A 131,932-nucleotide genomic window follows, 5' to 3' on the forward strand; every position below is an offset into this window, starting at 1 on the left:
CCTATATGTTGCTGTACTTGATTTTAACTTGAAACCGATACTGTAAAGGACTGTCCTGGGGTTTTTCAGGTGTAGGAATCGATTGGTGATGGTCCTGGACCATCTGGAGATCAATGTTTGTGACATATGGTGGTGGGGCTAAAAAGTCAGTATTTTGGCAATATCTCCATAACCGAACCGCCGTTTTCTTTGATTGTTGGCTCATATCCATCCTGAAAGTACCCTCTAACATATGTACCAGCCCACCAGAAGATATTTTTTTACAACTTTGAAATGTATTTCTGAAATGACCATATAAGTTCGTTTTAAGATCCTACAAACATACTGTGTTTCAATATTCAGTAAACAATTGGTGACCCTTCATCCCGGCCCGTTCCTAGTTGGGAACCAGTACTATCCTTGGGATGGAGTATGTAATGACGTACTGATACTTAGCGCATGGCTGATTCAGTGCCATGCACTGCGTCAAAACAAGGAGTCGCTCGTTTGGAGACAGCGAGAAACAGCAAAGCAAGTAAGGTTTGTTTGGAACCTCAAAGGTGCCAAGTGGCGGTGTCGAATATCCTGATCGATCGCAATTATCATGATGTACATAAAGTATGTGTCATGTTTGAGTACTTTTGAGTGTGGAGGCTCAGCTCAGCCGCTTTGTATCCTGACACTAGCGCCTTTCCATCAGCGTAAAAGACTGCGCATTCCACAACGTCTTTGGTAAGAGCAGTGACTCTGATAATGCACTACGCTAAATCTATCATCTACTAGTTGATGCCATCTGAGATGTTCCAGATTAATGATTTTCACCGCGACAACGACGGCAAGAATCAAATACAGACAACCTAAGCATCAGATATTCGACATACCTCATCGAAGCTGCTGTTCATTGCTATTCAGCCGCGCCATCAATACATCTTTCAGATTCAAACCATTCTCGATTCCTCTGCGCAGCCTCTGATCTTATTCCTCGTATCATCAAGCCACGCATGCACGAGTGTCCCCCGGGTATCATCTCCTGGTCCAAACAGCGCAGTCACGCTCGCATCCGGGAGAGGAAGCGCTAGCGGTATCGGTCACAAGCACAGCAAATCTCGAGGGACAATGAGCGGAAGCCACTAAACGTCAGCCACGTAACGCAGTATTCTAGTTCCATTGCAATTTGCTGTACTTGGGCTGCCAGTAAATGATATATCATAACAACATTATCGTGAGCATTTATCCCTGCCTGATGATCCCTGCTGATCCATATTGCAACACTTGAATATGCCTGCCAGGCAGGTGACCGTAATTTTGCGACACAGCCGTCGGTTGTGAGTACTTATATTGCAAAATAACACACAACGAGAAGCGCGCTGCACGACTTCAAAGTTTACTTGCTGCTTTGTACGCACCTGATGAGTCAAGCCACTATTACTGCTTTGTACCTCGACGCTGGCATTCAGGCATCCAAGGTGTGCAACATGCAAAGTTTTCGATACGTCTCAAGGTCTCTAATTCACTCCTGATTCACCAAGTACATCAATGGTTTGTAGTCTTATCATTAGTTTGTCGAGTGCCGTCTCTGACTAGAATAACCAAGTCGGAACGTTTGCAGTTTTAGTGAGTGCCTTCACTGACTCAATTCTCGCGGGTTATGTGATGCTAATGCACCTACCTAGATTTTTGACTACTGCATTACTCTAGAGGCAGAGGTGTGTTTGGGTGGGCATATCACAGAATCTTTCAATGACCATCCCGAAAGTCGCAGTGGGTATGGCATCGAAAATGGACGTTCGTGAGATTTATATTCACTATATCGCGATACCTGCCATTTGTTGGCATCGGGATGACATTCATAGGTAAGCTATGTGTGTTTATCACTCGCTTTTTGCGACAATTGCTCATGGCCGATGGATAGCTGCGCTTCGAACACAATACTATCCTGGTGAAAGTGTGAGTGATGAAACCCCTTACACGCGCAAATGTTCATAACAAAGCTGTATAGTGCATTAGATTCAGTAAAGCGTCTACTGGTTAGCATGCACAACATACTGCTGTGCGTTGATATACTCACCTATTCTTTACTCAGTGTTGCACATTATCTGCATTCTAGCCGCAGAAGGTATGTCACGTCATGAATGAGCCACCAAATCTGACATCTTCTTGTCTAGGATTGCTAATAACGAGGATTTACGCTTCCTGGAAAAGTAAGTGTTTACTCACATTCCTCGTAGTTTTTCCCGTAGTAAGTTTTTTATTCTCCTTAAACAGCAAAGACCTGATGTCCAATTCGACAACCAGGTTTGTTCCGTCGGCTCTTATATCTTCTCGGGCACTTCTCTGGTAGCGAACCTTCCAAACTTTAACACTAACATACGTTAGTCATGTGGTCGTTTATTTCCGCGATTGTGATACTCATGGTGTACAGCGAATCCGGCCAACTGTCTTTTCATATCTGGGAGAACCGATGTCTTCGAGTATGCTACTTTGATGCTCTACGAATTGGGTCAGTAGTTTTGTCTCGTCTTCCAATTCCCAAACTCACGCGTGATTCAGTCCTCCTTTGCCTGATGTCGTTCATCAGATCCAGATGGTACAAAGATATTAGTATTGTCGGATCGTTGCAAAAAACGTTTTTCGATGATTCAGTGAGATATATGATTTGCATCATGAGTAGGATGATTCTGTTCGTCCAATCTGACCCGCGTGCTGACTTGTTTTCCTTTATCAAGTCATGACTTCGTTCACTATCATTCTGACTATGAGTCCTCCGGTACGTTATAGTATGCCTGGCTTCACTTCCATGCACTTATCGTTGAGCACACTGGCAGATCACATGGGTTGCTATCACAGACTCGTGAGTCCAATAATCATGGTTAATGAGATATGCACCACCAACTGATCATGTATCACATTTCTAGTCCACAGATCGTCATCCACAGCGTCCTCGCCTCTCGGATACTTTTCAACCTACGAGAAAGTGAAGAACGTTCGCGAAATCATACAACACTGGCAGAAATATCTGACATGCAGTGTGAAGAAGGCCAGCTTTCAACATCGAGGTCTGAGGCTTAATGAATATCGTGTTAGTGCAGTGCTGGTATCACTGCATATGTATCCCATGATGTAACATACTAATTGACTTGCGAACTATGGTATTTATTTGTTTGCTTGGGGCATCACTTCTGGCACCTCAAACGGTGTGGGCAAGTATTGAGTCGCGGTCCACTCGGGTACCTAAGATGTAGCGTTGAAACCAACCTGGGGGTGAAGAAGTCGTGGCAATGAAGCACGATCTCTGCTATTGACGGCATGGTAGTAAAATGCCTCTGCAGTAGTGTTGCCGCGAATTGAACCGAATCGAAACGAGGTGGGAGTTCGTCATGACTTCGATGGTCGAGGTGGAACGAACCGAAGTGTAATGAATTCGGCTCAAAGCTTCAGCCAATGAAAAGTTTGCTAGATTCTACTGTAAAGTTCAGTAGATATGAAATGGTTATATTTCATTCCATGTTATCGTGGTCGAATATATGGCACGGACATGCGCAAATCAAGTTTCTTCACTAATCTCCTCTCAAGATCATCACGGGCATGACAGGATATGTCGGTGGGCCAAGTCGTTGGTTACATCGGTTGCATTGACTGTTTTTGCATCGCTGAGAGGCAGCATTAAACGAGACAGAGACAGGAAGGAACGACTGCATGCCTTGTCAATGTGTCAAGTGAACGAGTAGATGGTTACCGGTCAAAGTAAACAGTTGTTTCCGAAGTTGACATGCATCATCATATTATGTCTGTGCCACGAGGCTTTCAACGTTCAATCAATCAAGATCAAAGTCACTCGTACATCATATTTTCTAGACAATACCATATTGAATGGTTCTTCTATCCAAGGACTTCTGTTGCCCAAGCAGCAGTCGAGACTGCAGGAGCGACCATATTGACCAAATAGTAAGCAACAAACAACTTATTGTGCCATTAACCTCAGCACCAATGCGAAACCAGAAACATGACTCACTGTCCCGGTGTGCCACTGAGGCAATCACGCACCTGAAAGCATGATTACCCGCCCAAAACTTCGCCTGGGGTTTCCAGCTCCCAGGCCATCGGACTCATGACTAATTATTATTGCAGTACACACCAACGATCTATCAGAATTACAAGGGGTAAGAAATGAATATTAATGTATCTAGGATGCAAAGCAAACCACTCACATCTATAAGCGTCAAACTACAATCGCCATTGCAGCAATCGGCGTTGTCGTTGCAAGAGGCGCCTGGAATCTTGCACTTTTTCTTGCCACTGACAGACATAGATGCTGTCAAAACAGCAATGACGAAGAGGAAGGAGAAACGCATTGTGTGTGCAAGGTTATACGAGATTCAATGAGAATATTTCTGAGGTGAGGAGACGTTGAAGACGGCTTGCTTTTATATCCTGAACATCGTGTTGTGGGCAGGACTCGGACGTTCCGTTAATGGGCTGGCAGAATTGTTGCGCCTGGCAGAACTTCACGGCGAGAATGTAGGCAGAACATAGTGGCAGAACCTCACGGCGAGAATGTAGGCAGAACATAGTGGCAGAACCTCACGGCGAGAATGTACGTACAAGAATATGCAAACTTTACAGAAATGCAACCTGAGGCCTGAGTGACGGCAATATTGCCGAGAATCCCGGCTAATGTGGAATGTAAACACTTACCGAGACAATTGACAGGATTGTTCGTGTCATCTGCGAGTGGGAGACGGACCTGTCCATCGAGCCAGTAACATATTGGATGAACGACGCGAAGATCTGCCCTAGAAGTAGATCGAAGAAGCACGACTCAGAGCAAACTCGGAGCTGAGCGAATCCCGAGTGCACGGCGACAACTACCATTGTTGATTTCCTGGGGCTAGAAGAATTACTCATTGAGGTGGCCGGACATCTTGCGCTGAAAGCAGTTCTCTAATAAAATCTAATCGTCAGTGATCCGATTAACATGAAATTTCATGTTAGACACTCATTCCATGACAAACGGAATGTCGGTCGTAGGTTACTCTAACATATAGCGGATAATAGCATGACCGATCGGTAACCATCAACCGAACAAAGCAACCAGCATTGCGCGGACGACACAACTTTTTCTTTCTGAATTACCATTGAGGCTCTATGGAGGAAGATTCCCCGGAATGATCAACTTGAATTTCTCCTGTTCTCGACTGGAACCATATGTAGGCAAAGCACGAGTCTAGCGCTCTAGCAAAATTCAACTGGGAGCCCTAGGTGTAAATGTCAGAATTCAGCGTGATATATCTCATATGTACTGATTGATATCACATTACAATGAACTTCTCCAGGCAAGTGTGACGAGTAGTGTATAAAACATGCTACACGGATGCGAAGCATAATTTGATGGGGGTAGCCTAAATTAATGAAATTATGAATCAGGCGCAAAGATGAAAGTAGTGATCCCTGTGCCGCACAGGTCTCTACTAATGGAGATTGCTTTGTTGAACGGATATACAGCACAAGAAACAAATCCACCATGGTCCATGAGGGGTTCTCAAGCGAGACGTGACTGTGAGCCTGTGGCACTCGCTGTGGTAAGAGCAAGAGCAGGAAGTGTCGGGGATGTGGAGGCAACAGGAGTTTGCGATGACGATGTATGCAAACATGGAATAGTTGTCCTCTTGCTGCAGTATTAATAACCATCGGCATGTGGGGGAGATGCACAGCAGAGAAAGAGTACAAAACGAGCTCGCCATGGAAGGGGTGATGACTGCGCGCTTGCTGCACCTGGCACAGTAGTATTAGTATCAGTAACGGGTGGTGTTGTGGACACTGATGCTGCAGCAGGTTTAGTTTGCGAAGATGACGCTTGTGTTTGGTCTTGCGATTGAACTTGCTGCTGCTGTGCGTGTTCCGCCCATCGAGGAGATGCACAGCAAAGAAATAGCACAACACGAGCCCACCATGGGCGTTTCGCGATGATGATAGTGGGAGGTGACTGTACGATTGCTGTACCCGTCGTGGAAGCAGCAGGAGCAGGTGTCGTGGACGTCGAGGCAACAGGAGCTTGCGATGTCGATGCCTGGGCTTGGTGTTGCGGCTTCTGCGCTGATTTCTGCTTGCCTGGTTGGCGCCGCCGAGCAACAAACAATGCCTGCACAGAAATCGTTAAACTTCGGTGATTGGAAACACAGGTCAATGAGGCATACCTGTTTGTCTCGTACTGCAGCAACTTCGATAGTGCGAGGACCGCGACGAGGTAAGAGTGTCCGCCTTTGGCGTTGCTGTAGTTCTGTTGCCTCGATAGTGTTGGGGTGGGGGCGGCGAATGAGAGACGAAAGGCGGGAGATGAGCGCACTTGGACTGCTAAAAGAGGGTACGAGAGCGCCGCCGCCGCGAGCAGAGGAACGGGGATTATGCGTCATGGTGAACTAAGAGCAAAGGGTCAGAACAAGAGTTGGGTGAAAAAGGCTGACGACGCACATGAACGTCGTCTCGCGCATCATCGAAAAAGAGTGGCGGCAGTTCATCATTGGCCTGTGTGGCATCTCCCTAGAATGCCGATATTACACTCTCGAAATGTTTGAGAAACATGTCACGTACTTCCATTAACAATGTTTCAGCTGCGACCTGCGAGTAGGATATTAGCGTAGTTGATATGATACCGCAAAGACCTGAGATTTACATTTGCATCAGGAATGGATAGGAGGTCTTCAAGGCCAGCTTTCTTGAGGATGGCATGGATGTCCCACACGTACACCTTTGTATCATGGCAACCAGTGACTAGCAGCTTGCCATCAGCGGAAAATGCTGCGCAGTCCACACCCCCTTCGTGCCAGAGAGGTGGACCGACCACATCAATATTGTAATCTGCGCCTGCACCGTCCACATTATCTTCGTGTTGGGAGGGTGCTTCGACTGGGAGGTTCACATCAATATTCCACAGCCGCACTGTGTTATCCCATGATGTGCTCGCAAGCAGGCGGCCATTTGGAGACAAGGATATGGCGTAGACAGGTTCTTTGTGACCTTGGAGAAAGGCAATCTCTTGCCATGTGGCGGTGTTGAATATCCTAATCGAACCACTCCCTGACCCGGAGATAAGTTTCTTTTCATCCGATGTCCAAGCCAAGCTCAAAAGTATTCCATCTCGTTCGAGTGTGGTGAGCAGCTCGCCCGTCTTGGCGTCCCAGATTTTTGTTGCGCCATCGTTGAATCCACCTGTCGCAATTTTGGTGGTGTTAGGTGAGTACACCACCGCGCACACCCAACCGTGCCCGGTCTCTATCCTCAGGACTGTAATGCCACTCTTGACATTCCATACTCTTGCAGTCCCGTCGATGGATCCGCTCACGAGTCGTTCACCATCTGCACTCCAGCACACTGACGTCACACCTTGAGTGTGCCCTGTCCATTTGGCGATGACTCCTCCCATCTCGATGTCCCATAACTTCACTTTCCCGTCAAGGCTTCCAGTTGCAACATCGTTGCCGTTTGGAGACAATGCTATGGTCCACACTTCTGCCTCGTCCCCCTCATCTCGCCAGTCGCCGCCTATCTCGGTGCCGCTCTCCAGGTCCCATAGTTGGAGCGAGCCGTCCCTTGATCCTGTGATGATGTGCCGTCCACCTGGCAGGTGCACAACACCTTTTACCCAGTCAGTATGACCTACCATTTGTATTATCATCTGTGTCTCTTGCGTCTCATTGGACGAGGAAGACACGTTCTGTGAAGACATGGTCTGGAAAGATATAGTCGGCACTCGAGATCTTTGAATTAGAACGAGAATGCAGTACAACGGAACTTTGCAGGAATTCAAAAACTGGTCGGTCAGCTTTGCCTTGCAGAAAATCCTAGAGTATCACTCACCAGAAGCACCGTCGAGACCTAGTAGCTCAGGGCTCTAAGTACCAGCAAGAGGCACAAACTGCAAGCTGAAAAATTGGTGTTTGGTTTGGAGTTGAGGAAGTTGGGCACCCGTCGAATTCGTTTGAGTCGTCTTTTAAGTTGCGTCTTATGCTTTATGATCGTGTTCGTTTCACAGCTAGGTGCTGTGAGTGCTGTGTAGACGAAGCACTCAGGTCTGCAACCGGTGCCATGTGCTGCTTTCTATGCCTGCCTTGATGATTGTAACGATCATCCTGCACTCTACTGTTCGTAGATATCCACTGTTCGAACGCTGTCTGAGATGCGATATGCGAACATTTAATGTTATGGCGGCGGCAACCTGTATACAATCTTTTATCGCAAGCATCAAATATCATCGCACTTTATATATCTGAACCACTGTCTCTCCAACCGCCGTCGTCTCAGCATTCTGTCTCACAGAATAATGAATCTCCACATCAAGTTCGCGAGAGTTAGTAGCGCTTTTCTTGCAGTAAAACGTCCCCGTCACGATGGTGCCTGCATTCATTGAATCTGAGCGATCTAGGTGCTAGATGGAGATGTACAACTTACCATCTTCTGCATGTATCGGATCCCTTAATAGGAAGATAGTTTGTTTCCAGTGCGTTGGCTGACTGTGAGGCCCCGTGCTGAAGCTTGTCACTCTCTTATCCTCTTTTTGCTTGAGACCAGGGCCCACGCTTAGACGCCGCTGCGGGGGTGCTTTCCCACCCACAGGCCAGACCTCGGCGAGCGTCACGTCACCGTCCTTTGTCACCCTGACGGGCACTTCTGGAGCAACCGGTTCGCCTGTCGTCGTGAAGAACGTGTCAAAGTACAACACGAATGCGTGGATTTTGGTGCGCTTTGGGGTAGTAGAAATGAGGCTGAATTGGGAAGTGAACTCGAGTTGCCGAGTCGTGATGTCTTTTAGGTGGAGGTCTTTTAGGAGATAAGGTTCGCTTGCCATTGATTCTGGCCCGACGACGTCGACGATGGCTTCCCCAAATACGTCACTTGCCATGACTGACAAATCGAAGCCTGTGAAGCGCGAACGTCAGTTTGTCGATCTGTCAGTCGATGTGTATAATACACACCGTAAACATCGCTCCAGAATCCTACACGATCCTTCAAGATCTCGCTGCCTTCACACAACCCGAACATGATCCTGCACTGGCTCGGAGCCATCACGCCTCCCTCTGGTTTCAAGAATCTGTCGCGTGCTTGCAGCACAGAGTCGAGCATGGACTCGTAAAGCAACGCGTAGCCCATCCATTCAGAGACAATGATATCGACGTGTTCGACACCATCCGGAAGGGAGACCTCTTCAACTTTTCCGCGAATGACGCTGTGTTTTCATGGTTAATCATGCGGAACGGATGTGAAGAGATGGCAGATAATCTTACGTGATAACATTCTCTAGTCCATTTTCTCTGACGATCTGTTCAGCCTTCTCGGCGATATCGCTTGCATCAACTGCGTAGACGTGCTTTGCCCCTGACTTGGCGGCGAGGAGGGAGAGGATTCCAGTGCCGCATCCGACATCGAGCACGATGGCATCGCGGAATAGGATGGGGTTTGTGAGGATAAACGAGGCGTAGGTGGAAGTCCGGACTTTGTCCTGGATCATAACAGCGTGGATGTCTTTTCACAATATATGAGGTCTCTCGACACTAAGAGTCTTTGTCAAATCTCGTACCATTTTCGCAGTAGCTGGAGAAGTAATGGGTGTCATCGTCTCGCGGGGACGGTCCTGGTGATGACGGACCCGGTTCGTTGAGGATCTCTGCGATACGCCCCGCGTCAAATTTTTGTCCAACGAGGGAGCGATATTCCGCCATGTCCCTTTGAGCCTGTGCGAGTTTCCTTTCGAGGACCTGCATCTGCCGAAGCGCGTTTGGTAGATCAGTAGGCGGTGCTGGACGTTGGTCTGTGCTGGAGAGGTCTTCGTCGTCTGACCAGTCATCCATTTCCAGTTCTTGGGATTATTGAGCATCGCCTGAAAGACGATTGGAGAAATACGCACGAAGCAGCGGATCATCCTCAATCTGTGGGATCAGGTACTCATCTGATGAGAAGAATGACTCTGCCCCTGTTAGGTTTGCGATGTCCTCTGGTGTGGATGCCTACAGCTGTCTGTCAATAAACAACGCATGAGGGGTCGAATGAAATCGTACATGTTTTCTGATGAAGTTGATGAGTTGTATACGCTGGTGGAGGTCCAGATCTGGGACCGATCGTCATTGATTCGAAATTCACGAGGAGTCTAGACACTGACCTAGTTTTGCGCTTATGGTTCGCAAGTCAAAGTTATAGACATCTTTATCGTGAGCACGAGCAGCGGTAGCTGAAGGAAACGCCTTGTCCTCGAAGAGTGACCGGCATGACTGATTTTGCGCTTGATCCGATACCCAATCGTCAAAGTTGTTGTCTTCCTCGGCGTAATCTGAGTCGGATTTCGATGATACTGATTGATCAGCTACGTCCTCCCCTGTTGCGTGGATTGTAGCTCCGGCAAACCGTATGGTCATAGTTTTTTAGTTGGATTTAAGCAAGAGAAGGAAAGGAGGACCTAGAACGATCCGATTGCCGAAATCACTGACAGGAGGCAATTTTCCTAATACATGTCCAATTATAATTATGGGTATGGGACAAACTCGACCAGAAATCGAGCAAAATATCATTCACAGGTAATTGGGTCAACTTTATATGATCACATGAAGTCCTCTTCGATAGCTTTCCCGGTAAGCTTCGGTGCATCAGGATCCTCTTCGACTTCGAATAATAAATCGTACGAGCGGGCGGCTTTGTCCGCTTCTCTAACCTTGGCTAGCTCTGCTTCAGCCTTTTTCTGTATTCTGAAGTTAGCGTTTGATTTGAGAATGATTAAGTGCGAGGCGAACGTTCTGAACAGCTGTAGCTCTTTTCTCTGCGTTGTCCTTCTTGATGCGGTCTACCCGCTCTTGTTCATGGTCTACGTCCTTTTCGACTTTTGTCTTGTTGAGACGGTTTACGATTGGATTCTCTCGTTTAGCGATGTGAACTGAGGGGTATATTGAGCAAATAAAAAGATCGAACGCGGAACTTGAGAACCTCTTTTGACCTTTACATCAACAGCATTCAGCTGGTGACAACGATCAAGAAATGAAGCACGCACTTGTTTGTCACTGTGAAACGACACCTGACCAACGGCCATGTCTCCAGATTTCTGGTATGAAAATCTTCAGGTGGGCGCCCAGTACGTGCATTGTGGTGGGCCCACCTTGAGGTTACTCCCCGGAGTATAAATGATGGTGATGTTGTCTTTCCTATTTCCTAAACATCCAAGGTTGATATTCGAGTGATAGATGACCTGAATGTGCTCACGAACCTTCGATCGAATTGGCTTTCACTAACTGCGCACAATCAGTTAAAAGCGCCTGGGGAATGGCGTCCCAAGTCATGGTTGGTGGCATGCGAAGATAAACGTGCGCTGATGACAGCTTGTCGACGTGGAACCACACGTCCTGAGGCCATGCATATTTGATTAAATCTTCGTCTGATCTGGGATGGTAAACTTCAGTGTGTTGTGTGGTAGCTGTTGCTGGGCTTACTCTCGACTTTATCCTTGCCCATGTAAACCATTGCTGGCGGATCGACCGCTTGACAAAAAATCAGTATGACCCTTGTTTTTTTTAACAACGAACTTACCAGAGGAGGTGAAGAACAGAACCATTGCGCTTGTACTTGAGCAGGACAGTCAGGACTAGAAAACTAAATTTGCAGACGAAAGAGTGTGGGAAACCTCGAGGGCTGCCTTTGCACGCGAACCACGACGAGCGCTTACTTGCTAGTACTGACCGGTGACCCTCTGCCAGCTGCTTCAAGCTCTGCGTCTATCTGCTTTGCTTTGTTCTTTGTTCTGATTGTCTAACAACAACGCTTACAGTATATCATTTGTATGATTTTTTAATTTTTTAATTCTGGTTCCCTTCTGATTTATCTAAAGAATTGACACACGTCAAGACTTATCCCAATCAAAATGCAACCCGTTCCAAATCGATTAGGACTTGGTCTGCGTCCACCTTTGCCATCATACGGCCAGGGGCCCTCAATGTCGGCTCTCGCACAGCAGCAACAAATGCTTCATCAGGGCTTTGTTCCTCCTCAAGCACAGAAGCTCACAACCCTTTTTGTTGGCTCAATATCTGGTGGTGTCACCGATAGCTTTCTGAACCGACTTCTTGTGGTAAGCATCAGTGTTGTGTCCATCTCGTGTCAATGCTTATCATCACCTCCCAGGCGTGTGGCCCCGTCAAGTCCTTCAAACGTCTCATCACGCCAGCGAACAAGCCGCAGGGTTTTGGATTTGCTGAGTTTGAAGATCCTGACTCTGCGTTACGATGTCTTGCTCTTTTGCAGAATGTTGAGCTACCCGCACTCGAGGATGGGTGCGCAAATAAGAAATTGCTGGTGCGTCGTGCTTTATGTCTACTCCTCTCTTCAAGCCTACGTCGAACATCCAGATCAAAGCCGATGAAAAGACGAAGCTTTTTCTTGATGCATACTCTGCACAAAAAATGAAAACCGACGTGAGTGCCCCCTCTCCCTTACCTGGTAGTCACTGAGTTAATGACGATGCGCTTAGGCTGATGAGACAATGTTGCAACAAGCAAAAGCCAGGGTGGATGAACTAGTAGCCGAAATAAATCAACAGTCACAAGAAGCAGCTAACAGCGGTCTCCTTGATAAAGAAAAATACGTCATTCCGCCACATCTCCACGATCTTCAAGAAGCCGATCTTCCTGAGACTCAGCGTGGTCTCGTGATATCTGAAATTGCCCAATTCCGTGAACGAGCCGCGAAGCGGGAGCGGGAAAAGTTGCGTGACGTTCGTGACGCCATGCCTCAGCTTGCACCTACCCCAAGCGGGCCGAAAGTCCGCGAGTGGGGAAAACCCCAGCCCCCACATTCACCACAAGGAGCTCCTGGTAAACCCGCTCCTCGCGGAAAGGATGCTCAAGGATACAACAAACCTGTGGGATTTGTAAAAGCCGAGGATGGAGCTGCTGCAATGGGGTCTGATGAGCGGAGTATACCAGGCAAGAGCACAAAGACAGATGAGGAACTTGAAAAGGACCGCAAGGAAGCCAGACGCAGAGATGAGGAGGTTTCCTTCCGGGATGTGAGTTACAGTGGCTATTTTATCAGGACCCTCATGTTAACCTTCACGATTTAGCGCGAACGTCGCTATGAGCCTCGAGAGCGCACTCGTATAGCAGCTCTGGAGCGTTCAATAGCCCGTCAGACCGCCATTAAAGAGGCAGAAGAACGGGATCGTGTCGAGATGCAAGCTCGTCTAGATGTTTGGGATGATGACGAAAGTGATGAACTGTTTTACGTTGACAGGTGTGTTTGTAAGTTTGTGCTCCGTAAGTCCGCTCATAGTCGATATCAGAGCGCGGTGGAGACAGACTCGTTCCCGTAGGCTTGTTGCAGAGGAAGCGACGGATGCCGAGTCCCGCATCTATGAAGAACGAGAGACAGAGAATCTTCGTATCGAGTCTGAGAAGTTCCTCGCACGCCAGATGGAGGACATGCAAGCTCTGGCCGAAGAGCAGCGGAAAGCAGGCATGCTTCTCGATGACGGTGCGCCAGTCAAGCTTAGCGTGTCACTGAACCCCCAGCCTGTCAAGGCAGAACCTGTTTCCAAGGACACGAAACCGGCTGTGTTTGGGCAGGAAGAGGAGGAGGAGGAAGGTATCAAGAAGCGGAAAGTACCGCTCGTTAAGCTTGACTTTAGCGCCACTGAGGGCGAGAAGGCCAAAGAACGCCTCCAGATGATCAAGGAGTCTGTACCCCACAACAAGGAGGCGCTCTTCAAGGCGAAAGTCAGGTGGGATGGTGTTTCAGATGTAAGGATTGTGTTTCTCGTGCACGAGCTACCTGCTGATATAATATAACATAGCCTATGATTGACCGCAAGCTGGAGCCGTTGATACGACGCCAAATGGTCAGCTATCTTGGTGAACTAGAGGATGATGATCTCGTTATGTTTGTCGTGGAGCACCTCAAAGATCACAAGGGACCTCAGAAGCTCATCGAAGGGCTGGAGCCTGTGCGCCTTACATCTGATCCGTTTACTTGTCATTTACTAACTTGTCGTCTCTAAACAGGTGTTGGAGGAAGAGGCACAGGAATTCACCATCAGCATCTGGAGACAAATCATCTTCGAGAGCATGGCATACGGCGAAGGCCTACACACGGAAAAGCTGATGGTCGATTGAACAGAGGGGTGGGCTTTTTCATGCTGGGGTTGCTCTGCTCAGGAGGGCAGGTGCGTTGTAGCATTAATATCATGTCTGCTGAGGTGTATGAGCTCCGAGAAGCGCCTACACTGCGCCGGATGGGGGGTTAGGATGCCTGGTAGGCTGCGGAGGGGCTAAAACGGTGCATCCCGTAAGTACGTCATTGACCTATTCCTGTGACAAATGATACTTCTTTCTGAGCGTACCTATATCAATCAATCGGCGAAGATCTTTGGGATGTTGCGCACGTAGCACATGTGACATGGCACCATGCTGTTGAGTTCTCAAGCTCTGCTTACCGGTTTGGAGCCATTAATTGACGAGGGAATGAGTTATGAGTTATGCGGCTAGACTTGAATCTTTCATCCTGTCGCTATCGTCGTCAAGGTACTATTGCTGAACAAAGCGCTCCTTTGAGTGCTGACAGTCCTCGACTCGTTGAGTTTTACCCTTTCTTCGATGTTGGCGGTCTCATTGACCCGATCTAAGCCGCCTGCCCCGGCTGCAGTAGAACGTTATCCGATGGTCGACCGTGACTGTCAAGATTATCCTTTTCATCTTTTTCTTTTCTTTCTGTCATTTTACCGGTGGACGTTGCATCCATTCTGATTCGCGGTTGCAAGTTAGAATGGCGGTACGTTGTGTTTGTCACCATCGACCCGACGTTGAGGTATTTTTGGGTACGTTCACATGGTTGACTCCCCGCTGACCTTACGGGTGGTGTCGGTGAAGCGCTTGCTGGTTGGTATATCGGTCTATGCTGTACTCCGAGGGATTTGCTAGACGAATGGTGTGCCATTGATATTGATCATGTACTATGTGATTACGAAATTCTCTTTTGTATTGCGGCGTTATGGCTTCTGAATCGGAAACGTGGCATATCCTGATCAGCATTTTGCACGCTCTTCACTTGGGAAATACACTTTCCCCTTCTTACAACTCCTGTTCCGTTCAGGCTTCGGGTTTCAACGGTTTGACGGTTAACATACATAACGCCTAAGGCGATGAGAACGTACGTGGAAGCGTTGTTGTCGGAGACCTGTATTAATAATTTGAAAGTTGAAGACGCCCGAGAGTCACCAGACCTCGGCAAACAACTGCTGGCGGGCTTGTCCATTCAAATCAACGTTACCAACCGACATTTGGGTAGCGTAGGCGGTACGGCGGAGCGCCTATAAAAGTCCCATGGCCGGACAATTTTGAGACTGCATCTCGTGGCAAGTGCTGAGCCTCAAGAGCTCCGAGCATTTATACCGTGATGACATCTACCTGAATCGCTGGTGACCAACGCATACGTTATCTCCCCCACACATGATGGCGTTAAGCTTCAAGGCCACGGTTGTCGCCGGCCTTGTTCATAGTGTATTGGCAGCTACGATCACTAACACCACCACCACCACTGCGCCTGGAACCGCGGTGCCGACGCTGACTATCTCGACGGCGGTGGCTAGCCCTAGTGCATCACTGGGTGCGACTCTGCCTTCGCAGGCACCGCTACCCCCTACCCAAGGATGGTGCATTGGTCAAATATTTTGCGCTGGTTCAGTACGTGGTTTACAGTAACTTCTGGATCCCAGTGCTAACCCCACCCAGTTGCTACAGACGGTCAATATTGCTCAGCTATACACTGACCCGAAGACATTCGTAGACAAGCCAACCAGCAAGTCTTCTCAGCAAGTCCTTGCAGACTTCAACGCCTTTAACTTGTCGACCGTCACTGAAGGCAACCTGGTGAACTTCGTTGACAATGATTTCCTTGGAGAGGGACTTGAACTAGAGGTTGCCACTCTCCCGAACTTCAATCCTACCCCAGCGTTCCTCAAAAACGTGACGGACCCCTTGTTGAATGCTTTTGCACAAACTGTTCATGACTACTGGACCCAGCTTGCCAGGAATACCAACCAGTCTGCACTTTGTGACGAATACCCCGGCGGCACGTGCGAGAGCTCGTTGATTCCCCTGAACCATACATTCGTGATTCCCGGTGGTCGCTTTAGAGAACAATGTTTGTGTATTTCTGTGTCTCCGGTTCGGTCGATGCCGATGATATCTGGTGGCTTTCGACAGATTATTGGGACAGCTATTGGATTATTCAAGGTCTGCTTCAGTCGGAGTTGTATGAAACTGTAAATGCGACTTTGCAAAATTTCATGGATGAGATCGAGAACTTTGGTTTCATTCCGAACGGCGGTCGTATCTATTGTGAGTAGACTGTTTTGGAGTGAGTCTCGGTGCATCTCATTGTTGGTGATGCAGACTTGAACCGCTCACAACCGCCCCTCTTTATCCATGTGAGTTCTGGTTAGTATTCTTCAATGTGCTCATTTCATCAACTCGGGGCACAGATGGTCTATGACTATGTTAACGTGACTGGAGATACCTCAATTCTACAACGTGCTCTTCCTTTGGCTGAGGTCGGTAGTGTACTGTCTAATCAGTACAAATTCTGAACTTTTGTTCAGGATGAACTTGCTTGGTGGGCAAATAATCGGACTATTGAGGTTGCGAGCCCGTATACCAACCAGACTTACATGATGGCACACTATGCAGTCAACAATACTGCCCCTCGGCCGGAATCGTATCTCACTGGTGAGTTGTCGTGCTAAATCTGACTTCCCCTATCCCGTCAACGTGGTCATGTCTAGATTATCTAACTATCAACGACCCCACACTTTCTACGCCTCTCACGGATAATCAGGCTGCCGAGCTTTACAGCGAACTCGCATCTGGCGCTGAAACCGGATGGGATTATAGTTCACGCTTTGAGGCTATCCCTCAGCTTGGCAATCCTGGTTTGCGCTCGCTCAGTGTGAAGAACCACATCCCAGTATGTCTCAACAGTATTCTATGTATGTGGACTGTTGTTGTTTGTGCGTGTTGTTTGATGGGAACTTGGGAGAACAGACAAGGCCAGACTGCTTCTTGCCAACCTTTACGGCACATCGAACGAGACTGCTTCCAACAACCACCTCCAGGTGGCTGCTAGCATCCGCGCGGGTATCCTCGACCTCCTCTGGGACCCAACCAAGCTCGCATTTTACGACTTTAACCTGACTTCGAATGCACGCAATGATATATTTACGGCCGCGACTTTCTATCCTGTGTGGAATGGCATCATCCCAGACGAGGTCCTTGCCTCCCAATCGAATGCATTTGGTTACTTCGCTGCAATCAATATGGTTGTGAACAAGTACAATGGCACGGTTCCAGTTACTTTTATTGATTGGACGGGCTTGCAATGGTAATTATCTAAGCTATTCTTCATGCAGGTATTCTGACACGTGTATTACAGGGACGCCCCGAACTCCTGGCCCCCGCATCAGTACATTATCATGCAAGCACTCCGGGCTATCCCATCCAACCTTACTACCAATGGGCTGCCCACACCCAGTTCAACTCAGTCCACATATGATCTCGTTCCGGCAGGCCAGCTTAACTTTACAGAGGCTCAACTCCCTGGCCAACCTTTCCGCGGAGCACAAGCTAATCAGAATGCGACTGCAACCGGGCCTGGCGCGGACATCAACAAGCTAGACGGTACTGTGGTCAACGGCGGGAATGCCACTGCCGGCGAAGGGTGGAGGGACACCCTTCAACGTGAGATGGCTAACAGGTATTACACTAGCGTGCTCTGCAGTTGGTAAGTGGAATGGACTTGTTTTTCATTGGAACACTGCTAAGCCCTCGTCAGGCATGCCACTGGCGGTTCCATTGCAGGATTGTTACCTCAGCTCCCAGCTAGTGAATTGAACCTGACCAACAGTATTGGTAACAGCGGTAACGTCCGTTATTCTCAATCTGATTCTCTAGACATCACACTGACGTGCAGTGCAGATGTTCGAGAAGTTCTCCAACCTCAACGTCGACTCTTCCGGTTCTGGCGGTGAATACACCGTTCAGGCTGGATTCGGATGGACGAATGGTGTGCTCCTTTGGGTTGCCTCTACATACGGCGAGCAGCTTGTTGCTCCACAGTGCCCACCACTCGTCGTCACAACTACTACCAGTACGAGCGCGGCTATTGGCCTGCAGGCATCGTCCGGGGCCGTTATCACTGCCATAGTGATGTCTGTTATAGCATCTCCTTTCTTGTTGTAAACGTTCAGACGCCGGACGCTAGCTCTGGGGTTCAAATACCTCTTTTACATAGGATATGACGTCAACTTGTTATACCAGTACTTCGTTCTCTGTTCGTTAGCACTGTTCTTCTTTTGTTTTTTTGCGTATAGAAAGTCCTTGTACTCTTACTATTCGCTGCGTGTGCACTGCTGTGTCGCCAATCGGGATTGCACGAGGGAGTCGGGATTAAATTCCTGGGCCGGTTCAACGTTCAGACCTTACACCAAATCAAGTGTTATTTGTCTCCACTCGTGATCCGTTGGCTAGTCGGCAACTGATCGGTGAGCTGATAGCTCCCTAAGTAGATTGTGTCGCTTGCTTTTGTTTCATTCATGGCATTCTCATCTGATCCTGATGTTCTTTCTCCTGTGGCTCTCGTTGTGTCCGATGTGGAAATAGTGGGAGACGGATCGAAGTTCCGTTGTACATATCCTCTTCCGTCTTGCGTCGCTCTTTCGAGTACCATGAAGTGTCTAGGGCTATGACGCTGTAAACCCCACTTCAATAAACAATTTACATTATAGTGGGAGATGGTTCTAAAGCTAAAAGCGTTTGTTTGGATCCAAAGCCTTTGCCAAACAACCGGCGCCTAATCAATCCGCCTGAATCTGATCATAGCTAATGTCATACTCTGTCTACCTGGTCCACCATCCCCTAATTTCCTTGCTCTCTTTCGTATTCAGTAGTAATGAAAAAATTTGCTCGATAGACCGTGTGGAAAAATATTGGCAAATGAAGGTCTCCAGCGCGCTACACTGCTACAACTAGGCTACTCTGGGCTTCTCTGGTACAAGTCGATATTCGAAGTAATTTGCTAACTCCGGGTCCGTCTGTGTTCGCCAAAATTACTGCAGGTCTCGCGTTGGTCTCGCGTCTGACACCTTCCTTCTCAGCTGTGCCACCCCACGCCCAAGGCGAAGTTTTCGAGCCTCGGAGCTACCAGGTACACTACTTGAGTGCTTGAGTATGTATGGTTCGTTAAACTTCATTCAAACCGTCTTTGGAAACTACACTGTTCCTGGAGCGCTTTGCTTCCGCGGACAGAGAGGCATCGAATGATTCGAAGCTAGGGCGTATATAGCCGAACAGGTGGTGTTCCCTTCTGCCTACTTCGACCATGCCCCTCTCGAATGCCAAGAAAGCGTTCCTGTAGATTGCGAGGGAGTTAGGGCGTCAGTAGGTGACGTTTTCATATATGTTTTGATGGTTTAGTTCACGGTTTGGGCCCTTAATGCAAGTGATGATCACTCACAGCTCACGGTCTGGTAAAATTAGTGTAGTGGTATCTACGTAAGATTTCTGCAGTAGCCTCGAACTTCTAAGGTACACTCTAAATCGGCACTTCCAATTGATAGTTACGAACTTATGTTGCATACTGTTATATCGCGCACCCGACGGGTTGTATCGCTCACTCAGCAGTTGTGTCGCGCACTCTTAACAGTCGTATCGCGCAATTTCATTAAAGCGGGGTTTACAGCGTCATATAGGGCGCGGTGAGCCACTGCTCAACAGATCCTTGAGGACTTTTGTTGCCGGTTTCGGCCTAGAGTGTTCGACGCATCATTGAGAGTTTCCCTAAGATGAGTCATGTTCATTGTCCTGCTGGTGCTAAGCGGCCCGTGTTCGCGGCGTACTGCGGTGTACTGCATATTCATAATTACATAGTGTCCATTCACCTTGTTGGAGCTGGAGAACGACGCTGTATCGTGTGTCTACGACATGGCGGGAGACGACAAGGAGAGGATGGTCTACGACGTAGGTATATATACGTAGTCGGCACTATCCGAACAATGAACGATGACGAAGGGTGGAATGCCAAACTCTAACAACCTGCTCCATGTTCAAACTTTCCTAACAGAATTTTGCCAGAGGCTCCCATCGATTTGTAGGAATGCGCTGCGAGTCACGGTTGCAAGGTTAAGCAGCAAGTTTGTGACTATCTTCCAGCGCTGAGCACATATGATAAACCGATCTGTACATTGCTTGGGAATTCTATCCCGAAGCGAGGTCGTACGAGCGTCGAGCGTGTTAGAATAATGGCTTCGTACCAGCGGCTATGCAGCACGTGGCTTCACTTACTAGTGCACCAGGTCCGACGTTGCTCTTTTCCCCACCCACTCCCTTTTCGCTGTCAGTGTCAAAGTCTTTCGGATCCTCGGGGCCCGGGTGGTTGGCACCCGTGTGAGGTTGCCTGACTCGGAGGTTGCCCACTCGCCCTCGCAGGTCTAAGGAGCCTCCTCCTGCCCTCATCTCGGCTCACTCTTGCAAAGGTTTGGGCCGCTATCGGGGCGGGTTGCCCCTTCGGGGGTCTCCGCCAGAAAAACTATCTGCTTGCAATCTCTTACTGCTGTTGACGTTGTGGCAGAGCTGACTAGTGACTCAAAGCTTCAAATCATCACCACCAGTGTTCAAGTTCGTTAATTCAGGGTGCCGCTCGGGGCAAATTGTTTCCAGCGCCTTGATCAGTCACATTATGATCGACCTTATGCAACTTTAACTCTCTTCAGCTACCTCTGAAGTTCCTTGGAAGATAAGTTATGTATCGATTTTCGTATCACATCCACGTTACTTATAACTACCTTAGTAGTACTAGTGTTTAGTGTGTTTGAACGATTTCCACGTTATCAGTCAGGAAACCTCTTAGCGGAACTTCAGCCTTCGCGTCATATCACACGACACATGATTCATGCGAACTTGCATTAATGTGTTCATGAAATCGGTGCTGTCGTCAAGGTATGATGATAACCGAATGCGGGTTAGGCCAGGCAACTTCTTCACTTCGTTGACAGCTGACTTATACCGACATATCCTGGGGAAAACTGGCAGGTGGTCAGAACCTTGGCATCGAATCGAGCCTGTGAATAGCTCCAATGGATTTTTGCATGGCATCCGTAAAATGAAAGTGCTGAGGTATATAATGGCATGGGTCTTAAGCTGAGTTTTACGGCGTCCATCGTCGACTACGGGTCAACATGCTTTTTTTATGGCCTCTTCTAGTGCTGTTGGCAACCTGCTGTGGTTTCGTGGCTACCAGCCCGTTGAACAACCATGGACCGCCGACAGTGACTCTAGACAATGCTACTGTAACAGGTGTCGCGTCAGGATCGGTAAACAAGTGGCTTGGAATACCCTTTACACTGCCCCCGTAGGTGCTTGCAGTTATGGTTTGACATAGCTAATGTAGGTTATTTCATGCAGGATTGGCAATCTCCGGTTCCAGCTGCCTCAACCCATCCCCCCGTATAACACAAGCTATTCAGCGATTGCCTATGGTTCTTCTTGTCCTCAACAGGCTGTGTCATTACCTGGTGTTCCCCCTGGCTTGCCTACCGAGACCCTTAACTACCTCTCAGAGACGATCTACAAGATCGTCCTTCCCAGTTCCGAAGATTGTAAGTCTGATGCGACAGCGAATGTACCGGCCTTGAACACCCTTTTTTACAAGGCCTGACTCTAAATGTCATTGCGCCTGCAAATGCATCTCCAGGATCAAATCTCCCTGTTGTGATAGTGAGTCCAATTCTCATTAGTGCCGTTACAGATTATGACAGACATCTAGTGGATCTTCGGAGGAGGTTTCGAGTCAGGTGATACCAGCACGTCAGTGAGAAATCCTTATTATGAGAAAGCCGTGACAGAGAATCCAATCGTTCTTCAGTTATGATGGATCCTCCATCGTCGATAAGGCCATCGACCTAAACGTACCTGCAGTTTACGTGAGCATGAATTACCGGTAAGCCTCAGACTTCATGCAAATTTCATGTCAACATGTTTTGACAATATTGTCCATTCAGCTTGACAGGTGAGCGTTCTGGAATCGAGGTGCGATCATTATGATTGACTAAAGACTGTCAGCTTTGGGATTCCTCGCTTCTGAAGAAGTCAAACAAGCAGGCGTAGGAAATCTTGGACTGCAAGATCGTGAGTGGAATGCGATGTGTTTGTGGCACAGAGTTCTCATGCCGCATCGGCTTATAGAGCGACAGGCAATGATATGGGTCCAAAAGTATATTAGCGCTTTCGGTGGTGATCCCACGAAGGTCACCATGTACGTCGTGTCCCTCATGCCACATGGATACTAATATCGGTCACTTCAGCTGGGGCGAAAGCGCAGGCGCCATGTCCGTTGCGCTTCATATGGTCACCAACGGGGGAAATACCGAGGGACTTTTCCGCGCTGCATTCATGCAAAGTGGATCGCCATTTCCCGTCGGTGATATCACTCAAGGACAAGGTTACTACGACTTTATTGTGAACCAAACCGGATGTGCGGGCTCCCCAGACACGCTGCAATGTCTGCGAGAGGTCCCGCTTGACATGCTCATGAACTCTATTAACCAGACACCAAGCTCCTTTTCGTACCAAGTAAGTACGCTTATGGAAAGTCATACACATTACTGATCACGATATGTAGAGCTTGGTGGTTGCCTGGTTGCCTAGAGTGGATGGTGTTTTCCTGACGGCTGATCCACAAGAACTAGTCTCGCAAGGCTCCGTCGCGAATATCCCCTTTATCACGGGGGATTGTGACGACGAAGGAACTCTGTTTTCATTATCTAGCCTCAATATCACGTTAGTCTATTATTATGTGGTTTTAATCACGCTAATCTACTCCTCAATTTTTAGGATGGACTCTCAAGTTGAAGAGTATGTTCAGACGTACTGGCTTCCTAATGCTCCGTCCACTATAATTCAGCAGCTGATGCTGTATTACCCCGAGGACATTACGCAAGGCTCCCCGTTTGATACAGGAAACCTCAATGCCTTAACTCCGCAATTCAAACGTATCGCGGCACTCATGGGTGACGCAGTATTCCAGGCACCGCGCCGCTTTTTCTTGGAGCAACGCTCCAGCAACCAGAACACTTGGGCATTCCGTGAGTAGGATCTTACAACCTTCCAGGCATTTTCTAACATCCAATCTAGTGAGCAAGCGTTTGAAGACAGTTGTCGCACTGGGATCGGTGAGTTGCCGTGACAGATACGTTCCTATCCTGTGACATTCACACTCGTCTACCAGTTCCACGGATCCGATATATTCAATATTTACGGCGGAAACGACATGACCTCATATCTGGTTCGCTTTGTGACTAACCTTGACCCAAATGGCGCAGGACAGCTTCAGTGGCCGACATGGACCTCAAACTCACCAAACCTCCTGACTTTCCTTGACGGCCTGATCCCTCAGCAAATTACGCAGGATACATACCGTGCTGATGCAATGACCTACCTGACGAACATGGTCATGCAATACCTGTTTTTTTGAGATGGTTTCCTCTATCAATGTTTTCGACGCGTAGATCATCAGTTACTATATAGTCATAAATAGCACTACTGCATAATCGATGTAAAAGCGATGGAGATTGAGGCATGACGGACAAGAAGATTATATCGTGAGTCACCACTGCTCTCATCTTTCAATGTAGACTGTTCGTTGCCCTCAAGTGTGGCCCAGAACACTTGGGCATTCCGTGAGTCGAATTTGACACCTCCCAAGCAGTTTCTCACATCCCATTCAGTGACCAAGCGTTCGACGACAGTTGATCTTTTAGGATCAGTGAGTTGCGGCGACAGGCACGTTCGCATCCTGTCATTGACATGCCTCGGATTCTAGTTCCACGGATCTGATATATACGATATTTATGCCGGAGGCGACATCACGTCATGTCTCGTTCGCTTTGTGGCTAACCTCGACCCGAATGGTGTAGGGGAGCTTGAGTGGCCGAAGTGGACCTCAGACTCACCAAACCTCCTTACTTTCCTTGACGGCTCGGTTCCTCAGGACATTACGCAGGATACATACCGTGCTGAGGCAATGACCTACGTGATGAAAGTGGTACTGAAATACCCAATTTGAGATGGTTTAGCTTTTCCTCCTTGTAAGTATCAATTTTCGTAGAGCAGAGGTGATCAGTTATGTTACGTCGACGGTCGACGGTCTATATGATAATAACCTGAGTCGTACCCGGAAACGTCCCCGGTAACGAGGCCGCCATTCCTTGCAGGATCATTGTCTGTCCGTGGACTCGGTACTGGCCCCTGGGTGAGTTAATCTTGAAGCTTGATGTGTGACATTCCGCACAATCACCGAGAACCCAGATCATGATGCATTCAGGCCCTGACGTAAGACATGTAGAGTCGGTTGATCTGCTTCAAAATACCATTCCGTCATCTCATCAGTCACTTCAATACCTGCTGCAGGAGCACTTTGGTCGTCGTGTTCAACAAGGGCATGCATATTCCACCCTCTCTTATTGGAGGAGATTTCAAAGACCGGATATCGACTGACATCGCAAGGTTGTCGCAAGACCAGCTTGGTATACCACACCGCAAGTGCCAATCGGTGACTCCCCTTCCCATGACTTCGCATCTTGATGTTATTGTACAATGCATCTAGTCTAACACGCCTATGCTCTGGAAGCGTCGCGATCTAGTTCAAGTGTAGCTGCTCATGCACTCAGAGTATCCGGTGCCTTGTTCGGGGGCACTTTTACCCCTCACGTAGTTCCTTGATCGCTCAGACGATCGCCAACTCAGGGGCTTGCATCTGATTCGGCGGTGCTGTAAGGCAGCGTCGATCCAGCATACTTCAGGCTGGTGTACTCATTTCTTTACGACAACCTTTGAGTCCTTCACAGCTGACGTTGCAATATGCGCCCGGCCCAAACTGTGGATTGTATGGGCCTTCGTATAAGACAGTGCCCATATACTCACTAACGGGGAAACAGTTCCCAGTTGGGCAAGACTGGATAGCAATTACGATCGCTATCTCCTGAAAGCTCGTAGCAGTATCCTGAGAGTGAACGGGTCTTAATTAATATGACACTCTAAAAGATGCGTGTTTGAAAGCCTACTGCCATGCCTATTTGCACAGTAAAGTTGGCACCAGCAGTGTTACTGGAGCCAGGCGCAGGCTGGTTAACGTAGGCATTCTGAGTACATACGGACGCTACCACGAGAGTGGTATCAACCAACGCTTTTATTGGGAAGTATATGAGTGTGTGCAAGTGATAGTTCTTGTGCAGTTTCTGGAGGGATGGTGAATGCGCCAGAGGTGTCGAAATTTATATGCCTGCGTGAGCACTCTATTTAGTAGTCCTTAAACTACGAGGTGTTGTATCAGCGCCCAATGCAACCGCATAGCACTACAACGAGGATTCAAACGCCCCGAGAGTGAAGTGCTAGCTGTGATCAACCTATGGATCATTTAATAACCAAGTCGTGCAAAGTTAATTAGCGATGGACGGTATTCATACTACTGACCTGCCCAACTCTGGTATATGCGACGTGAGCTGCCATGAGCTGAGTCGGGAAAGGGGAGGACATTATGCGGTGCATGTCTGCAAAAACATTGTTACTGCCTCCGCAAATTTGGCCTGAACATAGAATTCCGGTTAGGTACTTAACTATATGGACTGATCAGAGCTGAACGCGAATTTGTGCACCGTAGCATGGTTTTGTATGATGTGACGGCCACTGACTCCTAAACAAGTGATTCGCATTCACCCTTGGCCTGGTAAGTAAGGCAATCCAGTCCCCTGGTGGAGTCGGAATGAGGCGACAGTCCCGGTGAACGATAACCGTAACATTATCTGGCAAGGCCCAAGAAATGGAGTATTACTGTAAATGCGTCGCCCGTTTCGATGCTTTGAAGGGGTTCATGCCCGTGTCCTAAAATGCGATTTGGAGTCGACGAGGAACTCTCCGTATTCAGATTCGAGTTTGAGTACGAAGGGATGTTACTTACTTCTGATGGCATCATCGGTATACGTTTGTAGTGGCTCCAAATATAAGCAGGTGGGCGTTGCGTAGTGGCCACTAGTAACTAGAATAATTGAAATGAGGTTAGCAACGATGTCCAAGTTGTTCCTCCGGGAGTGAGCGCAATGTTGTTCATGTCTCTATTTGAACATCAGGCCTAAATCATGTATGGTAATCTGAGGCTCAGGCGGTATCCTTGGAGTATCAACGTTACGCGCCGTGTTGCATTGAACCAGTGATTCTCTCGCTGGAACATTGACGCCGACGGCGTGTTTCGTCCATATTGTCCGGTCACATCGGGACACCACACCACTCCATCACCTGAGTCAGGGCCCAGGATGATGCAGCCGTGTGGAGCAGTGAGTCATAATATGAATTAACTTCAAGTTAGCTAAAACGAACCTTGTCACACTACGGTGAGGTTACTCCTGAATGAAAAACTTTCTCGATATAGAGATCCACCAAAAATGAGGACAACGACAGTTGTAAGCACACTTCTAGTAAGTAGTCCAGGATGGAGGAATTCAACAGAAACATGTACAGCCGAATTATGTGCATCGTTGTGATACTGTAACTATAGCGTCTATATATTAAGTAAAACAGTCCCCAAAGTCCATAACTGCGATATAAGACATAACGAAACTAAGAAATTGTGATGGTACGATTCAAAGTCTCCAGCCAAGGGTACAACCCAGCCTAAACCATAAGTCAGTTAAGAGCACAGACTTTGAACAATGTTTAGAGCACTCACCCCGACAAGAGTGACATGAGCGACCCCAAGAAGAGCGGTTCCGCTAGCAATGCTACTCGGAATCTGAACTGTGAGGTTTTGATAAGGGGGATTGTACGGCTCGTGATACTGTGGGTTGAAGGGACCGTTGTACAAAATCTGACCCATGTAAGCAGCGGGGTCAATGCACGGCGTTCCTGGGCATGACTGTAGGCCAATAACAACAGCAACTTCTTCAGAACCCGTCAATGAATTCTGCACACAAAGTCGTTGATTGATGAACAGTGAATAGTTTCATGTCAGAGACTCACAGGCCTCTCTACCTGGACAGTCAAACTGCTTCCAGGAGAGACTGAAAGACCCTGTGGAGGGTATCCGATTGCAGCGTTCTGGGCGAAAGCAGAGACTACAAGAAGAGCGAGAGAGAGAATTGACTTCATGATGAATGATTTTGCTGAATTCGTTGTGACAATAGAAGCCATCCTTTTATACGTTGAAAAGAGTTCTTTGCTTTAGGACAGCGTTCGCCGCAACACCTCAAACCACGCGTGTCAGAAGGTCCTAGTCGGTTCTAGTTCGCTGCGCCATCAATATTTACTGGGAAAGCTTCCCAGTATTCAGCCGGCGTGATCGGTGACAGTCGGACGGTGGTGTTGCCATCCAGCCTGACGGTGATAGAAATGCCGTCGTGGAGCCGGCAACGTTCGGAAATGCAGCGCGCAGCTTTCGTTAATGTTGAAACGTTAAAGGCTATGAGGAAGCTATGCTGCTAGTCACGTGAACGTCTGTCTATCCAGGTGGCAGGAACAGGCACCGTTGAGAAACCAGTAAGATGATGTGTCCCCTTAAAGTCCCATCATATTTTACCTTCACCTTCAGGAAGTACATAGCCGTTGTCATTGCCACCCGATCGTACGCATTCAGTCTTTGCGTCTCTCCGGCGGAGGCGCTAGGCCTTTGTATGAACGCGTTATCTAATAGAAGATGAAGAGGAGATTAAATATTAAAAGGACGTGATAGTATCGGATGAGCTTTAATATTTGCTATACGACGAGTCCAGAATGAGGCTGAACAGAGGGGAGGAGAGCTATGAGAATTAGAAAAGCTTTGAGAACGAATCGAAGTGAAGACGACATAAGTTGATTCGTTTTGTGTGTGGGAAGGTCTGGCGAAGCCAGGCCCGCGCGGGAAGGCGGTGTCTGGACTAAGCATGTGATCCCAAGGTAGCGACAAGAAGACAGTGCTTGATCAAGTACCGAGTAATTGGGGATCAAATAATCAAACTTTCGGAGCGTGTTCGGGCGAAACGTGTACAGACCGAATAGTCCGTCAGGAAAACACGCATTCAGACAAAACACACTGTATTTATCAAATAGCTATAGGGAGGTGGGTGGGTGGACGAAAATGAGGGAACGACGCGCAAATGGGGATGAGGCGTCGATTCTCGAATCGAGTCCTTTTGACCAGGTGCGTTCGGACGTGTGCCAGAGGAGAATCTTCACGTGACCGCGTACAACTAGGCCATGTTTCGCGTGTCGACATCTCGCAAGCTCGCGATCCACTTGAAACGGGCACGAAGGTATCTACTCAATCCCCGCACGGCAAGCTTCAAGCAGTTGAAGCAACCAAGCCAAGACTTCAACATCACGATCCCTCAGTTCATGAGCACCGGTAGCGCACTTCGCACCGTCACTCACTCTGCCTTCATTGGGGTAGCGTCGCATTCTTATGACTAACCGCACTTTCAGTGCCATGTGAACCTCAAACTTACCAAACCTCCTTACTTTCCTTGATGGCTCGGTCCCTCAGGAGATTACGCAGGATATATCCCGTGCTGAGGCAATGACCTATATGATGAAAGTGGACCCCCAATACCCGATTTGAGAGGGCTTATTTTTTGCCTTCTTGTATCAATTTCTCAAAGTAGAGATGATCAGTTATGTCTAGGTCTATATGACAATAATCAATGCTACCCAATGATCGATGCAGACGATAGAAATTGAGGCATGACGTATGGGATAGGTATTATAAATCGTCACTGCTCTCGTCTTTCAAGGTAGATGGATCGTCGCCGTCAAGTGTCATCGATTCGTCCGTCTGAAATCGTGAGTCATTATCACTGTCATACTCAGAAACTTCCTCGACAACCAGAGCATCCGTTCTTGTAGGATCACTCTCTGTCTGTGGACTCAGCTCTGGGTGAGTGTCAATGAACGCTTGCAATGATATGGGTTCATCATCTGGATCCGGTGGTTGGAGTGTCGATCCCTCCGCTTCATAGAAATCGGCGAGGGTGAGCGGACGCATGTTGAAACCCTGGCATTCGTAGTTGGTGAGTTTCCTAAAAGATGGCTCTAAAGTGCTCACCTCTCTCTCGACCTTCATCAATGCTTCTTCGTCATGCTCCATGGCGCGCATACATTCCCTCACTGGAACCATCGCAGCATTGCGGCATAACTCGCGCAAATCAGAACCAGAGAACCCTGTTGTCTGAGAAGCAAGGGTACGCAAGGAAAGATGTGGATCCAATTTCGTGTCCTTCAGCATCTAATCGAGTGCAGAGTGAGAGCAATTTTAAAATCAGTGGTATAGACACGTACTAGGGACAGAATTTTGAATCTCTGTTCTGCATCTGGAAGATTTACAGCGAACCGCTTCGGCATGCGCCGCAGAATTGCAGGGTCAATGTCACCTGGTCTGTTCGTCGCGCCGAGCACTAGTATCCTGTCAGAGCCTGACGTCAAACCATCCCATGAACTAGACACCCGAGGGCCGAAATCAGTCAAACACCAACAAGCAAATACGTAGCTCACGTCATGAATTCTGCCTTCATCATACCCATAACCTCATGATCGTCCCCACGGCGTTCCCTCAGAAATGAGTCAATCTCGTCGACAAATATGATTGCGGGTTGAACCTTCCGCGCGAGGCTGAACAGACCCGCGACCAGCTTGTTGGACTCGCCGAACCACTTATTTGTGAGCGTAGATGCGGGAACGTTAATGAATGTTGCACCAGATTCTTTGGCTAGCGCACGTGCGAGCATAGTCTTCCCACACCCCGGAGGTCCGTAGAGTAATACACCTTTTGGGGCTCCGAGGAGGGGAGAAGCTGAGGTGAAGAGAGTGGGATGGATTAAAGGATAGATTATGGTTTCGCGGAGAGACGATACGATTGGCTCCAGACCCCCGATGTCTGAAAGGTATTGATTAACGTTGGGAATTGATTTGCATAAGATTCTGAACTCGCCTTGAAAACGAACAGTAATTTCGTCTGGATGGACGACCTCCTTTGATATCGCTCCTGCAAGAAGTATCAGATATCAGCAGGAAACGATGCGTAGCCAAAAAGGTTACACGCACTCTCATACTCATCGAGCTTGAGGTTTTTTTGTCCGATGAGCTTCTTGATTGCCTCAGCACTCTTTGTTGACCGGTCATCACTCCGCCTGAAGTACCACTATAAGGGGATTAACTGTGCTTCCTGTGTATTTTCATGACGGAGACGCACGCGAATGGCACAATAAACCGCTGCCTGAAACGTGGACCTTCAGCTTACAAGAGCGGAAGCATGAATGAAATTAATAATCACCTGCGATGCTAGCAAATAGAGCAACTGTGATCGTAACAGCATAAGTGACACTTATAAATGAAAGCAACGGTAAAACAGACCATCAAGTATGATTAAACGTCTCGTGCTCAGAGAAGATGACATGGAAAAAGAACGGAAATTTGATTACTTATTGTAGTCAAAAAGCAGGCACTTGTACCCGCAACTCTTATAGAAGTGAGATGGAAACGTGACAAGTGGCAGCAGCGACTCCGAGGTGGCTAATCATACTGCATGTTCTTCAGTGTGTGTATATTTGGCAAGAGCTTCAGGATTCAACAGAGCCAAACAACCCGTATGTACTCGGACTGCTTGAAGTTTGGACTGAGTCACGAGTCTCTGACAGACGGTCAAACAGAAGCATTGGAAGTAAACACGAGCCTTGTCTTTCACACAGGTAACAACCGTCTCAGTTGTGCTGGCGCTTGCTTACGAACTCTTCAAATCTGCAGTACTCAATAATCTCGTCTCAATTTTATTGTCTTGCATTTAGAAGTTCAAGCTCGCGCAGGCTCGCCTTATCGCCTCCCTATAGCGCTGACTATCAGTATCACCATTGTTGTACTTGATTCCATGTCACCGAGGGAAAGTAAAAAATATGCCAGGACCGTGGATTGAACACGGGACCTCCAGAAACCATCGAACTTCAGTCTGTTGCTCTCCCAGCTGAGCTACCCCGGCTATGAATTAAGTAACGCCGCTCGACAGCTATGAGTGCATCCCATGCCTGTGTCTGGCAGTCGGCGGAACTTTGTAGTGCCTACGTAGACTTGACGTGGACGTCGATGATCTGTTGGCGAAGCCTCCTGAAGCTAGCTAAACCGTCTCCCCAATCAGATAGTGCCAACAGCAAGCAAAAGAACTATCACACCACCTGAAATACCAGCATGATTCAGCAAGCGGATTTCTCGTAAGTGTGACAGTACTTGGTATCATGTGGTCTGCCAGCGGTTCAGAATTGAGCACTGGGATCCCGTTCCCTAGCGTCAGCTTATCGGGTCCCTGCTTCTTGTTGGAACTACCTTAAATAAGTCGTCCTATCCACTATGACCTTCCCAGACTCTCGTCTACTCTCTACCTTTATAACGATGACTGCTGTCTCTGCGCAATCCACTCGATGGACCAAATACTTCCTAGATATCTACGGACAGGCAAAACCGCCCGTTCTGGGCTCTTTCGCGGTGAAAGAGATAGAAGATAAGGCTCGGGAGGTGATGAAAGACCATCTTCGTGCGTGTTATCATCTGCTCAATGTTCCAACTTTTGATTTGGAGGGTCCTAGCGGCATACATGTACACATTTGGTAGTGCAGGAACATGCTCAACAGACGCCGCAAATAGGCGCGCGTTTGACCGGTGGAAGATCGTCCCTGCAATGCTCAAGGACTGCAGTAACCGGAGCGTCGAAGTGGGTATTTATAGCCGCTTACTACCCCTGTCTAATTTAGTATCTGGGTAGACAAAGATCCTCGGAGAAAAGTTCAACGCGCCTGTGTTCGTCTCGCCCGTAGGTGTACAGGGTATCTTGCATGCAGACGGAGAAATCGCGACTGCAAAGGCTGCCGCCGCCTGCGGGATCCCTTACATCATGAGCTCAGCTTCCTCCCGGTCAATTGAGGACATCGCAAAGGCAAACGGACCAAATGGTCAGCGGTGGTATCAGCTCTACTGGTATGCTTAATATCACATCGCCATTCCATTTATTATAACTCGATTGCTACCACTACAGGCCACGCACGGACGAGATAACCATATCCCTTCTCAACCGTGCCAAAGCTGCGGGCTTCACTGCGCTCGTGATCACGCTCGACACCATGGTCTTGGGCTGGCGTCCACACGACCTTGATACTGCCTATATACCCTTCCTTTACGGCGTAGGCGTCCAGGTCGGATTGTCCGACCCTGTGTTCATGAAACGTTACGGGTACGAACCTGTACACGAGAAAACCGTATTCCCTTTCAACCCGGAGAAGATCAGGGACGCGGCGTTGAAAGCAGGTGATGCGACTGCCCAAAAGGCAATGAAACTGGGAAAGGAGTGGCTCGGAGAAACCAATTCAGGTTCTTTCAGGTCCTGGGATGATCTGCAGTTTATCAAGGATAACTGGGATGGACCTATCATTCTGAAGGGGATTTTGCGGGCGTCCGTAAGTTCATCCCTTCAATGATATTCGGAGGTTGTGACAACGGTCACAACAGGATGCGGAGAAAGCTATTGATATGGGCATTCATGGGATCATTGTCTCCAATCACGGTGGACGGCAAATCGACGGTTCCATTGGCGCCTTAGATGCATTATCCAAGATCATGCGCTCGCCTAAGGTCCTCGAGGCGCAGAATAGGGGCGACCTGACGGTGCTCTTCGACTCTGGCATTCGCACAGGCAGTGATGTCATCAAGGCCATGGCTATTGGCGCACAGGGTGTCCTCAGTACGTGTTATGATTTGTCTATGGTAATACTGTTTTTCATCAAACAATTGCAGTTGCTCGTCCATACATGTATGGTCTTGCCATTGCCGGACAGGCAGGAGTCGAGCAGATTTTGATGCAAACCGTGTCTGACATGCACATTACGATGGGACTCTGTGGGTACAGCGATGTCAATGATCTCATTGGGAAGCGAGACGAGCTTCTCGAACGCGTGGATGATTAAACAGCGGGGTGCATTGCATATTAATACATCAATTCATTCATGCGTACTACAATGGTGTATTATGAAGTATATTCCGAATTACATCTCAAAGTGTATACGGCAACAGAACTGATATGCAATTCAACGCTCGATTAACTCCTTCTGGTTCTACTTTAAGTGAACAAAAGAAGAGACGACCCCATACATTCATCAAACCCACCCTTCCCAAGCAGCCTCCCAACCCTCCACGAAGCGCTCCTCAGCAAATGCACTTACAGCCCATGTACGCGCCCGCTTTCTCATCGCCCGCTCTTCCGACTTACTCATGCTCAACACGGTGTGCATAGCCTCCGCAAAGCTCTGTGGATCTCGTGCATGGAATCCCGTTGCTTCACCGTCTAAAGGTACAACGATATCGTGAAGTGGACCACCGGAAGCGTGCGTCACAGGAATCACGCCTGCGGCCTAGTATCGTCAGGTAAGTCGCTGCGGTGAAAAAAGGTAGAATACAATTCGCACCATAAATTCAACGACGTTTATCCCGAAATGTTCGTCAACCATCGTGCTGAGCCCTATGCTAGCCATTGCAAGCCAGCCCAACATCTCGGAGTAGCTTGCATTGATGATGAACTGGACGTGAGGGTTAATATTGAGTTCCCCTGCGAGATCCCTAAGGGATTGCACGCGTGCGTGATCGTTGGCGTTACGTGCGCCACCCAATAGGAAAAGCTTCACAGAAGAGGGACCAGAAGTGTAGTTTGGGTGATCAGCCAACAGCTGCGCAAAGGCGCGCAGTTGTGTAGAGTGATCTTTTTCTGGCCTTTATAAACGCTCGTTGAACTCCAGCAACGAATGAAAAGTCGGATGGAACTTTACCTGAATTGTGCGATACTCAGTATAATTCTTTCCCTCGCGTCCAAAGGGAATTGTGCCATCTCACGGGTATCGCATGGTGGATAGACGATCTTGGCTTCTCGTGGATTGCTCGGCTCCTTGAATGCAGCGGTAAAGAAACGAAGGATAGCAAATGGCGAAATGTAGTGCAGGACGTTCATGACGGTGTCAGAGTGCGAGAGTATTGCATCGACATGATTCTTTGTCCAGCTGGAGTTGGCCATAAGAAAGGAAGGGCGGGAGAGTGCCAGGGAGTAGTGATACATTAGAAAACGGTAATACCTGTGAGAGAACATGTTATGAGAAATTCCATCGCAGTAGTGGAGTTACGACAGGGGACGTAACAGGGCGGAACGTTGAACGGATCAATAATAGACAAGATGATCGATGGTGGAAGACGGGTCAGCAACACTCACCATATCTTCCCGCGGCTCAAGACCACCGAGCCTGCGACATCTCCACGGTTGGTGTGGCCTACTTTCCTAGCCTTCACGCGGGCCAGCATGTCTGTACTAATGGTCGGGTAATGTACATATGCACCCATAGGTATGGAACCCTTAGTGATCCACGCAACGACATGAAATGTGAAAGCGTAGCCCATACTATCTAGGCGGTGTGAGCGTTAATCGTCCGACGGCATCCGAAACAAGTGGACTCACCAATGTATAGGTCTGGGATGACCTGGGCTAAGGCTTCCCAAGCAAGGATCATGGACCCAAGGCTCTGGCCAAGAAGTGTAAACCGTGGCCAGGCGGCATCCTCCACTAGACGTCTCTTCTTCAGGAAAACAAAATGCAAGGACTTGGGGTCAAGAGAGATATCAAAGCGTGATTGAACTTGGGCTATTATTTGTTCTTTGGTCGCGTCGACATCTCCAGTATAAACTAGTGAGATGCAGTTAGGATGTGCACGTTGGGTGGCGGCTATAGCAGTCCAGAGTACACGTTCCCCTCCTCCACCTGCATTGCTGTGTAAGTCCGTCCCATCAGCTAAACATTCCGGTCCTTGGTGGAAAAGACATACCAGTATGGATGAAAGAAACCGATGAATTTGGGGTTTGATGTGATGGGGATGCCAAGGTTCTTGAGAATGGTGTGGCGAGCTTGTGCTGACCGTCTGGCAAGTTTGTTTGTGTAATCAATATAGATGAGGATGCCAAGGAGGGTTGTTAGAAGGATGCACAGCAGGAGGATGGCGTCCCACATTGAGGCCACAAGCACCGTATAGTCGAACACGGAGTAAGCAAGGCTCTGAGCCTTTGAACTTGCGGAGCTCAAGAGCCAAATACTTAGAACTTGTCCGCACCAAGCCCGCACTAAAGTATAATTGACACTGCCACTTCAATGGTCGCAAGGGATAGGCATCCGGATTCCGATGGTTATTGGCCAACACAGCTCTCAGAGGGTCCCTGCGGGCAGATTGCTACTCGTCACTCGTGCGCACTGCGTTTCCTATTACTCCCTTAGTTATTAATACAAGAAGTCTAATTGGGCCAGACCGATGGAGGTCCGAATCAGAAAGCGCCGCCTCGTGTTTACACACACGACCTGCCAGGGCCGTGGACACGTTCAAATGTTGAACCGCAGTTGACTCAAAGTCGACCATTTGTTGTGCCCACTGAGGTAGAATTTCATGTCGTATAGTATCCCTTGGAGTTTCTTCTCTTTTTTCAGCAGATCATTTGGACCAGCTACGAATCGCATGACCTAGCATCACAGGTCTTGCTTGACTGCACGCCGTGAAGCCGCGCACCTGAGGATCCGTATCTATTGCAAAATAAGGTCCTCTGCACTTCCTGCGGAGACTCGCCCTCAGCGGTAGCTACTCGGAAATACTCGGGTGAGTGACATTGAGGCGGTAACTTCGGTATGCTTTTTTGGGAGGCATTTAATGCTATGTACTTTCCAGAAGGCTTCAGCGTTCAGCGCTACTCCTTTGCGTCATCTTGATAAAACTGTTTGAGTGGACGTTGGCAATCTTGGCATTGACTTATAAACTGAAACATCCTACTGTCTTCCACTCCTTTCCCCTGCATCCTTATTACTAGTAACGTCAATGACTTCTTTTGATATCAAACCTATCAAGTCCCTCTCACCCAGGGCTGGAGGTGTTGCCGGCAGTCAGCCCGGAACGATGAATCGCCATACCATGATTGATGTCGTCGTCATAAGTGGTAAGTTTGCGTCATTCCACATTCCTATGGTAATGAATTGGGTCAAATGATTGTCTCTCATCTGTTTTCCCGACCCCGTTGAAGCTTTCACGCCCTGTCGTGATGTTTTCCTCCTTTCGTGTTGGCTCTTGTTCTTGATGCTTGATACTGAAACTATGTCCACAACAGTTATCTTTCTTGCACTCCTTTTGTCACTCTCTGCCCTAGCATGGTGGCGCCCTACCTCTCTGAATTCGCTCCGTGCAATCCCATCCCATGGCCCTTCTCTACCCACTCATAACACAGCTATACCTGTCCACTCTACTGCAACCCCTGCTCGTAGCGTTTCCCACTCCGGGCGACTATGGAGTATGTGGGTCTTATTCTACCATTGGTGGGCACATGTATCCAACACTGGCATTTACCGCAATCCTGCCATTGTTATCGTGCACCATGAACCAACTGTATTTAGTGCCGCCCGAGTATCTGCCCAAGTCTCATCGGCAGGCATACGCACAGAGGTACACACTCGCTCGCCAAGCTTCACTACTTTCGCACCCACTTCCGAGTCTATCTCAGGGGCACCCAGTATCATCAACACTATTGTTGACAACGAAGTCATAGAGCTTCATATGCTTGGTGGCAAAGGCCCGAGCACGTCGTCATTCGCAGTGACCGACAATGCAGACACCGCTGACACTCACGGTGTCATGCTATCCGCCACAGAGCCCATCGCCCACACAGACGTGAGCGCTTTGTCTGAGGCCACTAACTCATCTTCTACTACCGAATTCCATATCGTAGAAAGTTGACATCGCTGAAGTTGCTTTGCGATAACCCAGCTAAGTGTACCCGGTGTTGCACGGCCATTGACAAACGAAGCGGCGAAAGGTGGGGTTGAAGGCGGTGTGGTGAGGGATACGTCAATCTAGGATTGGGGTCAGCAGTTGTCCATGTCCATGTCCGCCTTACACGCACTAGTAGAGATTTTTCGAGTAGAAGATGCCAACGCCACGCTGTACATGTATACGGGCCTGTGCTCGACGTAGTGTGAGAGCCCCAAAACACTGCTTTCGTTTTGCTGTGTACACAACTCAGTAGCCTAACAGAAGGTTCTTTGAACAAGCACAGCACGCTACAGGACGGCCTGGTATTTGCCCATCTTTCATACAAGGTATCAAAACTCCGCCACGGCAGACTCGCTGAGTGACAAACAGCTGCTCTGTCACACCTCAACAACTTATCTCAATCATTTCTCCACCAATTTCGATGATTCGACTTTATAGTAGCTTAGAATATGTGTACAATGATATGTGGTGAGATAGAATATTTATTGAGGCTGAATTGTGTGAGCTATTGCAATGTGTCCGAACCAGTGGTTGACCGAAGTTGTGGTAACCAATAGTAGGATTGAGGCATGAGAACAACGATCCATTAGCTCGATGTCGATTGGTCGCTTTTGTTCGTGCGGGGCTGTGAATCAGCAGAGCACCTCTGAATAGAAAAGGTCTTGCACAGGAAAATACATCTAAAAAAGCCAAACTGCGGTCAAAACAAGGACAGAAACCTGTATGCTATAGCCGAGCGCCTAGCGTCGCCGAAGTACCTCTCCACCAATGAGAGTGCACGCTTACCATCATTCCCTGCAATATGCAAAACTTTCAGTAAATATTTTGTAGCTCCTCAGCTACATCACATTTTCTTTTGCAAATTTGCGTCATCATGTATTTGTATCTCCTCTACATGGATCTAATTTTTACTAATTTTTAGGATAATGTGGTGTGGTGTCGGAGCAAACCCGATAAAACTCAGGGTCCACCTCTAATCTGCAAATGTGTGGTCACGTCTTGTCACGCCTCGGCACAGTAGCGGCACAGTTGACTTTCACTCTCCGTAGGCTTTAAACTGTTGCGCATCGCAAAAGGCTCGAAAACAGTGGATATGGCAAACATTGAGTATCGTGGTTCATCTACTAGGTTTCGTAAGGTTCTGCGCACGTCAACGATGGGTATGGCACGTTAAACTGGCCAGCTGCTGCCAAGAGGTTTTTAGCCCTCTTCTCTCTGACAGCCTGGATAGCAGCTGCAATGTTGGCCTCGCGAGTGGCATCTTCGGCTTTTGTTTGGACTGCTTTCCTGTGGTGTGGTGCCATTTGAGAGAATGATGCAACATGATGCGTCCTCTGTAAGACTTGAATGCTTGACTGCAGAGGATGGATGCCGTGTGTGCCACGGAGGAGATTGACGCTGTTGCACTCGTCATTGATTCTACTACTATAACACCTCAACGCAAGAGTGTAACCTTTATCGCATTGTTTTTCTGACATCCCTATAAGGTATTCATTATGCTCCAGATGAATTACATTGGTAGGATCTTTGAGATCTGGGTGATTTGTGTTGGGTGAAGGTTGTAAATCACCACTATTTCACCCCTCACAGCTGCAACATCCAAGAATCTTTTATTTTACTTGTACAAAATATCATTTCTAGGTACTCTGCATATGCCTGAATTTTTTCGATGCGAGTTGAGCACGATGTTGAAGTGTCATGAACTTTTGCATATTAGCAACCGTTGACATATTACAGGGAATGATAGTATGGCTGAAGAAAGTTTCAAATGTGAATGTAAACTAGGCCGATCTCTCAGCTAATAGCATGCCTGGTTGGTTTTGTGGTAAAGGATTTTTAGGCGAGTGTCGTAATATGCAATCCTTTGCGGCGGATACTACGACAGTCAACCATAAATTTTGTGAACCGAGTGCTCTTTGATCAGAGTCTAAATACAAGTTCTTGAGTCACGACCAAGGATTTGCATTGGTATGGTAGTGGTAGACCTTGGGCAGTACGTCGTTCTGGAAAGTATAAACCCATGACTACACTTACCTTTCCATTTCTCCAGAAGTCAGGATGAAGAGCTCTTCAAGTATAAATCGGCTCTCGGAGGACGTGCTCTTCCTGATATTCAAGCTCGTCTGTGAAGATGACCAAGCTGCCTTCCACGACTATCTCCAAAAATATTTCATGGGCATACATTAGGACGATTGGAGGGATGAATTTGAGGATGATATCGACAACTTGAACATGGACTGGGATGCCCCACTAGAAGATGAGCCTCTGCCGCAATCAGCACTCTTCCCAGCAATGGGCGTGTCCAAGCATTGGCATTCATTCTTATCACAGACTCGAGGCCCGTTGGATATTATGTATCCGCTTTTAACGGACATTGTGTCTCCCATGGAGTTGCCGCACTTACACTGCAGCTTGACTGTCAAATCGCAAAGGATGGAATTCTGGATTGCGCATTTTTTCCACAAGATTCATATGCCTCATCTCCGAATACTGATCTTGGATGGAGTTGCTTTCGAGTACGACTTGACGGAGGTTGATTTCGAAAGCATCCTTCAAGGCTTGACCAGGCTCCCCAATTCCGATATCATGGAATCTCCTAGCTCTTTTCCGGAGTTAGATGAACTTCATCTCGTTAATTTCGCACCTCGTGCAGATACTGCGCTATTTCATTGCCTGTACAATCAAATGGCCAGTATCAAGTTATTGACCCTGGGACCAGGGGGGTTGAACGAGTATGATCCGTTGGCAATCGCATTGCTCCCCACGCCCCACGGACAGGCGGATTTACCTCTCCCTAGACTTCGGACTCTGATTATTTTTGATGTTCGAAAGGACATCGTGCGGCACGTCGTACTAGAACGACTGTCACTCGCTGGTCCGTTGGAGGAGCTATGCCATCATGACTCGGAGGACTCCTATGAAGAGGAGTGGGATGAAGAGAAGCAGGATGAGAGCGTCCCAGATGATTGGCAACATCAAGTGGAGAAGTACTATTGTATCGATCGTCTCAAATCTGAACGCTATCCTAATACTTATTTACCATGCATGTATACATCGCTCACCCCTCTAAGTTGCCAATTATTGTGCCTTTAGGTGTCCAGCCAAACTGATTTCAACACTGATTTCAATGTTAGCAATTAATCAGAGGCCACATCAGTGACCAATGCTAGTATCAATTCCACCTGTCCTGGGCTCCTGGCAGTGTAGCACGCACGGGCCAAGCACTCACGGAGTTTTCACAATTTTACAGTGTAACGATGGAACACGGTTTGTCTTCGGATGTATTGAAATCAAAACTGTATTCAGGATCACAGGTTCGGCAGTCGGTGATGCTCATGACGATATCTACGGTATATGCAATTGCGGTCCTTCCCTAACATACAGCCTCAATTCTCGAAGGTCGATCAGAAAATCGTCATATTAGAGAGACGGATCGAACGCAGCAAATTCCGAACATTCGGACCCTCCTTCAAGATCGGTGTCAACCCATGCTTCAGCGTCCGTGGTATCTCCCGCCGTCACGTCCTTTGGCTGATGTGAGAGGCCAATCGGGAAGAGCGGTCGTCGCGGGCTCGATAAACGCCGTGAATGATGATTTTTCTTCATAGGAGGGCCACGGAATACGTCTCCGTCATCGTTTTCCTGTTCTGCGGGCTTTGAGTTCTGGCTCTCCCTTCGACTGAGCGAGCCTTTGACTTCGTGCAGGTGCGCTGATCGTGCCAAGTATTTGGCAGACTTGGGAATAATGAGTCCTGTAGATGAGTGCGAGTTCGTTCGCATCATGTGTGCACGAGGGAGCATAGGGATGTCTGCGGAGATAGAGGTAGGCATGCGACGGGTAGGAGTGCGGAGTGCAGAAGTGCCGATGGGAGTACCGGACCGTTTTGTGCTGGTAGATGCACGCGGGGTGGAGCGTTTATCTGCGAAGGCAGTAGAATGCGGTGGCCGACGTGGAATGGTGTCATGATCGGAAGATCGCTGCGTCCGATGAATCGGAAAATCTACACGAGATTCTGGGCCTGCAAAACGATCCTTTTCAGATCTCTTACTGATAGGAACCTCAAGAGGACTGCGACTTTGAAGCTTCGAATAATTCCAGCCACGTTCGCCGTTATTACTAGCGAAGCTCAAGTTGTGGCGGCCCCATTCTCTCGCCGAACGATTGGTGAGTTGAGGCTGTTCTATAGATGGTGCACCCCTGGTCAAGCCGATGAACACCAGCACTGCCAGAAGTAGGCAAAGTTGTGCAATGCCAAGACGCTTTTCAAGAATGACCTTGGAACAACATGAGCAACACGTCATCTTTCAACAAATGGACGCGCACCTCTTCAGCAAGGTAGTTTACTCGCGAGAGCAATTCGCCATGTTCGAACTCCAGACGGAGCCGCTGCCTCTCCCACTCCTGTACTGTACGCTGATACATTTGTGCTTGTATGCGACTCTGGAGACGCATGAGTGACCTTGCCCGAAAATAGTTCTGCTGGACTTACGATGCTCTCCAACCTGCCAACATCCTCACCAAGCCTCCTGAGTACCTCGCGTACACCAGTAGTTTGCTCTTCCACATAACGCACATAAAGGCTATGATTGGACTCCAGGAGAGTCAGTCGGGTCATGATTGTCCGGTATATTGACTCTCCACCTGATCCAACTGGTGGAATGGTGGGCAATGTCGAGAATGCTGCCGATGGTGTGTTCGCAGGTGGGACGTGATGAGATGATGGAGAATGTGATAAAGATATTTCGATATTAGTGGTATGTGGGACTTCGGAGGAGAGTAAACGCGGGGAAATGGTGGACGAGCTCTTATTAGACAAGACAGATGTCGCGGATGACACAACGGAGTCGAAAGAATGCGTAGCGTTTTTCTCAGAACTCAATATAGAGTTAGAGGTAGCGGATGGGGTAGGCTGCTCCACGACAGCGGAATCCGTAACGATAATGGCTGGGGAAGACGATGTGGACTGGGACCTTCCGCGTGCCTTGGATTGAGAAGGAGAGCTGATCGAGCTGGACGTCCGGTTCGCCGCATTGGATGCCTGAGGTTTGCTCAATGGCGCCGTAGTGGTTGGAAGTGCACTATCAAGAGGATATGCAGAAGGTTTGTCCCGGGCTTCAAGCTCGTCCATAAACTTGTTCAGTTCAGACGCCCCAGAACTGATGGGTAGGGACTCCGTAATGGAGGGAAAGACTTGGGCTCGAGCTTGTGCGCGTGCATGACTCTCTGCTTCCCATGTATCCCACTTCCATTGTTCAAGGTGTGTGAGACCGTAAACCCTCAAAAGGGAGACGGGACAGTAATACTCGTGTCCATAGTGTGAGTGGAAGTCGATCCGGATGTACCTGTAGAAATCGCGCAAGGTGGTTGGAGTATGGAAGGACTGTGTAAGGGTTAATGCCAAGGTCTCAATATTGGGAAATATACGCGCCTGCACACCACGGACATTCTTTCCTTTGTATGTACCCGCCAGTACCCATCCGTCATCAGACGTCGTGTAGGTCTTTGCGACCTTGACCGAAAAGTCCTTGAACACCCCACTGAAAAACTCGAAGTTTGCGAGCTGCACAGTGTCAATCCTAATATCCTCGCACAACTCCACAACCACGAACTGCTCCTCCTTGCCCGAAGAACATGGTGAAAGCATGTATTTGTCTTTCTTAGATGATAGAATGGACGAAGGAGACTTGGCAGAGCGGTGAGAAGTGTGTACACGCGCAGAGCAGTCCAGGTTTGCATAATTGAAGCGGTCGGTGATAGGTACCCTGAAATGTGGGGAAAGTTCTGTTTCCTGGGGGTATACAGACGGGTCCGGCACAGTGACGTTAGGTTCGTGGGTGGTACTCGACTCTACGTGCTCTAAAGCATCAGTTTTGAGATGAGGAGTTGCCTGAGGCTGGGCCTGCAACTGCGACTGGGATTGGGACTGGAACTGCTTGGACTTCCACTCCTCAAATGAGAGCAAGACATCCTCGACGTCATTTGGTGGTTCTATTGACGGCGGTGGTGTCAGGCAGCACAGAGGCGGCTCAGGTTGGCGTTTGCGGTGTGCTAGAACTATAGCGCGAAATGGGTCATTCTTGGAGGAGGGAAGAGCGACTGCAACGGCAAGAACTGGCGAGGTGAGCAGGAGAAGAAGTAACGTTTTGGGGAGAGCCGTGAAGGAGACCATCAATAAGTCTCAACTACAGCTACAGGTCCTCTTAACACTCTAAGACAGACAGCGAAACTGACATGAGTGCTTGTGACAGACAATAGTAGGCACGTCACTTGGAGCACAGTCAAGCCAGCTGCCACGTCGGCAGTAGATATCCCACAAAGAGTATTTCAGTCACTGTGCCTGACGAGTCTCAACGCAGAAATGGTTTACGAGTAACTGAGTTCACACAACGGAGGGGAATGTCCTTGGATGCATCACTCAAGCAGACAATAGCAGCGCATGAAAGAGTCATGTTTGCAAGCAGAAAAAATGGATGTATTAGACGGAAAACGGCATTGATGGTAATGGAATCCATCATCTTTCACTCCAAGTACATGTCCTCTTGGTGACTTCAATCGCACTGCAAAAACACGTCAATGATATGGATAATGGGGCAGAGGAGAAATATACCAATCCCGTCAACTCTCCAGCTTTTGTGTGCATGATGAGCGCAACAATCAAGCCTACACACGACCGTTCAATACTACGCTTCGTTTACACAAAGTATCGGCGTACCGTAAAGACCCAGCACTTCGGCGAAGATAAGAATCAAAATCTGCACGGTGTATTAGTCTTATTCCTGGCAAAACTAGGTGATCAATGTTCACCATTCCAACGAAAAGTCGGGGTTGTTGTGCAGTACCGCGGACACCAGCGTCGCCGACGATACCAATGGCAAAGCCTGCGGCAAGACCAGCGAGACCAACCGACAAACCAGCACCGAGGTCAATGAATCCCTGCGCAAGTGGCATTGTTGCCTCCACTACAATGTATGCCATTTAGCATCCAGAAATATCGGGGGTAAAAAAACATAACACACGTGAACCGGAAATGAGGACAGACACGACTAGACCGTAGATCTGCGCATTGTAAGAATCGACTGCAATTGAGGCGGATGAAAAGCAAAGACGTACACCGATGATACCGGCCATGATAACTGGGACGACACACTTCATCATGAGGTCTGGCCGGAGGACACCCATCGCTGAAATGCCAACACCAGACTTTGCAGTACCGTAACTGCGCAAAATATTCAATACGTCACAAAACCTGGCACTCAAAACTTGCAGACCTTGCACCAAGACCTAGCAGACACAATCACATGGATCAGTCAGAACACCAAAGCTTCCCATAACCGCTGTTCACGACACTTACAGGTAAACACAATTGCGCAAGTGCAACCCTGTGAACCGTTCAATTCTGAAACCGAACAAGGAAAAACATAGAACTAACCATGGCACCGAAGAAGGGCGCGTAGACGGGACAGAGGTCAGCCATGATTTGCGCGTTGAAGGGAGTGGATGAAGACTATTGAATAGGCGACGCTAGTGAATGGCGGAGCAGTTCGAGTCCAATGAGTAAACACGCAGTGAGGAGAAAGCCGATCGGACATTCAATATGTGGCTGCGCCTCGGCATGAGAATGCCGGCCATTATTTGGCAACAGCTTTAGAACCAAACAACCTCCTACTTCCTCCCTTGGGAAACTTTCAATCGCGTCCCAGCCATATTTAAGAACGCACCGTTGGACAATGTCTGCTTCCTTGCGATTTACCAGAAGGGTGCGTCTTTCACATATCTTGCTTGCGCCTTCTTACACAAAGGCAACTATGTAAGGTGTGGAAATCGTTCATAGACAATAAAGGTACTCTCACGAAGTACTTTTGGGCGCGCGCCACTAAATGCAGCAGCTAGGGCATGATGCGCAATGCTTTCCGAATGTCAGAATATTACATTATCCGCCTGCATCTCATACTGACCTGACTTCTCAGCTTGTTATCCACCGCGCAGTTCCCGGAACGGTTGACTTCTCACTCAAGATAGAACCATCTAATTGTATGTACTCTGCTCTCGAACTCTGATTGGCACTCATCTCCCTGTAGTAAATAGAGTCGGGGTGCGTATGTAGGTTTTTCGCAGTATCCTACTTATTGACACGCCACACTAGACTGTGCACGGCGGCCTGATCTTGTCGCTCACTGATACCCTTGGTTCTCTTGCTGTTGCAAGCAAAGGTCACTACATGACTGGTGTTTCTACTGATATTGGTGCATCTTTTGTACGACCTGCAGGCAGGACTGACGATACCCTCCATGCACGAGCCACTCTCACTGCCATGGGTGAGTGATACGAAGTCTGCTGTTTCTTTCTGTTGAGCTCACCGAACCAGGGAAATCTTTGGCATATACTCGCGTAGATTTTACCAATCCCGCAGGGGACTTAGTTGCGTATGGATGTAAGACCTTGTCTTTAGCATGCTGGAGCATTTTTAGGCTAATAACACCTACTATTAGATCACACGAAATACGTGGGGAAATCTTCGTCCGACCCTGTGAGTAAATCTGAGAATCCTTCTTCGCGCAAAGACCTGACAGTTTCATGCAGAACAACGTGAAATTCTCGGAAGACGGCGAGCGAGTAATAGAAGGGAACGACGTTGACTGATCCATTATTCGTCGTCGCTTTGTGATGTACCAAATGCGCATCAAAATTCAAGAACAGTTGATCCACGCGGGCGATGGGTAAGAGTTACAAGTACAGCGACAAGAAAAACGTCGACGTAAGAAAACATTTCTAATTTGTTTCAGTCTGAAGACCCGATGATTGATGATGCAACAAGTGGAGCAACCGCAAGGCCACTTCTTCCTCATTCGCCCTGTTGAGCGAACTATCCATTTTAATCGATCTGCCAAAGTCTATCAGGCGGAAGCTCTTGCTCGAGCCTGGGCGCGAGATTGGCCATTCCGTTGGCTTGCCTTGTTGCCACATGATGTTCCGCGCTGCAAATGACTCGTGCAACCACCCCGCATGATGAAAGCGGAAGACAAGCGACGCGCACTCTTGCTTGTCATCCAAGCTCAACTCTTCTGGGTCTATTTCGCGGCCACAGTTCTCCAGAAGTAATATCGGACTCAGATAATCAGGAAGACTCGTGCCGTCAGTTGGATCATCAGGCGTGTAGTACCCGTAGAACTGTGGGCAGAGTGCCCCAATGGGGACAGGATCGTGCAGAGGGGGCATGACGTTATATCCGTTCCAGTGTTGGAAGAAGTGGTCAGGGAATGATTGATAGTTCTTCGCCTCTCGGTCGAGGTGGAGGTCGTCTTCGAGCGAGAGTTTGGCAACAACATGGAGCATCGTGGTGCGCGGAACGGGTCGCGTGCCGAAAGAACTGTGGCTGCATCGTTCATGGAAGGGGTCTCGCCACTTCACAGTAGTGTGGATACGAAGACCTGGCCCAGAGTAAGATGCTATGCGGATGACTCTGGGAGGTTCAATGGTGAAAATTTCTTCCTCTTCTTCGCTCTGTTCTTCCTCACTTCCTTCTGCGTCAGCTTTTTCTTCGTCCCCGTTGTCCTCTTTCCCTTTCCCCTTATCCTCCTTTGGGGCACACTCAAGCGCGCTCGGTTCCTTGCAGTCCTCATTGCCGTCTACCCTCATCTCAACGTCAAGAGCCTCAACCTTGGCTCCAGGTTCCGAACCCTGCCCGCCCACAGCGTCCATTTTGACATCAACTTCGGTACCCCCTGTTTCTGCTGCAGAGCTGGTAGAGCCTGTAGCAGGATCATCGTCCGAAGCTGACGTCGTTTCGGCATCATTAGCATCGACGGACTTTTCATCACCCAGGTTGGCCGAATCCACTTCGGCTTGGCTGATAAATGACCCAGTCACCTCTGGAAGCTGGTGCTCCTCGACGGTAATGTGAACAACTGTTCGCTTCGCACCAGAGCCCTGCGAGGGCTCTGTTCCGGAACGGACATCCGGGGCGATCTCTAGCGTTTCCCCAGCTTTCTCGAACGCCCCTTTTAGGAGCGCTTCCCATTTTCCCTCGTCCTTCAACTTCTGAACCTGTCGACGGGCGTCCTGCTCCACACAAGTTCTGCACAGATAAGCCTCCGCAAACAGGTCACGCGGAAGCTCCCACTCCACACCATGCACAACTGAATGATGACCGGAGCCCACTGAACGAGGTTGAAGGTAGAGATGAGCTTCTTCCACTTGCGTCCGCTTCGGGGGTCGTGGAGGGAGTACGACTTCAACCAGCGGCTCTTCCGTTGGTCCCTCTTTTTCAGCGGGGAAGATGCGCAACACGCTCTCTCCCTTCGCTGCTTCGTCTTCGGCTATCTTTTTCTGTGCCTTTGACGCAGCCTCCTTGGCTTCGGGTTCGAGGGAGAGGGAATAGGTTCGGATGATGTCCCCTCCATTGGCGACTTTGGAAATCCACGGAGTCAGGATATCGGAATCGCCCTTATCGATGGATAATTTGTTCCAAGGGTCGTGGACATGGAGCTTTTGAGGGAGAAGGTGCAAAGGAATTCGCTGTTGGAGTGTCGGAGTCTCGTGAGTGCAAGGGATGAAGGGGTATGGAGAGGGATAATCGGCGGGATTGAAGCTGTCATTTGGTGACGACGCGGCGGGTTCACCTTTCGGTTGTTCCGCGCCTTTGTCTGGCAATGTTTCTCCCGTTTGATCCGGTTGCATGGCCTCATTGATCTGCACACCGGCAGTCGCGTCTTTCTCTGCATCGTCATTAGCAACTGGTGCTGCCTCCTGTTCTTGCTCCCTCTCAGTATTACCACCCTGACCATCGACTGGGGAGATCAAATCGTCTCCATCTGTGGTTTCGCCCGTTTCACCGAAAGAGGAAACGCCCGTGCTTTTTTCATATTTCTCTCTTATCTTCTTTCGATAGGAATACTCATCGAATATGCCCAATGCGACGCGCGTGTCATAGCACCGTATCAGTTCCCCGAGGTCGACTACTGGTATCTCTTTTGGATCCTCCTCCTTATCGGCCCAATAGAGCTCATCCTCTGCTATGAGCTCGCCAGCCTGGCGCATCCATTTCGCAAGTCTGCTTCCGGTGGAGGTTGTGATATAGTTTGGAACATTTGGGAGACGTCGAACGTGGTAGAAGTCGTAGAGCGTCGCACCCCACAAATCAAGTCCATTGCCTGCCTGCTTGCCCCGCAATGAAGATGGCACGATGGCTTTCCCTTTGGGATCACGAGGCCAGGAGCGGAAGATGACGCGTTTCTTGCCATATCCGACGCAAGTTTCGTCGTTATCGAATTGTTCTTGGACAGACTTGGGCAGTTTGTGGGGGTCGATCTTACTGAAATCAGCGTGTTCGGCTCGTAAAGTTGAATCTAGGCTACACCCAGACGTCTACAGTGTGCGATAGCGTCAATAACAACAACGTACCGCTCTCCTTTTTTACCCTTGTCTTTGGATTTCTTGTGTGATGTCTCAGCAGATTCCGAATCTACAGCCCGCGCGACGCGTTGTTTTGCCTTCTTCGTTTTCAAGAACCCACGCTTCATGGTGGTATATGATAGAGTCGCTCTAGATGAGATGGCCTTACGGTGTCACGATTATACGGCACTCGCACGAGAAATTCTGGGAGATGTTGGACGAAGAATCAAAGTTAGAGGAGCCGCGATCGATGTCGCGATAACTCTTAAGTCGCACTACTTATGGGCGGCAAATGAGGGGTTAAATTATTTCCTAAATAGTCGCGCCTCACGGTTCTATGTTCACGGTCCACCTGGACCAGGTTGGTATCGAAACGCTGTTTGATTGTTCTATGTGTGATTTGCAGAAGCACATACAGCAGTTGCAGCACCTGGATCCAATGATGGTCCAGGGGGGTGCTCAGCAGGTAAAAGAAGTGAGACATGGATAAGCTAATGATGATCTGAATCACGTGATGATAAACTTTATGGGTGTCGTCGGTCGAGTGCATTGTGCAAAAGCTGATGCGCGCCCCATGGGTTGCAGTTAAACCAACTTAATACTTAAATACTACGAAAGGAATGACTGTCTGGACTGGTAAGTACTAGGCTAAATATGACCACTGCCTGACAACTACATCGCAATAACGTTCAGATCTCTGACCGATACGATAGTATTTCTCCACTTGATCTTGCCAATCATCTGGCACGCTCTCATCTTGCTCCTGCTCCTGCTCCTGCTCCTCTTTATAGTACTCTTCCAAGTTTTGATAGTACAGCTCCTCCAATGGACCAGCAAGTGGCAGTCGTTCTAGTACGACGCACCACACAATGTCCTTTCGAACATTAAATATGATCGGGGTCCGAAGTCTAGGGAGAGGCAAATCCACCAGTCTGTGGGACGCGGGGAGCAGTGCGATTACCAACTCATCATACTCATTCAACGACCCTGGTCCCAGGGCCAATACCTTGATACTGGCCATTTGTTTGTACAGGCGATGGAAGAGTCCAGCATTTGCAGGTGTGAAATGAATGATATGAAGTTTATCTAACTCCGGAAAAGGGATAGGAGAATCTATGATATCGAAATTGGGGAGCCTGGCCAGGCCTTCAAGGGTGCCTTCGAAATCAATGTCCGTCATAATATTGTACTTGTAGGCATTTTCATCCCAGGTCAATATTCGGAGGTGAGGCATATGAACCTCGTGGAAAAAAAATCCGCAGCCCAGAATTCCATCGTTCGCGATTTGATGACAAGGTAATGCAAGTAAGGCAACTCCATGGGAGACATAAGGTCCGTTACAAGCATATCCATAATATCTAGCTCAAGTGCGAGGGTCTGCAGATTGACGAGTGCACCAAGACGTTGTGACAAAAATTTAGCTGTAGTGCTCATATTTCTGTCACCGTTATCCATGCAGTAATGTATCCGCAAGTTGATAAGATGTGATGAAAACATGGAGGGTGAGCCAGGCCCAACTTATGCCGAAAAGGATAAGATCACGAAGGGGAGACGCTGAACCAGGAAAAAGTGATAGTATATGCTTGGCGGGGTGCGTATCCAATATACTGTGTACGAGTTGAAGATGCAGTTTCTCTAGCATACGGGCTGGATGGACGGAAGGGCGTGACATGAGGCCTTGAGGCGAACAGTGCTTGGTGCATGTGAGTTTTTTTTGCGCACTGGGGTGGTCCGAGGAGCGTCGTGGTCGTCCTGTCAACCAACAAGAGCGCTCGTGAAGCGATGACGTAAAAGTAAGTTTGAGAAGGAACTTCACGGAATTTGAAACCGGGGATCGCGTTAGTGTTTCAACTTCGATAAGAACCATAACCCGCTCCTTACGTGTATTCCTACTTGTAAGGCACGATAGCTGGGCGCCGAACTAGTCAGGTAGCGCATGTATATTGTTCGATATCATTTATCGATCATGTCGCACGGCGGATAGAGTGTAATTTTGACATCAAACGGAGTAGGTCGACCTTCGCCTGTCATTTACCGACCTGGCAGTCTTGTGGCAGTAAAAGCACTACCTCCTGACCAAGACTGACAGTCTCCCCTATGGATGCCGATAAGCTATCAGCAGAAGAATATGATGACGTCCCTGGGTTGTTCTTTTTTGGGATGCTCTGATAGGAGAGTCGCATAAACTTGTATGATACTGCGGCTCTGGCACTCACCAATATCACTATCTCCATTGCTGACGAGTTTGTATTCGCCAGTGATAGCAAAAACAACTCGCTGACGTGACCCCTTCAATTTAAAGTGTGGTTGCGTCACCAACGAACCTAAATAATATTCTTGCCATCGTCCTTCCAGAAAGCTACAACGAGCAATGCGTGAGCAGCTTTTGTCCATCTGACAGGACTGTCAATGATCTAATGCAACACTTAGGGTGTTCACTGTGGCTTGTTCCCTCAGAACGGGAACATGACGCACTGAGCTGTCTCATGAATTTCCGACCGAGACATCACAGGTCAAAAACTCACTCGTCCAGATCATACCCCCGCTTCGACCCTCATGTCACCCTCGCCACTTTCGAGAGTTCGTATAAACCCAAAATATCTCTATTCCTGTCTCCGACCACCATCTCGGTTCCCGTGTATTTTGAGTCTATGAAGGTCGGAAACAACTACCTCAGCTCACTGTCCATCGTCGTTGCCAAATCCCGCGAGCTCATGCAATTACGCGATCTCGTTGTCGAGCACCTCGAGAACAACAATATGAAAGACACGAGTCGTTCGTTTCCACACATGTCCTTGTTCTACCTGGACGAAAAGTCCAAAGGAGACCGCCAAGAACTTGGCAAGCAACTAGAACGATCGGAAAGAGTCCGCGAACGAACCGGTAGGAGAGTCATAGAAGCTGCGCTGGACTGTACCCTGGATGGTGCTGAGCCTGAATTTGATGCCATGTATGGATTTGAGGGATCGTCGATATGGCTCGTCGACTGCACTGGTGGAGTAGAGGATTGGAAAGTCCTAGAGAAACAGAAGCTCAAATCAAGAAGGCACGATCTACGCGATGTCTACCTGTCGAGAGGCGAACCTTTCTATTCCTTTTCCTGGCCAACAAATCCTGTTCCTGTCGTAACAATGCCACCCTCTCCAAGAATGGGGGGACGCCAACCTTTCTTGTACGGGTCAAATCCCCTACCAATGACACCATATTATCCCCCGGACCCAAGGTAGCGTGCACTTTCCTGGCTGTACTTTGTGCTTAAGATTGTTCCAATCACAGGATGAATAGATGGAATTACGGACAAGGTGTAGACCCGAGAGTCCGAGGCAATATGTTGAGGCGGGGGGTCCCGAATGCATATTGGGGTCGGTACTGAGAGAATTCATGCACGATGTGCCGTTGATGTTTATACAGGGTGTTGGCTGTAACGCTTCTTGAGTTAGTATTCAGATACGACTTGCATGTAGACCATAGAATGTACAGATTTACCTTGACGGTTTTAAATCGGCATGACAGTGTGTAGCCGTACACGTCCGTAATCACATTCTTATGATTTCGAGGAATGACAGGATGTGTTGCTGCACTTCCTTAAAGCCGTGAGAATGATGTAGACGTTAAGTGTATATTGGGCCTTGGTGGCCCGTGGTTCCTACAATTCGAACATCTTGGTGGGATAACCAGTCGTCTAGCATCAGATATAACCCAGTGAGGCTGAAGGAGAAGACCACGCTCACTTGTCTTGTCTTCGATCAAACTAGTTTAACTTGGGAGAGGATTGATCAGAGCTCGATTCTCGAATGAATATTGATGTTTAGTGTAGGAGGACTAGATATTATGAGCAGTTGCCTTCAGTCGTCGGTGTGAAGTAGACGATCGTACACTGGTTGCTAGCGCAGTCTTTCAAAGACCTGGTCTGAGGTGGTGAATTAGCTTAGCGTATCTTGGCTTGGCACAGATAGAAACTGTACTTAGACACGAATCCGATTACCGACGCCGCGCTGCCGAGCCGCACACCGGCTACTCATTACATGCCACGCTTTATACGTGGCGAGAGTGCAGTGTCGGCGGCAGCAACGTTGTTGCTCAGCTTTCTGCTCAGCATGGATGTCGATGAATCTTCTGATGTTATGACCAGAGAATTGCCGGCAGAGCGCCGTAAACGACATGCGCGGGATCGTACGACTTCCTTGAATTCACTTCCTCATTTCAAAAGTGGTCCGTCCAAGCACAGACAATCCACCCTCCGAAGTCGTGCATCCAACGCCAGCATGAAAAGTATCGGGTACATATCATTCTTACAAGCTTGACTAGTGCTTATGTCTATCACCCAGCTCGGAACTCGACTACTCAGAAATTGTTGCCCCCATTCCCCGCCGACATCTCCTGCAAACATCACAAAGTCTCCATTGGCTTCGAGTCGACTCTTCATCAGGAGATGAATGGCTTAACAGAGGTGTATCTCCCGTATCCGCGTCTTCAGTGGGCTCTGTCTTCCCAAATAGCAGGACGAGCAACCAACTTAGCTTCACCGCCCTCATGGAACACGAAAGGGCCGCTGCTGGCGCGTCATCGATGTCAGATGCAAGAGTACATGAGGATGATCAGGGAAATGTTGGGGCTGGAAGGCGGTGGTTGAAGTGGATGCATCGGAATAATATCAAGCGCTGGGTCGTTCCCTCAGCTATCGCCGCATCTGCCTTGGTGAAATGGTGCATCGGACTCGGAACGTATTCTGGTCCGTAAAATCACTGCGTCCATGCTTTGATATTAATGCACCCCGCAGGTCACGGTACGCCTCCTATGTTCGGTGATTACGAGGCTCAGCGACATTGGATGGAGCTTACCGTACACCTCCCCGTTAGGGAATGGTACACGTACGACTTACAGTATTGGGGTCTTGACTATCCTCCTCTGACCGCTTATATCTCATGGCTATGTGGAAAAATGTAAGTCTGCCAAGTAGACTTCGTTATGTTATCTTCAATGCTTTGTTCCTCAGTGGGTCGTTATTCGAATCTTCATGGTTCACGCTACAGACCTCGCGGGGCATAGAGACCGCAGGAAGCAAGCTCTTCATGCGAGCCACTGTGCTCGTACTCGATCTCTTGGTTTATGTCCCGGCGTTGTACACATTTGTACGGGCATGGCAGGGCACGCGATCATCTAGGAAACGAGTACGTTAGTCCAATCCCTTGTCATAGCAACTCCATATATTTACTATTGTACTATGGATAGCATGCTGCGCTGCTCACATTACTGTTCCATCCAGCCCTTCTGTTGATCGACTTTGGTCATTTCCAATACAACTCCGTCATGCTAGGTAGCTCACTCCTGATTGCTAGCGTTTCCGATTCTGACCAGTATCTTCACTCAGGTTTAACTCTACTTGCGGTCAACGCCTTTGCAGCCGGACATGATCTCCTTGGAGCTATTTTCTTCGTCCTGAGTTTAGGTTTCAAACAGATGACTCTTTACTACGCACCTGCGATCGGCTCCTACTTGATCGGAAAATGCATTTATCTAGGCCCAGTTCATGGGTAAGTTTGTAGCAGCTGCAAGCCTTCCGATAAACTAAATAATTACTCCCAGCACTCGCTTGTTTCTCCGCCTAGCGCTAACGACAATATTAGCATTCATCATCATGTTCGCGCCCTTCCTCCCTCCCTTCTCTCCTCTCTCCGCTATGACTGCACCTATCACTCGCATCTTTCCGTTCGGACGTGGCCTCTTCGAAGACAAAGTGGCCAACTTCTGGTGCTTTACTAACGTGTTGGTGCTGAAGTGGAAGCGAATTTTTGCTGGTCGAGAAGGCGTTCTGATAAAAGCCTCTGCTGGACTTACCGCTCTCGGGTTCCTGCCTGCTGCAGCCGCGCTCATTTTCGGTGGCTACAAGACCCGCTTGCAGAGGAACAATGAAAACGGCCCAGCGAACGGGCCGACTTCGATAGTACAGGCAGTGCCGCCATCACCTACACCAATTTTGCCACTCTTACCCTATGCACTTCTAACCTGTTCACTCTCGTTCTTCCTATTCTCGTTCCAGGTGCATGAGAAGACTATTCTGGTTCCTCTGCTACCTCTCACACTCCTTCTGTCGGGTGCTGCACCTACCGACAATGTATTCTTATGGGGCGCTTTGGGCAACAACATCGGTGTTTTCAGGTAGGGAGTGTGCACTTCAATATGCATTTAAGCCGCTAACGTGGATTCTGTTCACTTGTAGCATGTGGCCTTTGCTCAAAAAAGATGGACTGGGTGTTCAATACTTTGCGATGCTTCTTCTCTGGAACCGGTTGATCGGGCACAATCCGTTCAAACTACACCATAGATCTTTCGTGGAACTCGTATCTTCCGTACGTAGCAGCTTAGCGCTTCTTATGCACGGTTCACTCGCATCTCACAAAACCTCATCTTAGGTCGTACACACAGCCATAATTATTCTCCACCTGCTCGAGCTAGCAGTGACACCACCCGCGCGCTACCCTGATCTCTTTGCAGTATTCAATGTCCTAGTGAGCACCCCCGTTTTCGGACTCATCTGGCTTTGGAGCATCAAGCGTTCTGCGGAAGTGAGCTGGGCTATAAGCGGACTACCTGGAAAACGCGAAAAGAAAGAAGGGCCGTCTTCTACGTCTGCGATCAGTGCTTTCTCTTCGAGTGCTGCGTTTAGGCGTGGTGAGGTGGGTGCGCGTGCGATGAGTCTTGGGTATGCGAGTGGGCATGGGCGCGGACAAGTCGATGCTAGGAGACGGGCGTTGGAGGTGTTGAGCGCGGGGAGTGGTGATCGGGAACATCGAGATTAAGGATTAAGGGATGAGTTTGGTTTGTTGTTGTTATTTAAGGGAATTTAATACGATTGCGTTCCAGATGAAAGGTTTTCCTTTCGAGCCTCTCCCTGTCAATGGTAATTCAGAAGGAAACAGCTGTGTCGTCCGCGCAATGCTTGTCGCGTTGTTCGGTTGACAGTTACCGCTCACGCTATATGCTCGGACCAACATTCTGTTTGTCGTGGAATGAGTATTTAACAGGAGCTGCCATTGAAATTCCATGCTCATTGGATCGCTGATGACTAGATTTTATTGGAGAACTGCTTTTCAGCGCAAGATTTTCGGCGATCCCAATGAGTAATTCTTCTAGCCCCAGGAAATCAACAACAATGTCCAGGCTGTTCACCAGTATGTGCACCTCACTTGGTGTTGGATTCATCTTTATCAGACTCCAAGAACACTCGATATTGTACTGATATTGAGGTCGGCTCTCCACTCCAACATGCAAGGTTATGCTCGCTAAGAAAATACACGTTTCTCTTTGCCGTGCACTCGGGATTCACTCATAGTTCTGAGGCGTGCTTCTTCGACCCACCTATAAAGCAGATATTCACGTCGTCCATCCAGTTCGGTACTGGCTCGATGGACGGGTCCGTCTCCCACTCGCAGATGTCACGAACAATCCTGCCAGTTGTCTCACCTTTACCTTCAGTAAGTGTTTACATTCCAATCATGATTAACGCATGGAGTAGGTTCCATTAGACGGGATTCTCGGCATGGCCTACAATATTGCATCTCCGTTTCTGTGAATTCGCGTCTACGATTTGCATAGTCTGGATTGTTTATCCGCCGAGGCTCAAGTTCTACCAAATCGTGCCTGCATTCTCGCCGTAAGGTTCTTCTAGGTTCTGCCTATATAATCTCGCCATGAAATTCTATCAGGCGCAACCATTCTACCAGCCCATTAGCGGAACGTCCGAGTCCTACCCACAACACGATTTTCAGGATATAAAAGCAGGCCGTCTTCAACGTCCCTCCCCACCTCAGAAAGATTCTCTCATATAACCTCACACAAATAATGCGTTTCTCCTTCCTTGTTGTCATTGCTACTTTGACAGCATCTATGTCTGTCAGTGCCGACGAGGAAAAGCAATGCAAGCAGCCAGGCTCAGTTTGCCTCTACGACAAGGACTGCTGCAGTAAGCATTGTAATTTCGTAGTCACGGGTGTGAGTAGTAGCTTGTTTTGCATCCTGGATTCATTACTCACCCCATGTAATTTCAATAGCTTCCTATTGTGTACTGTAATTATTAGTTAGTTCCGTGGATTAGCAGCCTCAGTGGCACATCGGGACAGTGAGTCGTGTGTTTGATTTCGCATTGAGGCTGATGGCATAATTCGTAGTTCATTGCTGATGTGGTCAATATGGTCGCTCCTGCCAGGAGTCTCGACTGCTGCTTGGGAAACAGAAGCCCTTGGATAGAAGAATCATTCAATATGATATTGACTAAGAAACATGATGTATGAGTAACTTTGGTCTTGATTGAACATTGAAAATAGTCCGGTTCCGAACCCCGGTTCGAACCTGAACCTTTCCGAACCGGACTCACAGTCCGGTTCCAGGTTCGGCCAAGACTCAGAACCAAACCTATAACCAGGTTGGGCGCGCGGATGCGATTTCCGCGTGAAGGTTCAGTAGATAGAATATGACATGCTCTAGTCATGGACGAGGAGCTAATACGACTACGCGCATGATTAAGTACAAGACTTGCCGTCTTCCCTATATGAAGCAAACATCACAGGGTCGCTGTTGATAAAACGATCGAGGTCGCAAGAAAATTCTGGATTCAAGTGGGTCTCTTCATGGAAGATCAGGATCTGCTAAGTGTAGAGTGTTAAGCAGACATCACCTACTAAATATTGGCAAGCACTAAGGATTCTGTTAGATGAGGTGACTGCTATAGATACATCTTACGAAGCAACAAGCTTAACGGCTGTACATCTTTGATATGAGAGCCAAAACACCGCCATAGGTCGGTGATCATTGTTTGTCAAAAATGTACACCTGGCTTACTGTGAGGTAGTAGCTATCGCTCGCTCGGTAGGCGGCATATTATTGTCTAGAAACGCATCATCAGCACCGCGTCATAGCATCTTCCGGTAGCATACATGATGCCTGCCATCCAACTGGGTATAGCTAGTTTTGAGTTAGGGAGAACAGAGTTTCGAACAATGATGGGATCTGTTCGGCGTATGATGTCAGTAAGTGGACGGAGAACATTCATAGTGATGCCTACAGGCCCAATCGACATGCTAGCTTAAAGCTTGAACACATTCTGAGAAATCCCTGCAAAAACACCACTGGGCGAGCTAGCGACTATGGTGTTAAACTGGCTGTAGTGATGAACTAAGCATCTTGTTCAAGAAAATCAGCTGGACCCCATGTACCAGTAGGACACGAACGAACTGATTCTGGTGCCGAAAGTAAGCAACACCTCTCATCTGGTTGCAGCGTCGCTCGGCGAATATCTTCAGGTGCGCCAGTGTGGAACTGCACTACCCGGAGCCATTTTCCTTGTATGTGGGAGAAGCGCTAGACTCGTAGTACCTCAGATGAAGTCGGAAACATGCGATGGATGTGTTTGGGACCCAGACGTTTGCTCGACCTACATGGGCCAAGTGAATCCTGAGTGTACAGCGAAGCGGAACATGGCTTTTTTATTATTACCGAGGGTACTCGGAACGACTGAGGTGGGGTGCCCAGGCAGCCCAGGTCTATCTCAGTATAATTTTGAGCATTCACGGAGTCTGGGAACTGTGAATCCAACAACAAGGGAGGAGAGTAGTACATACTGATGAGGTGGACCGCATTGTGAGTACAAATGATGTAATCTCCTGCAGCCAGAGTAATAGCAGGTATGTATCGTCCGCGATTGGTGAACGAATGTTGCGTCCTAGGTATTCAAAGGTCCCATTGCTCAAGCAGCAGCTAATACCAACCATATTGATCAGGATCAACTCAGCAAGGTGTCGTTGACACTTGACAGTACCTGTAGTTCCGTCATTTGTGACTGCCGTCGTTTGTGCCGTTGTTTTGGTGACAGTGTAGCTGAACCCATGCACCTCCATCAGTCATCAGTAAACCACAAACTCTTGCACAGAGTTTTGATTTAGCTACAGATTCCCACAGTGTGCCAGATACCACAGAGCTGCCAGATCCCAGAGCCACAGAGTCACAAATTCCCACAGTGTGCTACAGACCCACAGAACTCACAGAGATCCGAGAGCCACAGAGCCACAATTCCCACAGTGTGTTACAGACCCACAGAGCTCACAGGATTGAGCACAAAAATTTCACTAAGTCTTTCTATTACCTATCTATTTGAGTTGAATGGCTATGGGGGTGTAGAGTTCCTCGAGGAATTTCGAGGAATTTTACTACATATGGTTAGTTAGATACTATAAAAGGAAGTAGAGGGAACAGACTCATGGGAAAAGAGGGAATACCTGTGGGAACATGGGGAACAATATGTCATAATACATACAATATCAGTTATGTAATGCCCCAAGTAGTCCTAATTGTGACATAAGTCCATGTGAACAGAGGAACAGGAATCACTCAAGTGGGAAGAGGAACAGTGGAATATACCTGTGGGAAAAAGGGAACAACATGTCATAATGGGAAGAGGAACAGAGGAACAGAGGAACAGAGGAACAGAGGAACAGAGGATCACACCCATGGGAAAAAAGAGAACAGCATGTCATAATGGGAAGAGGAACAGAGGAATAGAGGAACAGAGGAACAGAGGAACAGAGGAACAGAGGATCACACCCATGGGAAACAAGGGAACACTTTGTAGTCATATGTGTTCCCAGTGAACATTATGAAAACTTTGCTTAAATCTCATCAGATATGGCCAAAATACTGACTTTTGAGCCCCCTCAACATATCTCATTATTCACGACCTCCAGATGCTCTGGGATCATCACCAATCAATTCCTACACTTTAAAAACCCCAGGGCCATCATTTACAGCATTGGTTTTGAGTCAGAATTGACTGCAGCATGATTCCTTGGGTAGGAGGGGGGAGGAGGACCTTGTATATCTTGGGAACCTGATTTTTCCTGGCAAAATGAAGAACACCACCGTGTTCAGAGGCCTCAAGAGCCCCCCGGAAAAATACATTTGAAGGACAGACAAGTCAGGGGAAGGCTGGAAAAATCGACATATCCATATACGGACAGGCAACCCACAAAATCGATTTTTTTTCGCCTTGTTCCTTCCACTTTTTATTACAACACTTCTATCCCATCTTAAAGTCCGCGAGATTCTGCAGGGTTCACAAGAAAGCCCGGTCCGAAATAGTTCAGTAAATGTTTGGTTATAGGCACAATCAAATTTTCACTTTTTCACACAGTTTTGGGACCTTCTTTGCCTTGTATCTTTCCACCACGATGTCCGGGGACCTCGACACATCCTGGGCTGCATAAGTCACTGCCCATGATGAACTCGCACTTTCAACCTCGTCTCTCGCATCTCTCATTCCCAAGTTATGGCCTGGAACAATCCTCCTCGGTCTTCTGCAGCAAGGAGGAGGGACACATTGCTCCATATCTTTTCCTGATGACATCCTACCAGCCTGATATTCTACCATCCTAATCTATGGACCAACAGCTCGGACTCGCACCAAAAATATCGCTGCTCGCTGCTCTGGATCAAAAGTTATGGTCCTGTCTTTGAGGTACAAGGGGTGGAGGGCAGGAGGGGGAAGGTGAGCTCATATCTTTTCCTGATGACATTCTACCGATGCCATATTCTATTATCCCGATCTATGGACCAATAGCTTGGACTTGCACCAAAAATTTCACTGCTCGCTGCTCTGGATCAAAAGTTATGGCCCTCTGTTGGTCTCCAAGCAGGCAGAGGAGGTAATCCGCCCATATCTTTTTTTGCATCGCACCGCCTGGAGTCCAGCCTTTGTCACCTCACTCTACCCCCTCACAGCTCGCTCCTGCGCCACTTATTTCGTCTCCCGGCTCAAAACTGCTCAACCTATGCCCCAAACTTCACTCTGGGCAGCTTAGAGAGGGAGGAGGAGGTAATCCGCCCATATCTTTTTTTCCATCGCAATGCCTGACCTCCAGCTTTTGCCATCGTACTCTGCACACACATAGCTCACTCCTGCTCCACTCATTTCGTCTTCCTGGCCAAAACTGGTTGATCTATGCCCCAAAACCTCACTCTAGGTAGCTTAGAGAGGGACTCGAGGAGAAGGTCCATCCATATTTTTTTTTCAACGGAGCGGCTGGCTAACAGCTTTTGTCACCTCACTCTACACACTGACAGCTCGCTTTCGCAGTACTTATTTTGTCTCCTGGGCCCAAAACTGGTCAACTTATCCCCAAAAACCACATCCTGGGTGCCTTAGAGCATGAGGAGGAGAAGCTGACCCCTGACCGTTGTTATATTACTCCATGATCATCTTGGTCCATCCAACGCTACCTAAACCTACAACCCAGTTCTTGGTAATTGAACTTTTGATCCTAACTCGTGTATTCAGTTGTTGCATGGTTAGGCTGCTATCGTTCTGTGCATCTGGATTACATTCGGCCTCAGTCTTTTAGCATTAGGTTGGTTAGATGTTTAGGACTCGGCTTTCACATCCATCTTTTTCGTCAAGAATCCTTTGCTCGTGTTTTCTTGATAACCTGGTTGACCTCGGTTCTTCTCCTTATCTTTGTCTCAGTTATCCTCATCAACCTCCTAATCATCGTCTTGATCATTGTTCCATCTTTGTCTCTGCCTCCCCTCTACACTCCGGTACACTCACGCTCGCTTAAGGCACTCGTGCGGCTTAGACTCTTAGAGTCTCGATACATAATCTCATTCAACTCCCCCGCTATATCTGTAATTGACTCTACTATGCGAGTCTTGTTGCTGGCTGACATGAGTCTCATCTGCGACTCTTAGCTAAGGGTTTACCCCGAATCTGTTCCATTGTACTACTCTCATTCACCCTTGTACTCCTCTCTTCACCCGTGTTCTCCATCTCAAATCTTACCGCCATTTCATTCCCCTCTTCCAATTCCCCAAATCACCTGCGTTTTCTCTTCCCTTTCCATCTTCACACGCAGCCGTATATATTTTTGGAAGATAGCTCATTGTCATATAGCAGTTTTTCGTCAGTCGTTGTTTGTATACTTACGACATACCTACATAACATCGTGAAGGGCTTCGTGGATCAAGCCCCCCAATGGGGATGGTTCTATCTATGTCTCGCTCGGTACTCAGTTTTAGTTTGATTATGATTGAAGTTGGGGTACATAAGCGTGGCGGCGGTGGTTCTTGTGCCTCTACTAGTCCACTTGCTTGTGAAGTGGGCGGTCTTATCATCACATCTCAGGTCCTGAAGGTCAGACGTCCAAGGTCAGTCACGTTGTGCATGACCTGATTCTTCACCTATCAAGCATTCCGAAGCCACACCGTTCTCCGTTCATCATACCCATACATTCCCGCAGTCCTCAGCGATTGTCAATTTTGCTTGGTATCCTGGGGCATCATCCAGCAACGCTCCAGCATTCTGTTTTGTTGCTTCTGTGCGTGACTGTCCGGTGAAACTTCTTGATGCCTCGGATGCAAGGGTAGTGCACCTGCTATTTTTGTGCGTTTTCGTTGGACTGCTGATCAACTCACTAGCTGAGAGCCTCTCACCCAATTGTTGATCATGGTGAGAGGTTCATCGCTCCTCATAATCTCGTGTTCAACTTGACAGCAGATAAGTAAGTCTTTCATGGAACTTATGTTTGATAATGATCATCATGGGAATTCTAGGCTATACTGTGGTTTTGAAGATGCCATCGAGATCTTTGACATTCAACATCCTGGGGAAGGCGATCGGCTTCCGACCATACCTTCTGAGAAAAGTAAGGATGGACTTAAAGACACAATGTCTGATTTGGTACTTTGGATGAATGCTCACTGAAATTCAGGCATCATATCCAGTATTGCATTCTCCTCCTCTTATGACTACTACGCAATCGGCAGCCTAACACCTCCCTGACAAGCAATGTATAAAATTGTGTTGTATTCCGAGCCAAATAAAGTAGCCATCATGCCTATAGGAGGCACAAATGCTCAGTCCGGAGTTACGCGGGCATATTTATATCTGAAGCATTAGTAGTTCATGCTGAGCTCATTCCCTACAGCTGAATTTTCATCCGACAAAACCGCATATCCTGTATGCTGCATTTCGGCGACATGATGAAATATGTGCCTGGGACCTTCGCAGTGATACATCCATACCTGTACAAGTCCTCAGGACGTCCCCTGATTCTTGGACCAATCAGAAAATCGAATTCGACATAGACTGCACTGGGAGATGGTTGAGCGTTGGTGATCAGGTACAGTACTTTCCCAGATGTCGGACATTCAGGCTCCCTGGCTAACAATTTGGTGATAGAACGGACATATTTCGATGTTTGACCTTGGAGATTCTGATGAATTGGATTCTGAACAATTGTCAGAGATGTCACCCCAGAATATGACCCCAAAGTTGACTTTCAGCACACACAGAGGCCAGTATACCAACCGCTCATGCGTATTTCTTCCGTGACTAATTTGGTGACCAAAGATGTGGTGGGCTGCATGGCTTTTCAGCCCCTGCATTCTAACCTTCTATCGGCATCTGGCTCACGCCATTTTGATGGAGGCATGAAGGAGATTGATTCTGATAGTTCTGACAAGGAGCATTCAACAGACCAAGAGTCAGATTCTGAGAGCCAGAACATGATCACTAAGTCGAGGTGCCGACGGCTTCCATATGTCAAGGACTCGTCTCTGAAGCTGTGGTCTTTCAACCCAACGCAGGTTGTACATCACACACATGATTGATACTTGCTTTACAGATATGTTACATAGATGCTGCCACTGCCTAGCTCGCCCATCTCACCCATCACGCAGGTGGTTGGCCAACCATATAATACAGAGGAGGACATCAATTGAACCACATGTTCAATTACAATGCCCTTGAATCTACGGGACTGACAAGTGTCATCTTAACCCACCCTCTCTGAGTATTTTATCTTTCTCGACCTCAATCCTCACAGTGACCTTGTCGAAAACGGATATCGTCACATCAGGTCGCCCAATATCAGATGAAGGGACACTGATGGTGTAGCTCTCCGCATCAAACTGCACGTCCCACTTGAACATCACCAGACCCTCAAGTCCAATCATAGTCTGATGGAGAAATGTGTTACACGTGTACATGTGATGATTAAGTGAGTGGATGTAGTATATGGCGCGCTTCAAATCTTTACCTTTAATTTTTTTTCTCAGATTACCTCAAGCACAGCACTTTAGCAGTCCCTTGTGAACACTTCCCTGACAAGGGTGGTGCGCCCTGGAGTCATCCAGGGATCTTCATCTTACCTCCTTTCTCCTGTCAAGGAGAGAGTGTGAATGAACCGACTGAATCTGATATTTTTGCCCAGATCCTGGCATACCCTCATCAATGTCATTCGTTATTGGCATTGCAGCAAGGTCACGTTCTTCAGGCATGGAGGTCGCAATCAGTCCCCCCAGCAACAAAATCCTCAGTAAATTGCATCCAGGTTGTGAGAGCACCCTGCATGGATCTCACTGGAGCTGTCTCCGTTTTTTTGCAGTCACAGTATAGCCTTCCTGTGATGCAGCTCGCTGTGATTTCAGGACTTTGACCTTTGACCTTTGCAGAATGATTTTGGGGAAGTGAGGCATTATCTGGCGTGTTATTCTCTTTATTGAGTTGTAGAGTTGCACGGGACGTCGAAGCTGCTCCTTGTTGACTTTAGAGCGCTGTTTTTTTGAAGGTCCAGGCTGTGCTTAGCGCACCATTTGGTGTTAAGAGGTTGTTATGAGATTTAAAATATCATGTCTATGAGAAAACGAGGGTTGCCAGTGCATACAAGAAGTAGGCGCATGTCGTGGCATAAGCGCACAATTACAAATTCTAACCTGAAACTATCGTGCAGAAGATCTATCCATCAACTTTCGCCTGCAAATACTTGATGTGAAAGTCTCTTCTCTGGTACACAGTGTCTAGTTTCACTATTCCTATGTGTATTGTAGTGCGGCTGGCTTATATAAGCATTATTGTTTGTTGGTAGGCATTGCCCACCACTTCTACTCTGTTTTTTATATGCACCTAGAATGGCCCCAAGACATAATATTCATATTCCTGCTGCCATTAAACTGGGAACATTGTGTTTTGCTCCTGGCCAGTGCGATATCGGGAGTCTGACTGCTGGGACCCAGCCGTCCTCTTCTATTGATGCTACCTTGGATCATGGCATGGCTGGAGATGCTATCTTCCTTCCGATTGCTCAAATCGCTGCGACATCTTCTCCTAATGACCCACTTGGCACTTGGTGTCATTTGTGTTGTGACGCTTGCGACTCAACATCCTCTCATCTGTGCGTCAACTGTGCTGCAGTCATATGTCATCAAACAAGGCCAGGTGGTTCAGGTTGCATCGGCCACAACTCGGTTCCAAAGGGCTGGGCATTCCTCTGTCCACTTTGTGTGAGAAGCATTGATGGAGAGGAGAGGAGTTTGCCATACACATTCATCGGGCTGTGGATGTGTACAAGGGCGAAGATGGTGTGGCCTGTGTGCGTTGTGCACATCATGCTGGACTCGATGAAAATTGAAGACCACTACCTGAAGCACCTTGTCAACAATGACTTGGTGAATCATTACAACAAATGTCCATGCAATGTAGGCCATTATAATTTACATACACTCTGGATGCTAATGCACATACCATAGTTGTCCACCACGACCCTTTGCATGAAGGCAAGAGAGAATAAGACTGAAGTGCGGAAGATGAACCCCGCCACGGAATTTGTCATGCGGAGTGTGCTGATTGGCAAACCCAGCAACATGTTCATCATCATGGACAGCCGCTCGGACGAATATGCTAGTGTATTGCAGTACACCTCCGGGGCCATCACAGTAGCTGAGACGGTAAAGTCCTATCTGGGTCAGCCATTCCTAATGGCCATGAAGAGCGTTGTATTGTTTGCGAGGCAGGACAACACAATTGAGACCACGATCAATGGTGGGACGCCTTGGTGCAATACGACAGCCAAGGCAAGGGGTGGTCGGCGGGGACTGTTCCTCCTCACATCCGGTCCTGCAATGTGGGTTAAACGCTACTTTGAGGAAGTGCTGACTCTGGTCAAGGAGTGAGTGTGTTTTATTTACTTACTCCCACACAGTTCACCGACATCTCTCATAGGGATATATTTGATTTCATCATCGGATTTCGAGGAGGGTCGGAACTCCCTGGGTTTGTCGGCCCTGCAGTGCTAGGATTCATTCGCGCAGCTGCACTTTTTGGTTTCACTGATGTGTGGGAGTCAGTTTGCAACTTGCTCGTAACTAATCTGGATGTCCTGGAGCACACCACCGTCATCGTGGTCTATGCCTCCTATGTGGACGGGAAGCACAAAGTAGAAAGTCGGGAGGTCGCTAAGCATCACCCGCCGTATCGTGCATTTGGTTACGACTTCAGCGCATGTGTGAATGAAGGTTGCCATCCCTCGGTGACCAACAATAGGGTGTCTGCGATGGACAACAAGGTTCAGATCACATGTGCCAAGTGTCAGTGGAAATCAGCATGGGTTGCTACTGACAAGGAAAATGAGTATTTCTTCTGCGTCAACCCAATCACTGCCCCCTTGCTCTTCTGGCACCATTTCCCTCCATCTCCTGCACTAAACACTCTGTTTGTGGATGCAAAGCCAGATACGGTTTCAAAAGGTGAGAAGGAGCAAAGAAATGCTGGTGCTACTGATAGCACATCATCTTGGGGTCCTGAAAAATGCCGCAGGCTTTCTGCCAGTATGGAAGGGTGATATATTAGGGAAGGGTCACCCATGACGTGCTAATTATTTGAACACATTCACCCCTGCACATCATGATTATGGACAACCTCTCAAATGACACATTGTAGCTGTGCTGTACCTTTCATTTCTCTTGGCCTTACTTCTGCATATCATCTTAATGTTTCATACTGGCACGGAGAATCTGTCGTGATTTCTTTGTGTCTTTGTGTCTTTGCCTTTATGGCATATGTTCTGTAGTCTGTGATCGATGCAGAATACAAGCAATGGCATTTTGAAGCCGGCATCTCAAAACCAAGCACTCCCACTAAGGTAGAAGTTATGCTAAAGCAACGAACCTCACGTGATATGTGTTACAGAAGGGTGACAAAATGCAAATCAATGATTAAGTAGCTGTAGAGCTCAGTCTTGTAGGATTTGCAAAGATGGCATTGACGAGAATCAATCCACACACGAGCTTATCTTTTCAGAACTACGAAAAACAAACTAGCGAGTGATATAATTAATGTCCAATGAAAGCATGCTCCTGGCAGAGTGTGAACTGAAAGTCCGACAGAGTGTGCCGCAAAGCCATAATGGTGTCAACCGTTGTGATAGCCTTGCTGCATGGAGAGCATCCAAACATGCAAAGATTCAGATAAGTTCTGATTTTGAGTCGGTCACCGAATCTATTCGAGTCATTCTTTCTCAACTTTGTGCACAGTATTTACAACATTGATAGCACAAGCTACTTATACTACATAGTTTTCGGTATTCGCATAAGTACATACAGTTCTCGCATAGTACATACACTAGTTCCCAGCACATACATTACTTACATTGCATAGTATACAACTACAGTCCCTACTCCGCTCATTGGTAGACTTGGGTGGAGTGTATGGTGGATGTTTGGTTACACTTCGACTTTGCCACTAAGCCGGACAAATGTTCAATGTCTGATAAGTGTTTGGTTTGAGTATTGTCATTTATTTCATTTATTTGATTTTATTTGATGTATACTTTGCATATATTCTGTGTCTGTGTTCGTCTTCCCTCCCCTTAACTCACTGGCATCATATATCGCACCTCTCTGTAGCCAGTATGTGCAATGTCTAGTAGTCATACCCGTCCAAACCCGTTCGAGGACTCCCGATGCTGAACAATGGACACCATTGCCTTTGGTCGTGTTACCATCGCAGCGCTGTTAGTACTAGTAAACTATCTGCTCACAAAGCTCAGTGAGTCCTCATATCTCACGTAACAGTCTCTTTGGTGTAACTAACGTTCAAGCTTTCATCTACTTTCAGATGCATAGGGACACAGGGAGAACATTCTATAAGCTGGTTGTATGTCTATGCTGTCTTCTTGTCAGTTCAATTCTTGATGCCATGTCAGGTCATTTGCCTTTGGTATATATCCCTTTGAGTTTCTATCATTGAGCGCGTTGAGATTATACCGTGCCCTAAAGGTCCGTACCAGGAAGTGTGCCCCATAATTCTTTCCAGATTATTAACAAAGATAAAATATCATGAAAAGGCCATTAGAAGGATTGTCATGGGCTCCAGCAACAAGTTGCGACATGCTGAACACATCAACATGAGCACTTATGGTACATTGTGTTTATGGAAAAATGTGCTTGTGGCTGAGGTTTCATTCTTTCAAGGGGCTATTGCACTCTGAAAGACTTGCATACTGACCTCTTCGTCCTACCACTTTGCTTCACACATGATTTTTGATCATATCACCTCTGTGCACGACCATACAAGAACAGAAATTTTATTACTGGTCATTTTCATACCAAACTACTCCCTACATACCCTGTATTTTCCCCAATAATGATCCAAATAAAATTCCATTCTTGTAGCAACATTTGAGACACTAGTTTTAACACCTTTCGCTGTGAGACTGCCTCGTTTTTGTTGTGTTTTCAGTACACAGACATTTCAGTCATTCTGAATGTGTATTTGGCTGTGGCAGTGCTGTGGGAACAGGTCAGGTCTTTGGTGGGTATTGCCCACCACCATTGCAGAGGAGAAAAAGTGAAATTATGGATCGTATCAAGTAGTCTTCTAGTAGTATACATACAAGTCTACAATTATTTGAACTGTTCAGAATCACACTTTGTTTTGGGGGGTGACATAATATTTTTTTGGGGTGACACTACTGTATAATTTCGAGCTTAGGTTTGTCACACTGTAGCTATCTTGACGAACTGAACCTATTTTTTGTGACAGTCACAGCTGTTTTTGGGTCGACAAACCTAATTTTGTGACATAACATATGATATGTTTGTTTTGAGATATGTTTTTTTATGAAAACATTTACCTAACCACTTTTTTCCATTCCTTATTGTCATTTTTGGGCTATACTCTGTGTAGAAAGTACATATATTATCCTACTGAACATGTATATATGAACCTTAGGAACTTATTGTAAGTTTGTCACAGTTGTCCTCGAGAGATGAACCTGTCACAAAGGCATTAGGTAATGCAGTGCAGAAACTCCCATGAACCTAAGGTCGAAATTATACAGTATTTGATTTTTTTTGGGCAGGCACACATTTTTCTCAGTGGGGCACACATTTTTATTTTGGGGGGACACAAATAATATTTGTGCAAATTCAACAGCATACATCAGGGCATTTGCACACCCAGAGATGCAATTAGGGACACATCTTGCCTAGGTCCATCCCTGGCTTAATGAGGTTACCCTTGGGTGCAACCAATGCTAGAGAGCAACACTGGGTGACAAATACACTGCCATTTTCAAGGATGTCCCTGTTGTGTAGGAAGGTGAAGAATGACTGGTGGATGTGCAATACCTGACCTTTACGAGACTGTAAAAGTTTTAAATTGCAGGGTTATTATAGGCCATAAGAAAGGACTGACCTCTCCTTCAATTTCCTTGACATTGTCTTGTACACAGAGCTTGTGACTTTCATAGTCCGTAGCAATGGCACAGTTGGAGTTCCACCACATTGATATTTGGTGAGGGTTGCACCAATTGTACTTGACCATTCTGATCAAGAACACAGAAGGAGTCTCGCTCAGTTTTGAAAATGACACCGACAGTCTGCAAGCTGTACACTAGTGATCAGATAAATACATGCCGAGATGCTGGGTAATTGACTTACTCAAGCTGGACCAAGTCGTGCAATTCATAATTGCCAACAATGTTGGTTCCAGAACCGACTTCAGCAGCCTCACGCAGATCTTTGGAGAACACGGAGACCTGAATATATGTGAATATCAGTGAAACAACAACCAATGGAGTTCCACCCACCTCCTGCATGGACATATCTGATAGGAAAGTCACCACATTGTCTGTTACCGAGATGATAAGACCTGTCTCGTTGTCATGAATTCCAAATATGAACCATTTTTCTTTCCTCAGTTTCCCTTCGGCTACTTCCAGAACCCGAACCAGTCACGTGACTCATCACCCTGTCACACCTTCACCTCTTCACATATCACCCGTAGTTTCTCTGATTGGCTCCCCTACTCCACAGGCTAGAACAATCTTGCTTCCCAAAGAAGAACCGGTCGGAGCTTGGGTTTCTATTTAGTTGCCGTATTACTCATTTGCTTATATATCATGACATCATACTTAGTCATCCACAGTATCGTACGACTCTTTTTTCATTGGCTGATTTCTTTCAGACTCCTATTCAATGTTATGTATATAAGTAGGTTAGTTAGTGTAAGTACTCCTTAGACTTAACCTCTTTGTTTCCTACACTTGTAGTGACTTAGATGTTCATGCTCAATACCATCTTGTTCGCTATCCTCTCTGACCAAGTCCTAGTGGTTGTGTGCTTGCCTTCATCATTATTGGTGAACATTGGTCATAACATTAGGTTAAGTCTTCTTACCACTCCGACTCGAACTTTATCTTGGACGTCACCGTTCTCAATAAACTTCATCGTGCTATTCTGCCGAGATTTATCTCGTGGATTACATTTAAAATCAATCACCATTCCCCGACGCGTTTGTTTATATCAATCTCTTTACATTACCTCTTTAGTAGAAGTAAACCAGGCCCTCGTCTTACTACGAGCTGCCAGTTGATAAGGATCAGTGACACTTAGGTCCTGTTTCCACACGTCTGCAGTTAGGCCCAAAACCCTGCCAACTGTACACTACATATCTGCTTTCTACGTAACAGAATGGCACTCGCAACTGTCCTCTCACAGTCTAAATACTTTACGATAGGAACCTAGGGTGCTAAAAGTAGACCCAAAAGTTCACCGCGTCTTTTGCGAACTCCTCTCGAGTTCTACATAGGTTGACAAACTGCTACATGTGTTGCATTCGCACCTTTGTCATCATTGCCCCGCCATACAGATCCCGCCTAGTCGAGGCTAGGGCTTTCGCACTGCACAACAATGTTTCCTGTTTGGATTCCCATTGCTCCTTCTTCCATGTCCGAGAATCTAGGAGAAACTGGGATCGTCGCTTCAGAGGATATAGAAGTGACAACGGCTCCGCCAGCAATACCAAGAGTATCAACTCCACCAAGGGCTGCAATCCACTCTCCGGCCCCACAAGGATGGATCAACCCATTAGGCCCATTGGCATCTGCAGGACAATCCACCACCCCAACCGCAGGCCCTTCTGCACCCTTCAGCATCTCCGGGCCTGGACAGAGTACCATCACCCATCAGGACATTTCGTGTGCAATCAACGCCGTCGTCATAACAGAAAGAGAGTACACCAGACACTTGATAGACAGTCTGCAGAAGGAGATCGACGAGCTGCAAGCAGGCCTGGTACACGTGGACGATGAGATCGACTACCTGAAGATCAGGTTGAGGGAGTCAGAAAACAAGATCATGGATTTGGAAATCTTGTCTACAACAAAGATCCCAGGCTCTACATCTGGGATTTCAGGCTCTGATCTCAAAATGGCGAAACCAATGGACTTCACAGGAGAAAAGAACTCCATTGATGTCGACACTTTCCTCACTCAGCTCGAAATCTACTTCACAGGTTACCCTGCAGCAATGGAGCAACAAAAGTGTACCTGTCTCCTTTCCTTCTGTCGTGGTGCTGCAGCAAAATGGGCGGAAAGCATTACCCCCATGGCTCTCAGCAGCCAGCCCGGGTCCTATAACAGCATCGTCAAGGACATGAAGGTCATGTGGACCATCGTCAACAAGGAAGAGAAGGCAGCAAGAGAGTTGGAAGCTCTCTGACAAGGCAATCGTACAATCAGGGAGTATATCTCCATCTTCCGCCAGAAGCTCACCTTCTGTCACTTCTCTGACTACGAGTTAATGCTGCAAACTCCGCTTTGGATTGGACCAACGAGTTAAAAACTATTTGGCCAATATCCATCCTAACAGGAAAGACACCCTGGAAGGATTGATCAGGGAGGCACTCCTAATCGGGCAGAACCTCGAGGAACTTGATGATGAGAGGAAGATGAACTTCGCCCCACGACGACCTTGGCAAGGCTCAGCTGCACCACCCGCACCAGCTGGAGCACCCAAGACCATGTCACAGGGAGGAAACGCCATGGACGTTGATGCAACCAGGACAGGAGGTAGACCCTGACCTCAAGGAGAACCAGGAGGTGTTTTCAAGTGCTACCGCTGTGGAGAAGAAGGGCATATGGCTTGTAACTGCACCGGAAAGCCCCTTGACAAAGGCAAAGGACCAGCTGTCCACGCTGGCAAGGTGGAAGAAGTTCCAGCAGTGAAGGCACTCACATTGGAAGATATCAACCGCATCGTTAATGAGAGGATCTGCCTCTCCAGCATGTACAACCCAGCGAAGAAAGAGGAACAAAAGGGTTTTTAGGAGGATCGAAGTTGACTGCGAACTTAGATCAAAATAATCGTTTTTCCATTCTCGGTGACTTGGCAATTATGTTTGCAGAAGTATCAGAAGTTTGTTCTGGGAATAAACGAGACCATTTCTACTTGCCAGTTACGTTGGAAGGAAAGCACAAGAAAGCAGCTGTCAAAGCTCTAGTAGACTGTGGAGCGACAAATCTCTTCATTAGTGAAAAGTTTGTCAAGAAAAATCAAGTCCAAACTAAACAGTTGTTGCAAGCAATGTTGATCCATAATATTGATGAAACAGACAATTCCGCTGGCCCAATTACGAGTTACACAGATTTAAAGCTTACAATAGGGGATCATGAGGAAGAAGTGGCCTTTCTAATCACAGATCTAGGAACTGATGATGTCATCATTGTGATAGATTGGCTACGATACCACAACCCTAGTATCGATTGGAATGCAGGAAGGGTGGCATTAGACTGTTGCCCAGTCAAGTGTCAAGAAGCCAAGGTCAAGGACATAAAGACCAAGGCGAAGAAGCGAAAAATCACGAACTCTTCGATCCTTTCAGTGTTGCCCAATTTGATACCGGCAGAAGATGATGAAGATGAGGATATTGAGGAAGCCTCTATCCATCATCAGGTTCAGTCAAATAGCTTCAATTCTCAATCGCAAGGACATGTGGGTACTATACATGTCAGGCTTGAGGATGAAGAACAATCGGACCTTGCTACTACTGTTGGACACGGAGCTACCAAGAATCTGCCTACAATCGAGGAGGTGGAGGATGAAGATTCATCACAGAACGTGTGGATCAGGTACAAAAGCTCTGTAGCATCAGAGTTAGCGCAGTAGGAGGAGAAGAAGAAGAAGGAAAAGAAGCCCATAGAGGAAATGGTGCCAGACTGGCTCCATGACTATCTTAAGGTCTTCTCTGACGAAGAGTCTACTTGATTCCCTGAGTCTAAGAAGTGGGATCATAAAGTAGATCTCAAGGATCCTAATGATCTTCCTCCTAACGCGAAGGCATATCCCCTGTCCCCCACCGAAAATGACGCATGTGAGAAGTGGCTGAAGCAAGAATATGACTTGGGACGACTGAGAGATAGCGAATCTCCAGTAGCAGCTCCTTTCTTCTTTGTTGCTAAGAAGGACAGAAAGCTCAGACCCGTCATGGACTATTGGAGGTTGAATGAGAAAACCATCCGAAATGCATATCCTCTCCCTCGTTCTCAAGACCTCATCGATCGTCTCTCCGGTGCAAAACTCTTTTCGAAAATGGACGTTTGATGGGGTTACAATAATATTAGAATGAAAGAAGGAGACCAGTGGAAGGCTGCCTTCAAAACTCCTTTTGGACACCATGAACCAGTTGTGATGTACTTTGGCATGACGAACTCCCCAGCTACCTTCCAAACTATGATGGACCAAATCTTCCAAGATCTAAAGGAAGGTAAAGTTGTTGTAGTCTACATTGACGACATCTTGGTCTTCACCAACGGTGATGTAGAGAAACATCAGAAGGTGGTGCGTGAGGTACTACAGAGACTGCAGGACAATGATCTCTATCTCAAACCAGAGAAGTGTTCCTTTGAAAAGAAAGAAGTGGAGTTTCTCGGTTTGATCATCAAGGATGGACACGTCTCAATGGATCCGGTCAAGGTTAAGGGAGTTCAGGAATGGCCCACTCCTACCTGTGTAAAGGATATTCAATGATTCATGGGATTTGCAAACTTTTACCGCCGATTCATTCTCGGTTTCTCGAACATTGCCAGACCCATGAATGAACTCATTAGAAAGAATGTACCATGGGAATGGACGGACAAACAGGAGACAGCTTTCAAAACTCTGAAGGACAGTTTCACTTCCGCACCAGTACTAGTCATGCCAGATGCAAATAAAAAACAGAAGATAGAGAGCGACACATCTGACTATGCTACTGGTGGTGTACTTTCTCAGTTGGAAGAAGATGGACTGTGGCACCCAGTGGCTTTTTTTAGTAAATCAATGCAAGATGCAGAGTGTAATTACGATATTCACGACAAAGAACTTTTAGTTATCATCCGTGCATTGGAGGAGTGGAGGCATTATGTGCAGGGCACACCTCATCCGGTAGAGATCTGGACGGACCATAAAAACCTCGAGTACTTCATGACCAGTCAGAAGTTAACTCGTAGACAGGCGAGATGGTCCTTGTTCCTTGCAGAGTACAACTTCACTCTGCAACATAAACCGGGAAAGGTTAACGACACTGCCGACGCTCTGTCCAGGAGGCCAGACCACAGAGGGGGGGTAGAAAACAACAATTCTGATTGCGTGCTTTTAAAACCCGAGTTTTTCCACATTAAAGCCGCAAAAAGAGGTCAGATTCTGATAGAAGGAGAACATTCGCTGTTAAAGTGTATCAGAAACTGCACCGACTTAGATCCGGAAGTCTGAAATGCTATTGAAACTCTGAAGAAGGCCCTGTGCAGTTGAGAAGAGGATTGGAAGAGTGGAATATGGAGGATGGACTTATTCTGTTCAGAGGAATGGTTTACATTCCCAATAACAAGGAAATATGTCGCTCAGTGCTAGAGATCTTCCACGACTCGCCTGCAGCAGGACACATGGGACATGCCAAGACTCTTGAACTTGTCTCGTGGAACTATTGGTGGCCTCAGATGCAGAAGTGGGTCAATGACTATGTAGATGGATGTGATCAATGCAAGCAAATGAAGGTGCTACCGTCGAAACCCCATGGACCTTTGAAGCCAAACGAGATTCCAGAAGGGCCATGGCAAACCATTAGCTGTGACCTCATCACCAATCTACCCATCTCCCAGGGCAAAGACAGTATTTTGGTAGTTGTTGATCGTTTCACAAAGCAAGTGCATCTTGCTCCAACCACCAAGGATGTTGATTCCAAGGGAGTCGTGGACTTATTTCTAAATCACGTATGGAAGTTGCATGGGACACCGAATAAGGTGATCTCGGATAGGGGAACACAGTTTGTGTCCAAGTTCATGCAGGAAGTCTCGAAAAGACTAGGAACCAAGTGGTCCATGTCAACAGCATATCACCCACAGACTGACGGACAAACGGAACGAGTCAATCAAGAAGTCGAACAATACCTATGACTCTTCATATCCTACCGTCAGAATGATTGGGTTTCTTGGCTTCCAATTGCTGAATTCACGCATAACAATTCAGTAACCATTACTGGACATTCCCCATTCAAATGTGTCTACAGCTATAATCCCGAGTTCACGATTTCCCCTAATTCTTCCAACACAATTCCCCATGCCGATCAGAGATTAGCCAAGATGAAGGAGGCACAAGAAGAGATGAAGGCGATGCTGAAAATAGTGAATGATCAAATGAAGCACTTTTATGACCATAAGGTAAAAAACACACCAGAATTCAAACCAGGTGACAAAGTATGGTTAGACGCGACAAACATCAAACAACACCGTCCGAGCCAAAAATTGTCCGACCGCCGTCTTGGACCATTCGAAATTGAAGAGAAGACTGGCGAGCTAAACTACAAGTTGAAACTCCCTGTTAAATATCACGTCCACCCAGTTTTCCATGTATCGCTACTCACCCCATATCAAACCTCTCAACTCGTTGACCACCCACCTCGAATGCGTCCACCTCCGGAGATTGTTGACCAAGTCCCAGAATATGAAGCAGAGCAAATATTGCAAAGCCACCTATACAGACGCAAGTTGCAGTATTTAGTAAAATGGAAAGGATATGCAGTAGAAGAAGCAACATGGCAGTCAGAGGAAGATGTGAAGAATGCGCCACTCATTGTAGCCGACTTTTATGCAGAAAACCCCAATGTGGTTAAATCGGCGCGGATCTCCGCTTCAATTTTGACAACCCCTGATTTCCTTGAATGGAGACAGAAAAATATACGACCATCTTACATTCGCGAGGACGCTCATCTTAGAAAGGGGGTAATGTCACGAATTTAAAATACAAACCATTTTTCTTTCCTCAGTTTCCCTTCGGCTACTTCCAGAACCCGAACCAGTCACGTGACTCATCACCCTGTCACACCTTCACCTCTTCACATATCACCCGTGGTTTCTCTGATTGGCTCCCCTACTCCACAGGCTAGAACAATCTCGCTTCCCAAAGAAGAACCGGTCGGAGCTTGGGTTTCTATTTAGTTGCCGTATTACTCATTCGCTTATATATCATGATGTCATACTTAGTCATCCACAGTATCGTACGACTCTTTTTTCATTGACTGATTTCTTTCAGACTCCTATTCAATGTTATGTATATAAGTAGGTTAGTTAGTGTAAGTACTCCTTAGACTTAACCTCTTTGTTTCCTACGCTTGTAGTGACTTAGACGTTCACGCCCAGTGAAAATTGACAAGAAACAGCCTGATATGTGGCAAAACAGGTCGAAGTAGATAATGAGGTAGATAGAAATCTAAAAAAATTGAGACGAGAAATGCTCAATTTTGTGCAAAATGCAAACAATCTTTGCTGACATCAAAAATGCAAGAATGGTGTTGTAATTTGCACAGTGCGTTCGACAAACTTAGCATTTGCGCAACATTTGCGACATTGTTATGCTTACGTCATGCATACATCTTATATCATAATCATGCTTTGCACTTACTGATCGAAATTTCTCTAAGTCACCACATACCACACCATGGACAATCTCCAGGCTGGTATATACCGGCCACACGACACTGCCGTCGTTTACATCTGTGATTGCGATGTATGTCTCCAAAAGAACTGCGGAAAACCTAAGCAGGTCAAACGCACCGCATACTACAAGCATTGGCCTGGCAGACTTGCTAAACACAATCCTCCAAGTCTTCCTCCCTCTATTGTCCCATTGCTGCCACCCATACCTCTGAGTCTTGTAGCATCCGAACCTCTCACAGTGCCTGAACCGTCGTCAAGCAAGCGTCCAAGTCCATCTGAGACAGACGAACCATTCAGATCCAGTGGCAGCAAGAAATCACGTACCAAGGAGACATTTGGTCCGTCAGTATGTAGCCCGGCCTTGAATAGATCCAAAGTTAGTTTTGTGCCACTTTATTGTATATTGCAGTGCTCATTGTAGTACTAATCGCCGGTTAGGATATTGTACCCCCGCTGGAGCCACTAGATCCTCAGACTAAAGTCAGCAGCGCCGGATCTAGTCATATGTCTCGTGTTGATAATAATGGGATGGCCAACAGAGAATCTGTACCATCTCGTGATGGCATAGAAGGTCAACTCCTTTTCTTACCGTTTTAAAAATGCTCATGTCAAATAGATCATCACGATGATACATTTGATGCAGCCGGTCATGACTTCGGAGGGGCTGACTTTGGGCAAGGTCACATGACCTTACCTGTCTGATCGTGACCGAGACTCTGATCACAATCGAACTCAGATTTTCAGGTCCATAATAACGACAATGATGAGCTTGGATATGAGCGACAGGAGGAGCACCGGGAAGAAGTTAGCAAAGAGCGTGATTGTGATGAAGAGCGTGATGATGAACACAATGAAGAGCAGGAGGGAATTGGAAACACGGGTGGAGATGCAAACAACCCAGAGGATGAAGTCTGTCCTCAAACAATGGGGTGGACAGACGAGGACCTTGAGGAGCTCCACCATATGGCAAGACTCGATGACGCTCGAGACGCCATGACCTTCATCACAGCTCTACGAAAGGCATCCCTCAACGACCCACACTCTCGTTTGCCTGACAATGCAATCCATAGACTTCGACACCCTCCTCGAGAACTTCCCGATACTACCAACCCTGATCTTATACAATTGTTAAAGTACTATTTCGCTGACACTACGATCAAAGCTTACAATGCTATCCGTGATGCAACAATTGAATGGCATCCCGAGGATGATATTTACACCCATTATCGCATTCAATGAGCCATTGCAGAGCTCAGCGGAGTCATCCCGATCGTGCATGATATGTGTATCAATACCTGTCTTGCTTTCACAGGTCCCTTCGCCCACCTTGACCGATGTCCTAGATGCAGAGAGGACCGCTGGGACATGAAAAAGAGCACCGATCGCAAAAAGGTTGCATGTCAACGATATGACACATTTCCAGTTGGCCCCCAGCTCCAAGCGCTCTGGTGCCATCCTGACCAGGCACAAAAGATGCACTGGCATGAAGACCAAACAAAGAAGATTTTCAAGGAGCTGAAGACAACAGGTGGTGTTCCAAGCATATACGAAGATATTGTCCATGGAAAGGAGTACTTAGATGCTTGTCAGTCTGGAAAGATCAAGGACGGCGATTCTGTGTTGATGCTTTCAATTGACGGTGCACAACTCTATGAGTCGAAACAGAGTGATTGTTGGATATATATCTGGGTCATCTTTGATCATGCACTGGAGGAGAGGTACAAGAAGAAGTACGTCCTGCCAGGTGGTATCATTCCAGGTCTGAAAAAGCCCAAGAATTTGGACTCGTTTATGTTCCCTGGCCTGCATCATCTTCGAGCGATCCAGACTGAAGGCCTACTGATCTGGGACGGTGCAAGGGACATCCTATTTTGATCTAATCCATTTCTTTTCATTGCAACAGCAGATGGTCCCGGTATGGCTTTTCTTACGGGCCTCGTTGGCCATCATGGAAAAATGGGATGCTGGCTGTATTGTGGACTACCTGGGAGACATAAACCTGGTGCTCCTACGCATCACCCAGCCCTCCTTCAGCCTGATCTTCACCATCAACTATGCTGTGACCATCCTGATGTACCAATTGATCATCTTCCTGCAGCTGGATCATACAATTACCACGACAACATGGAACGACTGATTCGCTGCCAAACGATGGCACAATACGAGGCTGTATGACTTGAGACAGGTATTACGAAGCCCAGTATTTTCTGTGGCTTCAACGATCAACGTATCCTGCTCATACCTCATTGTTTTGGCTCCGACATCATGCATATTGCCGCAATTAATGCTGGCGACACTCTCATTCCGCTTTGGCGTGGGACATTTAGAGCTGACCCTGATGATGACAAATCTACGTGGCCTTGGGCTGTGTTGATGAAGGAGACGTGGAAAAAGCATGGCTCAACCATTGCTGATGCAACTCTGTTCCTACCTGGTTCGTTTGACCACCCACCTCATAATCCTGTGGAGAAAATAAACAGCGGGTTCAAAGCTTGGGAATGGCTGCTGTACCTTTATGGAATGGGACCAGCTGCTCTCTTCGGTGTTCTTCCAGATCCATATTGGACAAATCTTTGCCACCTCGTCAGTGGAATGTGCCTTATGCAACAATACCACATCACTCGCACCGATCTCATAAAGGCACATGAACACCTTCTGACATTTGTGCATGACTTCGAAACCATTTATTATCAGCACCATATTGACCGCCTCCACTTTGTCCGTCCATGGATACACTCGACCACACATATTCCATCAGAAACAATTGCAAAGGGGCCTCCAATTTGCTCGTCTCAATGGACGATGGAACGTACCATCGGCAATCTCGCTCAGGAGATTCGTCTCCATAACAGTTCCGTCTATGCTAATCTTTCCCGTCGAGCTGCCTGTCGATGCCAGATCAATGCGATTAAGGCCATCATACCGTCAATCGAACCAGAACAGAACAGCCTTCCGAAGGGGTCACAAGACCTCGGAAATGGCTATGTCTTGCTACGTCGAAGAGAACGGACTGCCCACCCTTTGCGTCCATGTGAAGCAGGTGCCATTCTCCATTACTTGTCAACCTGCAGGATTGATGTTACTGCAGCTCTGTCTGTAACACGGTGGGCTCGTGTTCGTCTTCCCAATGGTCAAGTAGCTCGTTCAGCTTGGAAAGAGAATGCTATGTCACAGCAACCTCATATCGCACGCAACATCAAGGTGAATATTTTTATATGCTCACCAGCTAGTGTTCTCATCCATTTTAGCTATCAATTGACGGAGAGATGAGCATCGCTGAAGTGTTATTCTACTTCAACATGACAATCCATGACGAAGCGAAGACCTTTGCACTTGTTTCACAATTTAGCCCCCCACATGCCGAACTCCTACGTTGCTCATTTCAAACTGTCATTGCATGTCACTATCATGGTGACACCTCATTAAAGCTCATTGAAGTTTCCGCTATTCAGTCTGTTGTTGCGATGGTCCCACATCGTTTTCCTGGCATTGATGACACCCTTTTCTACCTCATTGAATGGCCAGGGTTGGATATAATTCAGATGGGGGGTATCGAATGACATAGTAGCTGACGAGGACTAGTAAAACTTTGTATCTATCTCTAGCATTCAAAGCTGCTTGAGTTCGTCCTTCATCTTGCTGAACACCTCGAAAGCTATCATCTGTGCCCGTCCAGTCGTACCATCTCGCATCTTCTTCACGTGACATGTACTTCCAATAGATAGAGTTTGGGGGTGGCGAACTCGGTGTTGCAAAGAATGACTTCCTTTTGAGTGTAGTCATCGAAGCTGTCGAAGTTGAGAGGGCCAGTTCGATGTCGCTGCTCTCGGGTTCTGTCAAACTGTCAGGATTGTAAACGAGAGGCTGGATGGTTTTCTTTGGTGTATTTGGTGTCTGACTCGGAGGCTTGGGTGGTACACCGACATCACTCTCGGACTCTGTAATACTCTCAGGATCATTCTCGAGAGGTCGGACAGGCTGGACATGCTCCGGGGGTACATGAATGTCGCTTTCTGGCTTGGTAATGCTGTCATCATCGCAAACGAGAGGCTGGGTAACTTGCTTGATGATCTTAGGCTCGGGAAGGTCACCCTCAGATTCAGTTGTGCTCCCAGGGTCATAGTAGACAGGAAGGGGGGTAGTTCCAGTGGCTTGCTTGATGGCTTTTGGTGTGAGAGGTGCACTTTTGAGCTCAGTGTGACACCTGATAAATTTGTCTGTATTGTTACTATTGCAATTGCGAGATCTGATAAAAAAAACTTACATGAACATCCGGTGTCCCAACTAGTCCTCTTTCTCAGGATTGGCGAGCCAGAATGCAGGATTGAGAAGGACATCGTCTGATGGAGTCATGCAAGGTGAGTTGGAGCAGCTGTCTGATATACATTTGCTTCGACATCATAATAGTCCATATTAATTAGAAACATATTTCAATGAGTATAGAATGTACCTGGTATCTGCCTCATATCCTTCAAGATCTGGTTTAGAGGATATATCAAAAAAGGCCTGAACACATTCTGGTAGAACCATCGTCAACTTGCTTAAGCCCAGCGTGGCACACAGTAGCACCATGACGCTACTCAGTAGGTTTCCTTTTTTGTCTTTAAACAACCGTGCACCTTACCTCTATACTACCATCATGTCGTCCATCAACAACATGATTACAGCGATACCCTCTGCAGGATATTCCCACCTTTTACGAGCTCAGCTTAATCCGTGACAGTCATTTTCCGATGTTCTTGATATGGGCGTGTCCCGTCTGTTATATGCATGTGACACACTAGCAATATGGGATCCAAATACTAGTGTGAGTTAATAGTAACAATTCCGATGATTTGATAACAATAGCTCACCTTGAAATTTGATGGCGAGTCTTTTCACTCACAATCCAGCCTTCAATCAATGCTCGAGAATGAGCATCTGGCTTGCAGCGAGTCTGATACCAGTATCATCATGCAGCTCAAGCACGAAGTTTCCGAATTACAACATGCAGTCACCCGTCTACAAGCAGATAGGGCCATGCTTGTCAACGAGAACACTACTCTAAGTACCAAATGTGAAACCTTACAGTGAGTACTATATAATCAGCGCATATATGCAGTCAAAACATGTGATATAGGAATGTTATTATCAATATTCGAGGCTCCGCAAGCTCCGTCGTGTCAAATTCATCAGAGACCTCAAATAATACTAAAGACGAGCAAAAACCATGTCTATTGGACACAACCATGGACGAAGAATGCGATCGAGAGCTAGATCCCAAAGACTACCCACACTTGAAGTCATGGACAAAGCAGCAATGGCAGGAAGACTGTCCAAAAAGCACGTCAGCTGTTCCTGGGTCTGCTGCAAAATCATCTTGAGGATCCGCACGAATGGCAAAAGGCATCAACGTATCTTGCACTTACCTTCAGGACGAGCAAGGGAATCCTGTCTCTGCTCAGCGTGCCAAGGCAATCCAACAGCTTATGCTATCAAGCTTTCGTCAACTCGAGACACAAGGTCTCGCACCTGAATCAATTGGTCAAGCCTCATTGCAAGTTTTACGTTGGCTCACTCACACGCTATGCAAACAATTCCTCAAACTTTGTTTATGTGCTGATAACAGGAAATCCATGAAATTGATGATAGACAATTACTCTCAGTGGTATAACTACCATGTCAAGAGGAGAGGTACCAAACACATCAAGTCCGAAGATATCCCTCTTGCTGGCAACGAGCTGCGCGAGAGTTCTGTCAACACCCTACATTCCATATCTACGTCTGATCCCTTGTCTTCCCATGACTCCCTTGATCCTATGGTTGACCCGCTGCTTCAAGAACCACCAACTAAGAAACAGAGACTCGAGGATGCCAAGAACACCACCAGTGAAGTGCTCCTACAACTAGAGGTCACCATCCTGTGTTAATTGAGCCTCGCTAACAATGACATTCAGATCCCTTTACCACCTGCCGAAATTGACGAACCTGCGCTACCGTCCCTGTCCTTAGAAAATGAGAAGCAAACAGAGACTCTTAACATGGAGGTGCGTAGTTCTAACTGTGACATTTAAAAAATACTAACTGTTCACACTGGCAATAGGTCAAGAATCTGTTGTAAGTCATTTGAGTAATTACACATTCAATCACTGAAATTTCTAATAGGGCAGGATTTGTATTCAAACCCACCACCACAACATCCTTCACACCTACTCCCTTCTCGTCTGGTGCAAGTTCTACCAATACAATGCCACCCGGGCCTTCCAGGATGCCACCATCAGTGGCTGATGTGGCTTCACTTGCCGTCAACATAGAGTTAGTGGCAACAGAGAACACTATCACGAAGGCCGCGAATACGATTGTGAACACACAGCCCGTCAAGAAACGGCAGCCAAGCTTGAAGCCAATGTGAGTGGGGTCGAAGATCACTCTACGGTATGTTATCCTGGCTTCCCACTAGCAACTCGCACTGATTTCTCTCGTCTCTAGCAATATATGCGCCCTTGACTGGCAAAAAAACGGTCACCAGTGGGAGCTGGCAAGTGCATTTGCACTCTACTGGGACAACCTATCTGCTAGCATCAAGGAGGTAAGTACTGTCCATTCTCTCTTAGGGCACAGCTAACACAGCACACTACTAGGAGTACAAAAGCAAGGCAACTGCCCAAGTGAGTACAATCGTCCGAGATCCGAGTCTGGCTGCTAATCAGAGTTTTTTACAGGCTCATTCTTCTTCAACACAGCAGGCCGTTGATGGGGAGGACGCAATCAATGTTGACGAGTAGGAGTGGGTCCCTGCACAGTCCTAGGGCGGAGACAGGAGGGGGTGCGAGAGACGGGATGGCAGGCAGGGCGAGGACCAGCAGATACCCTACCATAACCTAATATCATCAATCCACAGCGATACCCACCTACATTTCATTCTATAGCATTATATTTGTATCGGTACCATTTTGAGTCCAAATTGAATCATTTTCAACGCATACATCGGGACGAAAAACCTATCGATAGACCGAAAATTCCTCTCGACCTCTATCTTTCACCGTCTTGAAAAGTGCCGTTTTTTTGAAAGACCTCGAAGCGCAGCGATAAAATTGACAGCCTCAATTTTCTTCGATGTATATTGTTTCATATCAGCCTGTTTCTGGTCGATTTTCACTGGGGTTCACGCTCAATACCATCTTGTTCACTATCCTCTCTGACCGAGTCCTAGTGGTTGTGTGCTTGCCTTCATCATTATTGGTGAACGTTGGTCATAACACTCGTCCACGTTCTGACCAGTCATTACCTTGACACTGTCACCTGGTTTGAAGTGTTTCTGCATGCTACGTGCAGGAACATCCACCTTCTGACCATCAATATCAACACCAATAGCTGTAACAGTCATGACATCTTGATTGATCAAATCGACAACACCATAGACACCAGACTGCTCACCATCAAATACCTCAACATGATCACCTGGCTGCAGCACAGCAATGGCAGCTTTCTGCAATGCCTCCGCAATGATCAACAGATCCACCAGATTTTCATTGTTGCCACCATCCTGCCTGTCAGGGTCAACACTGAGTAGAGGGCATGCCCTTTTGAATCTTGGGTGGGTATTCCTCCCCCCTGGCGCTCCACACCCACCTCCCAAGAATGTAGCAACTGACAACTGGACACCCTTTTGCAATTGTTCAGAATTTGAAACCGCAGAGTTCTTGTATATGAGAAATCAGATGGCAGCCAGTCAAATTGACCACTTACTGGATTTATGGGTGTCTACCCTTGCAAAGCACAACGACAAGCCGCCGTTTGGAGATCACCGCAATCTCTACAACATCATTGATAGTTCACCCTTTGGGAATGTGAAATGGCAAAAAATTATGGTCGCTTATGATGGTGAGAGACTCACAGATGATATCAAGCCCTGGATGGACGACAAATATGAAGTCTGGTTTCACGACCCATGCAAAGTCATGCACAATATGCTGGTGAATCCAACATATGCTAGTGAAATAAACTATCACTCATACCGAGAATATTCAACCAAGGGCGACAAGCGGCAATGGAAGGATTTTATGTCTGGTGACTGGGTGTGGGATCCAGCTGTAAGTGCTCTTTGTTTCAATGTCAGATAACGATGGCTCAATCTGTGTCTAGGATGAGATAGTGAAAGACCCAAGCACACTGGGGTCCACATTTGTCCCTGTCATCCTTGGCAGTGACAAAACAATGGTTTCGGTCAGGACAGGGAATAATGAGTATTACCCACTCTACGCTTCCATCGGGAACATCCACAACAGTGTTTGACGAGCCCATTGTAATGGAGTGGCAGTGATTGGGTTTGTTAAGGTTGTGCTCAAGGGAAGGGTTACTCAAAGGGCTTCGGCTTCAGCTCATGCGCTGTGCCCCTTACCTGAGTACGTGCCCTTAATTTCCGAGAGGCAGAGGGGAAGTCCGGAGGTCAGACGCAGGGGGAGTTCGGCAGAACTCCAGAAGGCTAGGAATGAACAGAGTAAGGCTACTGCGGACAAGTCTGGAGTAGAAGCGAAACAGAGTTAGACTACCCTAAGGTAGAGCCGGAGATATAGTCCTAAGGTTTAACCCTAAGACTCGGAGGTGGACGAGAGATCAGACTCAAGTCCGGAGAAGCAGGAATGAGCAGAACTAAGATGATATTTGAACTGAGGAGTACCGGAGTATTACAGGAGTTTATATACTGTAGGTATCATGTAAGTAAATCAGTCAGCAAAGTAAAAGCAATGTCCAAAGCATGTGGAAAGTCTATTAGTAAGTGTATAACGGATCAAAGCAGTGAAGTCGGAAATGAAGTACAAACGGACGGATCAGTAAGCAAAGCAGAGAGAGCATAACTGGTAGCCGGAGAACAGTTATTCTAAAAGGAGATAGTTGCGAGTACAGAGATGAAGGCGGAGCGCCGGACGGACAACAGGATGGAGGACCAGACTTTAGTAGGGGAGGTCCGGAATTCCGGATCCAGAGGTATGGGATATGACAGGGTTCCTTGCCATGCCAAAAAGTTTGTTGTCACACAAACTCGGAGGTCTATAACTAATTTACCAATCATGCAGCTACAAACGAACACACCAAAGAGCCGTTGTTCCAAAAATTTCGTCAACAACTATTCCACTCATCACTTTCAAAAATCCTCAACTCACTCAAACCAGGCATGACAACTCCCAAAGTCACGCAATTTGGAGATGGTCACTACTGGTGGGTTATATACGAACTAGGGCCCTACATAGTGGATTATGAGGAGCAGGTACTGTTAGCGTGTATCATCCAAAACTGGTGTCCCAAGTACATTTTTTTTATCTAATATGTTTCTTTGCTAATATTGTTTTCTAGATGTGTGGCAAATCACGATAATCTCCAGGAAGGCACATTATGTCATTTGCATGACCATACTGAGGCCCTTATTGAAGAAGCTCTGAATCTTGACAGTGATCTGTGGGATGATTTTGGAATAGTCGAGCAACTTGTAGTACATCAGTGCGCTCATCTCAGTGTTGTTTATATTAATAAATGTATGTCAACAGCCGTTTACAAACGACTTTCCCCAAGCCGATATCTACCAAATGATCTCCCTGACATCCTCCATCAGCTTGTGAAAGGAACTTTCAAGGACCATCTTGTGGCATGGGTTGAGAAATACCTCAGACACACGCACCACAAATGAAAGGCAGAGAAAATCATGGACGACATTGATCACAGGTAAGCTCGACTGAATTTAGATTATACCGTTACTCATTGCCTTAGAATTGCTGCTGTTGCCTCATTTTCAGGCTTACGGCGATTTCCTCAAGGGCGCAGCTTCAAACAATGGACAGGAGATGATTCCAAAGCCCTGATGAATGTAACTCCTCATGTTTTTGTCATGCTATCACCATATTGATTTATTAGGCTTACTTGCCCACCATCGAGGGTCATGTACCCACAGATGTTGTGCGCACCTTTCGTGCGCTTCTAGACTTTGCTTACTTAGTCCATTGTGATATAATCACAGAAGACTCTCTACTCAAGATCAAAGATGCACTCGCACACTTTCACCATTACCATGAAATCTTCAGGATGACAGGCATCATTTCTACCTTCTCCCGGCCCCGCCAATATTCACTTGTGCACTACGTCCGAAATATACAACTCTTTGTGGCACTCAATGGCCTCTGCTCATCAATAACAGAGAACAAACACATCAAAGCGGTCAAGGAGCCCTGGCGACGATTGAGCCGTTACAAAGTGCTTGGTCAGATATTACTGACCAATCAACAGCTCGACAAACTCTCAGCAGCACGAGTTGACTTCACATGCCGGGGGATATTAACTGGCACTTGTCTCTCAGCAGCCATGAATGCCTTAGGTAGGTCCAACAGTTTACACGCGATATTTTGCATACTAATGTGCATAACAGTTCCTGCACTGCAGGTCAATGAACTCAATGAAGATGTGGTGGTGGCGGCTGCAGCAGCAGCAACAACAGCAGCAGCAATGACAACAGCAATGGCAGCAGCAGCAGCAATGGCAGCGGCAGCTGTACCCGTGCATGCACAGGCACATCCATGACCTGCACTTGCACAACCTGCATGACCCGTACTCACACCACCTGCACCTGCACCACCTGCACCTCCCCTGGTCAGCATCAATGGGGACCTAGAAATTGATGATGGACCAACAGTTCTACAAGTGTATGTACAGCTGGCAAAAACACTCCATAAGACCTCTTTTTTCTTGATTTTAATGTCACACTAAATATACTGTACAGAGGGCAAAAAAATGCGCTCAAACTGTTCCTGCCCTTGCTGACGAACTTGATATCCCTTGCCTACCCAACCTTCTTGGGTGGTTCTTATTCCAACAGTTGCATCCTGATGATCCCCACGACCCATCTGATGTACCTCTCGCCGATTGCCCTCTCTATCTTAACAAAATCTCAGTCTTCAATTCGGCATCATCATGTTTCTATGTGCCAAGCGATTTGAGCAGTATTGGTGGCATGCGTGTTGAATACATCTGGTCCTGTCCCTCCTGGCGGAATGAGCATTCACGACATGACTGTGTCTTTGTCAACACAGACTCCAGTTTACCTGGCATGCAAGGCCTTGAAGTTGCCTGCATTCACACATTTTTCTCATTTCAGTACCGGGGTGAGGTGTATCCCTGCACTATGATACACTGATTCGACAAAGTCAGCAACACCGCAGATGAAGACACAGGAATGTGGCTAGTTTGTCCAGGATATAGTGCAAACAATTCCCCTGAGCATGCCATCATTCATATCAACACCATCTATCATGCTGCCCATCTTATTCCCGTGTGCGGTACGGAATTTTTGCCTCGCGAACTCAAATTTTATCATTCATATGACACATTTCAAGCCTACTATATTAACAAATAAGCCAATCATCATGCATTCGAGATCGCGTTTTGACACTTTTTACTAGTATTAGCTACTTGTACACACTTTGAATATATACTACCATTTGCTCTCTGAATACCCATTGTTTTTCTTTTGCATGCCAAACCCTCTTAATGACTCTGTGGCGCCTTTGAGAAAATGTGGGAAACTTGAGTTATCACAGACTCCAAACCATTGGCAGTGTGTAAGAGAGTCTACATCCCAGTGCCGCCACACAAACCAAATACAAACAACAATAATTCAAACACTGCAACTGTTGTGGTGGCACAAAGGTTGTAACTATTTGTCCCTCCAAAAAACATTCAAAATAGTCGCCAGTTCCCCAGGCATGACACAGGAGTATTTGAATAAACCTATATATAATATAATTATTGAAATATCATGTTTATTATATAAGTAAACTGCAAGGGAATTAGCAGCACAGAAGGAATTGTGCATGGAGAACATAAGGCATAGTAGTCAGCGAGTTCGTGATAAATTGAGTGCTGTGGTGCATGAACTACTGTTGTACAATGAATCTTGCAAGCAGACTGTCAAAAGTGATGCAGTGCCTGCAAGATAATGGCCTGTCCACATCGACCTTCATGAGTGGTGTTCTCAAAAGCAGCCATGTCAAACACCAGGATGCAAAATCTCACTGACATCTAACGCAAATCAGCTGTGCACCCTGCTGAACACTAATGAAGACTCACATTCATCCGTTTTCTCCTGGGCAATTGCCCTTGTGCACACAGACTTGTGTTATCAGTAGCATTTTCTGCAGAAAGATTGTAGGCCAGGAAGCCCAGCATTTTTGCTTTTTTATGAATTTTCTCGCCAAGAATATTCAGAGGCGTCACTATGAGGATGATTCCATTATCATTGAATAAAAGAGGGATCCAGAATGTGAACATTTTGCCTGAGCCAGCTTTGGAGAAATAGTGAAGACATTCTTCTTGTCAAGCTGATGCAAAGCTGACTGAAGTTGCCAAGTACAGGGGGTGATACCAAATTCACTGTGAACAATCATCTTCATATCGGTAAAACTTGGTACTTTGAATTGATGGGCCAACATTGTAATGCTGAAGGTTAACTCAAAAAAATTAAAATGGGGATCTGTTGTGTCACACTAGGTCACACTGTTACTGGCAACTATTTTGAATGTTTTTTGGAGAGGACAAATAGTTACAACCTTTGCACCACCACAACTTGTGCCAGTCGGCCAAGTGTGTTAGAGTCCAAAGTTGCGGTGTTTGAATTATTGTTGTTCGTATTTGGTTTGTGTGGCGGCACTGGGATGTAGACTCTTACACACTGCCGATGGTTTGGAGTCTGGAGTTATCACTGCTTGTACTAATTTTCACGCCTTGTCGCTGACACTAAGGCGGGGAAAGTGGCGCAATGGCGGAAAATGAATCTGAGGTTTTACTGATGTACTGATAGAGCACACGGCTAGCATCAGCCTATACTATGTTGGGTATCAAAGTGATTCAGAGAGTACTTGAGTGGACCGCAACTCAACACTTGCCCGCACCGTTTGAGGTGCTAGAAGTGATGTGCCAAGCAAACGAATAAATACCATAGTTCGCAAGTAAATTAGTATCTTACATCATGGGATACATATGCAGTGATACCAGCGCTGCACTAACACAAGGTTCATTAAACCTCAGACCTCAACGTTGAGAGCTGGCCTTCTTCAAACTGCATGTCAGATACTTCCGCCAGTGTTGTGTGATTGCGCGAACGTTCTTCACTTTCTCGTAGGTTGAAAAGTATCCGAGATGCTAGGACGCTGTGGATGACGACCTGTAGACTAGAAATATGATACAGTCGGTGGTGCATATCTCGTTAATCATGGTTGTTGGACTCACGAGTCTGTGATAGCAACCCATGTAATCTGCGCTCGATGATAAGTGCATTGAAGTTAGCCACACGTACTATAACGTACCGGAGGACTCATATTCAGAATGATACTGAACGAAGTCACGACTTGATAAAGGAAAGCAAGTCAGCATGCGGGTCAGATTGGACAAACAGAAGCATCCTACTCATGATGCAAATCATATATCTCACTGAATCATTGAAAAATGTTTCTTGGAGCAGTCCGACAGTACTAGTATTCTTGTACCATCTGGATCTGATGAACAACATCAAGCACAGGAGGACTGACTCACGCGTGAGTTTGGGAATCGGAAGACGAGACAAAACTACTGACCCGATTCGTAGAGTATCAAAGTAGCATACTCGAAGACACTGTTTCTCCCGCCTATGAAAAGACAGTTGCCCGGATCCGCTGTACACCATGAGTATCACAATCGTGGAAATCAAAGACCACACGACTGACGTATGTCAGTGACGATGTTCGTAAGGTTCGACGCCGCGGGAGTGCCCGAGAGGATATAAGAACCAACAAAACAAACCTGGTCGTCTAATTCGAAATCAGGTCTTCGCGGTGAAAGGAGAACAAAAGACTTACTACGGGAAAAACCAGCAAAAATGTCAGTAGACGCTTACTGGTCCAGGAAGCGTGAATCCTCGTTATTAGGAGTCCTATACAAGAACATGTCAGAGTTGGATTGGAAGCTCGTTCAAGACACGACATACCTTCTGCGGCTAGAATGCAGATAATGTGCAACACTGAGTAAAGAGTAGTAACTCAACGTACAGCAGCCTAGTATGTTGTGTATGCTAACCGTTGGACGCTTTTCCAAACATAACACACTGCACAGCTCTGTTATGAACATTTGTGCATGTAAGGGGTGTGTTTCATCACTCACACTTTCACCAGGATAGTATTGTGTTCGAAGCGCAGCTATCCACCAACCATGAGCAACTATCGCAAAAAGCGAGTTATAAACGCATATAGCTCACCCGTGAATGTCATCCCAATGGCAAAAAATGGCAGGTATCGTGAAATGGTGAATATAAATCTCACGAACGTCCATTTTCGATGCCATACCCACTGCGACTTTCAGATGGTCATTGAAGATTCTGTGATATGCCCACCCAAACACACCTCTGCCTCTAGAGTAATGCAGTAGTCAAAAATCTAGGTAAGGATATTAGCATCACATAACCCGCGAGGATCGAGTCAAGACACTCACTAAAACTGCAAACGTTCCGACTGCCAGGTTATTCTAGTCAAAGATGACGCTCGACAAACTAATGATAAGACTGCAAACCATTGAAGTACTGGGTGAATCAGGAGTGAATTAGAGGTGAGACGTATCGAAAACTTCGCATGTTGCACACCTTTGATGCCTGAATGCCAGCGTCGACATACAAAGCAGTACTAGTAGCGTCACTCATCAGGTTCGTACAAAGAAGCAAGTGGGCTTTGAAGTTGCGCAGCACGCTTCTTGTTGTGCGTTACTTCACAATATAAGCACGTACAACTGATGGCTGTGTCGCAAAATCACGGTTACCTACCTGGCGGACATATTCAAGTTGTTGCAACACGGATCAGCAGGGATCAACGCTCAGGTGATATGATATATCATTTACCCGAGTACAACAATGGAAGTTCTTGATTCAAGAAGTTCGAATATCAGAATATTGCATCACGTGGCTGGCGTCTTCTGCTCAATGTCGCTCGAAAAGCGCTGTCCTTGTTGGTGCTGTCCTTACCGACACTGCTAACGCATCCTCTCCTGGCGGACGCGAGCGTGACGCCCGGAAGACACTCATGCATATGTGGCTTGAAGATGCGAGGAATAGGATCAGAGGCTGCGCAGAGGATGGTTTGAATTTGAAAGATGTATTGAAGGCGCGGCCGAAGAGCAACGAACAAGCAGCTTCCGGACGTACGTCGCGTATCTGATGCTTGGGTTGTCTGTATCTGATATCAAAGTTAATTTTTGCAAGCGTCGTCGTCGTGAAGATCATTAATCCTTCACACACGCACGTCCCGTAATCCAAAACACCCTAGATGCATCAACTACTAGTACATGATATATTTAGTGTCGTGCATCATCAGAGTCACACTGCTCTTACCATAGATGTTGTGGAATGCGCAGCTTTTCCGTTGACACCGAAAGGTACTAGCGACAGGTTGCTGGGATGCATGGACAGGTGAACTGCTCTCCACACCCAGTACATCACTGGCAGGAAAACCCTCCGCTACAAATTTACATGGTGCGATGTTTATATTTAACCATCACATGCACTCATGGAAGATTAGACTTCATTGGGACTCGGAAACAAGCGAGACACTAGTGTCAATCTATGTAACTTGCTTGTTTCATAAACGAATTCATGTCAAGCTTGCTTTTCTCTACACAACATGTCGATCCGTCGTTATAAACACGCAAGCAATGGATTACCTGAATCCTCCACGGCGCTGGAGCCTGAACCTGTAAGCTCTCGATCTTCTGACTTTGTATTGCTGCAACTAATCATCGCTTGTAGAGGGCTCATTCTCTCGAACAGACCTTCATATGTGAATGGGGTCATCCATATGGATCACGCTGTCTTCACTTGATCAGTGGTCATGATCTCCCCTCCCACCTTCGGGAAGTTCATGAAAGTTCTGGTCCAGACAATTCGCACGTCAAGTGCCAATGGAAGCACTGCGGGCGGAAGCTGAGGAAATATATGCTCTTGAGGCATGTGCAAGAGGCGCACCTTGGAGTGGCATATGTCTGCGACCAGTGCGGGACGGAGTTTTCGCGCCCTGATGTTCTCCAAGAACACCAAAAACATTGTTCAGGTTAGCCGTATGTAGATAGAGTGTCTTTTTACAGTACTTGGGTAGAGTCTAGACGCTGTAGTGCTGCCGAAATCTGGACCTTATACTACTTGTTTGTTTGTTTGTTTGTTTGTTTGTTTGTTTCTGAAGCTATCGCCAAACAAACCCTTTCGTTATCTCCTAGTATTAGTCAGGCTAAGTATCCCCGCGTGATCATTGAACATGTGAACCGGCTTAGCTAGCCCGCATATATAATTCACAACGTTGAAAGTGGCACTACTTCTTCGTCTCACGTCCTTTCATCCGCTTCCAGGATGAATGCAGAGAAGAGTGAGAAGGCAGTTTTCTACCAGCCTGTTAATGAGCTGCTTCCGCACCCTCCAGGTCTAGTTCAAGCCCGGAGACATCCAAGGCGACCCTTTTTTCGCAAGTTACTGGTTCATGCTAGCTTTTCCCTCACCCTCTTCCTACTCTACAAGGCCCTCTCCACCAGCTGCTTCGTTGATTTGAAAAAAGACTGGCAGGCATATCATGACAAGAAGTCCTCTGAATCCTATGACAGTTACATTAAGCGTATCGAGGACGGCTATCTGTGAGCACGAAATTGGTGGTGCGCATCCAGATCTTAGTTCACTGAGGCCCATATAGTGCCGTCCCGTCCGCGGAGTCTGCCCTTGCAGCCTCGCGTGACTATGCTACGCACCCGCATTTGGCCGGCGCAGTGGAAGACTTTCAGGATGCAAAGGACATCCTTGCACTCTTCCAGTCCGAGTTTGGTATCCCTGCGCCTGCTACCGAGCCCATCTACCCGGCAGGCTCCCCCGAGTCCCGCGAGGCAACTCTCAGTTCAATCTCCAAGCTTAGCAAACCTGCTGCATGGGTCGACATCTATTACCCTGTCATGAATACAGGTAATGCAGACGGCTTGGCCGTGGAATTACTCGGGGAGAGCGACCAGCCTATCTGGAAAGCCAACTTGCTTGAGGATGGTGACCCTCGTGACGAGACTGCCGCCAAGTACAAAGATGCCATTCCACCCTGGCACGGTCTCAGTGCGGGTGGTGAGGCTATTGGCCAATTAGTGTACGCGAACTACGGTACCAAGGATGACTATGACAAGCTCGTTGGTGCTGGAGTCGACCTCACAGGCAAGATCGTCCTGACTCGCTATGGTGCTAATTTCCGTGGTCTCAAGGTAAGCTGGGTGGTATCAATCGAGACGACGGACTACTGACTTCAGACGAAAAGGTGCAAGGTGCAGCAGAGCGCGGGGCACTTGGTGTACTGATTTACTCTGACCCTCGGGACGACGGCAGTGTCACTGTGGAGAACGGATACGAGCCGTACCCCGCCGGTCCTGCTAGAAACCCTTCATCCGTTCAACGTGGCTCGGTTATGTACCTCTCGATCTACCCAGGTGACCCCACCACGCCAGGTTATCCTGCATACGAGAATGCGACACGTATTGAGGCAACTAATATTCCAACTATCCCAAGCTTACCACTTTCGTGGGCCAACGCCAAACTTCTTTTTGAGGAGGAGCTCGGTGGTGTCCTTGAGGGAACCAAGTTGAATGGGAGGGTTGGAAGCAGAAAAGTCAGGATGGTTAATGATGGTAAGTCATCGCAATTGCAATCCCCCAGCTGGATTGTCACCAATCGTAATTGTGTAGTGGACACCAAGGTCACCCCTATCTGGAACACCATGGCCGCAATTCCTGGCCACATCAAAGACGAAGTTGTTCTCCTTGGGTGCCACCGTGACGGTCAGTTGCGCGATCTTCCTGTACAGTATGTACCTCATACTTCGACGTAGCTTGGGTTATGGGTGCTGCGGATCCCACATCCGGCACTGTCTCTCTTCGTGAAGTCGTTCGGGGACTCGGCGCGCTTTACAAGCGTGGATGGAAACCGCTGCGCACCATTGTCATTGCGAGCTGGGATGCTGAGGAGGTAAGTGCGATCAGTTCTCGTCGGCAGCTTTCCTTATACATATCGGCCACAGTACGGTCTCATCGGAAGCACTGAGTGGGGTGAGGATTTCGCAGAATGGATCCAGGCGCACGTAGTGTCCTACGTCAACGTTGGTATGTTTTTCATCTGTATTATTTATGTGTGGTCTGCTCATAGTTGGCGACAGACGTTTCAGTTGGTGGTTCGCGCTGGGATGCTGGGGCTTCCCCTTCTCTTACTCACCTTATCCAGCGCTCTGCCCAGGATGTCCCTCACCCTACTGATGCCCAAAAGACCCTCTGGGATGCTCGTTTTGACGTTGGCCCTTACAATGGCCCCGTGGATGCCGGATTTGCTCGCATGTGGGACGAAAAGACTTCCAATGCACCACACATTGACCCACTGGGATCGGGAAGTGATTATACAGTCTTCCTGCAGAGACTTGGGGTTCGTCTCTCATCATATGCTCCTGCTGGTGCACTCAAAACATTATGCAGGTTGCCAGCTCAGACCAGGGCTTCGGTATGACACCGACAGATGCGCCATACCACTACCACTCTATTTATGACTCGCAGATGTGGCAAGAAGTATACGCAGACCCTGGTTTCCACAAGCATGTATGTTTTTATGCATTTGTGCTTGCAGTTTTCAATCTTACCTGCGACTAGGTTGCTGTCGCGCAGAATTTGGGTCTGATGACCTTGCGTCTTACAGATTCCATCATCCTCCCTCTGAACACCACTCAGTATGCACTTGAGCTTGACTCCTACGTCGACATGTGAGTGTCTACAAACGAAGTCGCATTATATGCCGTGCTAATACTTTACAGTGTCATTCAGTCTGCTTACCGTGGAGATATTCTGCCGGATCTGTACCCTCTCAGGAAGGCCATTGCAAAGTTGCAGGATGCAAGCTTTAAGCTGGACGAGGAGAAAGCCTCTGCCGAAACGGCCTTCCGTAAGGCGCTGAAGAATATTGATCGTGCACGCGATCCCCGCGTCGTTCGTCGGATCATCCAATGGATCAAGGAACATCTCGGTATTGGTGCCCTGCAGGTTCAAGACTTGAGGTTTGGCGCACTCAAATGGATGTCGTCTGTAACGGAGTCAAGCCTCTCGGGACCGGATATCTGCAGGTCGCGTAGCAAAGGCCCGCTATGTGATTTCGTACGTGCAGCTAAGAGGGTCAGAGTCGCCAATCAAAAACTCGCAGCGTTTGAACGTGGATTTATCTCTGAGGACGGCATTAAGGATAGAGAATGGTTCAAGCATTTGGGCGTTGCTCCCGGGAAACACACAGGTAAGTCTATTTATCTTTAGTTTCATTGTGCATTCTAGCTAATGGTTTTGATGCAGGGTATGCGCCGACGACACTACCAGGTCTAACGGAAGCTATTCTGATTGAGGAAGATCTCGATCTCGCCGAGTATGAGGCTGCTCGGCTGACCACGCTCATTGAAAACCTCGCAGACTTCCTTGAGGTCTAAAGTATCGTTGTATACTACCGCTTGTAGGCCTACAGGTCAACGCAAACAAAGCTCAGTATGAGCATGCTTTCCTAGACACTATTCGGCGTGGTCTGGTAAATTGTTAGCGGCGACCGAAAGTACTGGAAAGCAGCACTACGTGCAGTTATCTCCGACGCTGTCCCGAGTGCCTAATGCAGACGTTGACATGCCTAACCCGAGTCGCTCCAAATTCATTTCGTGGTCCACTTCAGCGGCTGGGAGGGGAGAAACAAGCACGGAAGCAATGTATGACTGAATAGCAGCTTCATGAATCTGTGGGCGTGACACTACAAGAGACCGGCAAGCGCACTGAACCGTTTGATAAGTAATAGCCACGGTAGTGCGTCTACAATACAAGTTTATCCTCGTAACGAGCGTCACGGATTAGCATAGGTACTGTACCGGTATTGACCAGCTATATCAGATACTAGGAGTCCTCCGAATGAGCATCAATCCGATTCAGCATCCGAATTTGAATTAGCATCAAAGTCAACCCAAGAACAATCGAAAAGATCTTTGCGGCACTCCCATGACTCTCCATGCCTATCCCAATCAACGTTTGTAACCGCTTCCTGCATGAGCTGCACCTGATCGACCATCAAATTCCTGCACATCGCGAATCGGAGTTTGTGTATGCGGACGCCACGTTTGGCTCGCATTATGACGACGTCATGAAGGCTTTTAGGTTCACCGAGTTCGAAGTCAATCTTCTCCAATTCTAAAGTATAGAGCAATCGATACGCTACGTCTGAGCGCTGCGTCCCTTCACTGTGAAACGCAGTGATTATGCCTTCAATGAAGTCCCAGGTCACATTGATAACTTCGAGCTCCGGAAAGTAGGCGAACCCAGTGAGCCAGAAGGTTTCTGGGAGATCATAGCAAGGTGTCACAAACCAGCTTCGAATATTGCGCTGAGCGACGATTTGACAAATGTCAAACATGATGGGTAGCTTGATTTCAGCGGACATATAGTTTGTGAATCGGATCGAGATTCGTATATCATCGTCATGAGGGTTCCAGAAATAATCAGATTTGAACGTTGTTGATGTGTCGAATTGGACTCCGGATGTACCCCATTGGACGTAGGTGCCGAAAGACAAGATGATGGAACCAAATCCATCAGGAACTTCCATGGCCGAAAATAGTTCAGTCAACCTGTGAGGGCCTTCAATGCTTGCTAGAAAGTGTAGAGCGATTTTAACGTCGACGGGAAGGGCTAGATGTGCGAAAAGATATATGACGATTTGGATAGGAATCTCTTCCAGCGCTATATGTTCCAACCGAGGGAGTGGGACTTTCAAGTTGTCCAAGTCTTGTATTCCCTGTAAATTTATGGATCGCTGAAACAAAAGTTCTTCCACGTCAGGCATACATCTCAGAGCTGGCAGGAGCTGCGACAGCGTGAAGACATATCCTCCGTCTCTGACATCTAGTATCCAAAGCCCACTGAAAATACACGATGTCCAGCTGATGTTACACCGTATGAGCTCAACACTCCGAAGTTAGGGCACTCGTCCTTGAAAGATCGTCTCTGATTTGGGGCTGAATTCAACATCGACGGGTAAAAGGTCCCCGCGACCGAATGTTTGGGTGTTTGGGGCAACGGTGCAGGATGCGATAATAAGCAGTCCAAAACACGATCGAACTCCGATGGAAATGAGCCCAACTGGAGGAATTTGATTCGAGGTAACTGTGAAAGTACATGCTCCAAGCAAGGTTGTAAGGCGTCCGCACTGTATGTGACGACCAAAGCAGCATTCTTCGACCTCTCAAGCATGATTGGTAGCCATTGAGCAGAGGTACAATTGATAGATGCCCAAAGAGCTAGGCAGTCGAGGGCGACTTAGCGCCAGTGCCTGCAACGGGTTCCGGGGACGGCTCACTGCGACTATGGGATCTGGAGAGCGAGGCACAGATTGGCGACAACTGGCGAGATGAAGGGGATAGGGTAACAGTATTTACTATAACATTGTCTCCAAACAGCAACACAGTTGCAAGCGGAAGCTGGGATGAGACAGTGAGGTTGTGGAACGTCGAGACGGGGAAGGTCGTTGCCAAATGGACAGGACACACTGCGTATGTGAGGTCAGTACTTGGGCTGGAGTCCAGATGGCGAGCGACTTGTGAGCGCATCCGATGACGGGGCAGCAAGAGTGTGGGATGTCGAGACCGGCAAAACAGTCCTTGAAATCAAGACCAGGCACAAAAATGTAAGGGATTTACTCACCCGATTCTACAAAAATTGCAACGGGTGGAACCCAGGAACCCAAGAGCTCAGGGTGCAGTACACGGGCGAGCTGCTCTCCACATTCTTGAAACACGATGGAGTAGTTTGGAGCTTGGCATGGATGTCGGATGGAAAGAAGCTTATCTCCGGCTCAGTATCACATGATGTAGCTCGATTAGGATATTCGACGGCAGCATATACTATATCGCCATCCTCGAAGGTCTCGAATATGCTATAACCAGCATCATGCACCTTGTCTCGGAAGGACCGCCTCTTTGCAGGTGCATCAGTTGATGAATTAGCGCGCCTGTGGAATCTCGACACGAACTTCCTCCCAGTTGAACCACCCCTCCAGCACGGATGATCAAGTGGGATGTGCAATGTATATACGTGTTAGACATTGAGGCCGTCCTAAAAGAAGCTGGTCTTCAAGACCTCCAGTCTATTCCAGATGTGAATGTAAAAATCACCCACTCTATATCACTAACAATCTCCACTTCTAGGTGGCGCGGGATGGACTCGAACACAAAGTACTTAGCATCTCGTCGCTCTTCAGTCAAGATCACATTCATTTCCCGCTCGCAGGTCCCAGCCTACAAGTCTTTGATGGCCGTACGTGAAGTCTTTGTCCGCCTTTTCAATGATTGTACGCGCGTCATTGAGAATCCCGATGAATGGCAGTTTTTCCGTTGTTTCAAAAACGTCCCACGAAGGATAGAAACGTACATTGATACAGCTGACCTTCTATATGACTTCCTTCCCCACGAGAGCTGCACGTTCGACTGGGGCCCGTTCCAGTTGCGTGATTTGCTGTAAGTTATGTTTCCTGCGTAGATACTAATAACAGAGTGCACAGCAACATCAGCCAATACATGCCATGCCCATGTTAGGTACCACTGAGTGGAGCGTGACTCGACACTTGCCCACTCCGTATGAGGTCTAGTTAACGTATGCCAGAAGTGATGTCCCGAGGAGACAAACAAACATCGCACTTCGCAAGTCACACATAATGCAACGTTCATCATGCCTCGAATCTCAACGTCGAGAGCTGGCCTTCTTCAAACTGCATCTCAGATACTTCCGTCTGTTGCATGATTTCGCGAACGTTCTTCACTTTCTTGTAGGTTAAAAAGGATACGAGAGGCGAGGACGCTGTGGATGGTGATCTGCGGACTGAAGATGTGATACATTACCAGTTGGTGGTGCGTATCTCGTTGGTGTAGCTGTTGGACTCACGAGTCTGATAGCAACCCATGAAATCTGTGTTCAACGATGAGTGCGTGGAATTTAAGCCAAGCATGCTACAACGCACCGGAGGACTGATCGTGAGGATGATACTAAACGAAGACACGACTTGATAAGAGGTAGGAAATCAGCACACGGGCCAGTCTTGCGAACGGAGTCATCTTGTACCTTCTAGATCTGACGAACAACATCAGGCACAGGAGGACTGACTCATGCGTGAGTGAAGGAATCTTCTTGAGAGACGAGACGACTGACCCAGTTCATAGAATAACAAAGCAACGTACTCGAAGATTCTCCCGTCCGCAAAAAGGCAGTCGCCCGGATTCGCTGTACACTATGAGCATCACGGTCACGGAAAGCAAAGACCACATGGCTAACGTCTTTTAACCGTGGTGGTGTCCCACGTGCCTGAATTCAACACCAGGTGAGTGTCCGAGAGGATATAAGAGCCGACAAAACAAACCTGGTTGTCGAATTCGACATCAGGTCTTCGCGGTGAAAGGAGAACAAAAAACTTACTACGGGAAAAACTACGAGGAATGTGAATAAACACTTACTTGTCCAGGAAGCGTAAATCCTCGTTATTAGCAATCCTAGACAAGAACATGTCAAATTTGGCGGCTCGTTCAAGACACGACATACCTTCTGCGGCTAGAATGCAGATAATGTGCAATACTGAGTAAAGAATATATGAGTAAACCAATACACAGCAGTAGGTTGTGCATGTTAACTTTTCCAAACCTAACACGCTATACAGCTCTGTGATGAATATATATGCGTGTAAGGGGTTTGATCGCTCATACTTTCACCAGGATAGTATTGTGTTCGAAGCGCAGCTATCCATGGGCCATGAGTAATTGTCGCAAAAAGCGAGATGCATAGCTCACCCGTGAATGTCATCCCAATGCCAAAAAAAAGGCAAGTATCGTGATATGGTGAATATCAATCGTACAAACATCCAGGTCGATGCCATACCCACTGCGACTTTCGGACGGTCATTAAAAGATTCTGTTACATACCCACCAAACATACCTCCACCTCTAGAGTAATGCAATAGTCAGAAATCTAGGCAAGAGGATCAGCACACAACCCCCCAAGAGTCGAATTGATGAACTGCCACTCACTAAAACAGCAAACGTTGTGACTGGGTTTTTTCAGTGAGACAATACTCATACAACACCTAACAATCCATACCATTGCAGTACTGGGCGGATAAAAAGTTAATTAGCTTGAGACATCGAAAACTCCGCAGATTGCACACCTTGGATGCCTGAAGGCCAGCGTCGACGTACAAAGCAGTGGTGTGACTGATCAAGTTCAAAGAAAGCACCAAGTGGGTTGTAAATCGCACTTCTCGTTGTGGATTACTCCCAATATAAGGACGCATAAAGACGGCAGTGCAGTACCGCGTAGTAGTAGTAGGTACTGCGTGAATTTACCCTGATGTTCGTGGGTGTCATGATGTAACATGACATAAATATTGGTTCACATCGTGATGATTCGTTCACCATTTACTTGCGATGAACTTGGAACAAGTTCGCCGTAGTGGCACTCCGAGTCGGATTGATATCATGATGCTGCCTCGATCGAGGCTGTTCCAGTCAGTCTACTCTACGGTCTTATATTTGGGAAGGGATTCACCACTTACCATCTTTATTTTTCGGATCTCGTTGACCGCAAAACTGCCAAACAGTGTCCCTCAACCGGAGATTGCTAGTCCTGGATCAAGGAACCCACGGAAGCGATATATTGATGTCCCGAGCACACCAGAAAACATCGTAGCACGGAAGCCGATCAATATGGACATATGATACATACACGATGGGACCAGCCGGAGTCGACGCACATAATGTTCATCAAGCCTCGAATCTCAGCGTCGAGAGCTGACCATGCCCAAACTGCATCTCAGATACTTCCGCATGTGTCGTATCGTTTCGCGATCGTCCTTCAATTTCTCGTAGGTTTAAAAGGATACGAGAGGCTAGGACGCTGTGTATGACGATCTGTGGACTAGAGATGCGATGCATTATCAGTTGGTAGTGCATATGTCGTTGTTGATGGTTGTTGGACTCACGAGTTTGTGATAGAAACCCATGTAACCTGTGTTCAATGATGAATGCATGGAAGTCAAGCCAGGCGTACTACGACGCACCGGAGGAACCATAGTCAGAATGATACTAAACAAAGATGTGACTTGTTAAGAGGAAGGAAATAAGCACACGAGCAGCTCCGACCAACAGAATAATCCTACTCATGATACAAATCATATATCTCATCGAATCATTGAAAAATATTTCTTGAAGCGGTCCGACAGTATCTGTGTACCTTCTGGATTTGATGAACAGCATCAGGCACAGGAGGACTGATTCATGCCATGCGTGAGTCTCGAGAATTAAAATACAAGACGAGACGAAATGTCTGACCCAGTTCATACAGTAATAAAGCAGCGTATTCGAAGACGTTGTTTCTCCCGCCCACGAAAAGACAGTTGCCCGGATCCGCTGTACACTATGAGCATCATGGCCACGGAAATTAAGACGACATCACTAACATAGGGTAATCGGAGTCGTGTTTTTTGAATTGAATACTAGGGGAGTGTCTGAGACCAGATAAGAGACGATGAAACAAACCTGGTCGCAGTTAGAGCATCAGGGTTTCGTGGTGAAATGCGAACAAAAACTTACTACGGGAAAAACTAGTAGGAATGTTAGTAGACGCTTACTTGTCCAGGAAGCGTAAATCCTCGTTATCAGCAATCCTAGATAAGAAAATGTCAAAATTGATGGCTGATTCAAGACATGCAATACCTTCTGCGGCTAGAATGCAGATGATGTGCAGCACTGAACAAAACTTGGATGAGAAAACCAGCATAAGTACTAGTAGTAGGTTGTGCACGCTAACCGTTGGACGCTTGTCCAAATCTAACACACTACGAGGCTTTTATGAATATTTGCGCGTGTAAGGGGTTTCACCACTCACACTTTCACCAGGATAGTATTGTGTTCGAAGTGCAGCTATCCATCAACCGTATGTAATTGTCGCAAAAAGTAAGTTATAAACACGTATAGCTCACCTGTGAATGTCATCCCAATGGCAAAAAATGGCAAGTATCGTGATATGGTGAATATAAATCGCACAAACGTCCATTTTCGGCGCCAGATCCACTGCGACTTTCGGACGGTCATCGCATGATTCTGTGACCAGCGTGTTAAACACACCTCTGCGTCTAGAGTGATGCAATAGTCAAAAATCTAGACAAGTTGATTAGCACATAAACCCTCCGAGTTGAGTCAGTCAAGATACTCACTAAAACAGCAAATGTTGCGACTGGGTTGTTTCAGTGAGATCATATACACTCGCGCGGACATCTAACAAGACTCCGTACCATTGCAGTACTGGGCGGATCAAAAGTCGATCAGAAATCACGTATCAAAACTTCAGATTTTGCATACCTTGGATGCCTGAAGGCCAGCGTCGACGTACAATGCAGTAGGGTGACTTATCAAGTTCATAGCAAACAGCAGGTAGGCTGTAAAAGGCTGTAAATCGAGCTTCTCGCCTCGCGGCACTCCTCAATATAAGGACACATAGTAATAGCCGACGGCTGTGCCACAAAGTACGTAGTACCTGGCATAATTACTGACGGCAATAGACTAATAGTGCTATGCTAAGATACGCCAAGCGTTGCAACAGGGATCAGCGCTGGAGCGGGGCTGATCAGGGTTGATCATTCGAGAGATCAACAGGACGTGATGGATCGACAGGGATCAATGCTACTTACTATGAGATGGGCCACCGACGCATTGCCTGAATAGCTCCTCCTTGCAACACGTGAGTGAGCAACGGTAGACTCGTTTCGATTATTTGGTGGCAAGGATGTTGGAAATAATTAGATGGAGGCATGGTAGACATAAGACCAGTGTTCTGCCGGTCAGTGACTGTAGCGTTCCTTCCGTGAACGCAAAGGGTGTGAAAGTCGGCGACTGTCGGCAACGTTCACTCAACTGTGAACATGAGTCCTAGTATTCCTTATATAGAAAATAATACTTGAGCCTTGTGATATCTAAATCGTAAAGAATCTATAGATAATAGTATCGACTATCGAGCACCGTCGTTCCGACTCGTTCGGCAACCGGCAGAACACTGATAGTATCAACTATCGAGCATCGTCGTTCGGCAACCAGCAGAACACTGATAGTATCGACTATCGAGCATCGTCAATTCGAGCCAGCTACTACTCACATCCAGACGACGGTCCTACAGTCACTTCATCTTACGTGTCTCCGCCTTCTTTGTTGTGTCTGATGTATTAATATAAACTGAATTGTGCGATAATCAGCTCCACTATCTATGCTGAGTACAGCTAGTCCAATCCTTACCATTATCCCATGCGGAATCCTCGTGCCCACATGTATATGGTTTCTCATGGCTCTCAGTGCAAAATACAGCGCCCGCAGGCATCAGCAAACTACAAATTTGGTTACAGAAACCACACGTCAATACAGAGCAATACAAATCCATAGACGGTATCACGATTCACAAGGATCCACAAGGATTCACAGAGCGATACAAGGAGTACAAGGTGACAAAGTAATTACAACATAAATAGAACTATAGTACTATACTTGAAGGTCGAAGATAAAAATTCTATATATGTTCTGCCTCCGTCTCGGTTATATGAACTTCAGTGGGCCCAACTTGAGAATTTTTAGATAGTGTGAGTGCGAGCCTGAGTTAGTGATGGAAAAGTTCGGTTCAGTCCGGTTCACCAGGAAATTGGGTGAACGTTGAACCGGACGTCACGTTCGGTTCAGTGATTTTGCTGAACGCTGGACCGAACGTGCTCGAACGCGTTCAGTGCAGTTCGGTTCACGTTCGGTTTGGCGTTCGAATGCTAAACATCTGAAATTTGTGCACAAGGTTAAAAACACTGCGTGGCATCATGCGTGGACGTTTGTGTCTGACGCTGTTCAGGGAAGTGTGCGGTGTCGGGCCGTGAAGTTGGCGTGACGCCTCAAATGCTCTAATGTGAGGACTTAAGAACACTCGTACAGTAACGTCATCGGCCAACCAGGGGTTCTCATCGAGTGCAGCGGAACCTTGCGTGAACGCAGTCCAAGAAGCCGCCATTGTCATGAAGGTGTGCAATGTCACACAGCTTGTTAGAGCCTTCACAGTGATATGCATTTTAGGAGCTTTACAACCAGTCGAGAAGGAGAAGGATTGTGAGAGAAAGTCAGCAGGGACAGCGAGATACTCATGTTGGCGTTGTAGACCGACAGTGTATTGACGAGTGACATCTACATGTAAAATCTAATTGTTCGTGCACAGCGGATCAATGCTGCTCAAGCACGTCTAGATACAGATCGCGAACTGTGTTACAAAGGGATATTGTTTCACATAGGTACTGTGAAGGTATGAATGAAAACGCATCAGGGGATCTCCGTCCTTCGACAAGAATACAGCTACAATATCTCTAGCGTCCTGACATCCATCATGTCACGAACAGAAGCCATGTCCTTGACTTGCGCGATGATATTGCTATCCGAAGCAATCCTTTTGTACTCCCCACCACGCTGCTGCGCTAGCAACAGTGCACTGAAAGGCTGTCCCAGACGAACGATCAACCTCAACTCTCGTGAGTGAGACTCTGAATCAGCTGGCTCATTGTCTCCAGGAGACCAGATGGACTGATCATCTGACGGAGACTCAGGCTCCTGCCAGTTTTCCATGCTCTGCGTCTTGTCAGCAGAGTCAGGCAGCTCGATGTCATATCGATTCCACGGACGGACGAACAAGAATGGCTGCCGACTAGAACTTGCCCGTGAGAGCTGAATTAAGTGATCTTCTGTGGTGATTGATAGGTCGTTAAGCCCGTGTGCCTTGACAGTATAAGTGAAACACTTCTGCGAGTCTTGACCATGCTTCCATTTGAGTTCTGTGACGGGGAATGCGATGCAAGGCAGATGCAGCCTGCAGTCCGCGAAACGAGGAGCACTTAGGCGGCTAAGTGCATCACAAAGCGTCAAAGCCAGCTGCACAATGGCAGGATCTCGCAGCAACGAGACTGACATCTGTATCTGATCTTCAGATAGAGACGGTGACATGTATGGCGGAAGGTTGTATGAGGCAATGTCAGCTGGCAGACAGCTATTGAACTCGGATGCTTTTCCGACCCAGTCCAAGGCTGTAATGTCGCCGGACTGGGCAATGATGGCCTGCAAGAGTCGTCCGAGTGCCTTCTGCTTCGTCTCGCCGTAGATGACAGGGAGGTGAACGCCGAAGACGCCAAACATGCGTCCCAAGCACAACCCATCAATCTCTTCACCCAGGGAATCGACTTGGAACAAAGTACACACGTGATGTGACACGAAAGTCACTGAAAGGTTCGCGTTCGGCGTTCGGACATGTTCGAACACGTTCAAAAAGGTTCGGAGAAAGCTGAACGTAGAACCGAACTATGGGTTCGGTTCAGCCCATACCCCGAACCTTGAACCGGACTTCAGTTCGGTTCGGGAAAAGTCCGGTTCGAACCGCGGTTCAGGACTGAACTTTTCCATCACTAGCCTGAGTATGACTCAGGCTCTGAGTTTAGTACGAGGACAAGGTGCCGACTGTCTGACTGTCTGTAGTAATACTTTTGTAGTTATGATAGTGACCGGACGCGGAGAGTGAGCTGACAAGAGAATGTATTATCTCAGTATCTGATAGAAACTCCGTAGCACAAGTATAGTACCTGACAAGAGAATGTATTCTATGTCTAGTTAGCGCTCTGTATAGTATAGAAATAATAAGGGCTTACATCTCAGTATCTGATAGAAACTGAGATGTTTGAACGGGATACTTGTAGCTTTATACGTAGTCAGTATAACAATGCGAAATATAAGATGCATATAGGATGGCATAGGGATCAAGTCCAATTATCAACTAACCTCGGCCGACGTCAATACGTTGCCTCGTCTCCTAGCATGGTTGCACTCATCATGTCTCACTCTGACGTTGCTAGTGTTCCCTTCATTTTGTCTTCCGATTCTCCTGATACGTTAGAGCTCAACAACTTTCAGCAAGTCATAAATAACAAAATTGAAGATGAATACTCACTGTTGTGCCCTCTGAGTGACTCCAAGTCATGGACATTGAGATACCAAATTTCTTTTGCTCCGTATGTAGGTGTTCAACATTGAGCTCCACCATCAACAAATGAGAATTTGCGGCCTGGATGCACTGATGCCAGATGTTGAGAATCACCAATTGGTGTGCCAAAATGCAGTTGGCCAGGTGCTTCTTGGCCTTGCACACCTTTTGTTTAGCTTTTGGCAGCTGCAAGTGCGAGATCAGAGTGCTTGTTGCCTTCTATTTCTCCATCCAATGGGGCATAGTCACCTTGCTGCAGAATGTGAGTCCTGATGAGTGAAAACAAGTAAGGTACTCACAAGGTGCAGTGCTATAGGGAATTTCTCATCCTCGATTGATGATGCTTCATGCCAATAGGCACCAATTGATTTGTGGTTTGAAGAGGTCTTTGGTCACATGGCTCATCTGAATGTCCTCCAGGACTTGGAGAAGGGGATGCAGTACTATGGAATATTTGAAATGCCAAGTCATGATTGTGTTGGGTATTAGAGGCTGCACCGCTGTGGGGAATACTCCCACTGTAGGCATAAAACCCTGTTGATTCTGCATCGTCTCACATCAGTTCTGCATATTCTGCACATTCCGCATTTCCCATGCATTGTCTGATGTGTTCCGCATTCCTGCGCATCCTTCAGAACACACCTGCACTATCCGATATTCCCGCGCATCATTGGACAACCTTTGCATGTCCTGTCCCCATCCTTCCAGGTCCATTGGTACGCTGTATCTCTCTTCCCATTGCTTCTAACGTTATCCGGATCACATTGACACATGCCCTTATGGCATGGACCCCTATTGCACAGTATTGCGCCCATGTGCACTGCCTGCCTTCACTTCCGCTTCCTGGGAATTTACTACCTGTACCTCAGTGTTCCTTGAAAATAATGTTCCCTATAAGTAGTGGTACTCAGGACTTGGGTGTTTTTTATTGAATCTCATCTCTTACCTTCCAACTTTTCTCCGATTTTTCCTTCACCTTACTAGAGGACCACTTTGACTTATGCTCACTATCAATATAAACTTGTGATATACTCCCTCGACTTGATCTGCAAGTTCTAGCGAATCTGTACATTCTGCATTTTATCTGTTTGAGTTCTGCTTCATTCCACTTGTTCCGCATTTTTGCAGATCCTCATCCTACCTGCAGTAGGGTTGATTAGGGTCATTTAGGCAGAGACTAGCACCCCCCAGTAGCAATCCCCATTAGGGTCGAACATGCTTGTTCTCAAGTGAGGCAGCAGGCAGCAAAGACCCAACTGTGTAGTAGATCGATTTCTTGCTGCTACACTTGTTGTACCCACACCGCATGTGTATCTGCACAAAACTCTCATATAAGGCTTTCCTGCTCATGGCTCTCATCCCAATTCCAAAGTATCTACATCCCAATCAACGAATGCAGGGCATGCTTGAAGACCATCTCATCCATGAATGCCTTTTGATCGTGTTAAAGCCATTGATGAAAGCTGCTGAAGTCAGGATTATGATGTCTGATCTGGTAGGAAATGTCTGTCATTGCTTTACCCCTCTCACAGCATACATTGTTGATACCCCAGAGGTGGCCATGCTTGCATGTGTGCGCGGAAGGACCTCTCCTTTCACCATGGCCTTGTATTTGCAGTTTGGGGATAATTTCTGGCACCCTGATTGTACGTGCACCATCACTCTTGGACAGCTTGCTAGAATCAAGGTCAATCCTGACTACCTGGAGACTTATTTTGAGGCTTGTGCTGACTTGCGGCTGAATGGCATGTATGCACTGTTCTGGATGGATTGGCTGCTCGCCAATCCCTCTATCTTTCTGAAGCCAGAATTATTGCACCATTGGCACAAAGAATTTTATGATCACAATCTTCAGTGGTGTATTGTGGTTGTTGGAGCTCAGGAACTGGATTTTTGGTTCTTGATATTACAGCCGACTACTGGCTATCGCCACTTTTCTGGCAGAATATCAAAACTGAAGCAAGTTACAGGTAGGGGTCACCGTGATATTCAGTGCTATATTGTTGGCCTAATATCCAGTGCAGCCCCTCGTTGTTTTGTCATCATGATACATGCGCTCATGGATCTTCATTACCTAGTGCAGCGTCCTGCACCTGGCAACAATCTCTTAGTGTGTATTGACCAATCTTTGTCAACCTTTCACGAACACAAAAATGTTATCTTGACTTTAGGCACATGGATGGGCGCAAAGAGGCCTATTGAAAATTGGCATATTCCTAAGCTCAAGCTCCTACAGAGTGTCACTTCCAGCATGTGGAAAGTTGGCGCCCTCATACAGTGGTCTGCAGACACTACTGAACACGCACACATTTCTGAAATAAAGGAACCTACATGGCAAATGAATAACAATGATTACTGACCCACAGATCTGTTGTCATCTTGATCGGGAGGAGAAGTTGCAGTGTTTCGCAATTTCCACATCACTTAAGAGCCATCCCGCATCCCATGATCCTGATTTTAGGGTTGAAGATGCTCTCAAGGAGGATGACCTGGACAATTGAGACTGACAGGAAACAAACAATCTGTCATATCCCATACCTCCAGATCCGGAATTCCAGAACCCCACCACTAAAGTTTGGTCCTCCATCCTGTTATTTTGCCCGGTGCTCCACTCTCATCTCTGGACTCACCCCTATCTCCTTTTAGAATAGCTATTGCTCCAGCTACCAGCTGTGTCCTTTCTGCTATGCTTACTGATCCGTCTGTCCTTGTTTCATTTCCAACCTCACTGCTTTGATCCGTTATGCACTTACTAATAGACTTTCCACATGCTTCGTACATAGCCCTTACTTTGCTGACTGATTTACCTACATGATACCTACAGTATATAAACTCCTGTAATTCTCCGGAACTCCTCAGTTTGAATATCATCTTAGTTCTGCTCATTCCTGCTTCTCTGGACTTGAGTCTCATCTCTTGTCTACCTCCAAGTCTTAGGGGTTAAACCTTAGGACTAAATCTCCAGCTCTACCTTAGGGTAGTCTAACCTCTGTTCTGTTTCTACTCCGGACTTGTCTGTAGTAGCCTTACTCCGTTCTCTCATAATCTTCTGGAGTTCCGCCGAACTCTCCTGACGTCTGACCTCTGGACTTCTCCCAGACTTCCATCAGACTTCCCCTCTGCCCCTCGGAAATTAAGGGCATGTACTCGGGTAAGGGGCGCAGCACACAAGCTGAAGCCAAAGCCCTTTGAGTAACCTCCCCCTTGAGCACGACCTTAACACAATCTGTGAATGGCACTCCTTGAGGAGATGAACCACACTCATGTTGCAACCGATTATTTCAGCAAAGCCAGGCAAATGGCTACTGTGAGATGTGATTCCAGTATCCCTCACCCTCATCGAACATTTATCGCTGAAAACACTGCCATCCACCTCAACTACAATCCATCTCGCATGGGAGTCAAAGTTGATGATGTCAGTACTGACTTCAACTTACTGGATCTGCATGTTGTGTTTTCAGGCTTCTTAGAGTGTGATGTGAGAGAGAGGAATAGTTCATGGGGTGGGGGGTCTGAGATGGAGACTGTTGATTGATCATCTACCAATCCTTCCATTCAACCGCATTCAATTATGGGACATGGTTTGCCTCCAGCAGATGTCTTTCCATGATCCCAGTATTGTGTTGCCGGCTCAAACTGTCCATGCCTCTCCTCCTGGCCCTGGGTGGCCAAAAGGTTGATGGGACACCATCCTTGTCAACATGGATACCACACATGAATGGCCTAAATCAGGTCTATTGGGTGAGTCCTTTTTCATCATATACAGTGGCTCAAAAAACTGTCCACATGTTTGTGCTATTTTCACTATTTACATTATTGTATATGAATGGACAGGTAGACCGGGGATATGCCAGTGGGGTACTCTGTAGTACTCCTTTGGTGCATGAATTTGAGCCCTTGCCCGTGGGAATTTATGGTAATGTGGTGGCACTATAAGCCTTACAAAATGATGACTCATGTGGACAGTTTTTTGACCCTAGATTAAAATTATATAAATCATTAGTTATGACACCATAAAGTCATGCCACTATTAAATAAATTATGAAGTGGTGTCATTATGACATTATTAAACCTATCTCTAAGTATATAATGAAGTGTGTCCCATATATCATAGTCATAATCACCATGAAAACCATCTCCTCTGCTCAAAGGGATAATATCCTTTCTCTGTCTACTACTGGCCTCTCTACTTGTCAAATAGCCTCTAGAACTGGTTTATGTAAGTCTACTGTAGCCAACCTCATCAAAGAATGTCACCCAGACAAGGAAAACTCCAGTGGAGGTCGTCCATCCAAACTCACCTCTACTGATAGGAGGGTCATTATCCAACATATCACCACAGGAAAGGCTGATAATGCCGTCCAAGTCACTCATCATATCAATTCCATCATTCCTACTCCAGTTTCTTCACAAACAGTGAGGAATGTCCTTAAGGAAGCCAATCTTAGGGCTGTAACAAAGAAGAAAAAGCCTCTTCTTTCCATCACTCATAGGAAGAGAAGACTAGCCTTTGCCCTAGCCCATCAAAACTGGACTGTAGAGGACTGGAAGCAGGTCATAAGGTCAGATGAGACTAAAATCAATAGAATTGGGTCAGATGGGAAGGTACATGTGTGGAAAAAGAAGGGGGGCCCTCTTACAGACAGAGAGATTAATGGAACTCTCAAGTTTGGAGGAGGTTCTTTAATGGTATGGGGATGTATGGGGTGGAATGGTGTGGGATTGCTTGCAGAAGTTGAGGGGAGGATGGATGCTGAGCAGTATATGGATATCCTCCATTATCAGCCTTTCCTGTGGTGATATGTTGGATAATGACCCTCCTATCAGTAGAGGTGAGTTTGGATGGACGACCTCCACTGGAGTTTTCCTTGTCTGGGTGACATTCTTTGATGAGGTTGGCTACAGTAGACTTACATAAACCAGTTCTAGAGGCTATTTGACAAGTAGAGAGGCCAGTAGTAGACAGAGAAAGGATATTATCCCTTTGAGCAGAGGAGATGGTTTTCATGGTGATTATGACTATGATATATGGGACACACTTCATTATATACTTAGAGATAGGTTTAATAATGTCATAATGACACCACTTCATAATTTATTTAATAGTGGCATGACTTTATGGTGTCATAACTAATGATTTATATAATTTTAATCTAGGGTCAAAAAACTGTTCACATGAGTCATCATTTTGTAAGGCTTATAGTGCCACCACATTACCATAAATTCCCACGGGCAAGGGCTCAAATTCATGCACCAAAGGAGTACTACAGAGTACCCCACTGGCATATCCCCGGTCTACCTGTCCATTCATATACAATAATGTAAATAGTGAAAATAGCACAAACATGTGGACAGTTTTTTGAGCCACTGTATGTCAATGAATATAATTAATGCACTTCCCCAAGGTCACACTATCTGCAAATTATGCCTCATAATGTGCCCAATCCATTGTTGAGGTTCTTGTATCGCTTGGCAAGATCAGTACCTTTGTTATGTGCAGTGTCTGAACATTGGCCCCTGTGATCCTGCCACTGGGATGCATGTGTTGAAGTGTGCCAAGTATGTAGACAGTACCCCTATAGGTAGTATCATTCCTCTTCGCCAACTCTGTGCATTTATTAGTATCATCCCTCATCTGGGGGATGTGGTGGATGTACGATTGACTTTGGCTATGTCTATGCATTACTGCTAGGATTTTCGCTTGAACAAATATTTTGATAAGGACTTTTATTATGCACTTCACTATACTACTACCCCAGATAGCTAGATATCAAATTTTTGGATACCAATGCTACTAGTGTGTGTACTGTTTTAAATGCACTGCCAATTTTAATATTATCAAATCAATGAATTTCTATGTAGCTTACTGAAAGAACAAGAGTGCCACGCTGCCAGTGACAACAGGACAACAAATAGCACCTCCCATGTCAACATCTTTCACCAACTATCTTCTAGTGGCTGTCAGTACTGTCACCATCCATCCCATACATTGCACAAAGGATGAAATGGATATACTCATGAAGAGTGAGTTGGGCCTGCAAGACAAAGATCCCTGGGTTCTGTGGGAGGAGGACCTCTAGCCTAAGACCTCCATCCTTATAAGCCTTGTCCCTCATTCAAATCTCAACAAATTGGAAATCAAGAGGATCACTTACATCAAACAAGTACCAGGAAGCCACACTTAAATACATGGGGCTCCTGTTTTTGATAAGGAATGGCGGCTCAAGGATGCTTTTCAGAGGAAATGCAAGGTGCCAGCTAGGCATACTTGGCTGCAGGATCAGACTGAGTCACAGACAGATACCGACATAGAAGGAGATTCAATGCTAGAGACAGAGGGTAGCTTGGGGCAGCAGGCTTTCATCAAGGCTGGAATGAAAAGAGCAAAGCCTGTAGGAGAAACAGAGGAAAAGAATTGGGAGTGTCTTTTCTGGGCTGTATACTATCACATGCATGAGCTGCTCAAGGAGCAAATCCCAGAGCACAATGCTGATGGATTGCAGCCCTCATCATCATAGCGCTCGCACATTTTGCCCTTCACAGAAATGGCAGCTCTCCAGTACTGGTCTTCAGAATTTGCTACCAATCCCATGCCAGACACTACCAATTTGTGGAAGCCTGATCTTGTCCTCCTGGATTACAGGCTCAGAAAGTTCAGTTTATTGGAAAAGTCCTGGAAAAACATCCTCACAGGAGTTGAGATCACCCAATCTGACCTCTCTGTTGATTGCAAATACCTTTGTTCTTGGGGGTTGCTACCAAGGGTTATCTGATGATGCGGGAGCAACTGTGGTGTTGTTTTATCCTACTTTTGGTATCTCTAAGTTCAAACTCTGTGCTCATTATATGGATTGTTCTGGCATGGTGATCTCAAAACCACTCCCGATCGTTACATCCCCTGTATGTTTTGTTGACGTGTTAAATACCATCACTTTAGCAAATCGCCCTTCCCTTGGCTTTGATCCAACAATCCATATCTGCAACTCTTGCAACACCATTCCAAATCAAGCTAATTTACCGAACAGCTTTGATGTCATGCTTCCTGGGGCGATAGGTTGGGTTTATGACAATGATGAGAATGTGTACTTGATCATAGATATTCTATGGAAAAGCTGTGGACTTTTCAAGTGGGGAACCGTCTGCTATCATGTTCAAGACAAGTTTAATCAGGAGTATGCACTGAAGGATTGTTGGGTCGATGAGGATGTCAAAGACATTGAGATACGGCTTCTCAAAGCGGTCAAATGCATCCCAAATGTGGTTCAACTTAGGAAATATTGGGATGTGCTGTATGATGGGCAGCCCAACTCCACACCACATATTTGTAGTCATTGCTTGACATTCAAATTTGAGAAAAAAATCCATTGGTGTACTCTCTTGACACCCTGCAGGCTCCCATTGACACACTTCAACAATGTACCTGAGTTAATTGGGGTTTTTCGTGACCTTGTTGTTGGTGAGTTCCTTTCACAATCACCTGAAGTCCTCTGTAATCACCATGAGTTGTAGCCCACAAGGCAATGGTGGGCTGATGTGTCCTTCATGGAGACCTCAGCCCCAACAATGTTATTATTTACAGAGGAAAAGGCTATTTTATAGACTTTGACCATGCAAAGTTTCTCAATGATGATGAAAAAGCGGACGCAAGTCCACATGGTACTGTGCATTATAATGTCACAATTATTTCTGCTTGCATTAACCTCATGGTTTATAGGGAACTGTACCATACATATCCTTTTGCATTCTCTGCCTAATGGGAGATGGCCTTTTGGTCGAACATATGCCCTGCAATGATCTTGAGTTGCTCTTTTACATCCTGCTCAAATTCACTGTGATGTATCTAGGACCGAAAGGTGCACTGACCCCCCAACCTAGCGAAGAAGCTTTGTGACGGGACACCATTCAGAGGTGGGGGCTCACCTATGAGAGCATGACCCGTGATGGTCTTGTGACCAGCAGTATGTGGAAGCGGGAATTCATCCATGGTCTGGCTGACCCACCATTAATCACCCTGTACTTTATCCTCTGCTGCCCCCTCCTTGAAGAGTGGCATTGTGCAATCTCTCTTGCAAGCACTCAGTCAATTACCCTGTCTCACGATAAAATCTGCAATATTCTAATGCGGGGCTTAAGTATGATCAGTCAGCAACTTGCCCAGATACCTCCTCCTGCACCTCCATCTGTGCTGGAACCAACCCTGCATCTACATCACAGCAGGTTGCAACCATCACCATATCACAGACAGTACCTCCTATACCACCATCTGTGCCCACCAGCATGCCAACTGTCGCCCAGTCACTTCCTGATCTTCCCTTAGCTGTTTGTCGGGCTCGTCGTTCAAAGCCAGCACCTGTCAAACACTAGTTGGCTGGTTTGGTTTTTCTCTCATTGTATACATATATGTAGAGTATGCCCTGTGACACACACTCACTACATCCGATATCTCATGTTTATTCTTCACTTAACACCCCACAAATGTGAGCTCTACCTACATGTAGTGCTTTGTATAATGTACACTTCCCAGCTTACATAAGTCCCTGTGGTTATATTTTGGGATGTTGTCCAACCTCAAACTTTGTCAAGTTCTATCCATACATCCAAAGAAGAAAGCCAGGCACACTTCTCCCAGATGGTCCTTGAGTCCCCACAATTCAAGGATGAGGAAGGTCACCAATACAGCACATGAAGACACTGATGGTTCTCGACGGCCTCATATTGTGATGAAGATGGCAATACTCACATGGATCTCAACCAGGGGAATTTTGACAGCCAAGTCTTGGATGACAATCCTACTCATCATGAAGCCACAGACACTTTTGATGTCCTTGAATGCCATCAAACGAAAAATGGACAATGCAAAGCTCCCTCCCCGACTCATTTAGCACACATCCATGTAAGTTTTCATTTTACTTATTATGCACAATTACTGATCTGTCCCCCAGTCTTCTCATGAACACAGGTCTACCCATCCACGTGAGACTGGCTCAAAGTCTCATCAGCATTCACCCAGTCATGTAAGTTCTTGTGACTTCAGGTCTGTTGTTTTTCATTTATTGTATTAGGGATCTCGTCGCCCCTTCCTCGAACAAGCATACACTTCTTCCTCTTCCATGCACTTGACCCATGGACACGCACCTCACAGAGCACCATCTGAAAAAATCACATCAACCCACATGCAGCCAGATAGACTACCTGCACACCTCTCTGTTACTCATTCAAAGTCCCCTCAACACTTACCTTGTTCTTCCTTCTTCCGCAAACTGTCTCCTTGTCCGTGCTCTCCAACTCAGTCTATAGTTTCTTTCAGTCACAAACTGCCCTCCTCTCGTGGACAGTCTTTGGCACAGTCTCTGCCCAGGCATTCTGCTCAGCCAGATCAGACACCTTCTCCTGCTCCTAGTTCAAACCGATCTCACTCTCGTAGGGCCACACCTGTTCAATGCAGCAAATCCGGAGATGGTGCATGGTGTACCATCCAACAAGGTAATCCCTCAAAGCTCAGCTTCTATTCAGCATCTTGGCAAGCTTTCCTGCAGGAAGTGAAGTTGGGAATGTGGTTGCAGGGAGTTTTATTGCATCCTCTTCCAGCTCATCAGGATGCGGTATCACTGGTACAAGAAGTTTTGGATACCATATTATGGACATACCACATTAAAAAGCTGAAGCTTGACAATGGTAACTTGCCCTGCACCATCAGAAGTCGCTCCAATTTGATGTCCTTGTGAAGGTTATTTCCCAGAGTATAAAATGCCGATGCCACAACTGGTAAGTACTGAGCTTAAATACAAACTTCACTAATGAACCAACAGCTCTGTGATGACCTGTTCACCTTTTGTATGGAGCTCAAAAAAATTGTGATATTTATTGCGAAGCAATTATACGGTATATTCTTAAAGGGCAACTCAATGCACAAGGAGCATGTCAGGGAAGCAGCAGCTAAGCTCCTGAAGACCAGTGAATATCTTCGGCTCCCTGACTCTTCTGAGGTCAGTGACAACATCATGGCGTGCGACATTCATTATTGACATTTGCAGGGAAAATATACCAATTTTGTGTCACAAGTCCTCAAGGAAGCCTACCTCAGTTTTTACTATGGCAATGGTAAAAAAGCACTCAAACTAACTGATGAATTTCAACGCAAAATTTTTGTCAACAGCCTTATTCTGGTGGCCATGGTCATAGGCTTTGGTTTTATTAATTTTTATATTCATTGCTGATCAATGCTTAACAGATGAAGGGTGTTCTCTCCAGCTTCCACAACAGTGGTACTGACAAGGTGCCTGACCTTACCACTGACATGTGCAGGGCTGACTTCAACACACTGCAAAAGTCTATCAACAAGTTGATGGTCATTCCCAAGTGGCATGTTGAGCTTGAAGAGATGCTGAGGGAATAGGCCAAGGAGGGGATGATAGGTGGACTTCGCAATGACTTGGACAACGCAGCGGTGTGGGGAATTCCCCCACTGTAGATGTAAAACCCCATCCTTTCTGCATCGTCTCACATCAGTTCTGCATATTCCGCACATTCCGCATTTCCTGTGCATTGTCCAGTGGGTTCCGCATTCCCACGCATCCTTTGGAACCCGCCCGCACCATCCAATATTCCCACACATCGTCGGACAACCTTCACATGTCCTGTCCCCATCCTTCCAGGTCCATTGGTACGCTGTACCTCTCTTCCTGTTGCTTCTAACATTATCCAGATCACACTGACACATGCCCTTATGGCACGAACCCCTATTCTGGAGTATTGCGCCCATGTGCACTGCCTGCCTTCACTTCCACTTCCTGAGAAGTTTACTACCTGTACCTCAGTGTTCCTTGAAAATAATCTTCCCTTTAAGTAGTGGTACTCAGGGCTTGGGTGTTTTTTGTTGAATCCCATCTTTTACCTTCCCACTTTTCCTTCACCTTACTAGAGGACTGCTTTGACTTATGCCCACTATCAATCTAACCTTGTGATATACTTCCCTCGACTTGACCTGCGAGTTCCAATGAATCAGGACGTTCCATGCTTTATCCGTTCAAGTTCTGTTTCATTCTGTTCCATTCCACTTGAGTTCCGCTTGTTCCGCTTGAGTTCTGCTAGTTCCACATTTTTGCGGATCCTCATCCTACCTGCGGTAGGGTTGATTAGGGTTTTTTAGACAGAGACTAGTACTCCCCAGTAGCAATCCCCTTTAGGGTTGAACGTGCTTGTTCCCAAGTGAGGCAGCAGGCAGCAAAGACCCAACTTTGTAGTAGATCAATTTCTCGCTGCTGCACTTGTTGTACCTACAGTGGGCAGCAAGGATATCAATATCATCATTTAGTAGATTTTTTGAGCCATTACAATGTCATTTGCACAGCATGTTTGATCTGTCTACAATAATCTGGTCTGCCTGCAATGTCAAGTTTGTCTACATTGTCCAGTGTGTCCAGTCTGTCAATATTGTGCCTTTCTGTATGGATTGTAAGGCTTTGTGACAGGATTGTAAAGAAGGGACTTAGCTGTGGGATTGTACTGTTTGTACAAATCTGTACAAATCTGTACAAGGTTCCCCTAGTTTGCTGATGAGTTTTTCTCCTTGCATCTCATGGCTTCTGGCAAGAAGAAGACTCAAAGCAGCAGTCAAGGCTGGTGGTGGGCAGAATTTACAGAACATCCTGGCTACGAGAGTTCTGAACCAGCATCAATGGTGCAGCAGAAGGCAAAGGTAATTTGCACCAGACTACTTGAGCACCATGTTGCAGCAGAACAGCTTTGTGATCAAAGTGAGATACAGTTTGGATTGTGGGATCATGTACAAGATGAGCATGCAATTAAGGGAGCAGGTATTAACTTCCTCTCACAAATTTTACTATTGTCATTTGCTAACACTTACTACATCAGGAAAAACTATATCTCTATATAGAGGACCATCCTCTATATAGCCCCGATAGCACACCACAGCTCTATACAGTCTATGGCAAGCTATCACAGCACTATAGACCAGTATAGACATCATGAAAGTCTATATATTACCATAAAGTTTGGTAAGTGTATTTAGAAGTAAAACATTTCAACAACTATAGACCCCAGTAGACCATGGGAACTTTTTTCGATGAAAACCAAAGTTGTAGTCCTTGTCTAGGGAAGTCTATCCATAGTCTTATGACTTCAATAGGTTAAGATCCTAGTGAGTTATAAGGAAAATACTCGAAATTGAAGGGTTCAAGAAAGCAACTTGACCATGGGAACTTTTTTCGATTAAATCAAAGTTGTAGTCCTTGTCAAGGGAAGTCTATCCATAGTCTAATGACTTCAATAGGTCAAGATCTTAGTGAGTTATAAGAAAAATACTTGGAATTGAAGGGTTCAAAAGTGTTAAGGTACACCTTATTTATGTAAGCAAAAACGCGAAAATTCACCTTATGTGTATTCAAAATCCTAATGCTAACAGTCAATTTCATTGTCTTTTTCTTACTGTCATAATCCTAGTCCTATTAACCAAAAACTCGAAAATTCACCAAGTCTTGTGTTGTGGCTTTGTTTGGCACTGCTTATGTAAGCAAAAATGCGGTCAACCAACAAGTCTTTTCCCATTCTTTCCTTCCCCCCCACTGCCCCCTCATTAGATTATCTTCCATATTTCTCTTACAATTTTCGAGTTTTTGCCTCTCTTCTCTTCTTCTTGCTTCTCTATCCTTCTCTTGGTGTTGATGTTGTTGGTGCTGGTACTGGTGCTGGTGCTTTGAACTCTGGTAAGTCTCCCTCCATAATTTTCGCATTTTTGACTATTTGACTAATCTTTTTTCTAACCCTCTCCTTCTAGCTCTCTTCCCTCCTGCTCCTCCTCCCCCCAACTATTTTCGCATTTTTGACCATTTGGCAAGTCTTTTCTCTGACTCTCACTTCCTCCTGTCTAATCCTCTCCTTCTAGCTCCCTTCCCTCCTCTTCCCTCAAGAATTTTCGCAATTTTCACTATTTGGTAAGTTCTTTCCTCTCTGATTCTTCCTTCTAGTTCTCTTGCCTCTTCCTCCTGTAATTTTCGCATTTTTGCCTGTTTTGTAGTTATTAGTTTACATGTATTGTAGCAGTTGAAATATAATTTGGAATTTTCGCTTTTTTTAATTTTTAATTTTGAGAACACTATCATGGCAACAAACAGCTATTAAGAGAAATTTTTGCTTTGTGTTTTGAGCTATAATAGCTACAATAGTTGTGGTATGTTCCACCCAGCTATAGCAACTTTAATAGAGCTATATAGCACTATACACTGGTGTAGTAAGCCTGCACAATTGGGCACTTGGCTATACGAGCTATAGGGCTATGGAGTCTGTATAGCAGTCTATAGCGCTATGGGTGGCTATATAGCCTTACCACATTTTCCTGATGTATTGTAGTATGAGCTACTGGCCAGCAGGATTCACAATGGATCTGGCTCATCAGCCATCCTAAAACCCTTCTGACCCATATTCAGGACTGTGGCCTACATACAGAGAGTGTTTGGTTGCAGGCATGAGGTGATCTTGCAGCACATCAACCAGCAGCAGTACTATCTGTGCCTCAGTTGTATCATGATTCTTCTCAGATTGCAGGGCCCTCCTCAGCCATGCATTCAACACCATCTTATCTTCCTTCTTCGGCATCGGCATCACCAGCTCTCAGTCTCTTTATTCCTTTGGTGTCTGCCAGTGGCTCTTCAAGCTTGTTATCTTTACCAAACCCACTGGCATTCGACTCTCATGCACCAAGTCCTTCAATGTCTGATGTTGCCCTCCTTCCACTTCAAGTTCCCTTAAAGCGCCAATGTCTGAATTCAGGTGTATATACTCTATTTTGCAGCCTGTCACTCCACACATCGGAGCTCACTGGCTAACCAGCCAAACTTGGACTGAGGCTGACTAGGCAGATTGGGAAGCAGGGATAGCACGTGTAACTGCAAGTACAGGATTGCTGCTACAATGGGTCGAAAATACAGAGTGGTTGAAGCTCTGTGATAGGTTTATTCCTCATGCAAAAGTTTCGTCGGCAAAGGTCCTTACAAAACATGTCATACCACAAGTCCTGCATGATATCAAAGGGAGCGCAAAAGAAGAATGTCATGGTGCAGTAGGAACACTTCAATGCGACAGATGGACTGGTGAGAATAGCCATCATTTGTTTGGTTTTATGATGACCATAAAATGAAAGATAAGTATCATGTACATTGTTCTATGACCTTTCCTGAAACATTACTAGCTGTATCCTGTCTGTGCTCATGATGCATTGGGTGATCCACACCATGCTAAAGAGCTCCTCAAGCAGATGATCAAATCAATAAATCAAGTCGAGTGCGAGTGGGGAGTGACTATTATTGCATGCACTACTGATGCATCCAGAGAGTCTTGTAAGGCTTGACAACTCCTTTGTGCAAGATTTCTGCACTTGGTAACACCTGACTGTTTAGCTCATCAGGTAGATTATTGATGCAATAATACTAGTATATGAGTTAGCTCCACCTTTTTTACAGTTCAACCTTATCATGGGGGACCTCTTCAAAGCCAAGGATGACTATGGGCAGTATGGTGACCTCACACAGGAATTAATCACATGGCTTCATAGCAAAACTCATGTTCTCACTCTCCTTTGTGAGCTGCAAATGTCAACCATTGGAAAGACATTAGCCATCATTTGTGCTGTTCTCACTCAATGGTTGTCACATTATTTAGCATATGTGCAACTTTTGGATGTTCGGCCAACACTAGAGCTGTTGATAACAAAGCACAAGGCAGATATATGATCCACAGGGGATGCTTGGTCATAAGCAAAGACCTCAGCTGCAATTGCCATAATCAAAAACCCAATGTTCTGGCATGTGATGGCTAGGTGAGGATATCTTTGTTCGTGATATAGTGCAATTTTAGCTGATATTGCACTACCGTGAGATGGAAAAACCTTTTGGAACCAATTGCCCTGATGACAAACATTCATCAAGCTTCCCACTCCAAACCTGAGCATATTCCCATCTCGTTTGGGTTTCTCTACTACCACTACCCAAGGATTGGTGATGACACTGACCTTGTGGCTCGAAACGCAGTCCTTGAGAGTGTGGAGTGCCGCTGGAGTCAAGTTGATCAAGAAGTCTTCATTGCTGCTGTTATTGTCAATCTGCTCTACAAAGACAAACCATTCAGCAACATTCCTCTGATGACCTGTGCTGGGCTAATGTCCCTCTTCAGCCACCTCTGGAAATATTTTTATGACAGGACAGCACCACCTGAGCTTTTCACAGATCTTGATAACTATCTGAAAAGTTTGTCTGAATTCCAGCCACTTGACATATATACACAGATCTCAGTATCCCATGCAAATGATCAGGTAATGCAACTACTAGAGCCAAGAATTATATTCCAAGTCTGACCAATCTCTGCTAATAGGGCACACCAGTTGATCCTCTTGATATTTAGAATAAATTTTCACACCACAACTCTGAAATCAAGCCCCTCCAGAAAATTGCTCAACAGATTCTCTCCATCTATCCAAATTCTGCCTCATGTGAGCATCTTTTCAGTATTTTTGGTGCAATCCTCACAAAATGGCAGAATTGGCTTTCTACTCAAAATCTCATGCTGCTTGCAGAGCTGAAGATGCACCTCCATGAGGAACACATTCATACAGGGGCTGTCAGGAAGTGCCTGAAATGGTGTTACTGCGAGAACCCAACAATTGAGATCAACCAGTCAGCAGAGTCATCTTGTGTGACTGCAGAGGCCGACACAGATGCCTTTGGCAGTGAACCCCAACAGATGTGTAGTAGTGGGACTCACAAGCACTGAGGGCTGTGGCAAATTGCTGCACACCTTATACAAGCTGTCAAGGATGAGGAGACTTTGACAACCTCTGAGATTATGGAGGTGGCTGCTAATTCTTCTGACTTCCGGTGCATCCCTATCAAAGATCTCTTCAATTTCTCTTGTGCTCAAGACTGGTTGGGATCTTTCTATCAGACAGCCATCTGAGGCTTAGATACTGAGATTGAGTTATATGAGCTGTTGGATTTAGATGCCGAGGGTATTGATGACCCAGAATTTCCTCAGGCAGATGAGATTTTGGATGAGTAAAAGTTTGCTGTTGCAGGCCTTAGCCAATCAGATGTGATTATATAATATTTTCCCTTGGACTCCTGGTACCATAGCTGTTCACATTCACCCGTAGACATAGAGACATTCACCGGGAACGTTCACCAACATTTGTAAATGTTCAACGACCAGCCAAACACTGCATAAGACAAGCAGGCTATACAGTGGCTCAAAAAAGTGTCTCAATGTTTGCACATTTTCATATAATTGCATCATTGTGAGCCAGGGTGTAGGAATATAATAGGGCTATAGGGACATGTCTGAATCCCTCATATCCAGGATTGAATCCGAGATATGCAGTGTGGGAAAGTGATGTCATGGAGCAGAGATATGGCTATTTTAGTTTAGTGACTCATTGAGACACTTATTTGACTTTATATCAAAATCATGGAATTAGACCACCTACACATGATGTGATCAATGACACATGTCTTAGAATATCATATGGGATGTGAAAGTATAAAAATAATAAAAATAAAGCCAAAAAAGGTTGATTTTTGGCTTTATTTTTATTATTTTTATACTTTCACATCCCATATGATATTCTAAGACATGTGTCATTGATCACATCATGTGTAGGTGGTCTAATTCCATGATTTTGATATAAAGTCAAATAAGTGTCTCAATGAGTCACTAAACTAAAATAGCCATATCTCTGCTCCATGACATCACTTTCCCACACTGCATATCTCGGATTCAATCCTGGATATGAGGGATTCAGACATGTCCCTATAGCCCTATTATATTCCTACACCCTGGCTCACAATGATGCAATTATATGAAAATGTGCAAACATTGAGACACTTTTTTGAGCCACTGTATGTCATTCTGATGCATCAAAGTAGGCTAACTAGTAGTGTTTTGTCATGCATTAATCAACATTGCTAGCTAGCCATTTTCTCCATTAGGGAATGTGATGCATTACTTTATCACACATTTACTTTGCTTATCACTCAGTTAGTTGTGAATGGATCTTTCTACAAATTCAGAGGTGGTATCATGAGTATATGTCCAACATATAGCAAGTGTCTGACTACACAGATGCATCCTCGTGAGACCCTAGAAGTAAATATGGCTGACATATCCCTGATATCAGTACTCTGATCTATTTCTTCCTGATCCTGACCAAGGGAGGACTTTATATATGTACTAGAAGTGAAATATAAACAGTTTGGATAGTTTGTGCAATGATAATGTAGTGAAAAACCTCACAAATGCAAAAGTGTGCAGCAGTATAGCCAGGAGGAGATATTTCATTGTAGAGAAGGATTATGTTGCTATTATAATGCAGCCATGCAATTTAAATACTAGATATCAATAGGAACAGGTCCCCTACCATCCTGGAGGGCCGGAGCCACGGTAAAAAACTTTCCCAGGGGGTGAACTACCAGGAGAGGGTAAGCACATAGCACCACAGGGACCAATCCTGTTGACATAGGCTCTTGACATTTGTTTATATTATTCAAGGGATGCTGGGGATCATATTTCCAAGTCTATGTACCTAAAGCCCAAAAAATGCGTAGCTATTTTCTATTTTATGCTAGTACAGCACAGCAGGTGATATAGGGTGCTCTAGGGGGCAAATAAGGGCTGGGATCAGTTCATATATTTTCATAGACATATGATAAACACTCTAGAGCACCACCATACAAAAGGGGCAAAAATGTGTAACTGTTTTTGATATGTTTTCTATTATGTCACACTTGCAGAGGCTCTGTACCAAGTATGTGTGCAAAAATAGACAGAAAAAGCGGTCTATTATGTTCTATTATGTGTATATAGCCTATAAAACTACTCAAATGCAGCCTGTATCTAATAATGGTGTGGTGGTGTGCCAGGGATGGACTGGGGAGGGTGTGGGAAAGGTTGATATTATGGAGAATGACCAAAATGGGCTATGTTTTGGGTGTTGTGGGGAAGTTCTCACAGTAGTTGGCTAAAAATGCGAATGTGGCTCTGTGGCTGACAGTACAGCCTAATCCGTCAGCCGGCATATTCTGATGCATCACTACCTATGCTAACTAGCATAGTTGATGTATTAGCTTTGTCCCCTAACTAGCAGATATGATGCATCAATCCTACAGGGACTGGTGAGACAAGGGTCGAGGCGAACACGTGTCGTTATCTTTTGGGTTTTGATACAGGTGTCCATTGCCAGACTCCAGAGTGCATCTATGATCCTCGCAACAAGTGTTCCAAATTCAGGTTAATGGTATCGAGGGCGATGACAGACGAGTCCGGAGCTAAGTCAAAACAATCGGAATACATGATACTAGTCCTCCGAGTCCTCATCAGAATCAGGATATTGGTTCCAGGTGCAAGTGTAGCTGTCACGCTTCGACGACTCTGTTGACTCTTCATGCCCATCCCAATCAACATCTGCAACCACTTCCTCCAGGAGTTGCACCTGCTTGGCCATCAAGTTCATGCACATCGCGAATCGGAGTCTGCGTATACAGGCACCGTGTTTAGCCCGCATTGTGATGATGTCCCAAAGTTTTTCAGGTTCCTCAAATTCGAAGTCAATATTCTCGAGCTCTATGGCATGGAGCGAGGGATACATTATATCTGAGGTCTGTGCACCTTCAATGCAAAGCGTAGCAATTAAACCTCCAACCGAGGGCCCGGTCAGATGAATAACTTTGAGCTCCGGGAGGTTAACGGACCCAGCGCGCCAGAAATTTTCTGGGAGATCACTGGTAAGGAGCGATGAGACAAACAAGTTTTGGATTTTGTGCTGCGCGATGATCCGACTTGCGTCAAATACAACGCCTGGCTGTAACTCTCCAGATTCGAATTGGATCGAGAGTCGTATATCATCGTCATATATATTGTCGTCACGAGGGTTCCAGGAATGATTAGATCTAAACGTCGTTGATGTGCTGAATTGGATACCCAATTCACCGTATAAAACGCTGGTGCGCAGAGACCGAATGATGGAACCAAATTCGTTAGGATCTTTATCCATGGCCGAAAGTAGTTCGGAAAAGCTTTGAGGACCTTGGACGGTTCCTGCGAGGTTTAGAGCGACGGTGACATCAATGGGAAGGGCCAGATGTGCGAAGAGAGTTACGACGGATGTGAGGGGAAGGATGTAATCTAGCGCTATATGTTTCAACTGAGAGAGTGGGAATTTGCCTAAGAGCTGGGTTTCCTCGGGAAATATCAGCAGTCGCCGGAGCGAAAGCTGCTCCAAGTCAGGCATACGTCTCAGAGCTGATAGGAGCTCTGAGGAAGTAAAGACAAAGCCTGTGTCTCTCACATCGAGTGTCCGAAGCCCGCTGAAAATACAAGATGTCCAGTTGAAAGGACAATACACAAGCTCGACGCTCCGAAGTCGGGGTACTCGTCCTTGGAAGATTGTGTCTGATATGGGCCAGGGCTTCGCTGAGTGATGGAGCCCCGCGCAGTGCGAGAGTCTGAATGTTTGAAGCAATGGTGCGGGCTGCGATGATAAACAGTCCAGAACGACATCGACCTCCGAATATGAAAATAAGCACAACTGGAGGACTTTGATTCGGGGTAACTGTGAAAGCACTTGCTCCAAACAAGGTTGTAAGGCCTGTGCACTGTATGTGACAACCAAAGCATCATTTTTCGACCTCTCGAGCATCATTGGTAGCCACCGAGCAGAGGCACAATTGATAGATGCCCAAAGAGCTGGGAAGTCGAGGGCGACTTGGCGCCAGTGCCTGCAGACGTGTGTGACTATCAGACACGCAGGCGCACAATAACGGGGAGTGTTCTCAGGAGTGTGCCCGGGATAACTCTTGAGAACCTCCTCGTCTGCGATGTATTTGAAGACAGTCGCGAGAATCTCGGGTGGAAGGCAAGATATACGGGCGAGATCATTCCTGCGAGAGCGAAGGACGCGCACAGACTCGAGTAATGCAGCCGTGTCTTTGTCGATTTGTGTGCGACACTGCTCCACGAGGGCGCTTGCGCTTCTAGAGGTGACACCCAGGTGAACAGAAAGCGTCGTCATGGAGAACCTGTGGAGTGGAGTACTAGTCAGTCGAATCCAGATGGAATATAGCACTCAGAAGAATTACCTCTCGTCGTCCAAGAGGTTGAACGCAGATTCCGAACACTGACGCGCCACCTAAGTACTACGTATCAAGCTAGTTTCCCTGCGTCCTTCAAATTGTTCAATTGGAATGGGCGGGCTTCAGCGTGTTGAATGTTCTTGGTCGATGGTAAGTCGACGGTATAATTTTCAGAATCAAAGGAGATAATCAGGAAGTTCCCACACTGCACTTTGTAAGTAATGCATCGAGAATTTTCAATGTGTCTCCAAAGTCCCCCTAGGTGATGGTCCCAAGCAGACAAGCAAGCATCGCAGTGCGCAAGTCGATTAATATGGACATGAGATACATACACGGTGGGACCAGCCCAGCGACACATCATGATGTCCATTAAACCTCAACCCCCAACGTTGAGAACTGGGCTTCATCAAACTGCATCTCAGATACTTCTGAATCCGATAGTATTGTATGATTTCGCGAGCGTCCTTCACTTTCTCGTAGGTTGAAAAGGATCCGAGATGCGAGGACGCTGTGGATGACGATCTGTGGACTAGAAATGTGTACGTGATCAGTTGGTAATGTGGTCGTTCAAGTTGATGTACTTACGAGTCTGTGATAGAAACCCATGTAATCTGTGCTCAACGATGAGTGCATGGAAGTTAAGTAGCAGGCATACAATGACGCACCGGGGGAACCATAGTCAGAATGATACTAAACGAAGACGTGACTTGTTAAGAGGAAGGAAATCAGCACACCACGGGACCAGTCTTACAAACGGAATTATCTTACTCATGATACAAATCATATATCTCACAGAATCATTGAAAAATGTTTCTTGAAGCGGTCCGACAGTATTTTTGTATCTTCTGGATTTGATGAACAACATCAAGCACAGGAGGACTGATCCATACGTGAGTTCGAGAATCGAATGACGAGACGAGAAGAAATGACCAACCCAGTTCATAGAGTAATAAAGCAGCGTACTCGAAGACGCTGTTTCTCCCGCCCACGAAAAGACAGTTACCCGGATTCGCTGTACATTGTGAGCATCACGGTCACGGAAATTAAGACGGATTCACAAACGTAGGTTAATTTGGGTCGTGTTCGAAGAATTGAAGACTAGGGGAGTGTCCGAGATGATATAAGAGATGATGAAACAAACCTGGACATTCGGGTCAACTCAGGTCCTCGCGGCGATGGCAAAGAAAAACTTACTACGGGAAAGACTAGTAGGAATGTCAGTAGACGCTTACTGTTCCAGGAAGCGTAGATCCTCGTTATTAGCAATCCTAGAGAAAAATAAGTCAGATTTGGTGGCTCGTTTGAGACATGACGTACCTTCTGCAGCTATAATGCAGATGATGTGCAACACTAAGTAAAGAATGAATGAGTAAATCGACGTGCAGTAGTAACCTGTGCACGCTGACCGTTGGACGCTTGTCCAAATCTAACACACTACACGGCTATCATGAATATTTGCGCGTGTAAAGGGTTTCGTTACTCACACTTTCACCAGGATAGTATTGTGTTCGAAGCGCAGCTTTCCATCGGCCGCCATAAGAAACTGTCGCAAAAAGCAACTGATAAACACGTATAAAATGTCATCCCAATGGCAAAAAATGGCAAGTATCGTGATATGGTGAATATAAATCGTACAAACGTCCATTTGCGGTGCCAGACCGACAGCGACTTTTGGATGGTCATCGAATAATTTTGTAATCAGGTGACACCGCACGTACCTCTGCCTCTAGAGTGATGTAGTAGTCGAAAATCTAGGGGAGTAGATTAGTTCACAGCCCCACCCCGAGTTCGAGTTAAGCAATATATTAACTAAAATTGCAAATGTCCCGACTGTGGTATTTTAGTCAGAGACACGACAAATAAATGATAAGACTGCAAACCATTGAAGTACTAGGTGATTCAGAAGTCGATCAGAGAGCTCGAAAATATCAAACACTTCAGATAACACATACCTTAGATGCCTGAAGGCCAGCGTCAACATACAAAGCGGTAGCGTGACTCATCAAGTTCGTGCGACACACTAGGTGGGCTGTAGATCGTGCTGCTCGTCGTGCGTATATAAGGACGCGTAATAACCGAACGCTGTGCAGCAATTGCAAAGTACGGTGCCGGGGACCTGGCTAGTGCTATGCTAACATACGCCAAGCGTCGCAACACAGATCAACGCTGGGGCTATCAGCGCTAGCGAGCGCTGATCATGAGAGGGATCATGGACACTGTAAGACACCGTGTACACCGATATGATTGATCAACAGGGATACTATGAGACGCCACCTCATTATTGCCTCAGTGATTAAGTGATCAGTGCGACTTACGAAGTAAGCAAAGTTAAACTAGTTTCAATTATTTGGATGGTGGAAAATTGCGCCATGATGATGGTAGAGGATCGAGGCAGTGAACACGTGTTGTTATCTTATCTCCGTCGCTTATAACTCATCGGTACGTAACCCCGCTCACTAATGACCACCTCCTTCAACTTTTCCGCCTGGCCTCCCCAGCTTACCCCAGAGCAGCTGGAAGCTCTAACACTCACCGCAACCACCTACGCGCTCTCGCACGGATTACTATACCTCCCACCATCCCAATCCAATACCCAACCACGCATACCAACAACCGCAATTCATGCCCCCCTCTCACTTTTGCCTGCGCCCTTTCCCCGTGCGCAGTTCCAAGCTGCAAGAACCCTGCAGAGCGTATACAATGTTCTCTATGCACGCGTAGCGATGGATACCCAGTTCTTAGATACAGTGATGGGCGCTGAGGAGGGCGTGGGGAAGGCGGATGAGTTTACTGGGACGCTGTGGAGGGGGTGGAAGAATATCAGGGAGCATGGCGTGGTACAAGTGGGTCTGAAACTCCTTCTTTCCTTCCTTTTCCTGGAGTGACGCTGACGGAATATAGCCGTTACACCTCGGCCTATTTAGATCCGATTATCTCTTGCACGCTGCGGACGATAGACTTGCGCTGAAGCAAGTCGAGTTTAATACCATCTCTTCGTCTTTTGGTCCGCTTTCTGAGCGTGCGGCTGCTATGCATAGGTGCGTTTATTTTGTTGGATTTTGGATGTTTGTTTTGTGGAGGCTGATGTAGGATAGACATATCCTGGCGTCTACCTCCTACTTCTCTGCATCCTCATACCTGACTGCAGGTAATTTCCCAGAGAACAGCACCACCTCTGGACTGGCTGAAGGTCTCGCCAAAGCTCACGGAGCATACGGCCTCCCAGAGTCAGTTCAACTCCACCCAAGCATTATTTACTCACTCACTTCAATCCAGCGCACGCATCCTATTCGTTGTCCAACCCAATGAACGTAACGTCTTCGACCAACGCTGGCTAGAATACGAATTACTGGAAAAGTACATACATTCATCTCCGCACAAACCCGAAACTAAGCAAGCAGCAGACATCAAATCCACATCATCCGTCAAACCCTCTCCGAGCTCGCCACCTCCGCATCCCTCGACCCCAGCACGCAAGCCCTTACCATAACCCTTCCCAACACAACCCACTCAAGATATCAAATCTCGACAATTTACTTCCGGGCATCATACACCCCGTCTGATTTCCCCACGCCTTCTTACTACGAGACGCGTTTCCTCCTTGAGCGCAGTCGCGCCATCAAATGTCCTTCCCTTCCACTCCAACTAGCAGGCGGGAAGAAAGTCCAAGAAGCACTCACCCGTCCTGGGGTGCTCGAACGTTTTCTCAGTAACGAAGGCTCGAGATGGGGTACAAGCGCTCTTGATCTCACAACACACGCAGCAGATATCCGCAGTACCTGGATGGGGATGTGGGCGCTCGACTCGGAGGATGCTGATATCGTCGCTGCACTCCCAGCTCCAGAACAAGGTCAAGGAAGCACACCCCCAGGCACCCATCTCGCACACCTCAAAGCCCCCTCGCTCGTACTCAAACCCCAACGCGAGGGAGGTGGGAACAACGTCTACCGCGACGCCATCCCTGCGTTCTTAGATGCTTTACCAGCTGAAGAACGCGAAGCATGGATCGCGATGGAGATGATCGAGACGCCGCGTGGGGTAGGGGGATACCTCGTACGCGCCGCGGCATCCCCTTTGAGTTCAGATGAGAATGCAGGGAAGAAAGTCATTCGCACAGAAGTCATTTCCGAGCTAGGCATCTTTGGATACGCCTTGTTCGGAGAGGAAGAGGTGGTGGAGAGGGAAGTGGGGTGGCTTGTGAGAACGAAGGGGACGGAGAGTAATGAGGGTGGAGTTGCTGCTGGGTTTTCGGTGTTGGATAGTGTGGTGCTTGTTTGATGTGGTTGTCGTTTGTAAAATGGAAATTCTGAAGTTAACCACTGTGTACCGTTTGACGACATGTTCGTCGTTCGATGTCGGGCGCGTCGTGTCTCATATGAAGCGAGCATGCGCGGCGTCGATAAAGTTTCGTATGTAAAACAGGTCTCCGCAAGAAATATGTTGGTGCGCTGGTAAGTACAGATATGGTAGTCTCTGTAATCAACCGAGATGTGAGTTTTTGCTACTTTAGACAGAAGACATCTCAAGCGATTCAGATAAATATTCAATTTCAGGATCCTCTGCTCCTCAATGGCACTATCCGGGATTTCTGGTGTGGTTGTTGCTTGGAAGGAGGTCTGGCTAGAACTAGGTAGAGCTAGTTCACTACTCCGTAAGCTGGATCCATGGAGTTCACCCAAACTACTAACGGCGAATTGGGCACTTGGAAAACACCAGTCTGAGAAGGTACTGTCAGGAGGTCGTATGAAGCAGAAGCGAGCGTCCGTGATGCTGTGGTCCTCCTACACAAACTTCACGAAGTTGGATAATACAGTAGGTCGTTGAAAGCATGCGCTGCGCCGCTGTCATCAGGAAAAACGTTTCGGCTTTATCTTACGTACAATTGGCTAAAAGGCTGTCGAAGGCCCATCAAGGAGGTTCTTTTCGCTCCTTAGCGTGCTTAACTGTGAGTCTTCCTATGCAGATGAGATGTTGTTTCTTGTATTTTGACTATCCGTATGTGACCTAGGTGGAACCATCAAACTACGGTGTAGCCTTCATAGCTGCCCATGATATTGCTGAGGGTGATGAGTTCTTTGCTGATATGATCAGCAGTCATCTCAATAGCACTCTCGTGTGCACTGACTCAATTCCGGCCAGAAGAAGATCACTGAAACACAATGGCCATCAACATGAGATTGTACAATTAGAAGAATCAGAAGTCGGAGCTTCCTGCGCAGCCATGCAGGCCTACAGGCGTGTCCGAGTCTTGTCTCCCCTGCGTCCTCTCATTTTTGTCTTCACTTAGATATGCCATGGCGTAAATGATATCGATCAAGAT

The 131,932-nt window shown here is 46.9% G+C and overlaps 41 protein-coding genes and 1 non-coding gene across 42 annotated transcripts; 21 read left to right on the forward strand and 21 right to left on the reverse strand.

The window, feature by feature from the left end:
* Positions 1-1,388: 1,388 nt before the first annotated feature.
* On the forward strand, positions 1,389-3,048 carry EDB91DRAFT_1254020 (uncharacterized protein; the record flags this gene model as incomplete). Its single annotated transcript, XM_041323740.1, has 16 exons — positions 1,389-1,445; positions 1,509-1,518; positions 1,574-1,593; positions 1,653-1,685; positions 1,736-1,832; positions 1,892-1,926; positions 1,979-2,006; positions 2,063-2,095; positions 2,145-2,180; positions 2,208-2,218; positions 2,275-2,350; positions 2,402-2,479; positions 2,530-2,646; positions 2,706-2,746; positions 2,805-2,830; positions 2,895-3,048. 16 exons carry the CDS (start codon positions 1,389-1,391, stop codon positions 3,046-3,048), a joined length of 852 nt encoding a protein of 283 aa, XP_041171621.1.
* A 5,043-nt stretch (positions 3,049-8,091) lies between these two features.
* On the reverse strand, positions 8,092-10,443 carry EDB91DRAFT_1164847 (S-adenosyl-L-methionine-dependent methyltransferase). The gene is made up of 8 exons (XM_041319939.1): positions 10,130-10,443; positions 10,029-10,078; positions 9,878-9,977; positions 9,551-9,829; positions 9,258-9,495; positions 8,949-9,199; positions 8,425-8,892; positions 8,092-8,370 (listed from the first exon to the last, which is right to left on the reverse strand). Exons 1-8 carry the CDS (start codon positions 10,380-10,382, stop codon positions 8,225-8,227), a joined length of 1,785 nt encoding a protein of 594 aa, XP_041171622.1. The 5' UTR covers positions 10,383-10,443; the 3' UTR covers positions 8,092-8,224.
* Positions 10,441-11,629, reverse strand: EDB91DRAFT_1164853 (cytoplasmic protein). Its single transcript, XM_041319940.1, has 8 exons — positions 11,542-11,629; positions 11,445-11,492; positions 11,222-11,389; positions 11,114-11,166; positions 11,009-11,059; positions 10,945-10,954; positions 10,755-10,894; positions 10,441-10,702 (listed from the first exon to the last, which is right to left on the reverse strand). The coding sequence occupies exons 1-8, from the start codon at positions 11,564-11,566 to the stop codon at positions 10,565-10,567; spliced, it is 633 nt and encodes a 210-aa protein (XP_041171623.1). The 5' UTR covers positions 11,567-11,629; the 3' UTR covers positions 10,441-10,564.
* A 243-nt stretch (positions 11,630-11,872) lies between these two features.
* On the forward strand, positions 11,873-14,117 carry EDB91DRAFT_1239565 (uncharacterized protein; the record flags this gene model as incomplete). Its single annotated transcript, XM_041321870.1, has 8 exons — positions 11,873-12,079; positions 12,133-12,303; positions 12,357-12,422; positions 12,479-13,015; positions 13,070-13,239; positions 13,289-13,745; positions 13,799-13,948; positions 14,007-14,117. 8 exons carry the CDS (start codon positions 11,873-11,875, stop codon positions 14,115-14,117), a joined length of 1,869 nt encoding a protein of 622 aa, XP_041171624.1.
* A 913-nt stretch (positions 14,118-15,030) lies between these two features.
* EDB91DRAFT_1164867 (glycoside hydrolase family 37 protein) lies at positions 15,031-18,516 on the forward strand. The gene is made up of 12 exons (XM_041319941.1): positions 15,031-15,150; positions 15,198-15,683; positions 15,732-16,143; positions 16,206-16,340; positions 16,395-16,429; positions 16,484-16,552; positions 16,601-16,727; positions 16,784-16,987; positions 17,043-17,379; positions 17,431-17,778; positions 17,830-17,920; positions 17,973-18,516. The coding sequence occupies exons 2-12, from the start codon at positions 15,450-15,452 to the stop codon at positions 18,234-18,236; spliced, it is 2,256 nt and encodes a 751-aa protein (XP_041171625.1). The 5' UTR covers positions 15,031-15,150; positions 15,198-15,449; the 3' UTR covers positions 18,237-18,516.
* Positions 18,517-21,229: 2,713 nt separating this feature from the next.
* EDB91DRAFT_1228889 (Alpha/Beta hydrolase protein) lies at positions 21,230-23,980 on the forward strand (the record flags this gene model as incomplete). The annotated part of the gene is made up of 15 exons (XM_041321031.1): positions 21,230-21,402; positions 21,456-21,649; positions 21,703-21,767; positions 21,817-21,857; positions 21,916-21,990; positions 22,052-22,059; positions 22,113-22,178; positions 22,236-22,305; positions 22,355-22,622; positions 22,672-22,829; positions 22,884-23,134; positions 23,184-23,221; positions 23,278-23,728; positions 23,777-23,814; positions 23,872-23,980. 13 exons carry the CDS (start codon positions 21,230-21,232, stop codon positions 23,521-23,523), a joined length of 1,653 nt encoding a protein of 550 aa, XP_041171626.1. The 3' UTR covers positions 23,524-23,728; positions 23,777-23,814; positions 23,872-23,980.
* Positions 23,981-24,774: 794 nt separating this feature from the next.
* On the reverse strand, positions 24,775-25,583 carry EDB91DRAFT_1086533 (uncharacterized protein; the record flags this gene model as incomplete). The annotated part of the gene is made up of 4 exons (XM_041316061.1): positions 24,775-24,818; positions 24,972-25,050; positions 25,112-25,285; positions 25,521-25,583. The coding sequence occupies 4 exons, from the start codon at positions 25,581-25,583 to the stop codon at positions 24,775-24,777; spliced, it is 360 nt and encodes a 119-aa protein (XP_041171627.1).
* A 1,077-nt stretch (positions 25,584-26,660) lies between these two features.
* Positions 26,661-27,188, reverse strand: EDB91DRAFT_1086534 (uncharacterized protein; the record flags this gene model as incomplete). The annotated part of the gene is made up of 3 exons (XM_041316062.1): positions 26,661-26,714; positions 26,770-27,003; positions 27,060-27,188. 3 exons carry the CDS (start codon positions 27,186-27,188, stop codon positions 26,661-26,663), a joined length of 417 nt encoding a protein of 138 aa, XP_041171628.1.
* A 1,295-nt stretch (positions 27,189-28,483) lies between these two features.
* Positions 28,484-30,576, reverse strand: EDB91DRAFT_1164882 (AAA-domain-containing protein). Its single transcript, XM_041319942.1, has 8 exons — positions 30,420-30,576; positions 30,224-30,278; positions 30,111-30,196; positions 29,998-30,051; positions 29,562-29,943; positions 29,349-29,505; positions 29,116-29,295; positions 28,484-29,064 (listed from the first exon to the last, which is right to left on the reverse strand). The coding sequence occupies exons 1-8, from the start codon at positions 30,460-30,462 to the stop codon at positions 28,774-28,776; spliced, it is 1,248 nt and encodes a 415-aa protein (XP_041171629.1). The 5' UTR covers positions 30,463-30,576; the 3' UTR covers positions 28,484-28,773.
* Positions 30,577-30,956: 380 nt separating this feature from the next.
* EDB91DRAFT_t106 lies at positions 30,957-31,038 on the reverse strand. Its single transcript has one exon. It is a non-coding gene; the product is annotated as a tRNA-Phe (tRNA).
* Positions 31,039-31,445: 407 nt separating this feature from the next.
* On the forward strand, positions 31,446-33,010 carry EDB91DRAFT_1061333 (FMN-dependent alpha-hydroxy acid dehydrogenase; the record flags this gene model as incomplete). The annotated part of the gene is made up of 6 exons (XM_041314435.1): positions 31,446-31,587; positions 31,640-31,764; positions 31,816-32,027; positions 32,086-32,503; positions 32,556-32,787; positions 32,841-33,010. The coding sequence occupies 6 exons, from the start codon at positions 31,446-31,448 to the stop codon at positions 33,008-33,010; spliced, it is 1,299 nt and encodes a 432-aa protein (XP_041171630.1).
* A 189-nt stretch (positions 33,011-33,199) lies between these two features.
* Positions 33,200-35,088, reverse strand: EDB91DRAFT_1239572 (glycosyltransferase family 4 protein; the record flags this gene model as incomplete). Its single annotated transcript, XM_041321871.1, has 6 exons — positions 33,200-33,454; positions 33,509-33,809; positions 33,866-34,165; positions 34,300-34,489; positions 34,543-34,850; positions 34,907-35,088. 6 exons carry the CDS (start codon positions 35,086-35,088, stop codon positions 33,200-33,202), a joined length of 1,536 nt encoding a protein of 511 aa, XP_041171631.1.
* A 952-nt stretch (positions 35,089-36,040) lies between these two features.
* On the forward strand, positions 36,041-37,172 carry EDB91DRAFT_1164911 (uncharacterized protein). Its single transcript, XM_041319943.1, has 2 exons — positions 36,041-36,963; positions 37,014-37,172. Exon 1 carries the CDS (start codon positions 36,194-36,196, stop codon positions 36,845-36,847), a length of 654 nt encoding a protein of 217 aa, XP_041171632.1. The 5' UTR covers positions 36,041-36,193; the 3' UTR covers positions 36,848-36,963; positions 37,014-37,172.
* A 1,943-nt stretch (positions 37,173-39,115) lies between these two features.
* On the forward strand, positions 39,116-39,976 carry EDB91DRAFT_1254033 (uncharacterized protein; the record flags this gene model as incomplete). Its single annotated transcript, XM_041323741.1, has 1 exon — positions 39,116-39,976. The coding sequence occupies one exon, from the start codon at positions 39,116-39,118 to the stop codon at positions 39,974-39,976; it is 861 nt and encodes a 286-aa protein (XP_041171633.1).
* Positions 39,977-40,056: 80 nt separating this feature from the next.
* On the reverse strand, positions 40,057-43,230 carry EDB91DRAFT_897279 (UNC-like C-terminal-domain-containing protein). The gene is made up of 4 exons (XM_041328773.1): positions 42,313-43,230; positions 41,374-42,264; positions 41,208-41,324; positions 40,057-41,158 (listed from the first exon to the last, which is right to left on the reverse strand). The coding sequence occupies exons 1-4, from the start codon at positions 43,051-43,053 to the stop codon at positions 40,304-40,306; spliced, it is 2,604 nt and encodes an 867-aa protein (XP_041171634.1). The 5' UTR covers positions 43,054-43,230; the 3' UTR covers positions 40,057-40,303.
* Position 43,231: 1 nt separating this feature from the next.
* EDB91DRAFT_897185 (V-ATPase proteolipid subunit C-like domain-containing protein) lies at positions 43,232-44,445 on the reverse strand. Its single transcript, XM_041328772.1, has 9 exons — positions 44,314-44,445; positions 44,236-44,263; positions 44,153-44,165; positions 43,995-44,100; positions 43,901-43,940; positions 43,689-43,843; positions 43,597-43,636; positions 43,492-43,544; positions 43,232-43,441 (listed from the first exon to the last, which is right to left on the reverse strand). Exons 1-9 carry the CDS (start codon positions 44,356-44,358, stop codon positions 43,433-43,435), a joined length of 489 nt encoding a protein of 162 aa, XP_041171635.1. The 5' UTR covers positions 44,359-44,445; the 3' UTR covers positions 43,232-43,432.
* Positions 44,446-44,611: 166 nt separating this feature from the next.
* EDB91DRAFT_1061341 (thioesterase thiol ester dehydrase-isomerase) lies at positions 44,612-45,524 on the forward strand (the record flags this gene model as incomplete). The annotated part of the gene is made up of 9 exons (XM_041314436.1): positions 44,612-44,641; positions 44,697-44,724; positions 44,775-44,800; positions 44,852-44,915; positions 44,963-44,976; positions 45,028-45,199; positions 45,250-45,315; positions 45,374-45,411; positions 45,465-45,524. 9 exons carry the CDS (start codon positions 44,612-44,614, stop codon positions 45,522-45,524), a joined length of 498 nt encoding a protein of 165 aa, XP_041171636.1.
* Positions 45,525-45,653: 129 nt separating this feature from the next.
* EDB91DRAFT_1061351 (uncharacterized protein) lies at positions 45,654-48,041 on the reverse strand (the record flags this gene model as incomplete). Its single annotated transcript, XM_041314437.1, has 3 exons — positions 45,654-46,385; positions 46,839-47,472; positions 47,779-48,041. Coding segments are annotated over 3 exons (1,629 nt in total), but the record flags the coding sequence as incomplete, so codon positions are not given.
* An 877-nt stretch (positions 48,042-48,918) lies between these two features.
* Positions 48,919-49,509, reverse strand: EDB91DRAFT_1086543 (uncharacterized protein; the record flags this gene model as incomplete). Its single annotated transcript, XM_041316063.1, has 1 exon — positions 48,919-49,509. One exon carries the CDS (start codon positions 49,507-49,509, stop codon positions 48,919-48,921), a length of 591 nt encoding a protein of 196 aa, XP_041171638.1.
* Positions 49,510-50,337: 828 nt separating this feature from the next.
* Positions 50,338-51,705, forward strand: EDB91DRAFT_1164931 (cyclic phosphodiesterase-like protein-domain-containing protein). Its single transcript, XM_041319944.1, has 2 exons — positions 50,338-50,650; positions 50,706-51,705. The coding sequence occupies exons 1-2, from the start codon at positions 50,647-50,649 to the stop codon at positions 51,500-51,502; spliced, it is 801 nt and encodes a 266-aa protein (XP_041171639.1). The 5' UTR covers positions 50,338-50,646; the 3' UTR covers positions 51,503-51,705.
* A 694-nt stretch (positions 51,706-52,399) lies between these two features.
* EDB91DRAFT_1239576 (glycosyltransferase family 57 protein) lies at positions 52,400-55,075 on the forward strand (the record flags this gene model as incomplete). Its single annotated transcript, XM_041321872.1, has 9 exons — positions 52,400-52,554; positions 52,604-53,007; positions 53,056-53,218; positions 53,272-53,446; positions 53,508-53,592; positions 53,647-53,809; positions 53,862-54,434; positions 54,496-54,625; positions 54,689-55,075. The coding sequence occupies 9 exons, from the start codon at positions 52,400-52,402 to the stop codon at positions 55,073-55,075; spliced, it is 2,235 nt and encodes a 744-aa protein (XP_041171640.1).
* A 6,269-nt stretch (positions 55,076-61,344) lies between these two features.
* On the forward strand, positions 61,345-62,940 carry EDB91DRAFT_1164966 (uncharacterized protein; the record flags this gene model as incomplete). The annotated part of the gene is made up of 9 exons (XM_041319945.1): positions 61,345-61,452; positions 61,508-61,681; positions 61,737-61,819; positions 61,872-61,963; positions 62,030-62,041; positions 62,105-62,184; positions 62,246-62,440; positions 62,500-62,618; positions 62,671-62,940. 9 exons carry the CDS (start codon positions 61,345-61,347, stop codon positions 62,708-62,710), a joined length of 903 nt encoding a protein of 300 aa, XP_041171641.1. The 3' UTR covers positions 62,711-62,940.
* Positions 62,941-64,229: 1,289 nt separating this feature from the next.
* On the forward strand, positions 64,230-65,938 carry EDB91DRAFT_1254042 (uncharacterized protein; the record flags this gene model as incomplete). Its single annotated transcript, XM_041323742.1, has 3 exons — positions 64,230-64,796; positions 64,848-65,266; positions 65,320-65,938. The coding sequence occupies 3 exons, from the start codon at positions 64,230-64,232 to the stop codon at positions 65,936-65,938; spliced, it is 1,605 nt and encodes a 534-aa protein (XP_041171642.1).
* A 2,629-nt stretch (positions 65,939-68,567) lies between these two features.
* EDB91DRAFT_1316334 (uncharacterized protein) lies at positions 68,568-69,202 on the reverse strand (the record flags this gene model as incomplete). The annotated part of the gene is made up of 4 exons (XM_041325189.1): positions 68,568-68,741; positions 68,794-68,977; positions 69,039-69,136; positions 69,188-69,202. 4 exons carry the CDS (start codon positions 69,200-69,202, stop codon positions 68,568-68,570), a joined length of 471 nt encoding a protein of 156 aa, XP_041171643.1.
* A 9,411-nt stretch (positions 69,203-78,613) lies between these two features.
* Positions 78,614-79,908, forward strand: EDB91DRAFT_1061329 (uncharacterized protein; the record flags this gene model as incomplete). Its single annotated transcript, XM_041314434.1, has 2 exons — positions 78,614-79,549; positions 79,597-79,908. 2 exons carry the CDS (start codon positions 78,614-78,616, stop codon positions 79,906-79,908), a joined length of 1,248 nt encoding a protein of 415 aa, XP_041171644.1.
* Positions 79,909-79,956: 48 nt separating this feature from the next.
* On the reverse strand, positions 79,957-80,701 carry EDB91DRAFT_1254048 (uncharacterized protein; the record flags this gene model as incomplete). The annotated part of the gene is made up of 3 exons (XM_041323743.1): positions 79,957-79,987; positions 80,031-80,576; positions 80,634-80,701. The coding sequence occupies 3 exons, from the start codon at positions 80,699-80,701 to the stop codon at positions 79,957-79,959; spliced, it is 645 nt and encodes a 214-aa protein (XP_041171645.1).
* Positions 80,702-81,723: 1,022 nt separating this feature from the next.
* EDB91DRAFT_1254049 (uncharacterized protein) lies at positions 81,724-83,112 on the forward strand (the record flags this gene model as incomplete). The annotated part of the gene is made up of 7 exons (XM_041323744.1): positions 81,724-82,239; positions 82,285-82,374; positions 82,431-82,444; positions 82,493-82,735; positions 82,817-82,916; positions 82,969-82,995; positions 83,050-83,112. 7 exons carry the CDS (start codon positions 81,724-81,726, stop codon positions 83,110-83,112), a joined length of 1,053 nt encoding a protein of 350 aa, XP_041171646.1.
* Positions 83,113-83,780: 668 nt separating this feature from the next.
* Positions 83,781-87,728, forward strand: EDB91DRAFT_1239580 (uncharacterized protein; the record flags this gene model as incomplete). Its single annotated transcript, XM_041321873.1, has 11 exons — positions 83,781-83,885; positions 84,118-84,420; positions 84,473-84,614; positions 84,642-84,682; positions 85,428-85,633; positions 85,682-85,817; positions 85,873-85,940; positions 86,093-86,189; positions 86,237-86,697; positions 87,098-87,484; positions 87,524-87,728. The coding sequence occupies 11 exons, from the start codon at positions 83,781-83,783 to the stop codon at positions 87,726-87,728; spliced, it is 2,151 nt and encodes a 716-aa protein (XP_041171647.1).
* Positions 87,729-88,495: 767 nt separating this feature from the next.
* EDB91DRAFT_1035249 (uncharacterized protein) lies at positions 88,496-88,666 on the reverse strand (the record flags this gene model as incomplete). The annotated part of the gene is made up of 1 exon (XM_041312790.1): positions 88,496-88,666. A coding segment is annotated over one exon (171 nt), but the record flags the coding sequence as incomplete, so codon positions are not given.
* Positions 88,667-89,278: 612 nt separating this feature from the next.
* On the reverse strand, positions 89,279-91,490 carry EDB91DRAFT_897826 (uncharacterized protein). Its single transcript, XM_041328774.1, has 16 exons — positions 91,233-91,490; positions 90,981-91,100; positions 90,911-90,920; positions 90,833-90,852; positions 90,745-90,777; positions 90,600-90,696; positions 90,506-90,540; positions 90,422-90,449; positions 90,333-90,365; positions 90,205-90,278; positions 90,073-90,148; positions 89,944-90,021; positions 89,777-89,893; positions 89,677-89,717; positions 89,600-89,625; positions 89,279-89,541 (listed from the first exon to the last, which is right to left on the reverse strand). The coding sequence occupies exons 2-16, from the start codon at positions 91,035-91,037 to the stop codon at positions 89,388-89,390; spliced, it is 879 nt and encodes a 292-aa protein (XP_041171649.1). The 5' UTR covers positions 91,038-91,100; positions 91,233-91,490; the 3' UTR covers positions 89,279-89,387.
* Positions 91,491-92,729: 1,239 nt separating this feature from the next.
* EDB91DRAFT_1254052 (Zn-dependent exopeptidase) lies at positions 92,730-95,853 on the forward strand (the record flags this gene model as incomplete). Its single annotated transcript, XM_041323745.1, has 11 exons — positions 92,730-93,007; positions 93,064-93,610; positions 93,664-94,030; positions 94,088-94,180; positions 94,231-94,367; positions 94,420-94,501; positions 94,555-94,814; positions 94,865-94,984; positions 95,036-95,145; positions 95,197-95,666; positions 95,723-95,853. The coding sequence occupies 11 exons, from the start codon at positions 92,730-92,732 to the stop codon at positions 95,851-95,853; spliced, it is 2,595 nt and encodes an 864-aa protein (XP_041171650.1).
* A 470-nt stretch (positions 95,854-96,323) lies between these two features.
* EDB91DRAFT_1254053 (uncharacterized protein) lies at positions 96,324-97,244 on the reverse strand (the record flags this gene model as incomplete). Its single annotated transcript, XM_041323746.1, has 1 exon — positions 96,324-97,244. The coding sequence occupies one exon, from the start codon at positions 97,242-97,244 to the stop codon at positions 96,324-96,326; it is 921 nt and encodes a 306-aa protein (XP_041171651.1).
* A 1,872-nt stretch (positions 97,245-99,116) lies between these two features.
* Positions 99,117-100,816, reverse strand: EDB91DRAFT_1339530 (uncharacterized protein; the record flags this gene model as incomplete). Its single annotated transcript, XM_041325669.1, has 13 exons — positions 99,117-99,274; positions 99,338-99,361; positions 99,414-99,454; positions 99,631-99,754; positions 99,810-99,834; positions 99,904-99,939; positions 99,989-100,021; positions 100,326-100,354; positions 100,379-100,411; positions 100,471-100,490; positions 100,541-100,550; positions 100,608-100,653; positions 100,698-100,816. The coding sequence occupies 13 exons, from the start codon at positions 100,814-100,816 to the stop codon at positions 99,227-99,229; spliced, it is 588 nt and encodes a 195-aa protein (XP_041171652.1). The 3' UTR covers positions 99,117-99,226.
* A 386-nt stretch (positions 100,817-101,202) lies between these two features.
* Positions 101,203-103,249, reverse strand: EDB91DRAFT_1086557 (uncharacterized protein; the record flags this gene model as incomplete). Its single annotated transcript, XM_041316064.1, has 15 exons — positions 101,203-101,356; positions 101,421-101,446; positions 101,499-101,523; positions 101,781-101,847; positions 102,031-102,041; positions 102,069-102,104; positions 102,248-102,267; positions 102,326-102,360; positions 102,420-102,540; positions 102,565-102,597; positions 102,654-102,673; positions 102,732-102,741; positions 102,799-102,807; positions 102,830-102,950; positions 103,128-103,249. The coding sequence occupies 15 exons, from the start codon at positions 103,247-103,249 to the stop codon at positions 101,203-101,205; spliced, it is 810 nt and encodes a 269-aa protein (XP_041171653.1).
* A 1,478-nt stretch (positions 103,250-104,727) lies between these two features.
* EDB91DRAFT_898181 (uncharacterized protein) lies at positions 104,728-105,763 on the reverse strand. Its single transcript, XM_041328775.1, has one exon. It carries the CDS (start codon positions 105,640-105,642, stop codon positions 104,812-104,814), a length of 831 nt encoding a protein of 276 aa, XP_041171654.1. The 5' UTR covers positions 105,643-105,763; the 3' UTR covers positions 104,728-104,811.
* Positions 105,764-107,882: 2,119 nt separating this feature from the next.
* Positions 107,883-108,839, forward strand: EDB91DRAFT_1061304 (uncharacterized protein; the record flags this gene model as incomplete). Its single annotated transcript, XM_041314433.1, has 1 exon — positions 107,883-108,839. The coding sequence occupies one exon, from the start codon at positions 107,883-107,885 to the stop codon at positions 108,837-108,839; it is 957 nt and encodes a 318-aa protein (XP_041171655.1).
* Positions 108,840-115,220: 6,381 nt separating this feature from the next.
* On the forward strand, positions 115,221-116,876 carry EDB91DRAFT_1254057 (uncharacterized protein; the record flags this gene model as incomplete). Its single annotated transcript, XM_041323747.1, has 7 exons — positions 115,221-115,373; positions 115,423-115,494; positions 115,543-116,155; positions 116,208-116,245; positions 116,290-116,466; positions 116,515-116,655; positions 116,712-116,876. 7 exons carry the CDS (start codon positions 115,221-115,223, stop codon positions 116,874-116,876), a joined length of 1,359 nt encoding a protein of 452 aa, XP_041171656.1.
* A 1,182-nt stretch (positions 116,877-118,058) lies between these two features.
* On the forward strand, positions 118,059-119,570 carry EDB91DRAFT_1339533 (uncharacterized protein; the record flags this gene model as incomplete). The annotated part of the gene is made up of 6 exons (XM_041325670.1): positions 118,059-118,178; positions 118,425-118,497; positions 118,773-118,784; positions 119,113-119,205; positions 119,277-119,433; positions 119,467-119,570. 6 exons carry the CDS (start codon positions 118,059-118,061, stop codon positions 119,537-119,539), a joined length of 528 nt encoding a protein of 175 aa, XP_041171657.1. The 3' UTR covers positions 119,540-119,570.
* Positions 119,571-121,900: 2,330 nt separating this feature from the next.
* Positions 121,901-122,263, forward strand: EDB91DRAFT_1061303 (uncharacterized protein; the record flags this gene model as incomplete). Its single annotated transcript, XM_041314432.1, has 1 exon — positions 121,901-122,263. A coding segment is annotated over one exon (363 nt), but the record flags the coding sequence as incomplete, so codon positions are not given.
* Positions 122,264-124,603: 2,340 nt separating this feature from the next.
* Positions 124,604-126,784, reverse strand: EDB91DRAFT_1208389 (uncharacterized protein). The gene is made up of 2 exons (XM_041320735.1): positions 126,619-126,784; positions 124,604-126,558 (listed from the first exon to the last, which is right to left on the reverse strand). Exon 2 carries the CDS (start codon positions 126,549-126,551, stop codon positions 124,839-124,841), a length of 1,713 nt encoding a protein of 570 aa, XP_041171659.1. The 5' UTR covers positions 126,552-126,558; positions 126,619-126,784; the 3' UTR covers positions 124,604-124,838.
* Positions 126,785-126,789: 5 nt separating this feature from the next.
* On the reverse strand, positions 126,790-129,001 carry EDB91DRAFT_1350397 (uncharacterized protein). The gene is made up of 16 exons (XM_041326060.1): positions 128,928-129,001; positions 128,565-128,872; positions 128,493-128,502; positions 128,423-128,442; positions 128,331-128,363; positions 128,248-128,280; positions 128,097-128,171; positions 128,019-128,046; positions 127,930-127,962; positions 127,807-127,880; positions 127,675-127,753; positions 127,547-127,624; positions 127,381-127,491; positions 127,278-127,318; positions 127,198-127,223; positions 126,790-127,141 (listed from the first exon to the last, which is right to left on the reverse strand). Exons 2-16 carry the CDS (start codon positions 128,613-128,615, stop codon positions 126,982-126,984), a joined length of 852 nt encoding a protein of 283 aa, XP_041171660.1. The 5' UTR covers positions 128,616-128,872; positions 128,928-129,001; the 3' UTR covers positions 126,790-126,981.
* Positions 129,002-129,256: 255 nt separating this feature from the next.
* EDB91DRAFT_1165022 (uncharacterized protein) lies at positions 129,257-130,947 on the forward strand. Its single transcript, XM_041319946.1, has 5 exons — positions 129,257-129,455; positions 129,514-129,650; positions 129,708-129,839; positions 129,889-129,969; positions 130,017-130,947. The coding sequence occupies exons 1-5, from the start codon at positions 129,336-129,338 to the stop codon at positions 130,888-130,890; spliced, it is 1,344 nt and encodes a 447-aa protein (XP_041171661.1). The 5' UTR covers positions 129,257-129,335; the 3' UTR covers positions 130,891-130,947.
* Positions 130,948-131,932: the final 985 nt, after the last annotated feature.

The sequence above is a fragment of the Suillus paluster genome (assembly GCF_016628075.1).
Source record: "Suillus paluster strain FC165 chromosome Unknown EDB91scaffold_98, whole genome shotgun sequence".
Lineage (NCBI taxonomy): Eukaryota > Fungi > Basidiomycota > Agaricomycetes > Boletales > Suillaceae > Suillus > Suillus paluster.

Coding starts and splice junctions, on each gene's coding strand:
- EDB91DRAFT_1164847 (XM_041319939.1), bottom strand. CDS start 10,382: ATGACCATACGGTTTGCCGGAGCTACAATCCACGCAACAGGGGAGGAC. Junction 9,496..9,550: donor CTCCAGCTACTGCGAAAATG/GTACGAGATTTG, acceptor TATTGTGAAAAG/ACATCCACGCTGTTATGATC. Junction 8,371..8,424: donor TCCGATACATGCAGAAGATG/GTAAGTTGTACA, acceptor CAATGAATGCAG/GCACCATCGTGACGGGGACG.
- EDB91DRAFT_1164853 (XM_041319940.1), bottom strand. CDS start 11,566: ATGGTTCTGTTCTTCACCTCCTCTG. Junction 11,390..11,444: donor GGGCAAGGATAAAGTCGAGA/GTAAGCCCAGCA, acceptor ATCCCAGATCAG/ACGAAGATTTAATCAAATAT. Junction 10,703..10,754: donor GAGCTACAGCTGTTCAGAAC/GTTCGCCTCGCA, acceptor TTCAGAATACAG/AAAAAGGCTGAAGCAGAGCT.
- EDB91DRAFT_1164867 (XM_041319941.1), top strand. CDS start 15,450: ATGATGGCGTTAAGCTTCAAGGCCACGGTTGTCGCCGGCCTTGTTCAT. Junction 16,341..16,394: donor GAACGGCGGTCGTATCTATT/GTGAGTAGACTG, acceptor TTGGTGATGCAG/ACTTGAACCGCTCACAACCG. Junction 16,430..16,483: donor AACCGCCCCTCTTTATCCAT/GTGAGTTCTGGT, acceptor CTCGGGGCACAG/ATGGTCTATGACTATGTTAA.
- EDB91DRAFT_1164882 (XM_041319942.1), bottom strand. CDS start 30,462: ATGTCATCTTCTCTGAGCACGAGACGTTTAATCATACTTGATG. Junction 29,296..29,348: donor GATTCAAAATTCTGTCCCTA/GTACGTGTCTAT, acceptor GCACTCGATTAG/ATGCTGAAGGACACGAAATT. Junction 29,065..29,115: donor TGATGAAGGTCGAGAGAGAG/GTGAGCACTTTA, acceptor TACGAATGCCAG/GGTTTCAACATGCGTCCGCT.
- EDB91DRAFT_1164911 (XM_041319943.1), top strand. CDS start 36,194: ATGCTTGATACTGAAACTATGTCCACAACAGTTATCTTTCTTGCACTC.
- EDB91DRAFT_897279 (XM_041328773.1), bottom strand. CDS start 43,053: ATGGTCTCCTTCACGGCTCTCCCCAAAACGTTACTTCTTCTCCTGCTC. Junction 41,325..41,373: donor TTGGCAGGTTGGAGAGCATC/GTAAGTCCAGCA, acceptor ATGCGTCTCCAG/AGTCGCATACAAGCACAAAT. Junction 41,159..41,207: donor TAAACTACCTTGCTGAAGAG/GTGCGCGTCCAT, acceptor TGTTGTTCCAAG/GTCATTCTTGAAAAGCGTCT.
- EDB91DRAFT_897185 (XM_041328772.1), bottom strand. CDS start 44,358: ATGGCTGACCTCTGTCCCGTCTACGCGCCCTTCTTCGGTGCCATG. Junction 44,264..44,313: donor CGCCCTTCTTCGGTGCCATG/GTTAGTTCTATG, acceptor AACGGTTCACAG/GGTTGCACTTGCGCAATTGT. Junction 43,545..43,596: donor CGAAGTGCTGGGTCTTTACG/GTACGCCGATAC, acceptor GGTCGTGTGTAG/GCTTGATTGTTGCGCTCATC.
- EDB91DRAFT_897826 (XM_041328774.1), bottom strand. CDS start 91,037: ATGAGTGACGCTACTAGTACTGCTTTGTATGTCGACGCTGGCATTCAG. Junction 89,718..89,776: donor ATATATGATTTGCATCATGA/GTAGGATGCTTC, acceptor TCCTTTATCAAG/TCGTGACTTCGTTCAGTATC. Junction 89,626..89,676: donor TTCTGAATATGAGTCCTCCG/GTACGTTATAGT, acceptor CATCGAGCGCAG/ATTACATGGGTTGCTATCAC.
- EDB91DRAFT_898181 (XM_041328775.1), bottom strand. CDS start 105,642: ATGTTTGGCGTCTTCGGCGTTCACCTCCCTGTCATCTACGGCGAGACG.
- EDB91DRAFT_1208389 (XM_041320735.1), bottom strand. CDS start 126,551: ATGACGACGCTTTCTGTTCACCTGGGTGTCACCTCTAGAAGCGCAAGC.
- EDB91DRAFT_1350397 (XM_041326060.1), bottom strand. CDS start 128,615: ATGAGTCACGCTACCGCTTTGTATGTTGACGCTGGCCTTCAGGCATCT. Junction 127,963..128,018: donor ATTTGGACAAGCGTCCAACG/GTCAGCGTGCAC, acceptor TTCTTTACTTAG/TGTTGCACATCATCTGCATT. Junction 127,319..127,380: donor ATATATGATTTGTATCATGA/GTAAGATAATTC, acceptor CCTCTTAACAAG/TCACGTCTTCGTTTAGTATC.
- EDB91DRAFT_1165022 (XM_041319946.1), top strand. CDS start 129,336: ATGGATACCCAGTTCTTAGATACAGTGATGGGCGCTGAGGAGGGCGTG. Junction 129,456..129,513: donor GGGAGCATGGCGTGGTACAA/GTGGGTCTGAAA, acceptor GACGGAATATAG/CCGTTACACCTCGGCCTATT. Junction 129,651..129,707: donor CGTGCGGCTGCTATGCATAG/GTGCGTTTATTT, acceptor GATGTAGGATAG/ACATATCCTGGCGTCTACCT.